General features: G+C 39.6%; 7 protein-coding genes and 1 pseudogene across 10 annotated transcripts; 3 read left to right on the top strand and 5 right to left on the bottom strand.

Moving 5' to 3' along the window:
* Positions 1-24228: 24228 nt before the first annotated feature.
* On the bottom strand, positions 24229-25897 carry LOC110724245. Of its 2 annotated transcripts, none has more exons than XM_021903657.1 (2): positions 25436-25897; positions 24229-25017 (listed from the first exon to the last, which is right to left on the bottom strand). In XM_021903657.1, the coding sequence occupies exon 2, from the start codon at positions 24987-24989 to the stop codon at positions 24273-24275; it is 717 nt and encodes a 238-aa protein (XP_021759349.1). In that variant the 5' UTR covers positions 24990-25017; positions 25436-25897; the 3' UTR covers positions 24229-24272. The 2 variants fall into 2 exon arrangements, with proteins under 2 accessions (XP_021759349.1, XP_021759350.1); XM_021903658.1 differs by having other exon boundaries at positions 24229-25014.
* A 5999-nt stretch (positions 25898-31896) lies between these two features.
* On the top strand, positions 31897-39657 carry LOC110724243 (annotated as a pseudogene).
* Positions 39658-39753: 96 nt separating this feature from the next.
* Positions 39754-44418, top strand: LOC110724244. Of its 2 annotated transcripts, XM_021903655.1 has the most exons (4): positions 39754-41885; positions 41985-42033; positions 42932-43020; positions 43304-44418. In XM_021903655.1, the coding sequence occupies exons 2-4, from the start codon at positions 42004-42006 to the stop codon at positions 43584-43586; spliced, it is 402 nt and encodes a 133-aa protein (XP_021759347.1). In that variant the 5' UTR covers positions 39754-41885; positions 41985-42003; the 3' UTR covers positions 43587-44418. The 2 variants fall into 2 exon arrangements, with proteins under 2 accessions (XP_021759347.1, XP_021759346.1); XM_021903654.1 differs by having other exon boundaries at positions 39754-42033; positions 43304-44417.
* Positions 44419-46450: 2032 nt separating this feature from the next.
* LOC110724241 (RNA polymerase II subunit 5-mediating protein homolog) lies at positions 46451-53021 on the bottom strand. 2 transcript variants are annotated; one of them, XM_021903652.1, is made up of 11 exons: positions 52590-53020; positions 52351-52410; positions 51549-51716; positions 51390-51444; positions 50420-50610; positions 50214-50297; positions 50064-50097; positions 49670-49788; positions 46967-47053; positions 46821-46892; positions 46451-46740 (listed from the first exon to the last, which is right to left on the bottom strand). In XM_021903652.1, exons 1-11 carry the CDS (start codon positions 52791-52793, stop codon positions 46678-46680), a joined length of 1137 nt encoding a protein of 378 aa, XP_021759344.1. In that variant the 5' UTR covers positions 52794-53020; the 3' UTR covers positions 46451-46677. The 2 variants fall into 2 exon arrangements, with proteins under 2 accessions (XP_021759344.1, XP_021759345.1); XM_021903653.1 differs by lacking the exon at positions 52351-52410 and having other exon boundaries at positions 52590-53021.
* Positions 53022-67526: 14505 nt separating this feature from the next.
* Positions 67527-68558, top strand: LOC110724080. Its single transcript, XM_021903477.1, has one exon. The coding sequence runs from the start codon at positions 67527-67529 to the stop codon at positions 68556-68558; it is 1032 nt and encodes a 343-aa protein (XP_021759169.1).
* A 16574-nt stretch (positions 68559-85132) lies between these two features.
* LOC110724240 (chaperone protein dnaJ 8, chloroplastic-like) lies at positions 85133-86481 on the bottom strand. The gene is made up of 3 exons (XM_021903651.1): positions 86156-86481; positions 85606-85674; positions 85133-85490 (listed from the first exon to the last, which is right to left on the bottom strand). The coding sequence occupies exons 1-3, from the start codon at positions 86360-86362 to the stop codon at positions 85311-85313; spliced, it is 456 nt and encodes a 151-aa protein (XP_021759343.1). The 5' UTR covers positions 86363-86481; the 3' UTR covers positions 85133-85310.
* An 856-nt stretch (positions 86482-87337) lies between these two features.
* LOC110724079 lies at positions 87338-88081 on the bottom strand. The gene has a single exon (XM_021903476.1). It carries the CDS (start codon positions 88079-88081, stop codon positions 87338-87340), a length of 744 nt encoding a protein of 247 aa, XP_021759168.1.
* Positions 88082-90016: 1935 nt separating this feature from the next.
* LOC110724077 (zinc finger MYM-type protein 1-like) lies at positions 90017-90817 on the bottom strand. The gene has a single exon (XM_021903475.1). The coding sequence runs from the start codon at positions 90815-90817 to the stop codon at positions 90017-90019; it is 801 nt and encodes a 266-aa protein (XP_021759167.1).
* Positions 90818-101056: the final 10239 nt, after the last annotated feature.

The raw sequence follows: 101056 nt of genomic DNA, 5'->3' as shown, positions 1-101056 counted from the left end.
ACTATTTCATCAAATGGGTCAAAGCTTCCTCATATGCTAAGCTAACAGCAAAACATGTAGCTCAATTCATTGAGAAAAATATCATATGCCGTTATGGGTACCACATGAGATGATCAGTGATAATGCAACGCATTTCCAAGCCGAGTGCGCAGAACTATTACAGAAATATCATATCAAGCATCACAGATCATCACCCTACAGGCCACAAACAAATGGTGCGGTCGAATCGGCCAACAAAAATGTGAAAACTATCATCGAAAAGATGACGGAAAATTACAAAGATTGGCCAAGTAAGCTACATTTCGCCCTTTGGGGTTATCGAACCTCTGTTCGTACTTTAACGGGGGCTAACCCTTTTTCTTTGGTCTGTGGAGTTGAAGTTGTACAAACAATGGAGCTTGAAATCCCTTCTCTTCGAATCGCGTTGGAAAGCCAGCTAGATGAAGTCGACTGGATTAGAGCAAGATATGATGAACTAGTCTTACTTGACGAAAAACGCTTGGCAGCTTTGCATCATGTCCAAACCTACCAAAAGCGTATGGCACGACATTTCAATAAAAAAGTCAAGACTAGAAACATCAAGGAAGGTGACTGGGTGCTTAAGGCACTTCGCAAAAATGTGTTGGACCCAAGAGGAAATTTTAGACCAAATTGGTCAGGTCCGTACATTGTTAAATCCATTTTCTGGCGGAGCGGAACAATTGGTAGATATGGATGGTAACGGTTTCCACAATTTAACCAACTTGGATCAACTCAAGAAATTTTATGCCTAGTTGCATGGGTTCATGACCCGATAGAGCTACGTTTGGCCTGATTCCTTTTAAGGATACGTAGGTAGCCCCTCAAGGGGGCCCGACCACTTTAAAAAAATAAAATCCTTCCTCCATCGATAAAGTAACACACAAAATAGCAAAATGGAGCTAAAGCAACACGTCAGCTTACACCGTCAAACGGTAGCTCCCACCGTGCCACGGTGGAATTGCATAAAAAAAAAATAAATTGCCGCGCCACGGGGAATTCCACGGTGTCACGGCAGTTTCCACCGTGGCACGGTGGAATTCTAGCAAAAAAAAATAAAAGAAATCTGTCGCGCTACGGGGAGTTCCACCGTGTCCCCGTGTCACGGCAGTTTCCACCTCGACACGGTGGAATTCCAAAAAAAAAAGGAATAAGACTTTGCGAATTGTTCCGTCGCGCAGACTTTGCGAATTATGTTAGTTGTTCGACATTTGTTATTATTCTTCCATTGCGTCCGACTTCTTGACTCGGATATATAAAATAAAAAAAAGTCATTGTAATTTTTATTTAAGGCGAAAATAAATATGCTATGATTATTGAAATAAATGTGACTACAATTATTGGCATCATGCGTCTTATTTTAAAAATAAAAATTATAAATCATATAAGCAAAGCAATATTGATCTAATCCTTCTTCACTTTAGGAACCTCCTTCTCTTTTTCAACTAGGTCAGCCTTCACCATTAATGTGTCTTTTGTAGCCCGAACCGTCACACCCCTAGTCGAACTTTCACCCCTTTCACTTTTTTTAGAATTCTTTGATTACTTCTCTCTATAAACCATTTTCTCCTTACCCTTTCCTTTCACATAATTCTTCTTTTTAGGCATTATAGGAGTCTTAAACTCAATTCCTTGTGTTCTCGGACCTAGACGATCTTTAGGAGGCGCCTTCTTACTTCCAAGACGTCCCTTCACATCAAAGTTGCGTGATCCGAATCGATCCCTTCTACTTCTAAGATTCAACCATGCCTTATATGCACTAGATAAGGGAAGAGGAGCTTAGTTACTTGCAGAAACGGGCCTCAAAGGTCTTCCAATCCAATAAGCCTCGTACTTGTGAACGTTACTTTCATGCAACGATACTTCACGAGGATTATCGTTATAGCGTGAAACTACTTGTTCAAGTCCGTATTGTCGCATCAATCGAGAAGGACAATAAAAATTCAGCTTTGAAATACTGGGAATGCGACAATACGGAATATCATTCGTGCCAACCATCCTAGTAAGCCTCCACTAAGGCACCACCCACCGAATGAAAAATTCTCTCTTTGCAAAGAAATTCTTCCAATCTTCATATGACATGTTCACAGAGTAATTCTTCTTCCTGTGAACTAGATCGTTGGGACCATATTTTTCAATATCTTCGAGGGCTTCAAAAAGTTCTAAACGCTTCATCAACCAAATCTGCAAAATAAAAAAAATTAAAAAAAAAAAGAAAAATTTGCAGAAACTCACCGTGACATGATGCCTGTTTTGTGTCACGGGGGCTACTTAGAGAGTGTTTTTACCTGCAACAGTACTAGAGAGCCCTTCCTAACGGCTTTCCGATCAGCTTTTGCTTCGTCAAGGCCACACAACGTTTCTCCAAGGCATGTAGGCAAAGGAGATCTCCCTGATTCAACATGTTCAAGCACAGATGCTAAACAAGCATGTCCTACCCTACCGTTTGCAAATAAAAGCTTTCTAAACATTCAAAAAATATAAGTCCTTCTAAGGTATACATGATAAGACTCAGAGACAGGGCGATTGAAATACAAATTTGCAAGTTTTTTTAAGTCTACCTCATTACCACACATCATTTTATTTAAATCTGGATCTATCAGATTCAGATGGCGTTCAAAGTCTTGGTAATAATACTCACGTAAGGTGGGCATGGAAATGAGATTTCTGGCAGGAAACCCAAAGATGGCACCGAATTCCTCCGGCAGGGGACAGATTTCATCGTAATCAAATTTAAAACAATATGTTTCTAGACTCCAATAATCTAAAGCTACCCTAAGAAAATCATGTTCAATCGCTACATGTCTCAAGGCTAGTAAGCCTCTGACATGAAACAATTCCAACTCTCTTTTGTCAGCATTGATCAAAGAATACGACCAGTCGCGCAATGTATTATCAAAATTCTAAGACATTATTATTGAAATATGAAATTCTAATTATTTTATGTTTGTAATTATGCATATCACGAATATACTGGTCCTATTTTATAGCAAAAACGCTTGGAAATACTCAAAATCTATCTTTCTATACGCGCAAACCACACCGTTGCAGAATACGTGCACCGTGACACGGGAATTTCTACCGTGTCACGGGAATTTATGCCGCGATACGGCGGCCTTTGCCGTGACACGGTGTACAGTGCCGTGTCGCGGTGCCCACGCGTTTTCATTTTTCATCCTTTACCTATTTTTATCCGGATTTTTATTGTTTTGTCTTCACCGTTTATCTTTTAATTCTGTTTTTCGAGAGTTTCATTCCTAAGAAAATTCTCCATTTATTTTTATATTTATTTTTATTTTTTTTATTTTTTTAATATTTCTATTAATCTTTATTTATTATTATTATTATTATTATTATTATTATTATTATTATTATTATTATTATTATTATTATTATTATTATTATTATTATTTATTTTAGGGAAGTTGTAAAGTTTGTCCTATTCCCATGCTTTCCTTTTTATTTTGGAGGAGTTGTAAAACTTGTCCCTTTTTTTATTATTTTTTTTTCTTTTGGAGAAGGTCGGTTCCCTCCACTTACGTTTTTTTTTCGCTTCATTAATAAATACACAATCACAAACAATGAGTCTCAGACACACACATATACACACTAATAAATACATAAACTATGAATAATGTACAAAGTGAATCATGATGCATAAGCAGTGTCAAGTGTCATCAACCAAAGTACAAATAAAGACCCTCGTTCAAAAATCTGTAGAACTAGAAGAGTGAGGATCAGTGTCATCTCCAGCTTGTGAATATGGGAGCGGTGAACCAAAGAGTCCCGCCATCATCCGGGTACGAGGAGTAGTATCCCTACTAGTCCTTGTAGCTCCAGTAGCTGTCAAACTCAAAGCAGGACCCGTCTAACTAGCAAACGGCGTAGACTGATTCCAAGAGGTAGGAAGTGTCGGTGGAGGCATCGTCCCAGACACTGGAACTGAAAACAAGCCAGGCACCGGTGGAGGAAGTGCCCCAGACAATGGAACTGAGTATAGACCCTGATCCACAGGAGTGATGACTGGCCTGAACTCAAGCTGTGAAGACTGTGAAGATGAATGTCACTGCCACTGACCCTGAAAGTACTGGAATGGCTGGAAAGACTGAGGCTGCTGCCACTGAGCCTCCTGAAACGGCTGAGAAAGCTGAGGCTCCCGTTGAGACTGAGTATACCGACGAACATCAAGAGATCGTCTGCCACGACTAAGCTCCCCCTCATCCGAGCCTCAATGCCTCGAGCGCGAGCGGGACCTCCGTCACTCCTGAAAGGCACAAAATCAAAAGATGTCAATGGTGCAAGATAGAACAAATGGTAAAAATGAAAAAAAGTGAACGTACCTCAAGAACATCGCCAGAACTTCCCCGACAACTCGCACCACGCCGAAGCTTGATGATGCAGTACTTCAAAGCGTCAACCTTTTCATGAATCCCATCATCTCCGGGTGAGTAGGTTGAGAACAAAACAAAGAAAAGTCAGTAACAAGCGGTATTAAAACGGATGAATAATGTGTCAAAAAGGTTACCGGCTCAAACACATCAGGCAAAGACTCCTGCGCCTGTCTGAAACCCTCTGACGCGTCAGTAATATGATCCTCAGTAATACCGATCGGCCCCGAGTAGCGGGCAGATTGAGGCGGGACCTCAATCTTCCCCACACGGCGAACAATCGTCAGAAAATACGATCGAATAATCAGGTTATTCGACAGTTTAAACAGAGACTAGCGACAAAATTCTCAAAAGAAATCATACCTCGGGAAGACGGGGTTGAGGAGCCAAAGAGGGAAGCAAGTCCTGCGAATAATCGCCCTCCATACGCACAAGCTCCTGCCAAGGAAAAGTGTAGCACTCTCCCCTGTTTATCAACTCCCTAAGCAAGCGTGAGTCTAGCGTCGGCTCTGGTGGAGACAAGGGCACCACAAAACGATCATCACTGTGCTGACGAAAAACACGCTTCCCTAAGATACCAAATAAAGCGTCCAGTACCAACAAAAACAGTACAGTACGCCGAAAGCTGCAAGGCCTCGGGAAGATTAGTCATCCCAGCCCAAGACCGATTTCGGATATCAATAGCAACTTGAAGACCACAAAAAGTAGCAATGAAATGCCAAAAATAACGTCAAGGTAGAGAATAACAGGCTACAAAATCAATTCTTACACCAACAGAAGAGGTGGCTCGGTGTAGCAACCCTCGTAGCGTAGGGACAGACTCCACTCGTGACTTGCCTCGGTCACGCCAACTAGCTCCGACAGGGAAGTCATGGACCGATCCACGACGCCGTCGAGGGGCCAATCCCAAAAAGTAATCATAGAACCATAGCTGCAATGACAAGTAATCTCTTAGCACATGAGTCAAACAGATTAAAACAAACAAGAAGAGGAAAGATTGTCACCTCTACGACTCTCCATAAACCGTAGACAATGACAGGGGCCTGGTCATTCAGCTGCCTACAGCCATGACGTAGAGACAAGAGAAGATTGACATATCCAAACCAGCATATTCCCACAAGGAGTTCGTAAGAGGATCCCTCGTGATAATCCCATAAAGTCGAGGAACTAAATCTCCAGCTCCAGAACCATGATGGTGAAGCGTGCCATCGACTATGCCGGCAAGTGGACGGTGATAAATGTGGTTCTCACGGCAGAAAACCAACTCGTCTGACGACCACGGAGGGGAAACCCTACTCGAAGAAGGGCGAGGCTCGGTCTCTAGGGCATCGTCGTCCATGCCCTCAGGAACTGTGGGAGTGTCCTCCCGAAAAGCCTGACGTCGTCCACGAGTAGAAAGATCGCGATCCCGTTGTCTAGGCATGCTATTACAAAAATAAAAAATCTAAATGCTTAGCATCATTTCCTAAGTTATTTAGTTATTTATGCAAAAGCGGCTTAACAGTTACCTTAAGTGGCATTTTCTATTATACGCAAAATTTTTATCTCAAGGCTAAAAATTAGCAAAATAATGGAATTATTCCTAGTATTTAGTTTCTCCATGACGAACTAATACTATGTTCTCCTAATTGCATGATACTATGTTCGCCATGACAATGTAGTACATACACAAAACAAAACATGTTTCAAAACTGCACAAGAACAATAAATTGGCACATCATGGTATATCTACAAGATCTACAACCAATATATCATCATTTCAAGTAGAAAAGAATAACATGAACAACAAGAACACCATTTCACACAAGTAGTACCAAAAATGGTGATTTGCTCAATTTCTCACCAAAAAACACAAACTTGGTCTCAAATTGCTCATAAACACACATACATCCATATACAAGTCAATTCATAGCAAGAGTGTTGATATGGAAGCTCAAAATTAAAAACCCTCAATTTGATTTTTTTAGGGTTCCAAGCAAATATGGAATTTACAATAAAATTTGAGACAAAGTAAAGGAAACTTACATAGATCCTTGTGAGAAATCAAAAATAAAGTAGCAAAAAAATTGGAGTGAATGTTGTGGAAATTTGAGCTAAAAAAGCTCGAAAAACCGAAACAATGCAGCAGCAACCACCGTAACACGGTGGCCAAAAGCCGCGGCACGGTGAAGCTTCCCCATGTCACGGTGATTCTGAGATAGTGGCGGAGCTTAGGCAACAGCAGCAACACTCCGACAGCAGCGCAGCGGAACAAAGATGGCAGCAACGTAAGCTCGGACACTCGCAGAAAACGCCGTGGCTTGTGGAATATCGCCGCGACACGGTACAATGTTGCGTCGGCCGGAGACAAGTGCCGTGACACGGTGGTATGACAGCAGCAAAATTAAAAAAAAAAGAAGGGAAGAAGATAAAAAGAAAAAAAGGAAAAAAAAGAGAAGAAGGAAAGCAGCGAAAATGGTGAAATTCAAGCTGCAATTTTCGAATTTAAAGGCAAAGCACTTCCCGTGATACGGTAACTGTAGGCGTCGCTCGAAGTGCGCCTACGTTAATAGCATGTGATGAATATGCTTGGCACTCTTAGGAAGTAGGAATTGACATATACGATTAGGGACAAGGAAAGTAGGGAGCCGCCAACAAGTTTTTAAGGAACTTGTAAACCGTTCACGGATCATAAAAGGCAACCACGAATAAGGGACAACGAAGGCAACAACGATTGACCCGTGAAGGTTACAACCCATTCATAATCCATGAGATTACTAACTCCATATGGTTCGGAACCACAAAAGGAGGATCGGGGATGATGGTACGAAGTGAGTCATGGAGTCACATTCGCCCGTATTTGCCTCTACTCGATTCTTATAGTGAAAAGTGATTCCTGCGATCTCAAAGGCATACAAACAAAGATTCAATTTGCTCCAAACTATTATTATGCTAAATTGGTTTAATATTAATGTAACACATTATTCTAAAATATTTGTGATCACTTGAATTAAGCAACAAGATTAAAAAGGAACCTAAACCGGTTGTCCAAATTATCTTATTAGGCGTGATTTTCAATTACATATTACCTTTAAAACATGCAATATAGTGATCATAATAATAAATAATAGAACAAACATTAATATTGGAAGCAATTTAACAATAATAGCATTAGTCAAATCAAATAATAATAACAACCCTAATCATGATACTAGCAATAAGAATAAAAATAAGAGTAATTAAATTAACTAATTATTCATATTCCGCGCGTTTCTTTAAATTGCTACATCATGAATAAACTGTTAGTAATTTCAATAAAAAAATAAAGTAAATGAAAATTAAATTAAATAAAAAGTAGAATTGATTTAGTCCAAACCCTCAGTTATTTGTACCTTTCACGCCTTGGTTTAAGGACGGAACCTCGGGTTAAGTATAGACTCCTTGGAGTTCTTAGGGGAATTATTATGGAAGAATAAGGAGTCTAGAAATTAGGTTAAAGAGAGAGAAGAGAATGATTTTTGGTATAAGGTGAGATTGAATGATTATTGGTGCCCCGTACATAAAAAATGAGGGGGTATTTATAGAGAAAATGTGCTGAGGGAGCACACGGAACCCTAAAATGATAAAAACCCTAAAAAAGTATCCCGCGACACGGCAAAGTGTACCGTGACACGGGAAATACCACCGTCAGATAGGAAAATTTCCCGTGACACGATACAAATTTGCGTGACACGGGAAATATTTAGGTTACAGGAAGTGAAAACTCGTTTAGGGATTACGTGGAGAAAACACGGAGCAATCCCGTGGCACGGGATGTGCACTGTGACACGGGAAGAAATGCCATGACACGGCATTGTCCACCGTGGCACAGTGCAGTATGTCGTGTCACGGTGTAAAAAGTACGCGGAAATTACACGAAATATTCCCGTGTCACGGAATGGGCACCGTGACACGGGAAATTGCACCGTGACACGGTGCAAAATCCCGTGACACGGGGGAAAATTGAGCAAAATTACAAAAATGGGCACTGTGTCACGGGAATAAGTCCCGTGACATGTCAGCTTTTGCCGCGTCGCGGCATTTTTGTTGCTGCGCGGTAATTTCAGTTTTTTACCCATTTTTAAAATAATCATAACTTTTGATCCGTAACTCGGAATAAAGCATATAATATATCATTGGAAAGTTTATCAAGTCTACTTTCCAACCCAATTAGAATCAAGTCAGATTTTAAGATATGGCCGTTTTAGTGGAAGGGTGTCGGTTTTAGGCCGAGTTTGGTGTTTTGCTCATATCTTTTTCGTTATAGCTCGGAATTCAGCGATTATATCAGTTGTCGGTTTTCCTCAGGCATGGAAAACATTATCGGTGGATTTTTCTTCAAGTATAGAAATCTGCCAAGTCGGCTTTCCTCAAGCATGGAAAGTGTTATCGGTGGATTTTTCTTCAAGTATAGAAAACCGCCAAGTCGGCTTTCCTCAAGCATGGAAAGTATTATCGGTGGATTTCTTCAAGCATACAATGACACTAATTTCATACGTCGACTTTCCTCAGGCATGGAGAGTATCATCCGGTAGGTTTCTTCAGGCTTAGAAAGCTACCAAATTCATCAGTCACCTTTCCTCAAGAGTGGAAAGCATTTCAACAAATGTCATCCGGTAGATTCCTTCAAGCATAGGAAACTACCAAACTCATTTGTCACCAATACACCAGTGTCAGATACGTATTCTATCCCTTTACTCTTTTATCTATGGAACTAACATTTATCTGCAGGTATAAGTGTATACAGAATGATTTTGGATCGCTGAACGCCTTAAATCATTCTCCGTCCCTATCGACTACTTTGACTATCGTTTTCGAAACTGATGTTTCTACAAACTCAGTTACAGTGGGGGCTTCTGTAGACATATAAAAATGTCTCCCCAAAACCAAACCCGATGATGAACAACCTTTCACCGCCACTATTGGTCGGGTTCAGTATTTAATCCCGAGAGTGCTTAAAAAATCGTATTTAATTAAATTCAATTTTTGAATAGTCCATGGATCGGTCTTGATGTTTAGTCAAAGCATAGTTCTTTTTTAATTTCAGCCGAAACCTTTTTATTATTTATTTTGGCCCAAACCTTTTATTTATTTTATTTATTTATTTTAGCCCAATTAATAATAATAAATCAGTAATGGCCCGAAATTATCAATCGGCAGTTAAAAAAGCTGAACGAAATTAGGGTTAAAAATGAATTTACACTGAAAAATGAACTACAGGCTCCCGCGTCACGGTAGAAGTCCATCGTGTCACGGGAATGTTCCCCGTCTGACGGTGGGATTTCCCGTGACACGGTGCCCCTGCTGAGAACGGGACAGTTCCGTGTCCATTCCACGTAAACCCTTCACGCATTTTATTCCCCGTACCCTAAATATTTCCCCCGTCACACAGTTGTCCACTGTGTCACGGGAACTTGTCCCGTCTGACGGTGCCAGGCACCGTGTCACGATGCCCTCTGCCGTGTCACGGTGCAATTTTTTAGGGTTATTATCTTTTTAGGGTTCTGTGTGTTCCCTCAGCACATTTTTTCTATAAATACCCCCTCATTTCTGATGTACGGGGCATCAATTAATTCTCTATTTTTCTCTCCTCTATGCTCTAAACACTAGCCTACCCTTATTCTTTCAAAATTCCTTCTTCAAGCACTCCAAGGAGTCCATAATTTACTCGTGGTTATGTCCTTAAGCCAAGGCGTAAAAGGTAGAATTGTTTTAGGGTTTGGCCCCAAATCAACTCTATTTAATTTTATTTTATTTAATTATCCTATTATTATTTCCTTGAAGTTACTAACTCGTTTATTATTTTATAGTTGCAAGAAAACAGAATCAAAGTAAGAATTATGTTCCTTTTATTTCTATTATTTTTCTAACGATTTTATGTTGTTGGATTTTATTGTTGAATAGCTTCCAATATTAAGTGTATTCTATTGTTATTATGATCACCATATTGCATGTTTAAAGGGAATATGTAATTGAAAATCACGCCTAATAAGATAATTTGGATGACCGGTTTAGGTTCCTTTTTAATCTTGTTGTTAATTGAAGTGATCACAATATTTTAGAATTATATGTTGCATTAATATTCAACCAATTTAGCTTAATAATAGAGTGGAGCAAATTGAATTTCTGTTTGTATGCCTTTGAGATCGCAGGAATGCTTTTCACTATATGAATCGAGTAGAGGCCAATACGAGCGAATGTGACTCCATGACTCACTTCGTACCATCATCCCTGATCCTCCTTTTGTGGTTCTGAACCATATGGAGTTAGTAATCTCATGGATCATGAATGGGGTGTAACCTTCACGGGTCAATCGTTGTGACCTATCGTTGTCCCTTATCGTGGTTGCCTTTTATGATCCATGAATGGTTTACAAGTTCCTTAAAAACTTGTTGGTGACTCCATACTTTATTTGTCCCTAATCGTATACGTCAATTCCCACTTCCTAAGAGTGTCGAGCATATTTATACATGCTTTAACGTAAGCGCACTTCAAACGACGCCTACAATGACTTATTTGAACTTCTGGATCAAAACACATGATAAAAAAAAATCCGCAAAAAAGATGTCCTGGCGCCAAATGACAGGTTTGTCGCCTAGCGACAATACCTATCGCCTGGCGCTGCTCCTATCGTTGGCGACAGGAGGTCTTTTATTCCGAATAGGACTCGAACTCTTTTCTATCGTTTCCGTGCTATTTTTTCTATAAATAGGGGTCGTATCTCCCCGTTTTTAATCATCCACATCTACATTCACAATCATCTCTTTCTTTTCTCTCTAAAAGCTAGAAGCTTTCTCTCTCTATTCTTTTTCTAAACCTACCCTTTTACAAAATTCCTCATACATTAGTTCTAGAAACACCTAGTCAAGTTCGAAGTTGCCTTCACCCTAGACGTGAAAGGTTTGATCTTTCTGAGGGTTTGGTCCCAAATCTTTATTTCAATGATTTAATTTAATTGTTTGATTTTATTATTTTCCTTGAAGTTACTAACGCGTGTATTTTTTTATTAGAAAGAGGTACGAGGCATCCAATTAAGCAATTTAATTGCTTTATTAATCTTTTGATATAGAAATTATGTTTAATTTATTTTGTTGAATCCTAGTATCATGTTGGGATGTTTTATTGCTTCCAAGTACCATGTTTCGGATTAACATATATTTCTGATATTGTTATGATGCTTCCTATTTATTTCCTAATATCATGTTAGGGCTAAAGATTTCATTTTTATTGTTTAGTGACATGCTAGGGTTTGTTATTAATCTTGTTAGTATCATGTCTAGGATCTTGCTATTATTATTAAGCTTTAATATGATTATGATTATTATGATGATTATTGTTATGTTGCTTGATGTTATTATTTTTATTGCTTGATCACACCTTTTATGAATGTTTAAATGGAATTTGTACTTCTAATCACGCTTAATAAGATAATTAATAATCTTGTTTAGGTTAATATGATTATAATTCAAGTGATCGCCAATAATAGGTTTTGTTTGTGCATTAATATTCAACCAACATAGAAGAAACAGGTTTAGGGTTAACCTATTGATTGCATGTTAGTCAGGAAGCGCACATGAATACGAGAAGAATAAAGTAGAGGCCTATTTTTAGGGCAAGTTTAATCTCTTATAGGTTGTATTTGTACCTTCATCCCCGAACTTCCAGTCATGGTTCCAGACCTATTGGAGTTAACGATCTCCTAGATCGTTAAGGGGTGTAGCCTTCACCTTGTGAACGATTTACAAGTTCATAAAACTTATTGGCGACTCTTTTACTCTAGCTTCCTGCCCTTTGGACGCCACCATGCTTAAGTGAATGATCACAGTGGGGCTCAAGTGTAAGATGGCTTGAAATATTCTTTACAGAACTGAACTAAACTGAGCTGAAATGAATATTTTATAAGAGAGAGAAATTAGGAGCTAAACAGGACTGATTGAAGCTGAACTGAGCTGATTGGAGCTGAACTGAACTAAATTGAACTGAAATTAAGTAAATGTGAACAGGCCCTTAGAGCTATCAAAAGCTGACCCGACCCGAACCCAATTATTAACCGACCCATCTGAACCCAAAAAAAATTGTGACCCAAACCCGACCTGACTCGACCTGAAACCAACCCTAGACCCAAGTTGACCTGAGTATGTGAGACCCGAGCTCGAACCCGAACATGAACCGACTTGGAGATGACCCGAACCGACCCGAATATAACCCGTAAGTTATGACCTTAACCAAACCCGACTTGAACAGAAATCGACCAGAACCCATGTTAACCTGTCAAACCCCGAATTTAAGCCGACTTATTCCTAACCCAACATGCTACTTACCCGTTTTGAAATTCAACCCGACCTGTTACAAACCCGACCCGAAATCAACCCGGCTTGTTATTGACCCGACCCAAATTCAACTCGGCTTGTTATTGACCCGACCCGAATTTTACCCGATCTATTATAGCCCGACCCAAAAATTCAACCCAATCTGTTACTAACCCGACCAGAAATCAACACAACTTGTTATGGACCTGACCTAAATTCGACCCAAGTTGTTCTTGACTCGATTTCAAATCACCTTAAATTCAATTTAGACCACCTTATTATTGATGATCAAAGCATTATGTCTAAGGAGACCAAGTCAATCCAGGCTAGCAAAAAAAAGGAGCATCATCCCCAAATTTAAGAGTTAAATATAGTACTCCGTATATATTTGTTGTATGGTCAAAGGAGATAATTATCTTCCTAAATTATAAGCTATAGTTCCCTAGTGTGTTGTCATATATATTATAGTCAAAGGAAATAATTAGCTTGATAAAAATGATAATTATCTATTTATAGTTAATTGAACCCGAATATGACCCGACTTGAAAATGACCCGACCTGATTATAACCCGCAAATTATTGGCTTAAACATAACCCGAATTGAACCCGAGAATGATCCGACTTGGAAATGACCAAACCTGATTATAACCCACAAATTATTGACTTGAACAGAACTCGACATGAACTCGAGAATGACATGACTTGGAAATTACCCGACCTGATTATAACCAGGAAATTATTGACTGGACTGAACCCGACTCAAACCCAAGAATGACCCGACCTGATTCTAACCAGCAAATTATTGACGTGAACCGAACCCGACTCGAACCCGAGAATTACCCTAACCCTTATTAACTCTTGAAAAACCCGAATTAAATCCGACCTATTGCTCACCCGACCTGAATGTAACCCGACTTGTTATTAATCCGACCCAAACCCGATAAGATCTATGACCCGACGTGACCCGACTCAAGCATGACCCAACGTGACCCGACCTGCATAGGTTACGGCATTAACCCGAATTGACCCGACCCGCATAGATTACGGCATTAACCCGAATTGACCCGACCCGAGTTGACCCGACCCACTCTTACACGACCCAAACCCGACTCGTTACTCGAATTGACAGCTCTAGTGGTGACCCTATTTTTTTTTATTATTATTACTAAGAGTATAAAATAAAAATTAAAAAAAATATAATAATTTATGGTATGAGAAGTCTTAAGTGAATTTAGGGATAAAGATGTAAATCTAATCGAATCTTGAGGAGTATTAACATAATTATAAATTATAAAAATAACCTAATAATTAAGACAAGACTGCGCTAATCTTACTATTAGTTCTTTTGTGAAAAAAATAGTGGATCCGGGTACGGTTACAAAAAAAAAAGACCCGGTGGAAACCAGTTCCAATTCCAAGTCCTAATATTTAGGGACCCGGTACCAACTGGATACCCGGTTTATACAATAACGAACCTGGTACGTGGTATTGGATATGGATTTTATAGGGAGTTTATGAATTTTTCATAGCCCAAAGCCTAATATATAAATGACTAAGACTTCATCCAAAAAACCCTAACATTCTTTTATTCCCTCAGCCTCCAATCTTCTTCATTCACGCACTGCTCCCTTAATTTTCTCTTTCCTTATCTCTACTGTAACAGTGGCAAAACTCACTCCATAATCTCACTCCCAATTTATTATTTTCGTTATTATTTTCTATTTTCCACCTTTTTCTTTGTCTAAACTTCTCTAATGACTCAACAAGTCTTATCAATGGTGATGTTAATCTATCTAAAACCAACACTACGAAGTCTACTAATAGTTTCACTGACATTTTAATTATGCTTTGGAAGAGGAATTCCTTGGCAATGATCAGAATGCTAATTTTTTGTTTTGCTTTTAGAGGTTTTTGGAGTAGATCTGAATTTTTAATTCTTTCTAATCCTTTCCATCTAATTTCTTTATGTTTTATAATTCTTTTATGGTAAAAAAGGACAATGTATTCCATAATATATTATTGTATTTGAATTTTGGAGAGAATTAAAGTCTGAAGCAGTAAGATAAGACTATAACACAAATTAAAATAATAATAATAATAATAATAATAATAATAAAACCAGATCCAAAATTATGGGACCCGGAATAACCGATTCCAATTTTAGGTCCAGAAATTTGGGACCCGGTATGACCGGTTCCAATTCCGAGTCCAGCAAAATCAACCGGGTACCCAGTTTTGCTCACCCCTAATTATTATTATTATTATTATTATTATTATTATTATTATTATTATTATTACTATTATTATGCGCTGGAATTCTATCACAAGATGACACTAGTTGGTACTTGGTTGGTTAACTCCCAAGTGAAGGGTCCGTTACTTTTAAGGGATAGGCAAGAAAAGAAACTCATTAGATGCATAATCCAAAACTATTCAATAATAATTAATAGTTCTAGTTATGAGTCAAAGGTAAGTTGACTTGTGAATTTTATGGCAAGCATGTTTTAATTATTATAGCTAGGATGATTATGTTAGTGTACTAGTTATTTAGGTGCATATGTACTCGGCTTTTGTTAATTCCTACTTTTGTATTTGTGTTTGGCTTTCCTTTGGATTAGCTCGAATATGACCCATTTAGTATGGTGAGTAGAATGATTGAAATAAAGAGAAAGTGAAAGGTACTCGAAGCATGAAGAGCATGATAGAATGAGGCCCTGTTCTCAGCATATTATTTTCAGTTGAGTTCAGCTCTAATAAGTTCAGTTCAGTTCAGTTCAGTTCTTTATTTCCTTCTCTCATAAAGTATTCAGTTCAAATCAGTATAATTCAATTCAGTTAAGTTCATTTCTTAATTTCTTTCTCTCATAAAATATTCAGCTCAATTCAGTCAATGAGAACAGGCCCTGCGTGTTGAGAGTTACTTTTTATATATGCTTTCTTAGACTTATATTTTTAGTTGATGATTATTATTTTATGGACTACCATTATTATGTTTTATTTGAACTTGGTTTTTTAGGGGTCATATTTAAATTGGTTCCAATAGTGAATGTTTTAAGTTATTTTGGTTTTGAAGTTGTGAACTCAAGTTATTTTATTGCAAAAGTATTATATATTTTGATTTTAGACTTTTGTTGTGTGACTAAGCCTTAGTCGTTATCATGGTGGCGGTAATATTTTGGTTATTTCCTTAAATAAGTTTTATATGGAGTAAAAAGGGAGTTTAAAAAAGAGAAAATTTCTGGAGTATTACAATTATTTAGGGCTAGAGATGGCGTTTTTATGTGAGGGAACAGGGAAGGTGGTCGATTCGAGGTGGGAGAAGGGGGGTTGTTTCTGGTTGGGGAAAAAAGGGACAGGGTGGCCATCGATGAAAATTATTAATTAAGAAGGTACTTTTAGATTGAGGAAATTTTTATGGACAATTTAATATTTTTGGAAAGGAGTTATATTTTTATGTAAAATAAATTTTATAAATAAGACACAATTTTTTTTCCTTATGAAACAATGAATATTTTTTAAGAGAAGAGTTTTGGAGGAATATTTTTTAATATAACATTGAAAAATGTCCCTTTTGTTTTGCTTTTAGTAGTATGTAATAGATGATTTCTAACAAAAATTATTTATGCCAAAGTGTTAGACATCATTCCATTGGTCACTTATTTCAATTGCTCCATATAAAAAAGTTAACCGAACCATGTATAAAAAGTCAATTGATCAAATGAAATAGCGTTTAAATTGAAAATAATGTGGAGTTGAAAGAACATCATTCCATTGGTCACTTATCTCAATTGCTCCATATAAAAAAAGTTAACCGAACCATGTATAAAAAGTCAATTGATCAAATGAAATAGCGTTTAAATTGAAAATAATGTGGAGTTGAAAGAACATCATTTTTACGATAATCATGGTAATGGCCCAATTGAATTTAGGACTCTTCATGCAGTTATTGCGTACTGATTATTTTTTGCTACTCTCCTCTACCCCCCTGCAATATTCTTAGATGAAAGGTAAATTAATCAACTGTCATTACATATCTATGGTTCTTTATATCATGCATGTTAAATTCCAAGAGGTAGTCGATTAACGTAGTTTGCGTACAATAATTTTTAACATAAATTTTAAAAAGATGTTAGGTACTTGAAAAAGAGTTTACTAATGAGGCGGAGACACCTAGGGCATGTTCTGATTGACTAAACTGAGTTGAACTAAACTGAACTGAACTTATTAGAGTTGAGTTGAACAGAACTGAACTGAACTGAACTGAATATTTTATGAGAGAAGAAAATTAAGAACTTATTGAACAAAACTGAACTTATTAAAGCTGAACTGAAAATAATCTGAAGAGAACTAGCCTCTAGTCCTACACTCATTTGGCATGTCGTCGGGTTAGCTTTCTTTGTGATTTTGTGGGTAAATTCCGTAAGTAACTCTTGTAAGTCTACTAAAACTTCTTTAATTAATTATCAAAATTAATACAAGTTTTCTTTAACTTGACTTTTTTGTGTTATTTATAATTTTATGGTGGAGTGGTTATTAGCTATAATCTATTTGTATGGATTTGGAACTTTCTTCAAATACAACAGTGTGCAACAGCAATGGCGAACCACAATCTTTTCAAGTGGGTTTAAATAAATTAATATTAAATCCTAATTCAACTTAAATATGTTTGTTATACTATTTTTGTACACATATTGTACATATATTACACATGTAGAATCCTTACATTAATCCACTCATTTATTTAAGTTTGGGTACGTTGTATGTGTCGATGGAACATTAATTAACTCACCTAATTCAATATGTATGATTCGATGAGTATTGTAGAGCAAGTTATTGCAACGCTACCCAGATTCAGAATTAACATTGGGAATGAAAGCGGTTTAATGTGTCATACATCTGCAATTATGGATAAGAAGCTGAAATATTGGCATATCGATTTCACCATTAAGAGCCCTATGATGTTCTACCTCGTAATTTTAAATTCGATTTTTTTAATCTATAAGTTACTAAATATGCTTATTTGATTTCTTCAAATAAAAAAAATTATATTTATTTGATGATTAATAATCTAATTTCAGTGTTTTTTTTTTTACATTTTAGGCAATTACCTCTTCCAGTTTAATGATGATTTCGACTACATGGTGCATTACGGAAAACAACTCTTTTTTTATCGCAATGTTTAGCCTAGCTACCCTCATCATGGTTGCTATACTTAGCCCATTTATTTTGAATGAGCCCAACCAATTGGGATGGTACATAGATTATATTTAGGAAATTTTGAATTTGAACACCATAAAAAACACAAAAATGGTTTTTAACACTACAAAATAAAATTAAAAAAAAAATAAAAAAAATAAAAAAAACCTTTTATTTTAACATCACAAAAAGTTCACAAAATTGGATATTACCACCACTTACCAGTTTCCGTCAAATATCCGTTAAGTGGGGTCCATTATGCCACATGTCACTATATTATTAATTTTTTTTAAAAAAAAAAAGAAATATTAAAAAAAAAACCAGAAACCCTAAAACTAACCCAACCACCCCAAACCAATCGCTGGCAACGCGCCACCACCACAACCCCATCGCCAGCAGCGCGCCGTAACCTCAGCCCCACCCTAACTCCTCTCGTCCCAGCCCAGCCACCAGAAAATCCTCTTTTCTCCCACAAAATCCCTCAAAATCGACCGAAGGTGATGAACTCCCTAAAATTCACCACCATAAACGACCACTAATGGTCAAAATCGACTGATTTAAGGCTTGGGTGGTCGGTTTTGACCCAAAGTCGGTCAATTCTCACCGTTAGTGGCGTTTTTGGTGGCCGTTTGTGGGGCGTTTGTAAAACGGCCGACCTTTTTTGTGGCCGTTTGGGGGAGGTTGTCGGGTTTAGGGTGGTGTAAAGGGAGGGGGAGGAAGGTCACTGGGGCTGGGATTGGGGGTGTCAGAGGTGGGGGCAGATGTGGTCGGTGGTGGGGTTGTGGTGGTTGGGGTTAGCTGTTGGGTTTTTTGTAACCAATTATATGCCAACACGTGGCATAATAGACCCCACTAACGGATTCTGTCTAGAAACCTGTAAAATGGTGGTAAAAGCTAATTTTGTGAACTTTTAGTGGTGTTAAAATTAAAGTTTTTTTTGTGTTAAAAACCATTTTTGTATTTTTTTTTTTTGTGGTGTTAAAATTCAAATTTTCCTTATATTTATAGTGTGTATTATTTAGATTAAATAAAAAATAGCAAATTTCTCATAATATTACGTTCATGTGTTTTGCAGCTTAATAGACTTTTTGTAATCATTATTGGATTCTATCTTGTGAATATTATTTGAGGTAAAAAAAAAAATGATAGCATTGATATTTCCCCCCACAAGATGAAGATGAGGAGAGGGCATAGAAAACAACTTAATTTGTTTCCAGTGATATTCTAACTGATATCTCAAGCCACTTTTAGTCAGTGATAAAGCTACCAATCTTTTCAAGTAAGTTCAAATTAATTAATATTAGATTCTAATTAAGCTTAAATATGTTTATCATACTATTTTTGTACAAATGTTGTACACATTTTGTATAGTTGTACATATATTGCACATATATTATTCGCACATTAATTGAATCATTTAGTTAAGTTGGGTACTTTATATTTGTCAATTGAACTCACATATTGTTTCTCCAAGATAAGTAATTTAATAACATTCTCTTCTTTATGATTGAAAAATGTAGCAAATTTTTACAAGAGTGAGTTAATAAGTGGGGCGGTGTTGGTTCAAGGACGACCCGGAATTTTGATATACGGCAGGCCGAAAATACACTTGAGAAATGATCATATAACAAGCTAAAGGTACTAGATTCAGAAAAGTGGGATGTTATGGAGAAGGATGCCAAGAAGGCATAAGATGCTGAGTTTCATTGCCAAGTTGTGTTTGGCAATGCAATAGTGTTAGGAAAGGAGGCAGTGAAGAGGAAGAAAAGCCACACAAGTGCAGAATAGCTGAAGGTGCGTGCGTGAACCTTCAAGGAAGAGACGATAAAGAAGGGGTAAGAAGTCTCCATCAAGAAGCTTGGGAAGGATGATGATAATTGAGCAAGGAGACAACTCTGATTTGTCCTCTGATATGTATGAACCAGTACACAAGTGTCCTAGAAGCCCTAATCACACTTTAGATTGATCAAAGACTAGGGTTTGCTTGGTTAGATTTCTTTTTGTCCAATTGATCTAACCTTTGGCTAAGGAGTTAAGTACTCAAATATGATTTGTCGCATGTTATTAGTTCTTTTGAAACTAAATACTTAAGCATGTTTTTTTTATCATGTCTTAACTCTTTAAAGATTTTAACTTTTATTTATGTCTGATCTTGGGCTTGTTCAATTTATGTGATCAATATATATTATTAATTTTGTTCTTTTGATCAAGATATACAATTGAATTATTGTGATTATACACACAAAAATATATTTTAAATTTTCTAAAATTGAAATATATGGATTGTAATTATAACTACTTTCCCGACTTACCATGTGACAGAAAACTGTATTTATTGAAATTTAAATGAAAATACACTTTTAATTTCCCAATAAAAATTAAATGATCAGTAAAATTATTGACTTGTAAGCGGCGTTTACTATGCAAAATCTGTGACGGTTTAGTTCCAAATTCACTCCCCTTAATGTGATTTTTGGATAAATTACTTTCAATAAGTTGGAGAGTTGTGTGGTTTCATTACGATGACTTGAAGTAATGGAGGATTTTAACCGTCAAGGGAGTGACGCAAGAGTGATTATAAATATAAGTAGTCACTTCACATTTGTCAGAGTTTTTCAACTACTCTCTTAAATAATCTTATTTTAAATTTACCATGGAAGATCTTTTGCATCACAAATGCTGCACATTGAGCCTAATGGGGAAGTTTAAGGAGTTGGCATGTTTTATATGTTGACAATACACTTCATGGATCTATTGAATACCCAAATGAGTGCCCGAATCACCCTTTGGCTATGGATAGGCGCTCCAAATGGAAGAGAAATTACAGGAATAAAACGAAAAAGAAATTGCCTCAACATGAGGATTAAGAAGCGATGGGGGATAAACCCGCTATTTTGGATGATATAAAGGTGGACCTATTGGGCCTAGCGCTTTTCTTGTGGGTGTGAATGCTAATCTTTTGAGTAATTTTATACTTCCTCACCTAGAGTAGAAAGAAGACAGGGTGAATGCCGCCTTGGTTTGCAAGGGATGGGCCAGGGAGAATAGAGCGATCTTTCCTCCCACTTTCGATAGAAAATTGGAAGCAAGGACTATCCCTTACCCCAAGACGTACTATGAAGTGGAAGTTACCAGATGGGAGGGGGAATGCATACCTTAGTGTATAAGTGTGTCATTCAATTATGGTATAATCAATCTTTGAGCACCATAGGATCGACTAGCTCCTTACAGAGCCTAGCAATGATGAATTTGAGGAGTATCTTAACGATCCTGAATTGCAAAATCTTGTGGCGACGCTCCAAGATGATCCAGCATATTAGAAGGCATTTCAATAAGTACATCATGTCATTATATATATTTATCCTTAAGTCCTGTTTTAAAGAGTATACACAATTCAAAACTTATAAGCTTTGAAATGCTCTAATTTGTAATTATTATACCTCTATAAATATTAAGTAATATTTTTATTTTGTGTTTGGTATTTGCAAAGTTAGACATACATAGTGCTTTATATTTATGTTTAAAGAGTCATAATTTGGTTGGTTTCAAACGCCATCAACCACAAAAATTGGGGGGGGGGGGCATTTGTTACACCCAAAAATCAGATTTTGACCTGACTATATCCTTTCATTTAATGGAATGCATTTGTATCTTTTGTCATATGTTTATCTACACGTTTCTTTGAGCAATCTAACTTGTTTTACTTCTTTTAGGAAAGCTTCCTTATTTATTAATTTGTTTCACGTTAGCAAGGTTATCAATCTTTCAAACCGGTAAATCAAGGGGCAGCCTCCTAATACTCTAGAACGAGATAGAGTATTGAATTTGTTGGTAAAGAGCAATATTTACCTCAATAGGTTGTCAAAGTTTAAGTAATTAACTATAAATAGATTGTTTGTCAAGAAGACATGTTGAATTAAAAAAAAAAATGGTGAAAGTAACAAATTTTACAATTTGTGAAAGTATTTGGATGTTTGCATATATTAAATTTAATGTAAAGTACTCCTTATACAATACCAATATCTATACTGTATACTTTTTTAGTATTTAAAAATACAAACCATCATGCTTATCATGCCACATGTAAACTTTATTTTTCTTCAATGCCACACGTCACCTCATAACCTTCAATTTTTTTCAATCCCCTTTTTCACTAAAAAAAAAAAAAAAAAAAAAAAACCTATCTTTAATTCAATACATGTATGGTTTGATTCATTTTTCCCCAACTTTTTGTTTCTTCTATAAAATTCCAATTGAGCTAGCGTAACATGTTTAATATAGATACACTGATATATTTTAACCTATTTTTATTCATGGGGTAGGCCACGGCCTAGGCCCCCCTTGAATCTGTCTTTAGGTTGGTTCACCCCATTATCTTGCACATGACTCAGCCTATGAGTAGCAGCCATATCACATAATGTATTAGTTAAATGAAAAAAATACTTCGTGTAAGAACATCTTCAATGGGTAAATTCATTGGATTTTTTTTTTGTAGGAGAAAGAAAGTATTTTTTGTAAAGACTATCAATAATTTAGTATCTTAACTTAGCTAGTTATCCAAAAAGAAAGTGACCAAATAATTTTTAGTTTTTTTGTAACACAAAGTAGAAACTATTATAATAATAGGCTAAAGCCCAAATTACACATAACAACACTTTTAAGAGTTTATCACAAAACTTGGTGTTGAACAAAAACAAACAATTACTAAGTCCCTATGTTACATGGACTCAAGTACGTGTGTCGGACACGGACACGTACGTGTACGAGTGTCCAATTCGTCAATTTTCAAAATTTTAGGACACGGGGACTCTGTCCTATATTTGGACACGGGTGCGGGAACACGACACTTTCATTTTGTGAAAAAAATAATATTATAAGTAAAAAAGTAAAAAAAAAGTTAAAAGTGAAGAGGTTGAGTGGTTAAAAAACTAATAAATATAGTCACTAGTCAGTAACTACAACTTTCTATCAAATCAAAATATTAGAAGTAAAAAAGATCTTGAGTGGTTAAATAATAAAATATAACCAAAATAAAGAGTATCACACAACTGTTCACCCTTTTGCTTTATCAATACAGCTGTCCCACACTCCCACTTACCACAAAACCTCATTTTTATCACTTTATCAGCCCTCACTCCTCAGTCTTTCACTCTCTATTTATTTATCATGCATTCATGTGGTTGCTACACGCCGGCAACAATGGCGTCCACCACAAAACTCCGACCAACTCACGAATTCAAGCTGATTTGGGGGGTTTAAGTTGTCTATCGGTCGAAAATGCGGAATTTTTATACTATGGTTTTTCCCCTTCCCCTCTCTCAGAAGTGTCAGAGTGCAAATAGCCGAATCTGACACGAATTTCGTATCCGTGTCCGCGTCGTGTCGTGTCGTGTCGACACGAACACTCCGGGATTTCAGCCGAGTCTAGTGAACATAGCTAAGTCCAATCATGCATACATTCAAAATTAAGCAAACTATTAAAAAAACCAGAGCCCTACATTGTTTATACACACAAAAGGGAAACAACAAGAAGCAACCGGACAATCTCAGAGAAGAGAGATGGATGGTGATGAGACAGCATCGAAACATTCGCCTGAATCAATATTTAGCTTCATTGATAATGAGGAGGATTCAGTGGCGTCACCAGGATTTTCGAAGTGTGGGTTCGAAACTTCCGAAATTTGAAATCATAATTAACAAAGGAATAAAAAACACCAATAATATTCAACAAAATAGCAAGTTGATCAAACAACCAAATACAATCATCATTATCCTTAGCAACAGCAACAAGGGTTAATTGAAGTTGGTGAGCAAAACAATGAATATAATAGGCTTGTTTTGTTTCATTCATGATCAAAGTCTTGAGACCATTTATCTCCCCCCTCATGTTACTAGCACCGTCATAACCTTGTCCACGAACTCTAGACAAACTCAATGAATGTTCCATAAGCAAAGACTCAAATGCACTCTTTAGTGACAAAGCAGTAGTATCCTTAACATGTACAATTCCAAGAAACCTCTCATTTATCTTCCCTTTATTATTGACATAACGCAAGCAAAGGGCCATTTGTTCCTTTTGAGATACATCACTTGATTCATCAGCCATTATTCCAAAATAGTCATCCCCAATATCATCAATAAGAAGTCTAGTGGTTTCTTTGGCACAACAATTAATAAGTTCTTTTTGAATTGAAGGACTAGTCATTCGATTATTACCCGGGGCATTACCTAGAACAACCTTTGCTACCTCACTATTATTTTCTGAAAACCATGTTAAGAGTGCAAGAAAATTACCCCTATTCCAAGATTCTTCACTTTCATTATGCCCACGACAAGCTAAACCTTAATTTAAAAGAAATCTAATACATTTCAATGAATAAGTCAAGCGAGATTTGTATTGTAGTTTAGCTTCCTTAGAATAAGTGCAAAGAGATTCAGCAATTGATGTCTTTGGGTTGATAAACATACTATATTTCTCATTAGCCTGATTATGGAAACTACCAATACCACCCACATGAACATCAAATCTACCAGTCTTATTCCATCCTCTAAATCCCCCTTTAATAAAGGAATCATTAACAGCCAAAGAATAATCAACTTTATCAGTGAACAAATAGCACACAAAACAAAAAGCCGCATCTTTCTCAACACTATATTCAAGCCACTCATATTTATCAAACCAAGTAACATTAAAACGGCGCATACCTCCAACTTTTCTTTGAGGAAAATTATGTGTGCGTGGATCACAACGTTTCTTTGTAATATAGCCTCTCCTTACGGCATCTCGATCATTAGGAGGATACTCCATAATTGGAATTCTTTTTCCAGGGTCATGTGGAAGAAGATCAACATCATAAATGCGAGTATCATCGGAGTCAACAGTAGTATTTGGAACACTTGGACCTGTGTTCTCAGGTGGTGGAATTGTTGCAGCAATAGGAACCTCATCATCATTAGGAGACACATGTTCTTCTATTGGAGGATCCCTTGAACTAGGTGAAGAACAAGTTGAAGACTTTTGTGACTTCCCGGCACGTTTCCAAAATGACTCTAAACTCATGGTATAATAGGTATATACTGCTAGTCTGCTACACACACATGATAAATGCAGAATGAAATCAATGAATGAATGATAAATCTAGAAAGCTAATTAAAATTATCGTAATTAAAGATTACAGTCAATTACTCAATTAGTAAACGAAATCTAGACGGCAGAAAACGAAATAGCATATGAAATTATGAAAACTAGAAGGCAGAAAACGAAATACAGAAAATAGCATATGAAATTCAACAATGTAACAAAAAAAAATCCCCAAATTGAGAACTTGAGAAGTAAATTAGATAATTATAACCAAACTTCAGCAATTTACAAAAAATTGGCAATTCGTAATGTATATTAGCAATTTAGCATATGAATTTCAAGTATTCAATGATTTAGCAAAAAAAAATCCCCAAATTGAGAAGTAAATTACATTTGCAAAAAAAAAAATCCCCAAATTCACTTACCTACATACACCGATACACGGCTGTGAGGCTGTCAGTGCTGTGACGGACGACGGTGGGTCTGCTGGCCTGCTGGGTGAGTGGCTGGTGCGCTGCCGCTGCCACCGTGTTCTGGCGTTCTGCTGACTGTTGCCGTGTTGCGCCGGGAAGAGAAGGAGGAAGAACGGGAAGAGAAGGACTGAAGGAGGAAGAACGGGAAGAGATTAAGAGAGGGAGGAAGAAGTTAGGGTTTTGCAATTTGGGGGAATGAGGAAGAGGAAAGCTGGAAGCAGGGAAAGCTCAGGAAACAAAATTAAAAAATTGTGTGATGGGAGGTAAAAATAACCACTGGGCTACAACTTTACTTGTTGTCATATAATACACAAATATTCTATTTAAACCTATTTTGATTTTTTTTTTTTTTAAAAAAAGTATTTAATTTTTTTCAAAAAATCAGTGGGTTCAACCCACCCTAGCTCCGCCACTGGGAGGATTCAAAGCAAAAGAAATATAAGAAATCAGGGTTTGAGGAGTTTGAAGGGACATGGGAAGGCAGGGTTGAACCGTTGTTGAGTTATATGAATGAGATGGATCATCTGTATCGAATGTGTTGATAAGTATATTAGGTGACTCGTACTTCGTAGCTTTGTCCGCCCGATCGGGCGGACATTGCCCGGTCTGACCGGGCGGAAGAAGAAGAGGTGCCTGGCAAATTCGTTGAAGAAGCTGCTCTCGCGCCCGACCGGGCGAGCCTTCGCCCGACCGGGCGAGCCTTCGCCCGATCGGGCAGACCTTGCCCGGTCTGACCGGGCGGTGGGGGTTGGATACGTTGAAGCATTCGTATGGAGTTTTCTTCTCGCGCCCGATCGGGCAGACCTTGCCCGGTCTGACCGGGCGGAGAAGGAAAAATACGGAACGCGGATTTTGCGGTTTTAGGTTATCTTATTTTATTATCTTTTTGCCCAAGTATCTTTTAATTAGGGATTAATATAAAACCTCCCTAATATCAGTATTAGGGTTAAGAGAGACAGAGTGAGAGCCGTTCTTGAGAAATACAAGAATCATCTTTGTAATCTTTGCAGTTTATAGTGAAATCATTCGATCTCGGTGCCCGTGGACGTAGCTATCACATCGATAGTGAACTACGTAAATTCTTGGTGTTGTTCTTATTGTTTGCATTGAATTTCTTTATTGTTTTCTTGTTTGTTTTCGACCTTTGCTTCCGCTGTCGCACAACAATTGGTATCAAGAGCTCAGGTTCAATCCTTGGAGAGTTTCTTGAAGATAACAATGGCAGGAGATTCAACAATAAGAATTGAGAAGTTTACCGGGAAAAATAGTTTCGGGCTATGGCAAATTAAGATGAAGGCTCTGTTAAAACAACAGCAGATATGGCGTCCGTTGGCTCCAAAGAGTACTACTTCGGAGTCAGGAGACGGACCGACTGACTCGCAGTTAGAAGTTATGGAAGAGAAGGCACACTCTACCATATTACTTAGTCTTGATGATCAAATCATCACGGAGGTTGCTGATCAGGAAACGGCGGCTGGATTGTGGCTGAAGCTGGAGTCATTGTATATGACTAAGTCGTTGACCAACAAATTATTACTGAAACAGCGGTTGTTTAGCCTCCGGATGCAGTCAGGTACTTCCTTACGGGAACATCTAGAAAAACTTAACTCTATTTTGCTTGATTTACGTAATTTAGATGTTAAAATTGATGATGAGGATGCTGCGTTGATTTTACTTGTATCTCTACCGTCTAGCTTTGAGAATTTTGTAGAGTCTTTTGTTGTTGGTAAGGATTCTATAACCTTAGAAGAAGTGAAGGCAGCACTTCATACTAGGGAACTCAGAATGAAAGCTACGAGTGATAATGGGGATAATGGTAGTGGGTTATTTGTTAAGTCCGGAAAGTCTAAAAAGAATAAGGGGTTTAACAAGGGGAACAATGCTGGGTCGGGTGCTGGAAACGGCAAGGATGGATCTAGTAAAACTACTACTAAAACATGTTATTACTGTAAAGAACCGGGTCACTTTAGGAATAATTGTCCGGTGAGGAAAAACAAGTCCCAGGCTGCTGTAGTTGAAGAGAAACCGAATGAGAGCTATAATTCAGAGGAAGATTTAGCATTAGTCAGTTCTGCTAGGTCTGATGATTTATCTGATAACTGGGTTCTAGATTCGGGGTGTTCGTTCCATATGTGTCCACGTCGAGATTGGTTTGATACATATGAACCTCGCAATGGGGGTATGGTTATAGTCGGTAACAATGCTCCATGTAAGGTCACAGGTATTGGTTCCATGAGGTTGAGGACTGTTGATGGGCGGAGGTTAACTTTGACTAATGTACGGCATGTTCCTGCTTTAGGAAAGAATCTGATTTCATTGGGTACCCTGGATGAATTGGGGTACAATGGTGTGTTTTCAGATGGGGAGTTGTGTATTTTCAGAGGTTCTGAGTTGGTACTTAAGGGTATCAAAAGGAACACCCTCTATGTTTTTGAGGGTGTTACACTGCCTAGTTCTGCGGTTTGCGCATCTGTATCTCACCAGGAGATGACTAAGATTTGGCACATGAGGCTTGGTCATATGGGGGAGAAGGGGATGCAGCTATTGTCCAAGAGGGGTCTTCTATCCGGGGTCAAGGTTGCCAACCTTGAATTTTGTGAGCATTGTGTGTTTGGTAAGAAACACAGGTCAAAGTTCAGCAAGGGTGCTCACATTACTGATGCAGTGCTCGATTACATCCATTCAGATTGCTGGGGTCCATCTAGAGTTGAAGGTATGGGAGGTTACCACTATTTTGTGTCATTTGTTGATGACAAGTCCCGATACACATGGCTTAGGTTGCTTAAGTCAAAGGATGAGGCCTTCAAAGTTTTCAAGCAATGGAAAGCTTTGGTGGAAAATCGACAAGGAAGGAAGATCAAGAAGCTACGAACGGACAATGGGCTAGAGTTTTGCAAAGACGAGTTTAATCAGTTCTGTGCAGATGAGGGTATAGGTCGGCATCATACTGTCAGGAAGACACCACAGCAGAACGGTGTAGCAGAACGGGTTAATCAGACACTGCTAGAGAGAGTCCGATGCATGCTCTCTAATGCAGGGCTTGGGAGGAGGTACTGGAGTGAAGCTGTGTTAACAGCTTGTTATGTCATTAATAGGGGTCCTCATTCTGGAATTGATTCCAAAATTCCGTTTGAGATCTGGAGTGGTAAGTTGCCTAATTTTTCGAATTTGAAGATTTTTGGTTGTGTTGCTTATTATCATGTTATTGAGGGTAAGCTGGATCCACGAGCCAAGAAGGGGTGTTTTGTTGGGTACGGGGATGGTGTGAAGGGGTTTAGAATTTTTTCACCTTCGGAGGGTCGGGTCATTCTTAGTAGGGATGTTACTTTCGATGAAAACACCATGTATTCAATTAAAAATGCAGAGATTTCAGATTTGAGAAGGGAAGGAGACAATTTATTACAGACAGATGGGGTACTTGAGGTACATCAGTCTACCATTGCTGATTTACCTCGGGTACAATATATTGATGATGATGCTGATGTTCCAGTGCCGGGTACTCCTGAACCTGAGATTACTCCTACTCATTCTAACTCTGGGATGAGGTGGAGCAATCTAATCAGGGGTCATCTAGTCAACCTGACACCATTCTTGAGATGCCTAAACGAGTTATCAAGAAGCCTGTTAGATTGATTGAAGAGATGGAGGGAAGAAATTGCTGTGTTGATGCGATGACAGGTTATGCATTGAGTGTAGCTGATGATGTAGAGTCATTTGAACCTGCCACATATAAACAAGCAATTAGTTGTAGTGAGTCTGCGCAATGGCTTGCCGCAATGGGTGAAGAGATGCAGTCTCTTTACAAGAACAGAGTGTGGGAACTGGTAAAGGTACCGGAAGGGAGGAAGCTTGTGGGTTGTAAATGGATTTACAAGAAGAAAGAAGGGTTGTCGGAAACTGAGCAAATACGTTTTAAGGCTAGGCTAGTTGCTAAGGGGTTCAGTCAGGTAGAAGGGGTTGATTTTGTTGAGATATTCTCACCTGTGGTTCGACATACTTCTATCCGTGTGTTATTGTCAATTGTAGCACATTTTGATCTTGAGCTGGAGCAGTTGGATGTTAAAACGGCTTTCCTTCATGGCGATTTGGAGGAGGAGATTCTGATGAAGCAGCCCGAAGGATTCGAAGTTCCTGGAAAGGAACACTATGCCTGCAGATTGCTAAAGTCATTGTATGGACTTAAGCAATCCCCCCGACAGTGGTACAAAAGGTTTGATTCTTTTATGGTTTCACAAGGTTTTGACAGGAATTCATATGATTGCTGTGTGTATCATAGTAAGCTGGATAATGGTTCCATGATTTATCTTTTGTTATATGTTGATGACATGTTGGTTGCCACAAAGAATAAATCTGATATTGCTAGATTAAAGGAGATGCTTAACTCGGAGTTTGACATGAAAGACTTGGGTGCAGCTAGGAAGATTTTGGGTATGGAGATCTACAGGGATCGGGCTAGAGGTAAGCTTTTCTTGACTCAGAAAAGCTACATTGAAAAGATTTTGTCTCGTTTTGGGATGGAAAAATCGAAGCCTATAAGTACGCCAACTACTGTTAGTTGTAAGTTGTCTTTGTCTATGTCACCTCAATCAGAGGAGGAGTTGTCTTATATGTCTAGAGTTCCATATGCAAATGCGGTTGGTTGTTTGATGTATGCTATGGTCTGTACTAGGCCGGATATTGCGCATGCTGTTAGTGTTGTAAGCAGGTTTATGGCTCGACCTGGGAGGGAACACTGGCAAGGGGTGAAAAGGATTTTTCGCTACCTGAGAGGGACAGCTGATATTGGTCTTGTGTACGGGAATGGTAGGGAATGCTTGGTCACTGGGTACAGTGATTCTGATTATGCAGCTGATGTGGATACCAGGAGGTCTGTGACTGGTTATGTGTTCACTTTGGGTGGTTCTGTGGTTAGTTGGAAGTCTACATTGCAGTCATCAGTTACGTTGTCAACTACTGAAGCTGAGTATATGGCTCTAACTTCTGCAGCTAAGGAGTCTATTTGGCTCAAAGGCCTAGTAGGTGAACTGGGTATTGCACAGGATTTTGCTACAGTGTATTGTGATAGTCTAAGTGCGATTTGCTTAGCTAAAGATCAAGTACACCATGATCGGACGAAGCACATTGATGTCAGGTATCATTTCTTACGTACTGACAAGAGGATTAAGGTGAAGAAGATTGGGACTGCTGACAACCCGGCTGATTTCTTCACTAAGCCTGTTCCGTTTAGCAAGTTTAAACATTGCTTAGACTTGCTAAATATTGATTACTACGTGATGTAGTAGGCCCTGAGGGGCGAAGTTGGGGAGCTCCTGGTGTAGGTGTGTTGGCCTTAAGGTGGAGCTTGCCCGGGGCTTGTGATGCAGGTGGAGCATTATGAGTTGTTATACTTGGAGACGAGTATGTGATGGGTCTTGGTTGAAGACTTATCGGGATGTATGGCTTATGCATGAGTCCTGCATCGGGTTTGGCTTGAGATGTTTTTTCACTATGTCTTGATGGGGTCGTTTGCTGACTACGAGTTCTCGTCAAGGTGGAGATTGTTGATAAGTATATTAGGTGACTCGTACTTCGTAGCTTTGTCCGCCCGATCGGGCGGACATTGCCCGGTCTGACCGGGCGGAAGAAGAAGAGGTGCCTGGCAAATTCGTTGAAGAAGCTGCTCTCGCGCCCGACCGGGCGAGCCTTCGCCCGACCGGGCGAGCCTTCGCCCGATCGGGCAGACCTTGCCCGGTCTGACCGGGCGGTGGGGGTTGGATACGTTGAAGCATTCGTATGGAGTTTTCTTCTCGCGCCCGATCGGGCAGACCTTGCCTGGTCTGACCGGGCGGAGAAGGAAAAATACGGAACGCGGATTTTGCGGTTTTAGGTTATCTTATTTTATTATCTTTTTGCCCAAGTATCTTTTAATTAGGGATTAATATAAAACCTCCCTAATATCAGTATTAGGGTTAAGAGAGACAGAGTGAGAGCCGTTCTTGAGAAATACAAGAATCATCTTTGTAATCTTTGCAGTTTATAGTGAAATCATTCGATCTCGGTGCCCGTGGACGTAGCTATCACATCGATAGTGAACTACGTAAATTCTTGGTGTTGTTCTTATTGTTTGCATTGAATTTCTTTATTGTTTTCTTGTTTGTTTTCGACCTTTGCTTCCGCTGTCGCACAACAGAATGTCTGGCGAAGTTGCTTTGAATGATCTCAAGGGTAAACAATACCTTCTCTTTGTTTGCTTATACTTTCATTCCCAATCCAGCATCGAATTCGAATTCGAATCGTACTATCCCCATTCCCCAAGATTTCATTCCTGCGTGTCATGATCTCTATTCTTATAGAGATGATTTCGAGATTGTTTTGGTTAATTCTACTAACACCAATCCTGACTATCCTGTCTTATTCATTTACCCTCTCCGTCACTTTCCTATGTCCTCAGTTGTCGTCCCATTCGACGACTATCACCGTCGTTCCTCAATACGCCAACTCCTTGACCCTGTTAATTCTGGTTTAGGTTTTGATTTTAAGTGCCTCTTTCTCGATGTTGCTCATAAAACAATGCTCGTTGGAGAACCCAATTCCATGTCTTCTTTAGTAGCTCATCTCAAGGAACTTGTGCACAATAGCTCATTTGACGCCTTACGTTCTTATCAAAGGCTTTTGAAAAATATGTGGCCCGTCAACTCGTGCCTTCCACCAGTGACATGCCCTATAGCTAGGATTTTTAATGTACCAAACCCGAATATTCTCCTGATATCAATGCCATGGTTTCTCAGTTATCTCCCATTCAGATTGGCCACACTTTGAATGTCAAGATGCTCTTGTCCGCTGGTTCAAATGAGCTTGGTTACCTTGTTCGAAAAGACGGTCAGCAAGTGGAAATTGGCAAGGCGATTCAGGACAAATACTTGATGATTTGTTGTTTTCACGCTCCTGTCTTCCGTAGAGATTGGGATTCAGTGGCGGTTCAGTCTCTACTAAATACATATTTCGAAGTTTATGCTTTGGGTGTGGATTTTGAGATGGTAGTGGTTGTAAAGATGAAGAAATTAGCTGATTACAAGCAGGTTTTCGATCATTTCTTGTCGGCTTCCCCCCTTCTTGTTTTGTAATACCGTTTGAGGACTTGAAGCGTCGAGATTTTATATGCAACTACCTTCAACTCAATTATTTTCAATGCATGATTTTGGATAAGAAGGGTATGGATATGAAGAAGAACATTCTACTTCATGGAAATAGGTTTGTGCGCTATTATGGAGCCGATGCCTTTCCCTTCACTGATGAGAAGCTGCAGGAACTTCAAGCAGATGAAGAACCGAGATGGAAAACTTCTTCCACTAATAACCTTGTGGGACTTTTGAGGTGCAAACTGTCTGATGTTCTAAAAAAGACCAATGCAGAAGATGGTTGTGGCACGGTGACGACTATCTCAGACCTCAATAACAAGGATTTTGTTGGGTTGTTCTTGTGTGTCAAAGGAAATTTCATTCCCAAGCTCAAGGAGGTATATGAACACTGCAAAACTCACCACAAGTCATTTGAAATTTTGCTGGTCTACATGCCCACGAATGACTCTCTTGACCCACAAAATTACAAGTTGTATGTTGATAATCTGCTGCAAAAGCACAAGTTATCCTTGTGGTATATGCCCTTTGATAATTCTGTAAGCCACAAGCTCTCTCGACTTGTTTGCCCCATAGAAGATGAGCTTATCATTTTGGGATTCCAGGATGCATCTATTGATCCTTATGGCCGAGATGTATTGAGCACTTTTGGAATTAATGCTTATCCATTTACTAGAAAGGAACTAGTCCAGCGGGAAGTAAACAAGTTCAAAGAACTCACCTTGGAGACATTGCTGGTGTATGAGTCACAGAGTTGCCTTCTTAAAGGAAACACAAAGATTCCTGTAGCAGATTTGAGGGGCAAGAATGTACTTCTTTGGATGAGCTCTCTTTCTCCCAGTAATATTTCTTTCTATCATAAACTATTATTATGGTACGAAAACAATCGGACAAAGAGTCCTGATTTTGAAGTGGTATTTGTTCGCAAACATAATTCCGCTGCAACGGATGATGATTTAGAACTGTCTGAAGTAATGCCATGGTTGATATGTGTTGTGCGACAGCGGAAGCAAAGGTCGTAAACAAACAAGAAAACAATAAAGAAATTCAATGCAAACAATAAGAACAACACCAAGAATTTACGTGGTTCACTATCGATGTGATAGCTACGTCCACGGGCACCGAGATCGAATGATTTCACTATAAACTGCAAAGATTACAAAGATGATTCTTGTATTTCTCAAGAACGGCTTTCACTCTGTCTCTCTTTTAACCCTAATACTGATATTAGGGAGGTTTTATATTAATCCCTAAAATAAAAGATACTTGGGCAAAAAGATAACATAAAAGATAACTTTAAATCGTAAAATCCGCGTCTCCGCATTTTTCCTTCTCCGCCCGGTCAGACCGGGCAAGGTCTGCCCGATCGGGCGCGAGAAGAAAACTCCATACGAATGCTTCAACGTATCCAACCCCCACCGCCCGGTCAGACCGGGCAAGGTCTGCCCGATCGGGCGAAGGCTCGCCCGGTCGGGCGAAGGCTCGCCCGGTCGGGCGCGAGAGCAGCTTCTTCAACGAATTTGCCAGGCACCTCTTCTTCTTCCGCCCGGTCAGACCGGGCAATGTCCGCCCGATCGGGCGGACAAAGCTACGAAGTACGAGTCACCTAATATACTTATCAACAATCTCCACCTTGACGAGAACTCGTAGTCAGCAAACGACCCCATCAAGACATAGTGAAAAAAACATCTCAAGCCAAACCCGATGCAAGACTCATGCATAAGCCATACATCCCGATAAGTCTTCAACCAAGACCCATCACATACTCGTCTCCAAGTATAACAACTCATAATGCTCCACCTGCATCACAAGCCCCGGGCAAGCTCCACCTTAATGCCAACACACCTACACCAGGAGCTCCCCAACTTCGCCCCTCAGGGCCTACTACATCACGTAGTAATCAATATTTAGCAAGTCTAAGCAATGTTTAAACTTGCTCAACGGAACAGGCTTAGTGAAGAAATCAGCCGGGTTGTCAGCAGTCCCAATCTTCTTCACCTTAATCCTCTTGTCAGTACGTAAGAAATGATACCCGACATCAATGTGCTTCGTCCGATCATGGTGTACTTGATCTTTAGCTAAGCAAATCGCACTTAGACTATCATAATACACTGTAGCAAAATCCTGTGCAATACCCAGTTCACCTACTAGGCCTTTGAGCCAAATAGACTCCTTAGCTGCAGAAGTTAGAGCCATATACTCAGCTTCAGTAGTTGACAACGTAACTGATGACTGCAATGTAGACTTCCAACTAACCACAGAACCACCCAAAGTGAACACATAACCAGTCACAGACCTCCTGGTATCCACATCAGCTGCATAATCAGAATCACTGTACCCAGTGACCAAGCATTCCTTACCATTCCCGTACACAAGACCAATATCAGCTGTCCCTCTCAGGTAGCGAAAAATCCTTTTCACCCCTTGCCAGTGTTCCCTCCCAGGTCGAGCCATAAACCTGCTTACAACACTAACAGCATGCGCAATATCCGGCCTAGTACAGACCATAGCATACATCAAACAACCAACCGCGTTTGCATATGGAACTCTAGACATATAAGACAACTCCTCCTCTGATTGAGGTGACATAGACAAAGACAACTTACAACTAACAGTAGTTGGCGTACTTATAGGCTTCGATTTTTCCATCCCAAAACGAGACAGAATCTTTTCAATGTAGCTTTTCTGAGTCAAGAAAAGCTTACCTCTAGCCCGATCCCTGTAGATCTCCATACCCAAAATCTTCCTAGCTGCACCCAAGTCTTTCATGTCAAACTCCGAGTTAAGCATCTCCTTTAATCTAGCAATATCAGATTTATTCTTTGTGGCAACCAACATGTCATCAACATATAACAAAAGATAAATCATGGAACCATTATCCAGCTTACTATGATACACACAGCAATCATATGAATTCCTGTCAAAACCTTGTGAAACCATAAAAGAATCAAACCTTTTGTACCACTGTCGGGGGGATTGCTTAAGTCCATACAATGACTTTAGCAATCTGCAGGCATAGTGTTCCTTTCCAGGAGCTTCGAATCCTTCGGGCTGCTTCATCAGAATCTCCTCCTCCAAATCGCCATGAAGGAAGGCCGTTTTAACATCCAACTGCTCCAGCTCAAGATCAAAATGTGCTACAATTGACAATAACACACGGATAGAAGTATGTCGAACCACAGGTGAGAATATCTCAACAAAGTCAACCCCTTCTACCTGACTGAACCCCTTAGCAACTAGCCTAGCCTTAAAACGTATTTGCTCAGTTTCCGACAACCCTTCTTTCTTCTTGTAAATCCATTTACAACCCACAAGCTTCCTCCCTTCCGGTACCTTTACCAGTTCCCACACTCTGTTCTTGTAAAGAGACTGCATCTCTTCACCCATTGCGGCAAGCCATTGCGCAGACTCACTACAACTAATTGCTTGTTTATATGTGGCAGGTTCAAATGACTCTACATCATCAGCTACACTCAATGCATAACCTGTCATCGCATCAACACAGCAATTTCTTCCCTCCATCTCTTCAATCAATCTAACAGGCTTCTTGATAACTCGTTTAGGCATCTCAAGAATGGTGTCAGGTTGACTAGATGACCCCTGATTAGATTGCTCCACCTCATCCCCAGAGTTAGAATGAGTAGGAGTAATCTCAGGTTCAGGAGTACCCGGCACTGGAACATCAGCATCATCATCAATATATTGTACCCGAGGTAAATCAGCAATGGTAGACTGATGTACCTCAAGTACCCCATCTGTCTGTAATAAATTGTCTCCTTCCCTTCTCAAATCTGAAATCTCTGCATTTTTAATTGAATACATGGTGTTTTCATCGAAAGTAACATCCCTACTAAGAATGACCCGACCCTCCGAAGGTGAAAAAATTCTAAACCCCTTCACACCATCCCCGTACCCAACAAAACACCCCTTCTTGGCTCGTGGATCCAGCTTACCCTCAATAACATGATAATAAGCAACACAACCAAAAATCTTCAAATTCGAAAAATTAGGCAACTTACCACTCCAGATCTCAAACGGAATTTTGGAATCAATTCCAGAATGAGGACCCCTATTAATGACATAACAAGCTGTTAACACAGCTTCACTCCAGTACCTCCTCCCAAGCCCTGCATTAGAGAGCATGCATCGGACTCTCTCTAGCAGTGTCTGATTAACCCGTTCTGCTACACCGTTCTGCTGTGGTGTCTTCCTGACAGTATGATGCCGACCTATACCCTCATCTGCACAGAACTGATTAAACTCGTCTTTGCAAAACTCTAGCCCATTGTCCGTTCGTAGCTTCTTGATCTTCCTTCCTTGTCGATTTTCCACCAAAGCTTTCCATTGCTTGAAAACTTTGAAGGCCTCATCCTTTGACTTAAGCAACCTAAGCCATGTGTATCGGGACTTGTCATCAACAAATGACACAAAATAGTGGTAACCTCCCATACCTTCAACTCTAGATGGACCCCAGCAATCTGAATGGATGTAATCGAGCACTGCATCAGTAATGTGAGCACCCTTGCTGAACTTTGACCTGTGTTTCTTACCAAACACACAATGCTCACAAAATTCAAGGTTGGCAACCTTGACCCCGGATAGAAGACCCCTCTTGGACAATAGCTGCATCCCCTTCTCCCCCATATGACCAAGCCTCATGTGCCAAATCTTAGTCATCTCCTGGTGAGATACAGATGCGCAAACCGCAGAACTAGGCAGTGTAACACCCTCAAAAACATAGAGGGTGTTCCTTTTGATACCCTTAAGTACCAACTCAGAACCTCTGAAAATACACAACTCCCCATCTGAAAACACACCATTGTACCCCAATTCATCCAGGGTACCCAATGAAATCAGATTCTTTCCTAAAGCAGGAACATGCCGTACATTAGTCAAAGTTAACCTCCGCCCATCAACAGTCCTCAACCTCATGGAACCAATACCTGTGACCTTACATGGAGCATTGTTACCGACTATAACCATACCCCCATTGCGAGGTTCATATGTATCAAACCAATCTCGACGTGGACACATATGGAACGAACACCCCGAATCTAGAACCCAGTTATCAGATAAATCATCAGACCTAGCAGAACTGACTAATGCTAAATCTTCCTCTGAATTATAGCTCTCATTCGGTTTCTCTTCAACTACAGCAGCCTGGGACTTGTTTTTCCTCACCGGACAATTATTCCTAAAGTGACCCGGTTCTTTACAGTAATAACATGTTTTAGTAGTAGTTTTACTAGATCCATCCTTGCCGTTTCCAGCACCCGACCCAGCATTGTTCCCCTTGTTAAACCCCTTATTCTTTTTAGACTTTCCGGACTTAACAAATAACCCACTACCATTATCCCCATTATCACTCGTAGCTTTCATTCTGAGTTCCCTAGTATGAAGTGCTGCCTTCACTTCTTCTAAGGTTATAGAATCCTTACCAACAACAAAAGACTCTACAAAATTCTCAAAGCTAGACGGTAGAGATACAAGTAAAATCAACGCAGCATCCTCATCATCAATTTTAACATCTAAATTACGTAAATCAAGCAAAATAGAGTTAAGTTTTTCTAGATGTTCCCGTAAGGAAGTACCTGACTGCATCCGGAGGCTAAACAACCGCTGTTTCAGTAATAATTTGTTGGTCAACGACTTAGTCATATACAATGACTCCAGCTTCAGCCACAATCCAGCCGCCGTTTCCTGATCAGCAACCTCCGTGATGATTTGATCATCAAGACTAAGTAATATGGTAGAGTGTGCCTTCTCTTCCATAACTTCTAACTGCGAGTCAGTCGGTCCGTCTCCTGACTCCGAAGTAGTACTCTTTGGAGCCAACGGACGCCATATCTGCTGTTGTTTTAACAGAGCCTTCATCTTAATTTGCCATAGCCCGAAACTATTTTTCTCGGTAAACTTCTCAATTCTTATTGTTGAATCTCCTGCCATTGTTATCTTCAAGAAACTCTCCAAGGATTGAACCTGAGCTCTTGATACCAATTGTTGTGCGACAGCGGAAGCAAAGGTCGTAAACAAACAAGAAAACAATAAAGAAATTCAATGCAAACAATAAGAACAACACCAAGAATTTACGTGGTTCACTATCGATGTGATAGCTACGTCCACGGGCACCGAGATCGAATGATTTCACTATAAACTGCAAAGATTACAAAGATGATTCTTGTATTTCTCAAGAACGGCTTTCACTCTGTCTCTCTTTTAACCCTAATACTGATATTAGGGAGGTTTTATATTAATCCCTAAAATAAAAGATACTTGGGCAAAAAGATAACATAAAAGATAACTTTAAATCGTAAAATCCGCGTCTCCGCATTTTTCCTTCTCCGCCCGGTCAGACCGGGCAAGGTCTGCCCGATCGGGCGCGAGAAGAAAACTCCATACGAATGCTTCAACGTATCCAACCCCCACCGCCCGGTCAGACCGGGCAAGGTCTGCCCGATCGGGCGAAGGCTCGCCCGGTCGGGCGAAGGCTCGCCCGGTCGGGCGCGAGAGCAGCTTCTTCAACGAATTTGCCAGGCACCTCTTCTTCTTCCGCCCGGTCAGACCGGGCAATGTCCGCCCGATCGGGCGGACAAAGCTACGAAGTACGAGTCACCTAATATACTTATCAACAATATGCCCGTTTATCGCTGATCACTCAGCTTCCATAGAAAAGAAACTATTTCCAGATGGGGGCATATGTGGTGATGCCCTTGTTGAATTTGGAACAGATGGCCTGGTTTGTTCGTTTACCGCTGATGAAGACCTTCTAGATATTGGTGTTGATGAATCTGGAAAAATTCCATTTGGCCGTTCTAATCTGCGCCGCAGTGCAATTAAGAATCTTTGTCACCACCATTTTATACTCATGAATAATTATACAGATTGAATCTGTCAAATGTGGCTCTTTAGTACCAATTTCTTTAGAATTTGCTTAGTTTCTGGTATGTATTTTGACAAGTTTTAAGAGTTCCGTACTTTTACTGGAAAGATTTTCATTGCCAGTGCTGTTTTGTTGATAAGAAGCTATGATCAAGAAGCAGTTTGCTCAGTTGGTTTTTGTTCTTGTTTTTATCAGTGTTTCTCATTTCTTGAATAGGCTTATTTAGGCCGATTGATGGAATGGCATGGTGAATTCATGTGCCATGTATGAACTTCTTGAATTACAGTAGTCATTTTATATCTGGAAGAGCTGTTTGCGTATAAAAATGCTGATTACAGCTGATTGATTGAATTGACAGGGTGGTTTTTTTTTTTTTTGTTTTTTTTTAATCACTTAAACTTTCTTTTGTGTTTGATTTTAGGGTGTTTTTAATTTTCTGCTTTGCAAGTATGTCTTTGAATAGAAGCTTTTGAAATATAGTTAGGTTGTTATATTGATTTTTGAGGTTTGCCTTGATTTATTTTACATGTGTATGTCCTTAAAATGCCTGACTACGTTAGGAAATCAAAAATTATATTATACCTTGCCTTTGAAATCTTACTCTCTATTGAAGCATGGTTAGGTTGTGTTTTCCTTTTGAGGTTTTCCTTGGGGTTACTTGAATTTAGTATGTCCTTGGGGTTTTCGTTTCTGGATATAAGTTTGTAATTGTGACCCTTTTGTAAGCTATTGTGTATGCTAACATTGTGTGCATGATTGTTTGCTAAACCATGCAGGTGGCGGGTGATCGTGCCGGCAACTCCAGAGGGATCATTCCCGCGAACGGAGGATGGAAAGTCTCGCGCACGCCGAGCAGCACAAAGAGCTGCAGGCACTCCACACTAAATTGGGACGATGGACCACCACCTGACGTTGATGCAACGAACTCTTTCTATTCCACGAGCAGACACCCTTCGAGAGTGAGATACTAGTGAAACGTCAGGGCAGCATTCCTTCTTAGTTTTGAGTCGGCGGAACCATTCTGTTTTGCTTCTTCTCCGCAGTCTTACTCGGCGGAGCCATTTTTTTTTGCTTCTTCTTTTTTTATTTTTTCTTCTCTGCCCACTTACGCTTATTTCTTAGGCTCCAGGGCGCAGGGAACTGTAATTGTGAAAAGGTTGGAGGATCTGGCCAAAGAAGGTGATAGCCTCGATCGATATCGTCACTAGCGTCAATATCGTCACTAGCATCAATAAGAGAACCTTTAGGCTTGTTATCCAGGAACTTATTCAGAAATACCGTAATAAAAGGAACATAGGAGTTTGTCGCTAGGTATTTGCAATTGAACTTCACGGCACGGCCAAAAGAAAGAGCTTCGCTCGGTAGGCCTTCCTTCGCTGACGAATGCCTAGCGAAAAATTGCCACCCAAACCGGTGCCTTTTTTAATGTGGTGGAAGTAAACCTTTTTGCGGTTTCATAATCAGGTTGGGTTTATGAAGCCCGAATGAGTCAGCCTTGCGGGCAGATCGTGCTGTTGTTAGCCCCTTTGTCCTGCTCAAGCGAGAGCCTATTCTGACTTGCTTTCCAACACCGTCATTGGATTGGACTTTCCGGATCCCTTTTCTTCGGGCCTTCCTTTCAGGGATACCCATTCAAAAAGCAGAAAAGCGATGTCTGTTGTCGAACTTGCTACCGGGGAGGATCGCCCTTTCACATCCGCTCCTCTAAAACTACCTTTTGCCCAACATGATCACGAACGAAGACAGAAAATAGCGTAGATAGGAGGAGGAAACGAACCAACCCACTTGTCCTGATCGGAACGATTGAAGAAAGAAAGAGAATGGTGGCCCCTTCCGTCCAGGGGACATCGTCGGAGAACAATGCCTGGGACAGGGGGAGAACCTTCCGTTGGTTGCGCCCTTTAAGTGCTGGTTCTTCTATATTTAGATTCTGCTTTCAAGATCTATATCTATCCGCGTGAAGGAAATGCTTTAACCAACGATAGGCCGTAAGGAAGAGGATCGGAGGACTTGAAGGTAAAGGCAGCAAGGTTTAGCGAAGCCATCAACCTTCGCGACTTATTTAGATTTAGGGGCCGGATTGAGCCATTTAATAGCTTCATTTCGAACTATATCCGATAGTTCGTATCCCCCTTCAACCGGCTTCAAAACTAGCTATTTTGCTGACGATTTTAGCAGGATGGGACTTTCAGGCCAAGTGCAGATTCGTCGAAATCGAAGGATTGCCTCTTATTTTCTAAGGTTGGCGAATCAAACAGCCTCAATCAAGGTCTCGGCACAAAAGTGCGAAATACTAATATATGGATTCATTTTTCTTATTTTCTTTTTGTGGTTTGAATTTCTGTCTGTTTTCGTTGCTGGGTTACTTGTTTCTGCTGTTCCCTGGATGATTAAGGTTTCAGTTGTGGTAAGTACATCAGACTGTACTAAGACTTGGTTTTACGAAAGAAAAGATGGCATTAAAGAAGATCAGAAAATTGACTGATCATTTTTTGGGTTCGTGCAGGAGAAAAGCGATCAGACCTATGTATCTTCTAATGCGTGCATTTTTTGAGGTTTATTAATTTATTTATCTTGCTACATTGCTCTAGCTGATCTTCTACCTACCCACGCAATCAAGCTGGGGCTTTGTCTTGATTTCTCTGTGTTCTACTATGAGATTCTTTGATTCCGATTTCCTTTTGTGTTGTTGATTGCCATTTTCTTCTTCTAAATAGGTCTTATGGGCAATTTCTGATATTGGGTTTTAGTACTTAATATTACTTGCAACTTTTTTTTTTTTTTCTTTTTTTTTTTGGTAAAGTGAATGTTCTGTATTACGTTTTGTGATTTTCAGGCATGAATTAAGGATGAGAATTAGATCACTATTGAGGTGCTGAATTATAAGCTTGAGAATGGTATTTGCATTGCTTCTAATTCAGATATTCACTCTTTGTTTCACTTTACAGTTCAGTTTCAATTTGTGTTTTGATAAATCATTGAAGTGATGTTTGAAATTTCTAATGCGCATTTGTTGGTATTGAATGCTGAACGGAAGTATCTTTCAGTGTGGGTTGTGGTTAATGATGGGAACTTCTGTGAAGAGAATTTTCTCATTTATTCTGGTTTGATATTGGTTTGCCTTTTTGTTAATCTTTGAAGCTGTGACTCTCTTCCTGCCTTTTGACTTTCTACTCTTCAAGATATTGTACATATTTATAAATTATATTTCATTGTAGCTATGGATCTTCAAATAATATTGAATCTTATATTCTTATCCAACATTTAGATATCTAAAGGACACAATTGAGAAGCAATTCCTGACTTTAGTTGCTGACTATTCTGTTCTGTGTATCGATTGATATTTTAGCTAGCTAAAATGCTTATATTACCTGTTGAATTGGTTCTGGACCACATACTTTCTTAATATTTCTTTACCCTGACAAAATCTCATTCATTACCCATATGTTGCAGATTTTGAAGAGTAAGGTTGCCAGTGTTAAAGTCGAACCTGTAGTTATAACTGGTGCAGGTGATGCATTTGTGGGGGTCTTTCCAACCAGGTTAGCATCTGACTCGAATTAAGGTACATTACAGCAGAACTTGGAAAGATACATTATAGTGCTTGGCTTCATTCAATAAAGCTTTCATGTTTGTTGAAAGATGCAAGTTATTGAAGGTTGGGATGAGGGAATGATAGAGACTTTTTAAGGGTTGGGGTGGGGGGAGGATTACGAACTCTTATTTGGAGACGATGGAAATAGACTTCTGATCATGTTTTGATGTACCAGTTGGAGCTAATACTCCCAAGTTGGAACTAATATATTGATAATCCGTTGTAGGCAGTCTTCAGGATTCTGTATTTCGACTTCCAACTTTGCCGTCAAGACTTAGGGTTTCGTCTCACTTGAATCGCCAACAACAGATTATTTCTCATTCTCGTATTTGGACGTCAGGTAAGATGTGCTCTGATAAGGTTTTTACAGGTTGTAGGATGGATCGTGTGGGTTCAAAACGACGTGCGGCTTCGCCTCTTGTTCCGGAGTATATCAACTTAGATCGTGTGAAGCTTGCTCGCATTGGCCCTTCTTGGGTTTTTGTCACTTCATGTAATGGTTATCAAGTGTAGTTGTGTATGTTGTTTTGTTTTTCGTTTATAGATCCTACTGTTAAAAAATAAATAAATAAATAAATAAATAAATAAAAAAGAAAAGGTAACAACAACCAGCAGCAGCCCTTAGCTTGCAGCTTCCATTATTTCAGCTTCGTAAAAAAATTTCACACCTCATGGAACCAAATAGTGGGTCTTATACCCAACCGCCATTTCTTTGCCATAGATAACCAATTTATGAGCTGAAACATTCTGCTCACGAGGCACATGAGAGACAAAAGCAACCTCAAAGCTATTAATTAGGGTCTTTTCTGATTTACTGAACCGAACTGATTGGAGTTGAACTGAATATTTTATGAGAGTAGATGATTAGGAACTGAACTGAAATAAACCGATTGGAGCATATCTGAACTGAAATTAAGTTGCAGAGAATTGGCCCTTAGCCAGCAACATCGCAGATGGTCGTAATTAGCTAGCTCATGGTGCGGATATCCTCTGATCCAGTGGTGAGGAGCATGGTGCGAAGCGAGTTTGCATTACTTTCAATTTCAATTTTCTTGATTCCCAATTCCTTTGCAATTGTGAGTCTATCAGATCATTGATTGCATATAACTCTATAGCAAGAGGGTTAGCAACATTGTATTTGCAAAAAAAACCAAATATACCAAGAGTCATCAACCCTTCGAATGACTCCTCCTCCCGTAGCATTATCAATATACCAATAATTTACCATCTAGTTTAGATACCCATCTTTGAACCTCAATTGACAAATATGTAGGCCCTTATTATCTATATGATACTTCGTAATAAATTTGTTTAATATTTATTTATTTAATCTCTAACAAAAAAAAAATGGATGTGGTAGGCCATAATGTGGAAAGTGACAATAGGATACTTAATAGAGTTTCATCATCACATCACATGAGTGGCTAAACTAAGAAGTGGATTGGGTTTTAACCATATCGTCATTGGATGTGAGAAACAACTCATTTTGTGTCAATGTTCATGGTTGAGTTTTACATTTAGAAATTGTCTAAAAAGTTACTAAAACCAGACAATAATATAAAAACTAGTGTTAGGCTCGGACGATGTCTCGAGTTACTTCGTTAGTTTCATGATTAAAATCTTTATTTATATTTAATTTTAATATAATGACATATAATATGGCAATAACTTAGTACCTAACACTATGTTTTAAAAACTTAAGGTTATGAGTTCAAATCTTGTGTCAAGCTATATTTTTAAGCACGTGAATGAAATATTCAATTGATTGAGGAAGGTGTCACGTAATACCTAAACATCTTTAGGAACGTCTTTTAATATATAGTATAGATTGAAATTAGAAATCTTATGCCCTTCATCAATGCAATGGTGGGTCAATAGTTGGTGACATTATTAATATATATGTCAATGTGACATTTGATGATGATTAGTAAATACTACCAACATTACAATTTGTAAAATTCATTTATCGGAAATTTGGAATCGATCAATATGCTCACTGACCACTTACAAGTAATTTTAATTTCATTAAACAATGTTAATGATAATAGTGTCACCATTAACATGACATTTAATTTACATGTCAATTCATTAAAAAGAAATGATTGAATTTGACTGTATTTCCTCCATTTTCTGCAAATAAAAAAAAAAAATTTAAAATAAAATAAAATAAAATCGATTGCATTTCCTGAAGCTACATTTGTTTAAAAAAAATCCAAAGTGAAAGGGGAGGAGGAGAGAGAAAGAGGCAAAACTAAAGAAGCTCCATTATATTGGATGCCATGGATAAAATTAATTAAGATCAAAAAGGTAATAATGGGGTTTTAAGGATTTTGATGTGACGACAAGAAAATTGCTGAACAACATTAAGGCAAAAAAGTTGAACAATACTTAGTTAAAAAATTACTACCTCCGTTACAAGTTATGTGCAACGATTAGACATTTTCCCTCTCTACTTTATGTCAAATTGTTGCACATAACTTGTAACGGAGGTAGTACTCTGTATGTATGTTTTTCTAGAGAAAATATCAGGCAAAAAGATGAATAGAAAAAATATTTTTCAAAAAAAATAAATTCATAAAATATGCATAAATTCATAAAATAATGCTACATTGGAAATGACAAATACAATTTCAATTTCAAAAGTATTAGAGTTTCACATTTTGGATTGAAATTCAAATTTTAATTTTTGATGGAAAGTGGGCCTTAATTTTCTGACTAGTGACCACAACCATTATGCCAAATTGCCCACGCAACATTGGAAATGACAAATACAATTTCAATTTCAAAAGTATTAGAGTTTCACATTTTGGATTGAAATTCAAATTTTAATTTTTGATGGAAAGTGGGCCTTAATTTTCTGACCAGTGACCACAACCATTATGCCAAATTGCCCACACAACATTGAAAATGACAAATACAATTTCAATTTCAAAAGTATTAGAGTTTCACATTTTGGATTGAATTTCAAATTTTAATTTTTGATGGAAAGTGGGCCTTAATTTTCTGACCAGTGACCACAATCATTATGCCAAATTGCCCACACATATTGTATGTGGGCTATCACATATTCCCTCCGTTTTTAAATACTTGCTTCATTTCTCCATACGCGGAGTTTTAAGAGAAATTAAAAAAAGTAATAAAATATAAAAATAGTGGGGTAAGTTGAAGAATAAAAACTATATAAAGTAAAAGTAGTTGAGAGAATTGAAGGAGAGAGAATATGAAATTAATAAAATATGATTTATGTTGGGTCAATTAAGTGAGAGAAATAAATTAAATATTGTAAAAGCTTTCTAAATAAGGAAATGAGCAAGTATTTAAAAACGGCCGAAAAAAGAAAGTGGAGCAAATATTTAAAAACGGAGGGAGTACAAGGATACAACCAAAACAAAAGAAATAGTTTACCAAGTCAACAATTTAAGAATCAATACAGTCAAGATCCAAGACAAGCAGATATTACATCCCACAAAATTTGCTTCTCAACATAACAAGTCAACATTACTAACTTCAATAGATGCCAATCTTGGCTAGAATAGATACCACATTGACACATTGTATCCTCTACAATTTACACTAATACCTAGGATATCTGCATGATTCAAATCTAAACAGCCCTCCTCTGCATCTTGAATCTGGATACCGGCTTTGAAGGCTGAGGATTAGATGGCTGCATTATATAAACATAACTTCTTATTAAATGAATGAAAAGTAAAACATGATGATTAGACCAGAGAAAGACATAGTAACCTGATCAATAGTTTCTTTATCTGAAGAAATTTGCAAATTATCTGTCCGCTCTATGATAGAACCAGTGAAGGCCTGCAGTGAATGAAAGATCAGTACTTGGCAACAAGGAGAGATGAACTATAGAGGGAGACAGTCAAAAGACATACCTTGAGACTATCTGTATTGGGTCTAGAGTCTCTAGACAATCGATTGCTAGCATCTGGTTTAGGCGTTGGAAGTCTTGGAACACATATCTGAAGGCCAAATAGGAAGGGATGGGATCAGTTATCATATAGAGAAATCTATATCACTGCAGTTCACCTACTTTATGTCTTTATATAAGGAAATCTATATCTGACAGCCAGAAATCTAGGTTTATATTACTTCAGTTTATCTAGGTTTATACAGAGAAATCTATATTACTGCAGTTTATCTATATTACTAGAGTTTATATAGAGAAATCTAAGAAATGGGTTTGAAATAAGAGCATATACCATATTACTATTCTAATGATATAATCAAGCAGTGTGTAGCAGTTTATCTAGGTTATAATCGCAAAGCAAGAGACTTTTAGTCTAGTCATGGAAGATACTTCCAACCACCTAATCAGCATGTCCACTTAAGACCTACTCCATATAAATTGAGCCTGAAATAGTGAAAATGAAAAGACACAACAATCATCACACAACCAAACGCAGAAAATTGACAGCCACCAACCATCCAATTACAAGAAAAAACAACAGAAATTAGGATTTGCATCTACATGGATCAGCAAGCTAAACATGAGCAGCTAGTGCTATTACCTATTTATCGAGCTAGTCAATAGAGCCTCTACCTTGGACAACTACAATTATACATAGTCACACTCAGCCTCCCCAAATCCAACTTGATGTAAGTAGTATCTTCTCTGCATTCATCTAATCTCTTTACATGCCCTCCTTATTAGCCAACGGAGAACTAATCTTCTTGAAACTTAGACCTACTTTCAACAATCACATTTAGGGGTTGTTTAATTTAAGATAGGTCAATTGAAAATGGTGCAAGAAATGAGAATGCACATAGAAGTATCCTTCCTCTTATTATTTACAATAATATGTGCTAAGGTAAGGAATAAATACCCCCCAAGCCCATCCCCGCATCTGTCGCCCCTTGGTCACCCAACAAAGAAAATATTATGTGCTATGATAAGGAATGAATACACTCAAAGCCATCCCCGCATCTGTCGCCCCTTTCTCACCCAACAAAGAAAAACCCTTTACCATCAGTGAGAGAGTTCTCACTGTCACAGTGAGTCTTACAACGCCTCACTATTCCTTCTTTGTACTCCCTTCGCAATCATGTTGTGTCCCTTTTATCACCTTTGAACTCCCTTCACAATCATGTTGTGTCCCTTTTACAACCAGGACAACACTGGCAACACATAATCCTCACTCTCCTCGCTGAAGTCTAGTCACCCATTGCAGCTTCCTCTCTATCCAACCACTCAACATTACCACCGTACATAGGTGACCCAATACAAGTATACAACCACCAAGGATCAAAATGCCACTACTATCAACAAAAACAAGAGTGAGGAGACGAGAAAAAAGACAAGCTAAAAGAACATTTTCCTTTTCGTCAAGTCATATGGACATATGGTATAATTTTTGAGCTTTGTCTCAACAAATCTGAAGCCGTCACTACTGCTCCAATGTCAAAAGGTGATTGTGGTGGTATTAGCAATGCCTTGCTAATTGACTATATTGGTAAATCCCCAAATTCTGGTGGCTGGGGATAAAAGGATAGGTTATGTGAAGCACTGGTCAAAGGCTCAAAGCAACTGAAAGGATGGAAGTCTGAGTGAAGTGCTGGGAGTTCTCTGAGACAGCTACATGTGAGGGGAATTCCAAACACTAGCAAGACAATGTGCAAAGAGAACGGAATCAAGGAAAGAGGAAGCTTGTAGATTTCAATTAACTAGAAGCAATACACAAATTTCGACCAATACCTAACAGAAATTTAAGAGGCCTCATATTCTTTCTCCAGTGACATTTATTTTTGTCAGACTGCAGCTTGGTTACTTTACTGGATGGATACAAGTAACAGTCCCAATTGGAAGCTGCTTCAAAAATTCACAAAATTCAGAGGAAACTAATTTCCTAATCATTCTTCTGCAGGGAGAGTATTTAGCGTTTGAGAAATAAGACTATATATGTAGTAGATTTCAATATGGAGTAAATTTTTTGGAGGTCACTCTCAAAAGCATGTATTTTACCTGGGAACTAGTGGGACACCTCTGAACTTTTGCACATTTCATGTGATGCCTTTCACAGTTTCACATCTTACTTTGTGCACACTATATCCTTGAACTTTTGAATAACGCACAATGTATGCAACAACATAACTTTTTTTTTATGTTTATTTTGTGAACAATATTTGCTAGTCCCTTTTTGAACGATTCCATATGATGATTCACGTTAGCCGACCCCAAATCATTTTGGACTAAGGCTTTGTTGTAGTTGTGACTTGTGAACAATGTTGACGTTAAAGAGGAGTTCTACCTAGTCAGTTATTTGGACACATTTAGTTACAAGTTTTTCAGAACTTAACAAACACTAATAAATACAGTTAAATACGTTAAAAAAAAAAAACTATGCACTCTTCAGCCGTGTAAACATGATTTGAAGGAAAACATTGACATGGTGCTTCAAATACATTGTGCATAACATAGATGTTAATTAGGAATAAACTGTGCATAAAATTAGATGTGGAAGGCAGCACCTGATTTTTCAAAAGTACAAGATAGCCCATGGGTTTTTCCCAAAAAATCCAGTAAATATGATACACAGCAGAAAGATGTGTATTGGGCATAAAGAAAAAGCCATGTATACCTCAGATTTTGACTTGGACTCAAATGGAATACTTTTCTTCATCACAGGAGGGGCATAATCTTCCTCTGTCGATCTTTCAACAAGATTTTGCAGCAAATTTTTGCCACGTGAGGATTCATCTGATCATAATAATAAATGTGAGAATATCAGCATCAATACAATTGACAGAAAGAGATAGGACAGCAAACAAAGCTGAATCAGATACCCCAACCCTACAACAATGTCCAAACCCAAACACAGACTGCTTGGAAAAATAAGCAGCCTTTAAGGTCTTCCTTTCACAGTAAGTCCAGACAATCACACCTGCCAGAACCAGGGCCGGGGTTGGGGCCAAGTGCTATTTTGCACTTACATCATACTTCAAAAGTAAACTCTAATGGAGAAAGAAAGGTACCTTTATGCGTAGATTGCAAACTCAAACTTTCATGCTGCACGAAAGGGATGCCAAACGACAGATGTAAGCAGCTTGCAGGAAGAGTCAACATGCACAACAAAAAATAGTCTTCCAAGAATGCATATAATAGGAAGTCATAACAAGTCTTACAATTAAGTTATCAGCATCATTTGGTAGAGTATTTCTGTCCGGGAGAACTTTGGCATGATGATGGTCTTTAGATTGCTCCTGGTCCTGATTGGTCAACAGTTTAGATGTAAATAGCTCCGGCAGCAAGATCTAATACATTGATTTACTAAATTCTCCAAAACCTATTGCTTTCTACAGAAAGTAATTAAAATTGATTAGTGATTTACCAAGTTATTGAAGTTTTCATCACGTGTAACGTCTCCAAGCTCTTCAGTATCTGCTTCTTCCTCCTCAAGTTCTTCTTTCTCAAGCTCATCAAACCTGGACATGATACGAGCATAATCTTCATCATCAACTGCCCCAGGTCTACTACGATTACCAACTTCACACACACTAGTAGCCTCTGCCTTTTCTGGGCCTGATATTCCATGCGTATTAAAAGTGAGCAATCCCTTTACTGACATATTTTTAGCTAATGCAAATCGCAAACCTAGGCTACCAGCATAAGGTAATGGGAGGAACAGGGTAGGTCAAACAACTCTTAAACAAAAGTCAGTAAATATCTGTTAATATGGGAATCAGCATGCAGCATCCAAAAATCCAGCAAAATAAAAACAAAAAAAGCACCAATTTAAACTTCCAATACATTAAAATAGAAGTGCTACTCTGTTATGTAAAAAACATATACTGCTTATGATATCTTAGAAATCTTACCGAAATTTGAATAAATTTTGGAGTTGTTTTGTGCAATATCTGGGCTTAAAAACAAATACCTCATCCTAAGCTAGTTAAAAACTCAAATAATTGATATGATAGGTTTAACCTGACCCCCCCCCCCCCCTCCTTCTCCTTCAAAAGTACACAGAGGCACTGAGGCAGAGACTAAGAACAGATATAAGAAAATTCTTCTGAGTAGTACAATGTCAGACGTAGTTAAGGACCATGGGATTAATATTTCCATACTGCCTGTGGTAAAAGCACATAAATGAGACTCCTCATTAATGAAGGGGGGAGGGGAATCCTTCAAGCACCAACAGGAAAAAGTGGTGAAAAAAAAAACCTTTAACAATGTGTTGTTCAGGCTAATTAAAATATATATATACTAGCAGATAACCATGGAAAACATCATAAGACAATGCTTCCATCGAAGAAATTCATCGTCAATTTAAGAAAGGAAATTAGCCTGTTTGGACATACTTCCACCAGCATCTTCATCATCACTTAACTCTTCTCTGATCTCCACAAGACCCTCCTGCAATAAGCACAGAAAAGCTAAACTGAGCAGATACAAAAACAAAAGTTAAAAAGACATATAAACGAAAAGTTACATAGAAGCATCATTCATCCAAAAATCACCTCAGATTCAGCAGCAGTTCTGTCATAAAATGAGGCCTTGGCTTTGAGATCTTCAATCACAGCCTTAAGGGAGCCAACTTGCGACTCCAACCCCTGCCCTCTTCTTTTAAGAATGTCAACAGTTTGTTTGGCCGTTCTATCCGCGAAATAATTCTCTCCTAGGAGAACCTGATACCCACTCAAACAGGCTTCTTCTTAGTTTAACTTTGCGGATGATAATTCAATTCTTACAAACAAAAAATGTCACACTAGGAGCAAAAGGCACAAGCTTACAAGTTACAACATTACGTCGGTATATGGTTAACTACTCACATAGAGACTATTAAGCTAACATGACAGGCTAGTCATTCCAAATCACATACAATTCATCCATGTGTGAGGTTGATTTTTAACCAATTTGGGGTGGCAAAACACAGTTCTATCCAATACACACGATGAATACAGGTTTTTGCCTATGATGGATTAAGTATAAATTTTGCTCATTCCGAGGGAATAAACATATTAGTAAGTCGCACAGCTAGGGGAACAAAATTGCATTGCATAGATCAGCAATTCATGGACAAACATAAGAAAATACTAGATTACAGCTAAATTTCATAAATTTGTAAGCTAAAATGTAAGCTCCTTTGCACAATGCACATAATTATTGCAAACCCATTCATAATAAACAAAATTCCAATAAAAAATGTCAACAAATTGAGCTCAATCTTCACCAATTCACACACACACACAACAAATTAATTAACCATTACTCAATTTCCAAAATACACAAAACAAATTTAAAAATAAAAGATCAAATTACCAAAAATTCATTAGTATGAACTAAACGACCCGGAAAAAATGCTGCCTTCCCAAATGGAACCTGTAAATTCACCCCAAATAAACAATAATAACTCAAGGGATGTTCTATTCAACTGATATTACAAGTTGAATAAAACACACCCTAAACTCGTACAATATAAAAAGGTTGTAGTACGATAAATTAAGTTGAATAGAACACACCCTAAACCTAAACTCGAACGAGACCAAAAAGAAAAATACCTGAATATCGTGATGAAGTTCATCGGGAAGACGTTGTACAAGGTTGATAAGGTTAGTATTGTCAGCGACAAAGCTAGTGAGGTTGTCGAGTTCTTTGAGCTTTTCCGAAATCGTGTCGTTGACGAGGTTGGCGGCTTTCTGAGCTTCCTCAGCAGGGAACATTGAAGATAGTGATGTCACGGTTCCCTTCCCACGCGCCGCCATTGTAGAGAGAGAAAGTTAGTGAGAGAAAATGCGTTGTCTCCAATTTGAGTCTATTTATGAAATTTTTCTGCGTGATGATATGGCTCCCATGTAATGCTGTAAAACTTTCAAACCAATTTTATCCTTGATATGTGCAGGTTCGCCGCCCGACGATGATAGGTTGTTGCGGGTCTGAGGGAGAATTGGGTTTGAGAGTTGGCGACTGAGGGAATGATGAGGAAGTCCTAGCGGAGGGTTGCGAGACACGAATCTCGCGTCTCACAAGGGTAGTTTAGGAAATTCGCTATATTAAAGTACCTCTGTAAAACACTAAAGTATTACTAAAGGTCACAGTGGTATATTTTTAACGTCTAGTAGTACCTTATTATTATCCGGTAATATAAATTTATTCAACAGTAGTAAACGATTAATTTATACCTAAGAGTTAGAGAAATATTAAGTTAGTTTATAAAAGCCTTAAATTCTCAGTAGCATTATCACGAGAATCAATAGTACAACATTATTGTCCAGTAATATAAAATAAGTACCCAGTGGAACATCTTATAAAAACTACTTGTCTCTAGAATAAGATTATTAGTTACTTTATTCATCAATTAGTCTTAAGTGCTGCGTCGATTTGGTATTAGAGTCATACGGTTAAAAGCTAAATTAAGGTGTTAATAATTAAGTAAAACTAGAGAATACTAGGCCCTCTACTGAGTGTAAGAAACCTGATTTTAAGCATTATTATCATATTCCTGAAAATACTAGTAATTTTGGCCCATTCCTTAATTATATAGTAGATCAAATTGGCGAATTAAGATCAGAAGTTGATAACATACATGCTCGTTGTATTAATATCGAAAATAAGATATCAATAACCACAACCGATATTAATAAAAAATTAAGCGATCTAAACGAACAGGTTAAACAAGTTCAACTTGTTTTAACAAACGAAGTTAGGCATCAATTTGGAAAAGAAGTATCACCTAATAAAGAAAAAATTATCCCATATAAATATAAATATCCTTTTCAAAATCTAGATAAAAATAAAAAGTTTACTATAACACTCCCTAAAAGACCAACTAGTAACCAAGAAAAGAATAAAGAAATTAAACATGAGCCCTCATCTACTGAAGAAAACACTAAATGAATTACAAGTCCTATTTGACAAAGAAGAGACCCTAATAAGTTTAACGAAATCATGAACTTAATTTCAAAAAAGGGGATTGCTTCTGATAATGAAATAGAGGAAAATAATTATGCTACTTTAGAGGAAGATTTATATCAACAAATGGGATTAATGAAGTTAAATGATCTTGACTTTCTACCCATAGAAGTTGTTCAACAAAAGATCGAAAACAAAATAGGAAAAAGAGTAATGGATAATAATGATGTTGGAGAAGAAATTATTAATGAAAATATTAATGTAAACAATGTTATCCAAAGACCTAGGTATCAAGAAGAAGGAAGTTGCACACGACCAAGATACATACCAGGGAAGACTACCCGGTTTAGTGTCAAGGTTATTCCTACTCATATACCTAAACATGAAGAAGTGACTCTTGAACCCATAAGTCAAACTGGTTATAAACTTAAATTAGATGGTGTAAGAGATAGACAAGATGTTTTAGATCAATGGAAGAAGAGTATGAGTAGTGTACTTAATTTAAATAGTGAATGGACTTCAGAAAATTTCTTAAATTATATTGAACATAGTCTCTACGGCTGTGTAGAAGACTGGTACGATGGAGTAGATGAAGAAGTAAAGATTGCATTAAGAGCTAGTGAATCACCTACTAGAATGTTTAGGCAATTATGTCAATATATTGAGTTAGAGTTCATTGGTCCTAGAGCCGATCCTAATGAGAAACGAATGGAATATCAAAGAAAGTTAAGTAACTTGTCCATCTGTAATATGAAATATGTTGATTATTATATTATGGAATTTGAAACATATTATTATAAAATTGGTGAAAATGAAAAAAATCTTGGAATGTTCTATGACAAATTACCCAGTCCTCTTAATGAAGAAATTAGTGAAAAATATCAAGAATGGAGAGATTTTTAGCTAGGGATGCCCTAGGAAACAAAATTGCTTTCCTTAGAAAGTGGATTGAAAAGAAGCGTAGAGAGGTCGCAGGAACTCAACAAATGAAGAGACAATTTCTCACTTGTTGGGATTTCCCAAATAACTATGGATGTGAAAGAAAAAACTATAATAAAAAAAAGAGCTATAAGAAAAATAAATTTGACCGATCAAGAGGAGAAACCTATAAGAAGAAGTATTATAAACATAAATATAGAAAGCCAAGTAGGTTTTTCAGAAAGGCAACATATTGTCCTGAGAAAAAGAAAACATGCAAGTGTTGGTCTTGTGGAGAACTAGGACATTATGCTAATGAATGTAAGAAAGCTAATCATAAACTAATGGAATCCTTAGGAAGTTGGGATTACATAGAAATACCAGAAGACGAGGCTTTAGAACTAGCTTTAAGCAATAATAAAGGAATAGTAGAAATCATAGAAGAAGAAAATGAGTATAATGAAGAACCTGAAGTTAGTGATGAGTTTGAAGATGAAAATTATGAAGAAATAAATAACATGATGGAAGGAGAAGAATTAGAAAATTCAGAATCAGATGACAATGAGGAAGATAAAAGCAAAATGAAAATAGGTCAACTAAAAAGAGCTGAGTATTCATTTGAAGATAATGACCTAGATCAAGTAAACAAAGAGAGTTGGAATTTTCCCCAGATTACTAAAGATAAAATATTTAAAACTTCTTTCTTTAAGACTAGAACTAAATATGTATGTGAAGAAATGGAAGGAAGTAAAGTAATCGAAGATTGCGAACAAAAGGCAGCCGAATTTAATATCATAAACTGGAAAAGTATTAAAAAACCATAAAGAAAAAGGAAATTATAGCTATATTTGTATTGGTGCAGTACAAGTATACATAACTCCTTTGCAAGATTTTGGCAAAGATGTTAAATGATTGACTTTTATTTGTGATATTAGACATAAAGAATTTTATGATCAAATAATTAGTGGTATCACATGTAACTTAAGTCAAGGAACGGTAAGTGATTAGGGGATTTTGCTCCCACCAATCGGAATGCGCCACGTGGGCCAATCAGAACCTGCCAAGTGTCCCCCAGTTGGAACTGTCCGGGCTTGCCACGTGGCACACGCTTATTCGTCCACCCTGGACCTATTATGTCATGACACGTGGCATACTCCATGCCTAATGGAGAAACCGGCCACCTAGGCCCAACTTCCGAGGGAAGCCCAATCAGCCCAAGGTTAACCTAAACCTAGGATTGGCACGTTTCCCGAGGTTATAAATACCTCCCTTAATCCTCATTAAGGGAGATTACGCACATTAAACACTCTCACCTAGAGAGACCCAATCACTTTAATTTCCGCATTAATTACTCCTTAAGCAAGTATTAACTTGACCGTCGGAGGCGGATCTCCAATCATCCGGAGCATCCGTTTGTTTTGCAGGTACGGGCGTCCGGTTCCAGTCTCGGAATTGTAACTCTCCCGCAGGACATCAGAAAACCCCGAAACATTTTGGCGCCGTCTGTGGGGAGAGTACTTCTGAGATGGCATCCATGTCTGTACCGACTCCTGAAGAGAGGCGTCCCTTAGACGACCCTCAAGTTCAGTCGGACCATGATACTGAGAATGAATTTGAAGTTGAAGCTCACACAGCTTCAGACGGGACCCTAAGGGCCCGACGCACCCGTCATACCGAAAGGAGGGAACGGGAACATCTTCAAACTGGAAGTGAGCAAGCAGGCGCACCGCCTGTTCGGCAGCAGCCGACTGATGGGTCTGCTCCCATCACAAGGAACGAACTCATGACCTTCATGAGGGACTTCAAGGGAGAGATTCAAGAGTTGCTCAACAAGAAGCCTGCTCTGGCCAAGGAACAGTCGGCTAAGAAACCCTCCACTTCAGGGAAGAGGAAGCCAGTTCAAGGGCGAGAGGCGACCCCTCATCCTAAATCTAGGAAGTGGGAGCCGCCTGCCCTTGATTTCACAAAATACCGTTTTCCTACTCCAGGAAAGAGGAAACTTGTTCGTCATATTCAGGCGGACGGGTCGAAGAAAACATACACAGATGCTCGGTTATTGCTAGAACAGAAGAAGAGTGACCGATTGTCAGAGTCGGCCTCTACTTCAAACTTCCAAGACAGTCTGCGCAATACCTCGATGAGACATACTCAGTCGCATCATGAGAGTCAGTCAGGCGGTACCTCCCGTCAGTCCGGCCTTCACAGTGACCAGGCGGTACCAAACTTACCATTTGTACCGCAACAACAATATTTTTTGCAGCCACCTCTGTTTGGTGGGCATGCAGCAAAGAATGTCCAACCTATGGACTGGCAGCTACGGTTGCTTAGACTTGGGGAACAGCCGTCGGCCTTCTCCAAGGAAATTGTTGAAGCCGCTCAGCCGGCCAAAGTGAAATATGTATTAGTAGGCGCTTATGACGGCACTACTAACCCAGAAGACCATTTGATGGCATTCACCAACCTGATGTACCTTCAAGGGTTGGATGATCCCACTTGGTGCAAGTGTTTCCCAGCAACTCTCAAAGGAATCGCACAACAATGGTTCGGCAACCTGCCGACTGGTTGCGTGAATAACTTCAGGACGCTTGCTTACTTATTCACCTCCAACTTTGCCATAAACATCCCTGCGAAGAAGACGACCCTTGATTTAGGAACGATTCAGCAGGGCGAGAAGGAGGGGCTTCGTTCTTACATCAGGCGGTTTAACCTGATGAGAATACAGATTCAAGGGTTACCGGATGAGGTAGCCTATACTGACTTTTTCAGAGGCCTCAAAGACGGATCGACATTCAAATTTGATTTGGTCCGAAAGAGGGTGGCGACTCTTCAAGAGGCCTTGATTGAAGCGGAAGCCTATATACAGGCGGCTGATATTTGCAGTACAAAACAGTCGGACGGGAAAAGGTTCGACAAAAAAGAAGGGCGACAGAAACAGTTGTCGAACAAAGATGAGAAGAAAAGGAAAGAGGTCTGGGCGGCTGATTCCTCTAAACAGCCGGCCCAGAAGAAGAAAAAAGAATTCAAACCATACTCCCCAAAGTATGCGTTTAGCAAGGACAGCCAAGCTATCCTAAAGGAAATCAAGGAACGGATCTCAATTGAGAAGTCGGTCCCCATGAAGGGTTCTGCAAGCAACAGAACCAAGAAAAATTTTGTGATTATCATGAAGATGTTGGTCATCACACCAACGAATGCATCAGTCTTATGCGGTATCTGGACCGCTTGACTGAGCAAGGCGATCTTGACTCTTATGTCAAGAAATCCACGGGGAACACTTCCTCGAAAAAGCAGTCAGCCAAAAAGAGTCAACAAGCCGACAGCTCTGATACAGATGATGCAGTCGTCTACACCATTGCAGGCGGCTTCGCAGGAGGCGGTCCCACTATTAGGGGTAACAAAGACAATATCAGGCGGTTAGATGTAAATTCCGTTCACCAAGAGCGGCCCTCCAAATATTCATTTCCTGAGATTGTCATCACCGAAGAAGATCTAGGAGGGGTAAGGGAGCCGCATGACGACCCTATCGTTATTGAGTGTAAAGTGGCCAACCAAAGAGTTGGCCGAATCCTTATAGATACTGGAAGCTCCTCAGATCTTATCAGTAGCAAATGTCTGTCAAAGTTAAAATATCAGACTGATTGCATACATCCGGCATCCCACCCTTTAGTAGGGTTTGGAGGAGGAGTCGTCCACCCAGTGGGACGAGTGGATTTACCCATCCGCCTGGGTGAAAAAGGGGAAGGACGACACATGGTAGTCCGGTTCCTGGTAGTAGAAGAACTCTCGGCCTACAACATGATTCTGGGACGACCAACCCTGAATAATTCCAAGGCTGTTATAATCCCATCACTTATGTTGCTCAAGTTTGAGAGGGATAATGGAACAGTCGGGTCCCTAAGGGGAAATCAGAGGATGGCCCGAGAGTGCTATCTCTCGGATATCAAACCCACTGTTATGACCGCTGGATCAAGTGGTGGAAAAACAGACCTTGACAATGTTAAGGAGAGTGCGCCTGTTCAAGAAGTAGGCGGCAAGAAGAGAAAGGCAGCCCAGACGGGGGCCGCAAGAAAAGACAGAAATTAGCAATCATTGGCAGAGGAGCGGTCGGACGAATTCCGCCCTCAGCCGGCTGGGGAGCATAGGGATCTGATCTTAGACGACTCACGTCCTGACCGAACAGTCAAAGTTGGGACGACTGCTCTGCGGATCCTGGGCGACGATTTGCACAAACTATTGAAAGAATACAAGGACATCTTTGCATTCGAAGTCCACGAAATGCCAGGCATTAGTCCTGACCTGGCGGTACATAAACTGGCTATGGATCCGAAAAAGAAGCCGGTAAGGCAGAAAAAGCGGAACTATGGCGAAGAAAGAAGTCAGGAGGCAGCCGCCGAAGTCAAAAAACTACTTGATGCAGGGTTCATTCGGCAATGTTACTTCCCAGACTGGGTTGCAAATGTGGTGCTTGTTAAAAAGCCGAATGGCACCTGGCGAATGTGTGTAGACTACACAGACTTAAACAAGGCGTGCCCCAAAGACAGTTACCCTCTGCCTAAAATTGATAACCTGGTCGACTCAACAGCCGGCCATTCTTTGATGAGCTTTATGGACGCCTACTCTAGTTTCCATCAAATTCCTTTATGGAAGAAAGATCAGGAGAAGACGACCTTCGTCACTGATCAAGGGTTATACTGTTACACGGTTATTCCGTTCGGTCTTAAGAATGCCCCGACCACCTTCCAGCGAATGATAAACACTGTGTTCTTTGATCAAATAGGGAGAAACGTCGAGGCATACATTGATGATATGATTGTCAAGTCTAAGCTTCAGACAGATCATCTGTCGGACCTCCGAGAAACTTTCGCCACACTCAGGCGGCACCATGTCATGCTCAATCCCAAGAAATGTGTATTTGGAGTTGAGTCTGGGAAATTTCTCGGATTCCTTATCAATCAGAGAGGAATAGAGGCGAACCCTGAGAAGGTACAGGCGGTCATCGATATGCAGTCGCCTCGTACCGTCCGAGAGGTTCAGAAGTTAACAGGTTGTCTGGCGGCCTTAGGGAGATTTCTAAGTCGATCAGGCGACAAATGATTATACTTCTTCCAGGCCATTAAGAAGAAGGCAAGGTTTGAATGGGGGCCGGATGCTGAGGCGGCCTTCCAGAAATTGAAAGTTCACTTGCATTCCTTGCCAAGGCTGGTTAGCCCTTTGCCCAAAGAAGTACTCTACATGTACCTGGCCGTCTCTGATCATGCGTTAAGCGTTGTTCTTCTTGCTGAAAGAGACGGATGTCAGCTCCCGATCTACTTTGTAAGTCATGTATTGAAAAATGCCGAGTTGAGGTATCCCTTAGTGGAGAAATTTGGTCTTGCACTCTTCATGGCTGTTAAAAAACTGAAGCCCTACTTTTTGGCACATGCAGTCGTCGTGTATAAAGATCAACCTATCAACCGGCCACTGACCACCATGGAGTCGTCAGGCCGGATGATCAAATGGGCCATAGAAATTCAGAGCCTCGAAGTTACTTTCGAGCTTAGAAAAGCAGTGAAAGGGCAAGCCTTTGCTGACTTTATTGTTGAGATGACTCGCCCCCCCGATTCTCGAGATCTAGACCAAGTCTGGAAGGTATATGTGGATGGAAGCTTTACTTCAAATGGTTGTGGGGCAGGCGTCATATGTTAGTTGCCAGAGGGCGACAGGTACGAGTATGCTCTACGCTTCAGTTTTCAGGCCTCAAACAATGAGGCAGAATATGAAGCTTTACTAGCCGGAATCCGCATGTGCAAGGCTGCAGGGGCACGAAAAATAGACGCCTGTTCCGATTCACAATTGATAGTGAGTCGGTATAATGGTGAATACGAAGCAACCCATCCGGCCATGATCAAGTATTTACAGGCAGTACGACAGGCAGTCGGATCCCTTGAAGATTTTCATCTGACTCAAGTGCCGAGATCAGAAAACAACCAGGCGGATGCACTTTCAAAATTAGCATCATCCGCCTCTTGTGATACTCCTCGAACTGTTTTTTGGGAAGTGATGGAGAAGAGAAGCATCGAGGAAGACCCTATTGGAATCCTAGATAGAAGCTCAACCTGGATGGATCCAATCAGGGCATATCTGACAGACGGTACCCTGCCGGATAATCATCACCAGGCGGCAGCGCTGAAAAAACGGGCAGCCAGTTTTGAAATGATAAAGGGAGAACTTCACAAAAGAGGGTACCTTCAACCCTTCTTAAAGTGTGTTACTCCAGAAAAGGGGCGAGAGATACTAGACGATCTTCACTCTGGTTACTGTGCTTCCCATATAGGCGGTAGGACGCTTGCTCAACGGGCAAGGCGGCAGGGCTATTTTTGGCCTACTTTAGAAGCAGATGCAATGGAGATGGTGAAAAAATGTGACAAGTGCCAAAGGTTTGGCAAACTAATTCACCGTCCGGCTACTGACCTCACTACCATTCATAGCCCACTACCGTTTGCTAAGTGGGGCATGGATATTTTGGGTCCCTATACGCCTGCTAAAGGCGGAAGGAGGTACATACTTGTTGCAGTCGACTACTTCACTAAATGGGTGGAGGCGGAGGCTGTAAAGGGAATCAAGACGAAGGATGTAATTTCATTCATCTGGAAAAATGTCATCACTCGGTTCGGGGTTCCCATGTCTATGGTCTTTGATAATGGTCCCCAATTTGAGACGCCTGTTCTCAAAAGCTGGTTGGGTGACCAAGGAATTGCACACCACTTTGCATCGGTCGGCCGTCCACAAGCAAACGGCCAGGTAGAAGCTTTTAATAAAATCATCTCAGACGGTCTCAAGAAAAAGATTAAACGAGCAGGCGGCCTATGGGCGGATGAATTGCCACATGTCCTCTGGGCCGTTAGGACGACTGAAAAAGGGGCGACTGGAGAAACTCCATTCCTCCTAACTTATGGTGCGGAAGCTGTTCTTCCAATAGAGCACTACGAGCCGACTCTTCGAGTAATGCTATATGACGAAGAGGCAAACTGGGAAGCCATGCGCCTGGCATTAGACTCACTCCCAGAAAGGAGGGGCAATGCTGTTTTGCGCCATGAAATTTACCGCCTGAGAATGACTAGATCATACAACAAAAAAGTACACAGGCGTCCACTCAAAGTGGGGGACTTTGTACTTAGAAAAATGGAAGCATTTGGTAGGGCTAATGAGTCTGGAAAACTAACTCCCAACTGGGAAGGACCTTACCGAATCTATGAAGAGGTTAGGGACGGTACCTACCGTCTGGAAACACCAGACGACCAACCATTGCCTCGAACCTGGAATGTAGATAATCTTAAGAAATATTTCTTTTGAATGATGTAAATAGTCGAGGGCTACTTAATAAAAGTTTGATGTTTCATTCAATTCTGTACTAAGAGGGGCATGCCTACTGACAAACAGTCGGCTACTCTCCATGTTTAATTTTCATTTTTACCTAGGAGGGGCATGCCTACTGACAAACAGTTGGCTACTCTCCATGTTTAATTTTTACTTAAGAGGGGCACGCCGCTTGTTCCACACAACCGGTTACTCCCCCAGAACACAGTTCACCAAGAACTATCAAAGGCTCATGGCTAAAATGTTCAGACCAGGCGCCAAGCCAACTGATCCAAATATAAAAATTCAATTCGACCTGTCCCAACGTTATAGCAAGCGTCCGACGGCATCTATCCGGATGAAATTCGTCGCAGAGAGCAGCTCCCTGTTGGGTGGAACATTGTTCTATAAAATCATTACACGACACCTATACGACTGTCTAACCAAGACAACCACGTAGCCGTTTCCCGGACAAGGATACCTCTCACTTAACTGATTAATCAGGTCAAACAAGTGTTTGCAGTAACCATCCGTGTCAACCGACCGACTGAACTACTTGGGATAAAAACAGTTGGTATCTTATGAGTTAATAGCCAACAAACATTGGCGAATAAAGGGGAACAACCGGTACCCACCGCTTGATGCCTCTACTACTCAGTCACTTGGCGACTAGGTAACAATTATGTTTCCATGGTCACTCTTTTAAAAAAAAAATATTTAGTATGAAGCTAAAAAGGTGTTCATACAGCGCCTGGTTACACTAGATTAAAAGTGGCGGGGAACAGACGGCCTGGACCGACTAGAGTCTCCAGCTTAAAAACACAAACAAGGCAGGTAGGAAACCACCTTCCTACTTGGTTGAAAAAATCCATTCTTTAAAGTGGCCGACTGATCGCTTAGCATGGGAACAAACAACCAGTCGTCCAGGGGCATAGGTAGTGTGACTAACTATCTCTCGTACCTGTCCGCAACTATCGGCCATGCAAAACAGTCGGTATAGTGTGCAATTGGATATCAGAATATTCGATACTTAAACAAATTTGAAACAAAACAAAAATGAAATATTTTGGCATAAAAAGAAGCCGGTCATTAAAGACCGGCCAAATATTCAGAACCCCGGCCCCCTGGTCGGGTAAATACAAACAAACGGCACGCAGGCCGTGGAAAGAAGACATAAAGCTTAAGAAGGGGGCAGATCTTCAATATTAGCAGCTGCCGCCTGGTCAGCACTCTTCTTGCTTGACTCGGCTTCAGCTGCATCTTTCTTCGATGCATTACCCCCAAGCGGCACAAGCGCCACTACCGGTTCCTCCTCCTCCAACGCCTCGTCCTCAGCAGCCGCCAGGATCTCTTGATTATATCTATCAGAACACTGGCGGTACGTTTTTTCCCAGGAGGAATAGTCGGCATTGGGGAAGAGGCGGCCCCAGGTCATGCGTTGGATTTGAGCATAGTCTTCCATCATCTCCCGGACCAGCGCTTTCTTTTCTTGCTCGGCCTTTTCTGAGAGCTCCTGAGTAAGACTCTTCTCCTGGGTCACCAGGCGTTCCTTTACGTTCGCCAAGGATTTCTCCAAGGTTTCGTATGAGGACATCTTTTGGCGAAGAGGTCTCAGCTCGACCTTGATATTGTTGATGGTCGCCTCCAGCTCGCTATTTCTCTTCTGGGCCGCCTCTAACTGAGCCCGGATGGCAGAAGTAGCATGCGCCTGATAATAAAGAATGTCAATTGTCAGAACCTCATTTTGGGCAATTTGAAACATTGCCTTATCACAGTCAGAGGCGGCCATAGCTTTTGCGGCCTTTACCTCTTTGTTCTTCCTGTCAAGCGGCTTACGGAGGCCGTTCACTCGGAGCAGGGCCTAAGTAAAAAGGGAACAGGCGTCAGTTTCCAAACAAAAAAACAGGCGTCCTGGAATTCAAATACTCAAAAATATGTTAAGTATACCTCAGCAAGGACCCCTGCAATCCCGTCTAGGTCAAGGGTGCCGACACCCCTGACCGCCTCCATTTCAGCTGGAGGAACGACCTTGATCATAGACTTGGCCACCTCGACCAAGTCAGGCTCCTGAGGGCCGACTGCATCAAGCATAGACAAACGGATTAGCCCTAGTAAAGAAGGGAGCAAGTCTAAAATTTACAAGGACAATTTCATACTTCTAGGTGGCCCAGCTGGAGTTTTAGAAGGAGTGGTCGGCTGCTTCTCAGCCGCCGCATGTTTCCTGGCAGAACCAGGAGAGCTCGCAACAGTCGTCCTCCGGGTCTTGGAGTTCGGCTGTTGGGAAGAAGAAGCTCTTGGAGCTCCCGTCTAAAAAAAAAAAAAAAAAAAAAACACTCGGTCAGTATATGCATAAACCCAACTCCAAAAAAGAGAGTGAAGGGTTCGAAGCTCACCAAGGGTGCCCCCTTGTTGGGGGAGTCGGTTAAAGACTGTTGCATGATGGAGGCCCGCAACATGGCCGCCGCAGTCTTGGAGGCAGTAATTTTGCTCATGGCGTCCGCTGCAAAAACAAATAGCAAAGTTAATAAAAAGTCATCACAGAAATGCATGGAAAAACAGAGTATTCGACAGGCCGGCTACCTCTTGAGCACCGACTGCTGAGGCCACAAGCGGCCAAAAAGTACTCGTCGTAGAGCCATTTGAAGCTCGGGACGCAGTGCAGGGGTACTTGCTCTCGTACCCCTGAAGTAGAGTTTACCCTCGACTCTACTTTGAAGAGTCCTTTATCTAGGATCTCTTTCTTAGCCTTGGGGGGAACAGGCGGCATGCTGCGGCCGCCTGCAAGAAGGGGCGGATTCCTGTTCCACCTGTTGAAGCGCTTGTTCAGCTCTGTGTCTGAACTCTCAATGATAAGGAAGGTGCTCCGCCAGTCCTTCCATTTGTTTGCTTTACCTCTTGTCATGAGGTAGCCCCTGTGGCTCGTCAATTGATACCAGCCGGTACCGCCTGCCTTAGGGGTCCGGCTGAGGTAGTTCATGTGGGCGAAAGCCTCGAAGTTCGGCTCCACCCCGTGCAGTTCGCACCCGGCCACATAGCCGAGTACGTTGACCCAGGAGTTCGGGGCTAACTGCCATAACCCCAACTCATACCCATCCAGGATCCGCTGAACAGCCGGATGCAGTGGGAAGCGCAGCCCAGCCTTGATTGCCGCCTCGTAGCAGCCAAAGCAGGCGCCATCATAGCTAGTACCAGCCGGCCAGACGACTGTGTCCTCTGGATCCGGCACGAACACTAAAAAGCCGGGGCCCATTGTGTGGTTCGCAATAAAGCTCCCCACTTTCTCTTGCATGGTCGTTATCCGGCCCCGTGGGACAGTGCAGTAGTAGGGGGTATTTTGCTCTCGGTAAGAGGGGGATGGCTCCGCCCAATTGTCCCCCTTCTCAACTGCATGAGAAAGCCTCGCCTCTTGTAGGCGACTGTTTTTCTCTTCTGTGTCCAGAGAAGCATGTCCAGAAGAGCTAGACTCGGATTCGTCCTCTGACCCAAGAGGACGACTCCTCCCCTCTCCCAGAGGGGCCCGCCTCCTCTCCTTTAAACGGAACAGGAGAAAATGTAGACTTGTCAACTGTAAAATTGGAAGGGGTCACTTTGACTCCTCCCTCAAAACTGCCGGCTTTCAAGTCGCTTTGGTTCACTTCCACATCTGGCGCCTGGTCAGATGTCTCACTAATCGGCACCCTGTGGGAGGAGCCGTCTGAGTTCGAAATCCTAGCAGTTCTTTTTGTTCTGGCCATCATGTTCTGCATAGACACAGAGACAGTCGGACTTTGTATAAAGGGCAAAGATGGGTCCGGAAAAGGGCAGGCGGCACTCCTAGTCCTAGATTCAGCCGTCCCCGGTGACCGGCTGATCACTAACCTAGGCCGTGTCGTGTACTTCCGTGGTGCCATTTCAAAAAAGAATAAAATAAAGAGAAAATTAAGAGTAAGAGAACCGACGGTTACCTGAACGAGTGACGTTGATGAAGTTCTGAAAATCCTTTGCAGTCGGCTTGTCAGAGCAGGCGGTAGGCAAAAAGGGTCCAAAATGTCAGAGCAAGTTCAGGGGTCCGAATGTTCTCTCACAAAGTTCTCAAGTGTGAAAATGACTGAAGTCAACACTCCTTTATATAGGCGAAGTGAGAAGGCGAAGGGTCACTTCCGGAATTCAAATTTTGGCGGGAGAATCTCTCGGCCTTTCGCCGAGTGACACCTGTAGCAGGCCGTCGCCTGTTACAGGGCGACACCTGTCACAGGTAACACGTGACCAGTCACGTGCCACCTGTGAGGGGCAAATGATTAGGGGATTTTGCTCCCACCAATCGGAATGCGCCACGTGGGCCAATCAGGTCCTGCCAAGTGTCCCCCAGTTGGAACTGTCCGGGCTTGCCACGTGGCACACGCTTATTCGTCCACCCTGGACCTATTATGTCATGACACGTGGCATACTCCATGCCTAATGGAGAAACCGGCCACCTAGGCCCAACTTCCGAGGGAAGCCCAATCAGCCCAAGGTTAACCTAAACCTAGGATTGGCACGTTTCCCGAGGTTATAAATACCTCCCTTAATCCTCATTAAGGGAGATTACGCACATTAAACACTCTCACCTAGAGAGACCCAATCACTTTAATTTCCGCATTAATTACTCCTTAAGCAAGTACTAACTTGACCGTCGGAGGCGGATCTCCAATCATCCGGAGCATCCGTTTGTTTTGCAGGTACAGGCGTCCGGTTCCAGTCTTGGAATTGTAACTCTCCCGCAGGACATCAGAAAACCCCGAAACAGTAAGCTATATATGTGAACCTAGATATTCTGTGAGCTTAGAGGATTCCTTTGCATCAAAGTTTTTAGCTATCAAGCTATTAACAGAAGGTGTGAAAATGCATAAAGGAACACGACCCATACAATTAAGATGGAAGGTGGTTTATAAGTTGGTAAACACTATAGACTCATCTTTTAAGAAACAAATAGTCGATGCTCCGAAATATGAGCAAGGAGGAGGTCCTAAGAAGAAAATTACGCCTATAAAGGTAAATCCTAATGAAATTGAAATTGAAAAAACTTGGAAAGAATTCTTTATGAACCCTGCCGTTAGTAATAGATCAAGTAAGATGTTAATTGATGAATCAGGATTACTTCATATTGGAATGAACACAAAACCTAAAATACAGCGAAATCTGAGTCTTAGAACACCAAGTCTAAGTAGACAAAATTCAACAATGATAATAATGGAAAAACAAGGTGATGAAAAGCCAGAAGAGGATGAAGAAGAAATATTAGTTCTACTAAAGAAACTAAATGAAAAATATGAAAGGAAAAAGCCTTAAAATAACCAGCAAGACATAGCATTGATATGGGATCATGTTCTAATTTCGAGTTAAATGAATATCCAAATAATCCTATTGATAAAAGGAAGGTAATTGGATATAAAACCAAAACTGTGAGTGAACCAGTATATGAAGATGAAGTTAATATGCAAATGGAAGCTCATAATGAAATATCCAGTACTAACCCTAATAGCATTTATATTCCAATTGATATATGCATTGAGGATTACAATAAATATAAATTATGTGCATATATTGATAGTGGTTGTTCTACATGTTTTGGAAAGAGATCATTATTTCCAGAATTCTTGTGGAAAAAAGCCAAAAATCCTATGCAAGTTAGAATTGCTAATAATAGTGTCATGATGCATACGAAGATAATTGAAGATTTAAAGATAGAAATTGGAGGAGTTCAATGTGTTATTCCTATTTTATGGGCAACTGATCAGCCTAGTCATGATATGATAATAGGAAATAATTTTCAAAGGTTATACTCTCCATGCACTCAAACTATTGATCAAATAATCTTTACTATTAATGGTCATTCTGTTCCCATACAGAAAATAACAAAGGCTTATACTCATCAGACAATGGAATTTACGTGCAGCCAGCGTGGTGATAGGGTTACTCCTACACAACGAGAAGTTGCACTTAGAGTTTCTGAGTGTGATGCATCATTAATATATCAGATAAATAAGCAACAAGAAAAACTATGCGAAAAATTATATTCAACAAATCCTTTAGAACATTGGGAAAAAGATAAAGCATTTGCTAAGATAACTCTAACAAATCCTGATAAGATTATTAGAGTGAGACAACTGGTTTACACTTACCAAGATATTCAGGAGTTTAATGAACAAATAAAAGAATTGCTTAATAAAAAGCTAATTAGGAATAGCAAAAGCCCTCACAATAGTCCAGCATTCATGGTAAGAAATCATGCAGAAGAAAAAAGAGGTAAAGCTAGAATGGTTATTAATTATAAACAACTAAATGATAATACTGTTTTTGATGGCTATTATATTCCTAATAAAACTGTGTTATTTAACAGAATATAAGGAGCCACATGGTTTTCTAAAATAGATTGTAAGAATTGCTACTGGCAAATTAAAATGGAAGAAGAAAGCATTCCATTAACTGCATTTAGTGCCCCTCAAGGGCATTATGAATGGCTAGTAATGCCTTTTGGATTAAAAAATGCTCCACAGATATTTCAGAGAAGAATGGATAATTTTTTTAGAGAACTTAATCATTGTTGTTTGGTCTATATAGATGATATTCTAATATTTTCAAAAGATTTAGAACAACATAAAAATGATCTTAAAGCAGTAACTCAAAAATGTGCAGAGCATGGTATAATCCTTGGAAAAGATAAATGTGTTTATGCTAAATAAGAAATTGAGTTTCTAGGATTAGAAATTAAAGCAGGACAAATAATACTACAAAAACATATTCTAGAAAAGATTGAAAAATTTCCCGATAAAATTGAAGATAGAAAACAGCTAGAAAGGTTTCTAGGATGTTTAACCTATGCTTATGATTTTATAGAAAATCTTTCTTTATTAAGAAAGCCATTACAACAAAAACTCAAGAAAGAAATAACTTGGAACTGGAAGGAAAGTGATTCCAAAATTGTTCAAGATTTAAAAGCTATGTGTAAAGACCTTCCTGTACTAACACTACCTACTAGTGAAGATGATTTAATCCTTGAAACAGATGCTAGTAATGAGCACTGGAGTGCTGTGTTAAAAATAAAAGAAGGAGAAAGACTTTGCAGATATAGCAGCGGAAGTTTTAACAAAGCTGAGTTAAACTATCCTACAATGAAAAAGGAAATCCTTGCAGTTATTAGAGGGATCGAGAAGTTTTTAATCTTCTTAGCCCCTAAAAATTTCTTAATAAGAACAGATTGCAAAGGCATACTCGGTTTTGTTAAAAATAATTTGTCTAATATGCAAGCGCAAGGGAGACTCCTGCGTTGGCAAATATGGCTTAACCAATTCTCTTTTACTGTTGAACATATACAGGGAACAAAGAATTCTTTGGCAGACAGCTTGACCAGAGAATTAGCTAATGTCGTCCAAGAAGCTCAAGACTACACAAAAATCTCCTGCATACCAACTTCAAAAGATGGATGTACAGAGGAAAACTCTCATTGATGAGACCGAAAAGGAAATGGAGCGGGTTTCACCCTCCAGTTAGGCCTTAATGCAAGGCTTGATCATATCAGTAAAACAACGTTCGCGAGATGGTTTAATTAAGGGTTGCCATCGGGCAGTCCAAAGGTTATTAATGTTCGAAATAACAATTATGTTATTTCAGCTCATTCCTGATGTAGGAAATACAATATTAAACAAAATAAGAGATAACGATTTTAGGACATGGTACGAGTTGGTGGCTACAAGGTCCAGTAAATTCTTTGATCTTTGAGATCTATGGGGAGAAAGAGTAGAGTTTCCCAAAAACTCTAAAGTTGCATCATTGCGAATCTACCCATATCCTCTTAATAAAAATGCTCCATTCATTAGTATACATTACAAGGCTTGGGATTATGGAATGGTACATGATTTCTATGAATTCCCTACTCCTAATGACTCTTTCTTTCCAAGACTTACAAAGTTCCAGCAATACGCATTCAACAAGGTTCGAAAATATTGTGATGACAAAAAAAGACGAATTTCGGTTAAGCGTAAAGGTACAATGTGCTAATATCGAAGTTAAAGAAGGAAAAGTTAGTCCCCCGCATTACTTAATAGTATTTGGGGGAGTGAGGTATTGCAAAGATCCCATACTAATTCGTCAGAAGACTGTTAGAAATCCAACTGAAGCAAGAGCATTGGGATTTTTCTACATTTCACAATATCTTAACGATTTTATAAAAAGGAAAGAAATTCCTCTTGTCATGTTTCATGTTGGTAACACAACAATTTAGGCGCCTAACGAGATGAAAGAATATTTAGTAGATGGTGTTTAGGGTAAAAATTACCCATGACAAATGGACCAATCCGGACCTGCCACGTGTCCACCACGTGGGCCAATCAGCGTCCGCCATTTGTCACCCTAAGAGGTCCAACATGGACTAATCAGGCCACGCCACGTGGCCTCCCATATGCCAAATAGGCAAAATGGCCACCCAGGCCCAAAGTCCGAGAGAAGCCCAATTTGCCCTGGTTAACCTAAACCTAAAATTGGCACGCTTCTCAAGACTATAAATACTTAATTAATCCTCATTAAAGGGGATTCAGCAGAATGATCTCACCTAGAGAAGTCTAAACACATTGATCACTCCTCCCCTAGAGGAACCAGATCTCCCACCTTTACTTTCCGCATTTATTACTCCTCAAACAAGTACTAACTTGACCGTTGGAGGCGGAGCTCCCACCACAAGGAGTCTCCGTTGTTTTGCAGGTACAGGCGCAAGGATACCAGTCCCGGAATTGTAACTCTCCCGCAGGACATCAAAAAACCCCGAAACATTTTGGCGCCGTCTGTGGGGAGAGTACTTTCGAGATGGCATCATAGTCTGTACCGATTCTAAGTGAGAAGCGTCCCAAGGACGACCCCCAAGTCTACTTAGACCAGGATACTGACAATGAGGTCGAGGTTGAGACTCACACGGCCTCACCCTAAGAACCCGACGTACCCGTCCCACCAAAAGGAGGGAACATGAGGACTGTCAGGCTGGCCCCAGTCAACCAGTCGGCCCATCGCCTAAACATCAACAGGCGGCCGAGGGATCTGCCCTCATTACTAGAAACGAACTCATGACCCTCATGAGTAGTTTTAAGGGGGAGATCCAAGACTTGATCAACCAAAGGGCGCCCATTCCTGCAAAGGAACAGTTGGCCAGATCAAACCACTCCCAGTTGAAGTTACATGCGCCTAGCATGACACTCACTGGGTACAACTGGCAAAATACCAGCCTCCCTGCATTTGGCCAAGCAGTCAAGTATTGCAAGCGTCGGATGACCGACTGTCCAGAGTTGGTGTTGCCAAATCATTATTATGATTTTTTTTTTTAAAAAAAAAATAATAAATGAATGGCAGGTATTGCTGGCAAATATTGCATCAATTTGCATGCACACTTATACACGTGCAATATACATGCAAATGACATGCATATCACTTGCATAAGCTTGTATGAGTCGTCCCCCACTTATTTAAGAAAAAAAAAAAAAAGAAAAGGCTAAGTGCTGCCTAACTACATATTTGATATATACTCCACCATGCATTCGGCATTATGTGGCCGAGTGAAATTGGAAAGGGGGCTCCAATGAGAAGAGCAGCTCGGCATACTAACCGAACATCATGATCTCCATTAAAATAGCCAGCCATTAAAACTAGCTGGCAAAGCTCCATGAGAAACAATCCAATCAACACACTCGGCACTACCGTTTAGCTTTGTTGTGCTTGTTCATGGGTTGAGACGTTAAGGGCAGCCAACCTACCTCCCAACTCCACACAAAAAAACGGCATCATACGCTAATGTTCAAGCACCAGGCAGCGCTTACATTGCAACCGGCTGTGTTGTAATGTAATAAACAATGTAGCAACGTGAGTGCTTATGGCCGACTAAGCGAGATGCTTGTGGCCGCCTTATCTTGTGTGTACCAGCAAGTTGCCCAGCTAGTTTGAACATGAGCATGAAAGCATCAAAAATCAACACTCGTTTGGTTCAATACAATCGGCTCTACAATTGTGCTTGGTTTACTCAAAGATCAGAGCAAGAAGAGCAAGAGAAGCCCGGGCATGCGAGCTTTTATTGATGGAACAACCTGTAGTATGTGAGCCTACAAGCAGCCGGCTAATTTTTTTATTATATGGCTATGTACGACCTTAAAACAACAAAAGACCAACACCGACTGGTATTGTTGAAGGTTGCCTCTTGTATGTATCTCACGGCATATGGATGGCCGAATAATTCGCATTAATAAAGAAACAGGCGGCACCTGCCCAGCAATTACCGCCGCAACTAAACCAACTTATGGCCAGCTCTACACAGCCTTGTGTACTAAGCGCAGGCAAAAGGGGCTTGTGCTGTATGTGTTTAAACATCGTATACAACTGCAACAAACTCGCAATGTGTATAAAGTAACACTCCCAAAGCCGACTCTAGCAGCCGGCACCTTGCCCACGGCACCAGCCCTATCGCACTCGGCAGTCCAACATCCAAGTGTCGTAGCTAACTTAGCATGACAAACAACCGGCTAATGATTTGTGAGCAGGCGGCATTCACAATAGACCTGCCCAGCATTACACTAGGCGACCAAATGCCGAGGTCGAGTCGAGAAGTTTTAAACAGACACTATGTTCTTAGCTCCACATGAACAAACGGCTGCCAGCCCCCTTCCCAGCAAAAACAGTCGTCACATGTGAGCTCAAGCCAAGTGCTTAAAACCTTGAAGTAATCATGGGCAAATGCCATTATCATGCGAGACAAGGGCAGTGTACGCAAAACATGAATGTGTTGACATGCATGGCTGAGCGCAAGGTGAAAAACTTTGGAATAGGCGGCAGCCACCCCGCTTCCAACCATGCGTCCTCCTAGACTCGGCAAGAAGGCATAAATACCGAGCTCAATTTGAGAAGCCACTCTTTGAATTAGTCGGCACTATGCAAGCTTCGAGCACCCGTCTGTATACACATCGGCAGAGTTGCGTGACCAAGCGGCACATGAACAAGCCCCTCAAAACAGCAAGTGGCAGCAGCCGAGAGAATTATTTGAAAATAATTGCTTATCTCATACTACAAGAAGGATACCGGCCATTAAAACCATTCGCAAAAAACGAAGCATGACAAAGCAACCGGCCTGCAAATGCGCCAAAACACCCGGTCTTATCCAGACCTACGCATACCATGACAAAGCAGCCAGCCATGTTAAAACAGGCAGCACTTGCAAGCAATTACAACAAGCTTATGTATAGCTTGGTTGGTTAAAATTCGGCAACTAGCGTCAAGTGTACGTATAGCATCAAGTATAAAGTGTTTTGACAAAACAACCGCAAAACAGCCAGCCCAATCCGAGCCACCAAATAGTCGGATTGATCACTTCAAGATCAAGCAACTCAAAAGGCCGAGACGAATAAGTTCGTGTGTATTTAAAAAATAGGCGGCTAGGCAGCTGTATTTATGTATGGGAAGCAATGAAACCGGTTGTTTAGCAATCAAGTGAATCCAACAAACCACTTTTATTCGATGAAAGCAGGCGGCATCCACAGCGAATGCATCAAGCAATACGTGAGGTGATATGGGTCTTCATGTTTTGTAATGAGGGCCGAGTCTTGAATCACTTTAGTCTAAATAATGCCCAACCCGATCAAAACATAATTAAAACAAGCAGCAAGCTGATCAAACGGCATCATGTGGCCGAATAAAAAATTGAAAGTTAGCTCCACTGAGAAGAGCAACTCGGCATCCTTACCAAAGCACCATGTAAGTCCCAACTGTTGTTCCTACGTTCGAACTCAAAGCTAGAAAGTGGCCGCAACATCCGGTATGATAAGCAAACAGCCGGCCTATCTATGCTTGAACCAAGCCGGCCCCCAACCCGGCCACAAAGCATCCGGTTAGCTACTCCATCAAACCTCTCGATGCTAAGTAACATGGAGAGTGTGTTCATCAAGTCTCTTGGCAACTTGGATAGTCCAAGCATTCCTCAGGTCACCAAGCATCATTATTATGATTATTTCAACTGGCCAACTCTCATAAAGCAACGTATAGAAGCAACGTACGCATGGCCCCAATTGCTCTCGTCATCGGCAGGATCAGCCGACATCAAGTGGCTGGGAAGTCACAAGTCTTTGTACCACAAGCTAGTAAGCAAGAGGCACAGACGTCCCTCTATACAAGAGGATCAGCTGGCCATCTTTACGTGAGTATTGCGTAGAGATGGTTGCTCTAATAAAGCTGCGTATGCGAGAAACAATAGGCGGCCCTCGTTGCCAATTCACCATTGCAGCACCAGCCCTATCCCACTGATAGTAGGCGGCAACCGGCCACTATCACAGCCACAACATTAGGCGGCATGATAACAGCCGATGACGGCTCTAAAACACATCAGGCTGGCTATACTTAAATGGTCGAAACTTTTGAAAACAGACGGCCATAATGGACTATGGCCATAGGCCCTTGGTCCCTCTATGTCAACAGCAAGGTCGCAAACCACATTAAAACAAGTTTAGCACGACCACTTGTCCCCATTAGAAGAAAGTAGAGTCATCAATCCTCCATGAAAGGGAGCTAAGTGATCTATCTACTCTAACACTTGAAATTATTTCAATACTTGATACTAATTCAGAGGAGCATGCCGCCTGTACCTTTACAGTCGGCTACTCTCCATTGAGTATTTCACTCTATGATCAGAGGGGCATGCCGCAGTACCTCTATAGTCGGCTACTCTCTGCTTTGATTATTTTACTCTATCACCAGAAGGGCATGCCGTCTGGACATACAATCGGCTACTCTCCATAGAAGATGGCCGACTGGTTCCAAAACAAACGGCCACCCTCCTATACTTAGCTAAAAAATGATCAGGGCCTGGCCGACCCTGTGCCTAAACAGGCGGCTACCCTCCTCTTACTTAGCACCTACGTTCACCAAGAACTATCCAAGGCCACAAGCCGAATGATCAGTCCAGGCGCCAAGCCAACTGATCCAATCTTTAAACTAATACGACCTGTCCCAACATCATAGCAGGCGTCCGACGGCATCCCTCCGGATGAAATTCGTCGCAGAGAGCAGCTCCCTTTTGGGTGGAACATTGCTCTATAAACTAATTACACGGCACCTATACGACTGTCCCCAAGGGCAACCACGTAGCCGTTTTTGAGACAAGGATAACTCTATCACTAACCAAACCAGTGGTAGCAGTTGACATCTGAGTCGGATGACCCCCTGTATTACTTGGGATAAATTCAGGGGGTACCTCTTGAGTTAATAGCCAACAAACATTGGCGAATCAAGGGGATCAGCCGGCCTCCGCCGCCTGGTACCTCTACTACTCAAGCTAGAGAGTGACGGAGACTGAGTAACTCCCATGTTAACTCATAGTCACTCTCTCAAACTTAGTATGGAGCCTAAAAGGTATGAGTCGCCCGCCTGTTTTTAGCAAACAGGGGCTCTCAACCACTACTCCTGCTAGGTTAACAACCTTTGAGTTAATAGCCAAGAAAAACTTGGCGAATCAAGGGGACTATCCGGCCCCCGCCTCCTGGTTTCCCTACCACTCAAACAAAATAGGCAGTGATTGACTAACCGCAAGGTTAACCAGTCGCCCTCCTTAGTACGGAACCTAAAAGGTATGAGGAGTCCGTCTGTTTTTTGGTAAACAGAGGTACTCGACCACTATTCTTACTAGGTTGGCTATACTTAAAGCTGCTGTCTGTAACCCAACAGGCATAGCTACTTTGGTTGGACGTCCTGTCTAACGCCTGCTTCTAAGCAGCCACCAAAGCAGACGACCAGCCATCCCCCAACGAAATAAACTAAGTACCAAACTTAGTATATTGAATCAAAAGAGGCCAATGGCCGAATAATGCTAAACGCTTACCCCTTATGCAATAGTTGATAGTCCACCTGATCAGGGGCTATCTGCATAGTGGGGCAAAGAATCGGCATCTGTCTAGTTCGGCGGCAATCATTATTATGATTGATTAACTTTGAAAATGTCATACCGCCCAAGGTATCAAAATTTTCTAAGTTAATCAAGTCCATCTCCCATTAGAACTAGACAAGATGCCGACCTAGCAAAGCTTCGAGGGTCTAACTTTCGAAAGGAGCAATCCCTCCTGGAAAGAGAAATTACTCCTTCCGAGGGGCAAATGTTTAGGGTGAAAATTACCCATGACAAATGGACCAATCCGGACCTGCCACGTGTCCACCACGTGGGCCAATCAGCGTCCGCCATTTGTCACCCTAAGAGGTCCAACATGGACTAATCAGGCCACGCCACGTGGCCTCCCATATGCCAAATAGGCAAAATGGCCACCCAGGCCCAAAGTCCGAGAGAAGCCCAATTTGCCCTGGTTAACCTAAACCTAAAATTGGCACGCTTCTCAAGACTATAAATACTTAATTAATCCTCATTAAAGGGGATTCAGCAGAATGATCTCACCTAGAGAAGTCTAAACACATTGATCACTCCTCCCCTAGAGGAACCAGATCTCCCACCTTTACTTTCCGCATTTATTACTCCTCAAACAAGTACTAACTTGACCGTTGGAGGCGGAGCTCCCACCACAAGGAGTCTCCGTTGTTTTGCAGGTACAGGCGCAAGGATACCAGTCCCGGAATTGTAACTCTCCCGCAGGACATCAAAAAACCCCGAAACAGATGGCATAAACAACACCGAGTCAATCTACAAATATTTAGAAGATATAGAAAGAGGAAAGTTTCTGTCATTTGAAGGCTATGAGTATCTGTTTGAAGCATTCATGAGTTGGGATGAAGAGTATGCAGCCAAATGTGTCGCAGACCTTTGCAGAGAGAATCCTATTTACGAAGACAGTAAAGATAGTGAGGGAGGCCTACAAGAAATGATGATGGATGAAATTATGAATGCATGAGCCCAAACCAGCAATAATTCAAGGCATCTTTACTGTAGCCACGTTTTATTAATTGTTTCTGTCTTAAAGTATCCTTGTAAAAAGCAATGGTGTAGAAATTGCTTGCTGAGTCTGGATAAGGATCCTATGTAAGTTTGCTTCCCTATATAAAGGGACTTAGGCCAAGAATGAAGACAGAGTTGGAAGAGTTAGCTAGAGAATTACTCTGAAATATTTAGAGAGTCCTCTAGAGAAAAATACTCACCTTAAGAGAAAGATTGGTTCTCCATCTCTCTTAAAGTAGAGAAAACTCTAGTTCAGCTTATGTCTGTTTAAGCTTTCAGTTTGTATGTAATATATGAGTGTTGTAATCTTTTCAAATTAAATAAAAGTTTCGTTCAAGAAGGGAACGTTATCCCCTTGAACCTTATATATCAAATGAGTTATATATCTTTCTATTTAGCTCCATCATAAACACGGTACGGACTGTTTAATTAGACTTTACGGTCTAAGGTAGGAAACGAATTAGATCTGTGTTGAGCCTGATCTAAGGAAGACAGGGCTGGGGTTAGCTACCTTGGTAAAGCCGGAAGCTCAGAACGCCGGAGGTTCCATGGTCAACTAAGTTCAGGTATTGGTCAAAACACTCTAGTTAAATAATTATAATTGCGAAGCATGGTGGGCTATTAAACTAAAAAGATAATTTGTTTTGATATATAAGTAGTAGAGTTGTGATAATTAGTACCGTTAAAAGTCATTAATTGAAAAAACAAGTAATTATTACTCTTAATTATAAATCGTTGTTAGAAATTTATTTTAATAGCACTAATAATATCATCAATAGTATAATATAGAGTGTTGGTAGTACTATTAAAGGTTCCAATAGTACAATAGAGTGTCCCAGTAAAACTCTAAAAAAAAAAAGGACCACTTGTGAGATATATAGCCATATCTCTCAACACTCCGATTAAACAACCTCGGGAATGATGGTAGAAAATAGGCGATTTAAAACGTTTATAATTTTATTTCTGCATCTATAACAGGGAAAATTTGATAATTACCATTATTTATAGTAGGTAAAATTAAAGTTACCACATCAAATATTTTTTTTTTGGGAAATTCTCACCGGTAACGCCTAATTTTTGTTTTTTCTCAACGGTAGAATGCAAAAATTTGGATTATCATTGGTAATCACCAATTAGTAATAATAATTTACTGGTAACATTAATTAAACCTTTACCTAATTATTGACTAACCATGGTTTACTAATAACACAATTACAAACCTATCCTTCTAAAAAATCACTTCCCTCCAAAGTTATATGATGCTTTCCCTCCTTAATCAATTACCCCTTTATATAAACCCTAAACCCCCAATTCTATTCGTATTCTCTGTTCTTCTGCTTCTCAATTTCTCTTAATACTTCCATGGCTAAACAAAATGCAAAATATAAGATAGCATAGGTGTAAGGAATAATTTCAAGCCTTTAAAAATCCCACTATCTTGAACCCCACTGTGATCATACACTAAAGTACGGTGGCGTCCAAAAGGGAAGAAGATAGAGCAAAAGAGTCGCCAACAAGTTTTTAAGGAACTTGTAAACCGTTCACGAGGTGAAGGTTACACCCCTTAACGATCCAAGAGATCGTCAACTCCATAAGGTCATGAACCAAATAAGGGTTCGGGGATGAAGGTACAAATCCAACCTAAAAGAGATTGAACCTGCCCTAATAATAGGCCTCTACTTTATTCTGCTCGTATTCATGTGCGCTTTCCGATTAACATACAATCAATAGGATTAACCCTAAACCTGTTTAATCTATGTTGGTTGAATTTAAATGCACAAATAAACTATTATTGGCGATCACTTGAATTATAATCACAATTAACCTAACAAGATTATTAATTATCTTATTAAGCGTGGTTGCAAATACCAATTCCCTTTAACCTGCAATAAAAGTGATCAAGCAATAACAATATAAAATAATATGCATATCAAGCAACATAATAAATAATAAATAATTAATCATAATCATAATAATAAATATTAGAAAGAATATAGGAAGCATCATACTTTTAAGCATACTTAATATTAAAGATACCCTTGACATGATACTAGGAATCATAAATAACAATCTAAGCATGATATCTACATCATAAATCAATTGAACCATTAAAGTACTTACTTGGATGCCTCGTACCTCTTTCTAAAACAAAATACACGCGTTAATAACTTCAAGGAAAATAAATAATCGAAACAATTAAATTAAATATTTGAAAGAGAGATTTGGGACCAAACCCTCAGAAATTAAAACCTTTCACGTCTAGGGCGAAGACAACTTCGAATAAGGCTAGGTGTATCAAGATCCTGTGAATGCGGAATTTTGTATTAAAGCAAGAAAGAAGAGAAAGAAGAGAATGAATGTTAAAGAATGAAAGCTTGATGAATGAAGAGAATTGATGAATGCTAATTAAAACTAATCGTTGATGAGAATTCGTGAATGAAGAAAGTTGATGATTGAAAACGGAGTTTATTAAAACTTAAGAATAAAGAGAATTGGTGAACGATAGATGTAGATGATGAATGAAAACAGAGTTTTTGATACAATATTTATAGAGAAAATCATCCAAAAAAGATAATTTATCAAAACAGAGTCTTTAGACCACAAAACCACCTTGGCGTCAGGACCAGTGGCTAGCGCCAGGCGCCAATGGCTGGCGTCTGGCGCCAATCCTGGTTCCAGGTGCCAAGGCCTAGGGTTGGACGCCAATTTAGATTTCAACGCGTTTTCGAAATTCTGATAAAGTTCCCGTACTGGAAGATAAAATAATATAATTTCAGTCGAAAATGCTATTTGATCTTGATTAAAACTCTGAAGAATCCTAATTGAATTAAGAATGATAAAACCTTATAGAATGTTCTAGAAGACTAAAACCATTCCTAATTACATTAGGAATGATAAATCATATTAGGCCCTCCCCTAGATCACTGGGCCGTACTTAAAACTCAAACTGGGCCCAGTTTAGTAAATTGGCCATAACTTCCTCAATATTCATCGGAATTGGGCTTATAATATATCGTTGGAAAGGTCTTTGCAAGCCCCATCCAACTACACCACTATTGGACCCATAACATGGACTAACCAAACTGGATTGGATGTTTTCTTAAAATAAAGTTTTCAAAAACAGGGAGAAGAGAAAAGAAATAAAACTTTCCGCAACACTAGACCTTTCCACACTTTCGTTTCATTCGATTATGATTCAACGTGAAAGGAACTCATCACTGAGTTTGGTTTTGGGGAGACACAAATGGGTGTCTACAATAGGGAATGAGACGGGAAGTCAGCAAAAGTATCCAATCCAATAAATTGATCATCTTGATTGAAGTTTTAGTCGGATGATTATAGATTAAGTTACCAATTTATCTGTATTTTATTAATCGTGGGTAATTCAAGGTTCAATTTTTCTAGGTTCGATTAATTTAGGTTCACTTGTCCCAATCATCACTTGTTCTTCCAATTTTCAATCTGATTTTGAGTTTAATTTGGTGGGTTTCGATCTAATTTGGGATGAACTACTGGGTTTATTGATTAATTTTAGTTTATGCGAGAATTTGATCATCTGAAGCACCATGGGCAGGCTTCGGATAATTTCAATAACACACTATCATCATATTGCAACAAAGTCATTTATCTGACCTTATACAACCAATATTGTAAAGTGAATGCTATATTGCTATTGGTTTACCTTACATCGACATGGGGTTGTACAGAAGGTACATGAGAATCATGGTGATCATCCGTAGAGCTCACCTGATCTGATTTGTCGGAGAAAGCTGTTGCTATGGAGAGGACTAACAGTGGTCGTGACAACATCTGAAAATAATTAATTTATATAATCTCTTAGAAGGGGGTTTTCAGAGGAAAAAAAGGGAATCCAAACTGCATAATGATGAAACGAGAAGTGTTGAATTCATTTGATTAGACAGAAGTGGTTAAGGGAAATAAATAGGGCCAATTTAGTCATTTTGCAGTTTATTTCCCACTTAACATTTTAACCATGGTTAAGGTTTTAAGTAAAACTTTCATTAATGTTACTAGTAACTTAGTATTGCTAATTGGTGATTACCAATGATAATCCAAAATTTTGCATTCTTTCATTGAGAAAAAACAAAAGTTGGGTGTTATCGGTGAGAATTTCCCTTTTTTTTTTAAAATTACCACCTAGTTTTTTCTAAAACTTTTTAACTTCCACTTGTTTGACGGATGACATCATTATGGGGCCCAATTTCGCGTTTTCCTTCTCTCTTCCCTCGAATCCCCCTGTTTCTTTGCCTTCCTTCTCCTTTTTTTCGAATTCTTCTTTGAAATCCGATTTCAATTACTCAAATTAGGTTTACATTTCTGCAATCTTACCTATTTCGAATTGAATTAAATAGTGTAATAATTAGGGTTTGGGGTAATCAATTTGGAGGTTTTGCTAAAAATTGAAAAATTAGGGTTTGTAAAATGAAAATTGGACAATTGGGACGAAAACACAATTAAATCATGCAATTTGGGCAAGGGAAAAAAGGGTCATTCGAGGGAGGAGAAAGGGAAAAAGAGAGACAACGCGAAATTGGGCCCCATAGTAACGTTATTCATCAAACAAGTACGAGTTTAAAAAGTTTTGGAAAAAACTAAGTGGTAATTTTTTAAAAATAAACTTGATGTGGTAATTTCAATTTTGGCTACTATAGATGCTGGTAATTATCAAATTTTCCTATTAAAGTTATAAAATTTTCTTCTTTAAAAAAAACAAATTATAAAAATTTGATATTGAGTGATGAGAATTTGTGATCAAAATTTTTAAAGTTTGACCCTTTAATTTGCAATTGATCAAAATTCCGTTCTTTAGAGCTGCTCTGCTCAAATCAAATCTATTCTGCTCTGCTCAAAAGAAATCTGCTTTGCTCTACACTGCTCTGCTCTGCACTATTCTGCTCTGCTCTATTTTCAAATAATAATTAATAATAACAATAATAATAATTAATATTCAATAATAATAATAATTAATATTCTATTGATGATAATAATTTATTATTTTGAATAATTATAATAATTATTAATATTAAGAATAATTTTAATAATTATTAATATTAATAATAATTAATATTTATTAATCATAATAATAATTTATAATAATAGTTATCATTATTACTATTTAATAATTCAAACTATTAAGAATTAATATTTAATATTATTATTAATTAATAATTTCTAATAATTATAACAATCCTTTCAAAATAAATAAATAATAATAATAACAATTAATAACAATTTCTTTTATAATCATTTGATATTAGAATCACAATGTGTAGAAACTTTTTATGTATGTGAGTATGTTGATTGTTAGTTCATTGATTTGAATTATTTTTCAAATCTTTCCATACAATTTAAGAATTAAAAAAAAAAAAGGTTGTTTTCAAGTAGTATTTGTATATCATTATTATTTTTAGGGTTAAAAATATATGATTAAGACAAATTTATAAGTAAAATCATTATTACTCATTAAATCATTTTATTTTAAAATTTTTGTGAAATAAATATAAGTAAACCGTTGTCTTTTATCTTTTTACTATTAACATATGTTAAATATGGTATACATATATTTATGTTTTCACTCACCTAAATCAATGGTATATGCACTTAATAATAGTAGTAGTAGTAGTAGCAGTAGTAGTAGTAGTAGTAGCAGTAGTAGTAGTAGCAGCAGTAGCAGTAGTAGTAGCAGTAGCAGCAGCAGCAGCAGCAGCAGCAGCAACAGCAGCAGCAGCAGTAGTAGTAGTAGTAGTAGTAGTAATGACAACAACATTAATAATAAAAATATTAATAATAGTATTAATTATATTAATAATAATAATAATAACAGTAGTAGTGGTAGTAGTGGTAGTAGTAGTAGTAGTAGTAGTAGTAGTAGTAGTAGTAGTAGTAGTAATAACAACAACAACAACAACAACATTAATAATAATAACATTAATATATAATAGTAATAATAATAATAATAATAATAATAATAATAATAATAGTGTTGAAATCTGCTATGCTCGGCTCGGCTCTGCTCTGCTATCCTGAAATCTGCTCTGCTCTGCTCTGCTGAAATTTAATCCGCTCTGCTCTGCTCTGCTGACCCCTGCTCTGCTCTGCCCAGAAGCTCAAAAGAATAGGGTCTTACTAATATAAAAAATCTTTTTATCAATACTGTCATTTAATTATGGGTAAATTTCAAGCAAAAAAATGGTTTAACGTTGTCTACTTAATGGCATGTAATGAAGGTTAGGCGATGGATGAGCTTCCATGGAGAAACCACGTAGAAATCGATCTCATGAATTACATCAATCGGCAAGGACGAACGTCGTACCATTTGGGATTCATCATGCCCTTTATTTCTCTATTTTTATTAGGGTTGTTTGGCAGATTTACCGCCGAAAACAAAGTGGTGGAAATGGTGGTTCATGTGGAGGACGCTTCCCTGGAGGAGGAAGTTTCAATGGTTCCATTTTCACAGAGGATGAAGCTTCAATGGAGCTAAGAAAGTTTCAATGGTTCCATTTTCACAGAGGATGAAGCTTCAATGGAGCTGAAAGCTTTGAACATAGTCAAAAATTAGTACTCCAAAGATCAAAGTTAGCTAACAACTCACCATACAACTACTTTTAAACTGTCATTAAATAAACACCTTATATTTATTTGAAATATCAATTGGAGCTTCCCAACATTTGACTAAAATTAGTAAGGTGGCTTGTCAATTAAAAGACATTATTTGTGTCCATGTATCTAAAAAAATATCGAATCCTATCGTGTCTCACACGTGTCCATGTCCTAGGTGCATTTTGACATGTTTCCTAATAAAAAAAACATTCAATTTCATATCGAGATCTAGAAGAGAGGAAATTTCATTAGATATCCCACTTGAGTAAAGAAAAGGGAGAATAGAGAAAACGCCTAAACCTAAGATGAAGCAAAATCGGTCATGAGTTAGATTATATACTGAGTAGAGAAGAGAAACAAAGAGAGAATGGAGTAATGGATGGAGAACAATTAAAAGGATTCTAGGGTTTTATCTTTTGTTCCTTTTATTTTAGAAATTACTTTTAAAAATATTTAAAGTAAGAGGGAATTTTTCAATATTTTTTTTTCTTTTTTAAACAATTAGTTGTGGGTTCGATCGTGTTAGCAAAAATTGTTACTCGTAGTAAAAACGCTTTTAATACATGTTTACTATAAGTTAATCAATAATTTTATGGTAATTCAAGTTACATTTGGTATGGTGAGCAATTATTTTGTTCTTGTATTTGTAACTTATGAGAATTTGTTTTTCCATGGAACAAACCATGCTTTAATAATGTTATTTGTTGTAAAGTTTTTCTTTTTTTTTGTGCTTTAGAACTAATCCGACTTCGGGACTTAGTTCTAGGTGGTTAGGTTATAGTCCCTTCTTAATTGTTGTAGGAAATCGAATACACGACCCTTCTTATCATGTCAACTTCAATCACCACTGCACCAACACTCAATTGGTAACTATATACTACCTCCGCCTCTTTTTACTTGACACGTATTTCTTTTTAATAAGTTTTTTTTAGTTAATACGTTTCCTTTTGGGGTAAATTTTTTACCTTGTATTTACAAGCTACCCCACTTGCTTTTTCAATCTCTCTCACTCTCTCTCCTCTCTTTAATATATATGCCTAAATCAAGCGCGTCAACTAAATAAAAACGGATGAAGTATATTTAATACTCCATACACTCAATTAGAAACTGTACATATTTTATACACAAAATATCATTGGTCAAAGTTTGACATTTGAATTGTGTCAAACTGTCAAAGCATTGAATTTGTACGACTTGAAAGGCAAATCCGCATCTCCAAGACTCTATATGGTTCTTGGAATATTGGTTTTAGCCAGGTTTAAAATAAGTTCAGCCAAATTCTCATCCCACCACTTAATATAGTAGTAATATGGTATACTCCATTTATATCAGATAGAAAAATTTGCTAATCATATCCAATTATCAATCTACAAGAGACTAATAATGTACAAGAGACTAATATGCACAAGACTAATAACAACAACTTGATCACTGATTTGGTTCTCAAATCTCATAAAAGTAAACACATAAATTATTCAATTTAAAGTAATCAACCATTTTCGTTAAATCAAAGACGAATATGTACACTTGATCAGATTAATTAATCAATCTAACATCACCTATTTCGAGAAAAATTAAATTAAATGTAAGGATTAACATGAGAAGAGTAATCTCTAATTCCAGCACCTTCCCAACCCATCCACTCCTCCCATAATTCCCATTCTGAATCATTGTCTGTTCCTCTAAATCCTTCATCTGGATCATAATATGCTTCCACTGCTTCCTCTTTTGTTTCGCCTCGAAAATTACTCATTAACATCTACATTAACACCAAATTCAAAGTCAATTAAGCTACGTTTGTTCAAGATTATTGTGCTGTGAATTTGTCTATTTGAAAATTGAATAATAAATAGAAAAGAATCAGTATTGCTTACATCATAAGCTTCATTGATTTGGTGAAAATTGATTGTGCAATTATCTCCTCTACATACATCTGGATGATACTGTAAACACCACATTTTACAAATCCAATTAGATTTACCATAAAAACACTTCAAATTCCACAAAAATCAACACGATTTAGTAAATTACAGCTGAAATGTCTTAAATTAGATCCAAATTGATAAAATTTCTCAAAATCAAACCTCTCCAATAAATTAAAGCAAATTTCACGAAACTTAACGGGAAAAAATATTTCATTGGCGAAAAAACTCAATTTTAAGCAAAATACGCATCAATAAGGGAAAAAAAAACAACTCAGGCAGAAAAAACATACAGTATTAATTCAACAGATAAAATACGGTTGAAATTTCTTAAATTAGACGAAAACAGATTTTTTTTCACAAAATAAGAATCTACAACCAGATTAACAGTAAAATAAATTAGAGAAATCGATGAAATTTTCACAAAACATTAAAAAAAAAACAAAAACAATGAAAAATCAGAGTGAAGCACAGATATTAAAGCAAAATCAAAGGAAATTACCTGCAAAGCAAGGCGTCGGAAAGCCTTCTTGACCTCAGATTCAGACGCTCCGCGATGAACGCTAAGAGTCTGGTAAGGATCAGCGTAAGTAGTAGCAGCCGAAGCAGAAACAAACGCAACACGATTTCTGCTCGTTTTGTTCTTCCTCTTCTTCATCAATGGAGAAAAAGATGAAATTGAAGAGGATAAACCTTTCACTGCCGCCATTAAAGCTCTAAAACAAAGCAAATTTAGATAATTCTAACAAAATAAATAATTTCGGATAAAATTTGAGACAAAAAAAATTTGGATAGAATAAATAATTGTAGGAAGAAGAAGGGTTGGTAGAGTTGTATATATATAGAGAAAAAAGGGAAACAAGGATGACGTGTAAAGACGTGGATTGTGGAAAAAGGACTGAGTCTCGCTTGTGGTGCTAGATAAGGATCTGCCAATGATCTTATCCGTGTAATAAAAATAGGAGTTTTGTGGTTTTAGGGGTATTATTTATTTATTTATTTTTAGCTCGTTTTGTTTTTATTTTTTTATTATAATATGTGATAATGATCTGTTTTGAACGTGGCAGTCCACCGCGGATGACATAATGCCACGTGTTTAAAAGTTGAAGGTTAAATTGTTTAGATAGGGTACTTTTTTGCATTATTAGTTTATACTTTTATCTAATTCCTAGAGCGGTATTGTCGGTTTGGAAGCTGGAATGAGCCCAATGTTTTGCACAAAACTGGTTTTTCTTCTCGGGTGCAAAATTGCAAATTATGCAAGGAGTTGAGTACTTATGATATTAATGAAGCATATGTCATCAATCATTTAAAAAAAACATATTTATTGGTGAAAAATAAAAAGACCAATCATATTTTATTATAATGCTTTACATGGATTTTAAATGTTCAAAAGGGTGAATGAAAATTTTAGAATCCCGCCATATATATTTCAAGAGACCTGAATATGAGTGAGAAAATTATGATTTCAGTGGAACCATTAATTGCAAACAAAAAAAATAAAATAAAAGTAATGTCACATCACCAGTGGCGGATCTAGGATTTTCAACAAAGGGGGCACCAATATCTACCAACATAAAAGGATATAGACGAATTTATTTTTTTTAAAAAAAACTTCTATTCATAGAGGTAAATTCATAATGTAATAAAAAATTTCAATCATAACAAAGTTCTACTTAAAAAGTTACAATTGTTCTCGTCGAGTTTTCATATGTTGGAATCGGTTTACGATAGCATCTATGCTTACACTAAAAAACAAATCTTTTTCTAGACTAGTAACCAAACAATCATTCAACAACTGATCTCCCATGCTATTGCGCAATTTGCTTTTAATTTGAGTCATTCCTGAAAAAGCTCTTTCAACACTTGTTGTCGCCACAGGGAGAAGCAACACTAACTTCAAAAGCATGTATACTATCGGATGAGTTTCATTCTTTTGTGTCTCAACAAGTTTCATGGAAAGCTCATTAAGGTTCTTCAAATTCAAAAATCTCTCATCACTTTTTATATTCACAATAAAATTTTTAAGTGAATCTTCCATAAAAGAAATTTCAACACTCGAAAATTCATTGGGATAAAATTTAGCAAGTCGAATCAATTTGTTAATGTCAAAAGAAGAAAACTGGTTAATGGGATTGAAGCAAGACATGCATATAAGTAATTCCTTACTTACCTCATCAAATCGATAATCAAGTTCTTGCAATTGTAGATCAATGACACTTAGAAAAACTTCGACTCGAAAATGGTGAAGATTAGTCACGTGTGGCCTACCACCACGAAATTGTCGTCTCCTTGGGACAACATACTTTTCCTCCATGTTAGGAATTTCAATGTCATACTTAACCATAAATGTGGTTACTTTTTCCTTGTGAGAATCCCAATCATCATCTCGTAACTCTTGTAAATGTCTCTTAGTTACATCCACCATTGTCATTGCATTCACAATATCTTGATCACTTTTTTGTAATGGCATATTCAACTCATTTGTAATAGAAACACTAGTAGAAAAAATCAAAAAGGCACCCCCTAATTGGCACCGGTTCAGTCCAAACCCGTGCCAAAAATGGCCTTAAAATTTGGTGGGAAGTTGAACCAGGATATATGACACCGGTTCACTTCAAACCGGTGGCAAAAACATAAAAGGGCACCGGTTTAAAGTGAACCAGTGCCATTAAATATTAAAAAAAAAACCGGCCCATATAAAAGCCCCCAACCCAAACACATTAGCTCATTTAGCCGTTTCTCTTTCTCTCTCCTCCTCTCTTCCTCTTTCTCTCTCCTCTCCTCCTCTTTCTCGATTTCCTTCTCCGTCCTCCTTCTATTTCTCTTCCCTCATCTCCTTCTCCCTCATCTCCTTCCAACATGCAACACCGTCCTCACTTCTTTCAATCGATTTCTTGGTATTTTTTTTTATATTTTATTTTGATTATTATTTTTGATTTCTGTTCATTTTTATTCGATTTTAATAGGTTTTTTTTTTCGATTTTCTGGGTTTTTTTCTTCGAATTATGGGTATTTGTTTTCGATTTCATTTTTGGGTATTTGTTTTTCGATTTCATTTCTAGGTAATTGTTTTTCGATTTCATTTTTGGGTTTTGTTTTTCGATTACATTTCTGGGTATTATTATTGTTTTTCGATTTTGATTCATTTTTCGATTATTATTTGTTTTTCGATTTTAACTAATTTTTGATTTTAATTTTTTTTATTTTTTTATTTTCTGGGTTTTAATTTTTTTCGATTTTCTGGGTTTTAATTTAATTTTTTCTTCATTTTCTGGATTTTCTCGATTTTCTGGGTTTTAACTAATATTCGATTTTAATTTTTTCGATTTAATAGGTTTTAATTTTTTTTCGATTTTAATTTTTTCGATTTTTCTAATTTTCTGGGTTTTTAACTAATTTTCGATTTTAATTTTTTTTTGGATTTTTTTTTTTATTTTCTGGGTTTTAATTTTTTTTGATTTTCTGGGTTTTAATTTAATTTTTTCTTCATTTTCTGTATTTTCTAGGTTTTAACTAATTTTCGATTTTAATTTTTTCAATTTTCTGCGTTTTAATTTTTTTTCGATTTTAATTTTTTCGATTTTTTTTTTAATTTCTGGGTTTTTAACTAATTTCGCAGCTAATACATTACTATTTGCTTTGCAGGACCAAAATATTGCACATAATTGAAGAATCAAGAATCAAGAATATTGATTTAGATGTTTGGGTTTTTTTTTTTTATTGTGATGTTGTAATATTTTTTTTTTGATTTATATTGTAGTTCTTTTTTATTTATTTATATGTTGTAATTTTATAATTTGTATATTGTAATTTTTTCTTGATTATATACTGTAAATTTCGGCTATATTCAATGATATTCGATTAATATGTTGTTGTTCTTATTTATTTTAGTCAATTTGATTTTTAAGTGAAAAATGACGACGACAAAAAAAATGATTTTTGGGGGTTTTTTGGCACCGGTTAACCGGTGCCAAAAACTTTGAAATAATTTTCCGTGGGCCTTTTTGGCACCGGTTCAAACCGGTGCCTTAGGCCGGGTTTGAACCGGTGCCAAATTCATTTTTTCACGTAGTGAAAATATACTCTTCATCAAATGTGCCACAAAGATAAAATCAAATGTCATCAATAAGTGAGTAAGTGACTCAGCTTTACTCCTATCAACACGATCAGAAATAGCTCCAATGTCATCAAGTGACTCAAGAATCATGGGATACATATTAAGCACATTCAAAATGGTTCTAAAGTGAGAACCCCAACGAGTATCGCCGAGTCTACTCAAGCTACGCTCCTGATTTAAACTAGTTCCCGATTCAAGTTCACCCAAAGTTAGTGCCTCCACAACATGTTCAGCCTGTTTTTGTCAAAGAAATTCTTTTCTCTTAGGTGAAACACCCACAAAATTTAATAATGGTGCAAGCACATCAACAAATAGCCACCCACAATCAGCATTTTTCTTAGCTACGGCAACAAGAGTCAATTGGAGTTGATGGGCAAAACAATGAACAAAATATGCAGATTCACATTCACTTTTAATTAAAGTTTCAAGGCCGTTAATTTCACCTTGCATATTGCTGGCACCGTCATAACCTTGACCACGAACTCTAGAAAAAGTAAGAGAATGCTCCATAAGTAAAGATTCTATTGCAGATTTTAGTGTCAGAGATTTGGTATCAGCAACATGGATAATACCAAGAAAGCGCTCAGTCACCTCTCCTCTTTTATTTATGTATCTCAAACAAAGAGCCATTTGTTCTTTATCAGATATATCAGCAGACTCATCAGCAAGAATAGCAAAAAAATCACTTCCCAATTCATCAGTTATTGCTTTGGTTGTTTCTTTTGCACAAGCATTAATGATGTCTTTTTGAATAGTAGGAGATGTCATTTGAGAGTTACCCGAAGCATTTTCAAGAACTACTTGCCGAACATCAAAATTTTCAGTTGCAAGAAATTTCAGAAGTTCTAAAAAATTACCTCGATTCGACGAAGACTCACTTTCATCATGACCACGTTGGGGTAACCCTTGAAGTAATAACCACCTCAAACACTTAATAGAAGCTTGTAGTCTCTTTCGATACTTACTCATAGTATCCTCAGTTTGCTTAGATAAACCAGATGCAATGGAACCCTTCTGATTTTTAAAAGCATTTAAACTCCCCATAGCTTGATTGTGGGCACTCATATGTCCTCCAATATGCTTATCATATGCATCTGTTTTATTCCAAGCTCTAAATCCACCACTTACAAAAGCATCTCCACCCGGTGAATTTTCATTCTTGAATAAATAGCAAGGAAAACAAAACGCTGCATCCTTTTCAACACTATACTCAAGCCAAGATCTATACTTTTAAAACCAATTAGGGTTAAAACGACGCATTTTTTGCCCAAAAGGTCTTTGAGGAAATTCATATTCTTTAGGCTGGCAAAGTTTTCTTTGAATATATGCTCTCCTAACAAGGTCCCTGTCATCTGGATGAAACTCATGTATCTTTTTTCTTAGTCTTGGATCATGAGGAAGATTTACAACGTCAACCACAGTTAATCTTTCTTCATCGTTTAGAACTTCAATCCTAGGATTTGAACTAGCTCCAATTTCTGCTTCACCTCCTAAATTTTGAGGGCTATTTTCAGTTTCTTGAGATGGAGGATTATCAATTGGTTGAGAAATATCAGGTTGATTTGCTTGAGATTGGGGAGGATTAGGACTAGAGGTAGCACCAGATTCTTTATGAACTCTTTTTTAAAAAAAAACTTGTAATATCTCTTGTTTTTGTTCTCTTCATACTGTAATTTTAAATGAGTATAATTAGATTTTTTTACAATTACTTTAACAAGATACAATTATTTTGTATAGCTTTACAATTAATTGATAATCCCCTCATTCCCTCAAACAAATTAACAATTTACTAATAGTAATAAAGTACCACTGTAACAAATTATTATTTATTAATGTGCAATATTCAACATATTATATAATTCATATCAATTTCAATTATAAAATTTATTAAAAATATCAACATTCGACAACCAAATCAAGGAAAAAATTAAGAACATTAAAGAATAAAGAATAACAAAGGATAATAAGAAAGTAACTGACCTTAATTTGGTAGATGTGACACCTGATTAGGGGATTTTTATCCACCAATCACCGTTTGACAAGTGGACCAACCAGGTTCCGCCACGTGTCCTTCGCGTAGGCCAATAGGAGCCTGCCACTTGTCAATCACAGATACGTCCTCTACGGACCAATTGAGACACGCCACGTGTCCACCCATGCCAAATGGGAAAACCGGCCAACAAGGCCCAATCCTGTTTAGAGGCCCGGTCAGCCCTAGGTTTACCCTAAACCTAGAGAGTGGCACGCTTCTCAAGACTATAAATACTTAATTAATCCTCATTAAAAGGGAATTAAGCAATCAAGCAATTAAGAGAGCAATTGATCAAGCAACTAATCTCACCTGAAGAACGGAACAGAACAGAAACATTACGGAACACTAATAACCGGCTAATCTCGCTAACAACGCAGATTACCAACATTAAACACTCTCACCTAGAGAGATCTTATTACTTTAAATTCCGTATTAATTACTCCTTAATCAGGTACTAACTTGACCGTTGGAGGCGGAGCTCTCAGGAGTCTCCGTTATTTTGCAGGTACAGGCGTCCGGTTCCAGTCTCGGAATTGTAACTCTCCCGCAGGACATCAGAAAACCCCGAAACATTTGGCGCCGTCTGTGGGGAGAGTACTTCAGAGATGGCATCCAAGTCTGTACCGACTCCTGAAGAGAGGCGTCCCCTAAACGACCCTCAAGTTCAGTCGGACCATGACACCGAAAGTGAATTTGAAGTTGAAACTCATACAGCTCCAGACGGGACCCTAAGGGCCCGACGTACCCGTCATACCGAAAGGAGGGAACGGGAGCATCTTCAAACAGGAAGCGAGCCAGCAGGCGCACCGCCTGCTCGGCAACAGCCGACTGATGGGTCTGCTCCCATCACAAGGAACGAACTCATGACCTTCATGAGGGACTTCAAGGGAGAGATTCAAGAGTTGATCAACAGGAAGCCGCCTGCTTCAGTCAAGGAGCAGTCGGCCAAGAAACCTTCCACTTCACAGAAGAGGAAGCCAGTTCAAGGGCGAGAGGCGACTCCTCATCCTAAATCTAGGAAGCGTGAGCCACCTGCCCTTGATTTCACAAAATTCCGTTATCCTACAGGAAATAGGAAACCGGTTCTTCATATTCAGGCGGACGGGTCAAAGCAAACATTCACAGATGCTCGGCTACTGCTAGAGCAGAAGAAGAGTGACCGATTGTCAGAGTCGGCTTCTACTTCAAATTTTCAAGACAGTTTGCGAAATGCCTCGATGAGGCATACTCAGTCGTACCATGAGAGTCAGTCAGGCGGCACCTCCCGTCAGTCCGGCTTTCATAGTGCCCAGGCGGTACCAAACTTACCATTTGTGCCGCAACAACAGTATTTTATGCAGCCACCTCCATTTGGTGGACCTGCAGCAAAAAACGTCCAACCTATGGGCTGGCAGCTACGGTTGCTTAGACTTGGTGAACAGCCGTCGGCCTTCTCCAAGGAAATTACTGAAGCCGCTCAGCCGGCCAAAGTAAAAAATGTACTAGTAGGCGCCTATGACGGCACTACTAACCCAGAAGACCATCTGATGGCATTCACCAACCTGATGTACCTTCAAGGGTTGGATGATCCCACTTGGTGCAAGTCTTTCCCAGCGACTCTCAAGGGAATCGCACAGCAATGGTTTGGCAACCTGCCGACTGGTTGTGTAAACAGCTTCAGGACGCTTGCTTACTTATTTGCCTCCAACTTCGCCATGAACATCCCTGCGAAGAAAACGACCCTTGATTTGAGAACAATTCAGCAGGGCGAGAAGGAGGGGCTTCGCTCTTACATCAGGCGATTCAACCTAATGAGAATACAGATTCAAGGGTTACCGGATGAGGTAGCTTATACCGACTTTTTTAGAGGTCTCAAAGATGGGTCTACCTTCAAATTTGATTTGGTTCGAAAAAGGGTGGCGACTCTTCAAGAGGCCTTGATTGAAGCAGAAGCCTATATACAGGCGACTGATCTGTGTACGATAAAACAGTCGGACGGGAAAAGGTTCGACAAAAGAGAAGGACGACAGAAACAGTCGTCTAACAAAGATGAGAAAAGAAAAGAGGTCTGGGCGGCTGATTTCTCTAAACAGCCGGCCCAGAAAAAGAAAAAAGAATTCAAACCATACTCCCCAAAGTATGTGTTTAACAAGGATAACCAGTTTATCCTAAAAGAAATAAAGGGACGGATCTCAATTGAGAAGCCGGTCCCCATGAAGGGTTCTGCAAACAACCGGAACCAAGATAAAATCTGTGCTTATCATGATGACGTTGGTCATCACACCAATGACTGCATCAGTCTCATGCGGTACCTAGACCGCCTGGCTGAGCAAGGTGATCTTGACACTTACGTCAAGAAATCTACGGGGAACACTTCCTCAAAAAAGCAGTCGGCCAAAAAGAATCAACAGGCCGACAGCTCCGATACAAATGATGCAGTCGTCTACACCATTGCAGGCGGCTTCTCAGGAGGCGGCCCCACTATTAGGGGCAACAAAGATAATATAAGGCGGTTAGATGTAAATTCCGTTCACCAAGAACGGCCGTCCAAATATACATTTCCTGAGATTGTCATCACTGAAGAGGATCTAGGAGGAATAAGGGGGCCGCATGACGACCCTCTCGTTATTGAATGTAAAGTGGCCAACCAGAGAGTTGGCCGAATCCTCATAGATACCGGGAGCTCCTCAGATCTCATCAGCAGCAAATGTCTGTCAAAACTGAAATATCAGACGGACTGCATACATCCGGCCTCCCACCCTTTAATAGGGTTTGGAGGAGGAGTCGTCCACCCACTGGGACGAGTAGATTTGCCCATTCGCCTTGGCGAAAAAGGGGAAGGACGACACATGGTAGTCCGGTTCCTAGTAGTAGAGGAACTCTCGGCCTACAACATGATTCTGGGTCGACCAACCCTGAATAATTCCAAGGCTGTTATAATCCCGTCTCTTATGTTGCTCAAGTTTGAGAGGGATAATGGAACAGTCGGCTCCCTAAGGGGAGATCAGAGGATGGCCCGAGAGTGCTATCTCTCGGATGTCAAGCCCACTGTTATGGCCACTGGGTCAAGTGGAGAAAAAACAGACCTTGACAATATCAAGGAGAGTACGCCTGTTCAAGAAACAGGCGACAAAAAGAGAAAGGCGTCCCAGACAGAGTCCGCAAGAAAAGCAAGAAAATAGCAGTCATTGGCGGAGGAGCGGCCGGATGAGTTCCGCCCTCAGCCGGCTGGTGAGCATTCGGACCTGATCTTAGACGACTCACGTCCTGACCGAACAGTCAAAGTTGGGACGACTGCTCTGAGAAACCTGGGTGACGACTTTCATAACCTATTGAAAGAATACAAGGATATCTTTGCATTTGAAGTCCATGAAATGCCAGGCATCAGTCCTGATCTGGCGGTACATAAACTCGCTCTGGATCCGAAAAAGAAGCCGGTACGGCAAAAGAAGCGGAACCATGGCGAAGAAAGAAGTCAGGCGGCAGCCACCGAAGTTAAAAAATTACTTGATGCAGGGTTCATTCGGCAATGTTAGTTCCCAGACTGGGTTGCAAATGTGGTGCTTGTTAAAAAGCCGAATGGCACCTGGCGAATGTGTGTAGACTACACAGACTTAAACAAGGCGTGCCCCAAAGACAGTTACCCTCTGCCTAAAATTGATAATCTGGTCGACTCAACAGCCGGCCATGCCTTGATGAGTTTCATGGACGCCTATTCTGGTTTCCATCAAATTCCCTTATGGAAGAAAGATCAGGAGAAGACGGCCTTCGTCACTGATCAGGGGTTATACTGTTACACGGTCATGCCGTTTGGTCTTAAGAATGCCCCGGCTACCTTCCAACGAATGATAAACACAGTGTTCTTTGATCAGATTGGGAGAAACGTCGAGGCATATATTGATGATATGATTGTCAAGACTAAACTTCAGAAAGATCATCTGACGGACCTCCGAGAAACTTTCGCCACACTCAGGCGGCACCATGTCATGCTCAATCCCAAGAAATGTGTATTTGGAGTTGAGTCTGGGAAATTTCTCGGATTCCTTATCAATCAGAGAGGAATAGAAGCGAACCCTGAGAAGGTGCAGGCGGTCATTGACATGCAGTCGCCTCGTACCATCCGAGAGGTTCAGAAGTTAACGGGTTGTCTGGCGGCCTTGGGAAGATTTCTAAGCCGATCAGGCGACAAATGCCTATACTTTTTCCAGGCAATTAAGAAAAAGGCAAGGTTTGAATGGGGGCCGGATGCTGAGGCCGCCTTCCAGAAATTAAAAGTTCACTTGCATTCCTTGCCGAGGCTGGTCAGCCCTTTGCCCAAAGAGGATCTGTACATGTACCTGGCCGTCTCTGATCATGCGTTAAGCGTTGTTCTCCTTGCTGAAAGGGACGGCTGTCAGCTCCCGGTCTACTTTGTCAGTCACGTACTGAAAAATGCCGAGTTGAGGTATCCCCTAGTGGAGAAATTTGGTCTTGCACTCTTCATGGCTGTTAAAAAATTGAAGCCCTACTTTTTGGCGCATGCAGTCGTCGTGTATACAGACCAACCTATCAAGCGGCCCCTTACAATCATGGAGTTGTCAGGACGAATGATCAAATGGGCCATAGAAATACAGAGCCTCGAAGTTACTTTCGAGCCTAGAAAAGCAGTGAAGGGGCAAGCCTTTGCTGACTTTATTGTAGAGATGACTCGTCCTCCTGACTCTCAAGTTCCAGACCAAGTATGGAAGGTATATGTGGACGGAAGCTCTACTTCAAATGGTTGTGGAGCAGGCGTCGTATGTCAATCTCCAGAGGGCGACAGGTTCGAGTATGCTCTACGCTTTAGTTTTCAGGCTTCAAACAATGAGGCAGAATATGAAGCTATACTAGCCGGGATCCGCATGTGCAAGGCGGCAGGGGCAAGAAAAATAGACGCCTGTTCTGATTCACAATTGATAGTGAGTCAGTACAACGGCGAATACGAAGCAACCCATCCGGCCATGATCAAGTACTTACAGGCGGTCCGACAAGCAGTCGGCTCCCTTGAGGATTTCCATCTGATCCAAGTGCCGAGATCAGAAAACAACCAGGCGGATGCACTGTCAAAATTAGCATCATCCGCCTCCTCCGATACTCCTCGAACTGTTTTTTGGGAAGTAATAGAGAAGAGAAGCATCGAGGAAAACCCTATTGGAATCCTAGACAGAAGCTCAACCTGGATGGATTCAATCAGGGCATATCTGACAAACGGTACACTGCCGGATGATCCTCAACAGGCGGCAGCTCTGAAAAAACGAGCCACCTGTTTTGAAATGATTAAGGGAGAACTTCATAAGAGGGGGTACCTTCAACCCTTCTTAAAGTGTGTTACTCCTGAAAAGGGACGAGAGATACTAGATGATCTTCACTCTGGTTACTGTGCTTCTCATATAGGTGGTAGGATGCTTGCTCAAAGGGCAAGGCGGCAGGGCTACTTTTGGCCTACTTTGGAAGCAGATGCAATGGAGAGGGTGAAAAAATGTGACAAGTGCCAAAGGTTTGGCAAGCTAATTCACCGTCCGGCTACTGACCTCACTACCATTCACAGCCCACTACCGTTTGCTAAGTGGGGCATGGACATCCTGGGTCCATATACGCCTGCTACAGGCGGCAGAAGGTACATACTTGTTGCCGTTGACTACTTCACTAAATGGGTGGAGGCGGAGGCTGTAAAGGGAATCAAGACGAAAGATGTAATTTCATTCATTTGGAAAAATGTCATCACTCGGTTCGGGGTTCCCATGTCTATGGTTTTTGATAATGGTCCCCAATTTGAGACGCCTGTTCTCAAAAGCTGGTTGGGAGACCAAGGAATAGCAAACTACTTTGCATCTGTCGGCCGTCCACAAGCAAACGGCCAGGTAGAAGCCTTTAATAAAATCATCTCAGACGGTCTCAAGAAAAAGATTGAACGAGCAGGCGGCCTATGGGCGGATGAACTACCACATGTTCTCTGGGCCATTAGGACGACTGAAAAAGGGGCGACTGGAGAAACTCCATTCCTCCTAACTTATGGTGCGGAAGCTGTTCTTCCAATAGAACACTACGAGCCGACTCTTCGAGTAATGCTATATGACGAAGAGGCAAACTGGGAAGCCATGCGCCTGGCATTAGACTCACTTCCTGAAAAGAGGGGCAATGCTGTTTTGCGCCATGAGATCTATCGCCTGAGAATGACTAGATCATACAACAAAAAAGTACACAGGCGTCCACTCAAAGTAGGGGACTTTGTACTTAGAAAAATGGAAGCAGTTGGTAGGGCTAATGAGTCTGGCAAACTAACTCCCAACTGGGAAGGACCCTACCGAATCTATGAGGAATTCAGGGACGGTACCTACCGTCTGGAAACACCAGACGGACAACCGTTGCCTCGAACTTGGAATGTAGATAATCTTAAAAAATATTTCTTCTGAATGATGTAAAGTAAAGAGCTACTTAATAAAAGTTTGCACTTGCTATTCAATTTTGTATTACGAGGGGCATGCCGTCTGTACCTTTACAGTCGGCTACTCTCCATTGAGTTTTTCACTCTATCTTACGAGGGGCATGCCGTCTGTACCTTTACAGTCGGCTACTCTCCATTGAGTTTTTCACTATCTTCAGAGGGGCATGCCGTCTGTACCTTTACAGTCGGCTACTCTCCATTGAGTATTTTACTCACAATACTTAGCTAAAAAGATTAGGGCCTGGCCGACCCTGTGCCTAACAGGCGGCTACCCTTCTTTTACTTAGCACCCACGTTCACCAAGAACTTACCAAGGCCACCGGCCGAATGATCAGACCAGGCGCCAAGCCAACTGATCAAATTAACAAAACTAATACGACCTGTCCCAACATCATAGCAGGCGTCCGACGGCATCCCTCCGGATGAAATTCGTCGCAGAGAGCAGCTCCCTTTTGGGTGGAACATTGTTCTATAAACTAATTACACGGCACCTATACGACTGTCCCCAAGGGCAACCACGTAGCCGTTTTTGAGACAAGGATAACTCTATCACTAACCAAACCAGTGGTAGCAGTTGACATCTGAGTCAGATGACCGCCTGTATTACTTGGGATAAATGCAGGGGGTACCTATTGAGTTAATAGCCAACAAACATTGGCGAATCAAGGGGTCTAGCCGGCCTACGCCGCCTGGTACCTCTACTTCTCAAACAAAAGTGACGGCGACTGAGTAGCTCCAACGTTAACTCATAGTCACTCCTTCAAATTTGGTATGGAACCTAAAAGGTTTGAGTCGTCCGCCTGTTTTTAACAAACAAGGGCACTCAAACCCCTATTCCTACTAGGTAACCTATTGAGTTAATAGCCAACAAACATTGGCAAATCAAGAGGATCAGCCGGCCTCCGCCGCCTGGTACCTCTACTATTCAATCTAGAGTGTGACGAAGACTAAGTAACTCCTATATTAACTTAATAGTCACTCAAACTTAGTATGGAGCCTAAAAGGTATGAGTCGTCCGCCTGTTTTTAACAAACAGGGACTCTCAACCACTACTCTTGCTAGGTTAATAAATTACGAGTTAAAAGCCAACATTGGCAATAAAGGGAAACAACCGGTACCCGCCGCTTGTTATCCTACTTACTTAATTCCTTGGCGACTAGGTAATACTATTTACTTGGTCAGACCACTTTCCTACTTGGTTAAAATTACAAAAAGACAGGCACGTTTGCCTAAAAAGGATCCAAACAAAATAGTTCGAATACCGATTGAATAAATGGCCGACTGATCGTCTATCCTGGAAACAGACAACCAGTCGTCCAGGGGCATAGGCGGTGTACTTACTATTTGTACCTGTCTGCAACGTTCGGCCATGTACAACAGTCGGTCTAGTGAACAATGGGATGTTAGATATGGACTACTTAGACAAATTTGAAGCAAAACAAAAATTTGATTAAAAATAAGCCGGTCATTAAAGACCAGCAAAATATTCAAAGCCCCGGCCCCCTGGTCAGCACTCTTCTTGCTGGACTCGGCTTCAGCTGCATCCTCTTTTGATGCCTTACCCCCAAGTGGCACAAGCGCCACAACCGGCTCTTCCTCCTCCTCCAACGCATCTCCCAACGCCTCTTCTTCAGCAGCCGCCAGGATCTCTTGATTATATGTTTCCGAACACTGGCGGTACGTTCTTTCCCAAGAGGCAAAGTCGGCATTGGGGAACAGGCGGCCCCAGGTCATGCGCTGGATTTGAGCGGAGTCTTCCACCATCTCCCGGACGAGCTCTTTCTTCTCTTGCTCGGCCTTTTCCGAGAGCTCTTGGGTAAGACTCTTCTCTTGGCTCACCAGGCGTTCTTTTACGTTGGCCAAAGATTTCTCCATGGCTTCGTAAGAGTGCATTTTTTGGCGAAAAGGTTTCAGCTCGGCCTTAAGATTTGTGACGGTCGCCTCCAGCTCGTCATTCTTCTTCTGGGCCGCCTCTAACTGAGCCCGAACAGCGGCGGTAGCCTGCGCCTGATAATAAAGAATATCAATGGTCAGTACTTCATTTTGGGCAATTTGAAACATTGCCTTATCACAGTTGGAGGCGGCCAAGCTTTTGCAGCCTTTACCTCTTTGTTTTTCCGATCAAGCGGCTTGCGAAGGCTGTTAACTCGGAGCAGGGCCTAAGTACAAAAAGAAAACAGGCGTCAGTTTCTAAACAAAAAAGATAACAGGCGTCCTGGAATTCAAATACTCAAAAAAGTATACCTCAGCAAGGACCCCTGCAATCCCATCAAGGTCAAGGGTGCCGGCACCCCTGACCGCCTCCCTTTCAGATGGAGGAACTACTTTGATCATGGACTTGGCTACCTCAACCAAGTCAAGCCCCTGAGGGCCGGCTGCATCAAGCGCAAAAAAAAGCAAGTTAGACCTAGTCAAGAAGGAAGCAAGTGAGTTTTTACAAGTAATTGTCCATACTTCTAGGCGGCCCCGCCGGGGTTTTAGAAGAAGTGGCCGGCTGCTTCTCAGCCGCCACTGTTTTCCCGGAAGACCCAGGAGAGCTTGCAACAGTCGTCCTCCGGGCCTTGGGGTCCGGCTGTTGCGAGGAAGAAGCTCTTGGAGTGCCCGACTGAAAATAAAAAGAGTTAGTATATGCATAAGACAACTCCTAAAAGAGGAAGAGTTTTCGAAGCCTACCAAGGGTGCCCCCTTGTTGGGGGAGTCGGTACAAGACTGTTGCATGAGAGAGGCCCGCAACATGGCCGCCGCAGTCTTGGATGCTGTTATTTTACTCATGGCGTCAGCTGCAAAAAAAAATGAACAGCAAAGTTAG

Source organism: Chenopodium quinoa, unplaced genomic scaffold (genome assembly GCF_001683475.1).
Source record: "Chenopodium quinoa cultivar QQ74 unplaced genomic scaffold, ASM168347v1, whole genome shotgun sequence".
Classification (NCBI taxonomy): domain Eukaryota; kingdom Viridiplantae; phylum Streptophyta; class Magnoliopsida; order Caryophyllales; family Amaranthaceae; genus Chenopodium; species Chenopodium quinoa.
Note: the sequence above shows the minus strand (reverse complement) of the source record. Positions and strands in the feature narration are given on the sequence as shown.

What these genes read in the sequence shown, in the direction of transcription:
- LOC110724245 (XM_021903657.1), bottom strand. Translation starts at nt 24,989, where the DNA reads ATGAGTTTAGAGTCATTTTGGAAACGTGCCGGGAAGTCACAAAAGTCT.
- LOC110724244 (XM_021903654.1), top strand. Translation starts at nt 41,932, where the DNA reads ATGGCATTAAAGAAGATCAGAAAATTGACTGATCATTTTTTGGGTTCG. An exon ending in TAATGCGTGCATTTTTTGAG is followed by an intron (nt 42,034 to 42,931) that starts GTTTATTAATTT and finishes CATATGTTGCAG; the next exon opens with ATTTTGAAGAGTAAGGTTGC. An exon ending in GTGGGGGTCTTTCCAACCAG is followed by an intron (nt 43,021 to 43,303) that starts GTTAGCATCTGA and finishes CGTTGTAGGCAG; the next exon opens with TCTTCAGGATTCTGTATTTC.
- LOC110724241 (XM_021903652.1), bottom strand. Translation starts at nt 52,793, where the DNA reads ATGGCGGCGCGTGGGAAGGGAACCGTGACATCACTATCTTCAATGTTC. An exon ending in TTCATACTAATGAATTTTTG is followed by an intron (nt 51,717 to 52,350) that starts GTAATTTGATCT and finishes AGTGGGTATCAG; the next exon opens with GTTCTCCTAGGAGAGAATTA. An exon ending in ATGATGCTGATAACTTAATT is followed by an intron (nt 50,098 to 50,213) that starts GTAAGACTTGTT and finishes CCTTTCGTGCAG; the next exon opens with CATGAAAGTTTGAGTTTGCA.
- LOC110724080 (XM_021903477.1), top strand. Translation starts at nt 67,527, where the DNA reads ATGGGATCATGTTCTAATTTCGAGTTAAATGAATATCCAAATAATCCT.
- LOC110724240 (XM_021903651.1), bottom strand. Translation starts at nt 86,362, where the DNA reads ATGGCGGCAGTGAAAGGTTTATCCTCTTCAATTTCATCTTTTTCTCCA. An exon ending in TCCGACGCCTTGCTTTGCAG is followed by an intron (nt 85,675 to 86,155) that starts GTAATTTCCTTT and finishes TGGTGTTTACAG; the next exon opens with TATCATCCAGATGTATGTAG. An exon ending in AAATCAATGAAGCTTATGAT is followed by an intron (nt 85,491 to 85,605) that starts GTAAGCAATACT and finishes GTGTTAATGTAG; the next exon opens with ATGTTAATGAGTAATTTTCG.
- LOC110724079 (XM_021903476.1), bottom strand. Translation starts at nt 88,081, where the DNA reads ATGGTGGATGTAACTAAGAGACATTTACAAGAGTTACGAGATGATGAT.
- LOC110724077 (XM_021903475.1), bottom strand. Translation starts at nt 90,817, where the DNA reads ATGGGGAGTTTAAATGCTTTTAAAAATCAGAAGGGTTCCATTGCATCT.